We start from the raw sequence: 144,179 nt of genomic DNA on the forward strand, positions 1-144,179 counted from the left end.
GAGAGGTGTGAGGGGCTCTGGATCATGGTGTGTTAAGGTAGATATAGAGTCACACTAAATGAAAGGACCTCACTTTCCTCATCTTCTTGACCATATTTTTTTCTGCCACACACAGAGCTACTTTTTTCCTATACCAGATTTACAAATAAACAATAGGAAAAGAAAAATCATTTTGACCAGAGTGGTGCCCATTTTTCAAGTAACACGAACAGAGAAATATCTGTGAATGACTAATTACTTAAATCCAGCTCACAGGTTAATTTGTCAGTGTTGAGAAAATATATGGCTGTCTTCTAGTGGATTCTTGTCTACATTTCCAACATCTAATGATCAACTGAATCATTTTTAGCTTTTATCCAATGGCCTGGTTTTCTGGTAGACAATTTTAGCATAATATAAAAGTTGACCAAAATAGGGCTAAAGCTAGCCTTTCCTCTTATCAACTAAGTAATGCACACCACACCCACTCATGAATGTACACACACACACACACACACACACACACACATGCAACTTCTGATAACCAGAATCAAGAATTACGACACAGGATTATTTTTAATTTCAAAGTCATTTAAAGTCATTGAATCGTTCCTTGGCCTTTCTTGACTCATTTTGGAAAATACGACTTCTCAAGGGCATACATTGTGTTGTCAATTTCCTTCCTAGCCCCCCAGCACCACATCATTTGGGACATAACAGGAACTTAGACTATGTTAAACGGATATATATGCAAATGATTCAGAACATAACTCAATTATTAAAAGATTTTAATGAGCAAATGGAAAGGTATATTTCAAGTGTATAGAATTCATATGCAAATCTGATACAATGAGCTAGCTACCATCAAAGAATAAAGCACAGTCCTTGCTGTGAAGGAGTGAGTCATCTAGCGTGTGAAACGACATTAGAGGAGACGAAGAACAGCAAATGGTAGAAAAGGGATGCAGTAAATACCAACTCCTGGAACATCTTGGAGGCTACTTGAGTGTTACAAGGTTTCAGAGGAGAGGGGAACTGACAGAGGCAGGAGCAGAAGGAATGTCTTCCCACTGGATGTGGATGCCATGAGCACCTTGAAGAACCAAGGAGATTTGCTACAGTGGAAGAGAGTGGGTGGGCTTTTTAGGTGGGTGAAATTACATGGTGAGTGGTTACATCGTTTATCGATGGGGACTACGTGTTCCAAATCCATACAAATAACACCTTGCAAGATGGCAGAGGTTAGGAGACAGCAAGAAATTAACCAGGCAAGCTGCAAAGCTGTAGGCTTGTGATGGGCTGACAGACTGTGGAAATGCAGGAAGGGTGAGCAACACATAGATGTCATACGGACGGGAACCTCACCTGCCTTGTTCATCTTGCTTCCTACTGGATCCCTAATACCTACCACAGTGCTTGACCCATCCTATGAGCCCGGCAGATTTTTGTGGAGTAGGTGAATGAATGAATCTTGGAAAGGCTCAAAGGGAGTCTCAGGTTTGTGTACTTCCAAGCAGAACCATGTTTAGAAACCTGCAGAGTGAGTGTTATGTTTGTTTTCCTGAATGGACTAGTCTCAGTTGTGTTTGCTGAAAACACAGACCACTTCTCCATTAGAGTAAAGGTGAAAAAAAAAAAAAAAAAAACCCCACAAAAACCTCAAGGAGTGTTCCTTCTCTTCCCTTCAGAAGTGCATGAAGGTAAATGTCCTTTGCTAAGCTGACCTACTCCCCACTCAGGCCCAGAAGAATGAAGATTGATTCCTCATTCCAAAGTTCTCATGACTACCAGTGTTAATAAAGGTCACAAAAGTGTTCAGCCCTTTACAAATGAGCCGGTTATTTATTTTTCCTGTGTCACGTGTTCCCTCTGAGGATTGAGAATATGCGGTAGAGTTTGTCGTGTATAATGGCTTCAAGTCTAGTCAAATTCCCGAATTTAGCTGCAACTAAATGCAAAGAAAGATCTGTCCCAAGATTTACAGGATATATTCAGGAGGAGGAAATGCCCTAAGAAAACATGAAATGAGTTGATGTGTCAATTCATAAGATGAGAATAAAAAGGAGACCATGTTTTATTCCTTATCCTAAAACTAAGGGTAACTGTGATATTTGTGTTTTCTGAAAATGACGCTGTCCTCATCTTCTCGTGCTCTCCACTTCTTCCACCCAGACTTCTTCCACCCAGACCTTTAACATAGAAGGAAATAAAGAGATTCTCCCAAGTACAGACCTCTTTCTTCTTGTGTGGTCTCGCATGCCTTTCAGGAAACGCTCATGCCCTCCATACAGTAACCTTCGATATCTGCGTTTTGTTTTTCTTCTAGGAATGTGAAACCCTTTGTGATTTCTCCACAACATACTCTCAGCAGCAGTAAGAATATAAATCATTGTCCTCTCTGTCTTTTTGCTTTTTTTCTCCCGCTCATGCCTTCATGCTTTCCAACACCCAATGAAGGATTTTTACTTATGTGTTTGTTTTTCCTTTGTTTGCTGGCAGGTCGCCCCTGTGCCCAGGATCTGGGGAAAAGGGCAGAGAATGAACATGGAATACTTCCGAGGCTTGGGTGACCCACATTTTGACTCCTCCCCTGGGGCAAGAAGAACCACATTACCTTCCCATTCAGGAAATTCAGCCTAGAAGCCTGGGTGCCTTTGAGTGTGCCCTCACGCTCCTCAGAGGACATTCAGCCTTCTTGATATTCTCGTCTGTCCGTGGACTGTGGAAGGTAAGGTTGGGGAAGCAAAGATTGGATCCTGTGCTATCTGGCGTGGGTACACATCCCATGAAGGATGTAGGTAGACCCAGCAGAAGACCACCAACTACGATTCTGTGGTCAGTGTTTCAGTGGTTAAAATGATGATATTTCTGACTAGGGCTAAATCAACAATTGACAGAAAGACATTAATCAAAGTAGAATAATGCGATAACTATCATAAGGCATTTCGGTAATCTCTCTCTTACCAGCATTTTAGCGATTCTCGGATCTTGAGTAGTTTGGGAGCAGAAAGAAAAACGGTATTGGAGCAAGAGTTTCTGCGTTTAAAACTCTCTGTTGTTACTTTTTAGGTAAACTCTGTCTCTGTTCCCTCATCTATAGAACTGAGAGGATAATTATAAGGAGGAGTAAGTGGCATTCTCTGTGTAAAGTCATATAAATGGGACTCCGAAGGTTTGTAATAGAACGCTTACTAAGTCTATGTGGTGCTGATCTTTAGTAAGTCGACTTGAGTGGACTCTTTCTGGACAAGTTAGAGATGACCACCATGAACATTCAGTCATTGGTAGCACAAGGAAAATATACCTGTACCTAGGCACACGTCCAACCAGGAGGCAGAGCTATGTCTTAGAATGGGGTGTGTGTGTGTGTGTGTGTGTGTGTGTGTGTGTGTTTGTGTCTGATGCCTTATTCTGGTCTCCCTATTACTAATCCTCCTCCTCCTCCTGGAAATGTCATAAGATAACTGAGCCACATATACCGTACATTAGTTCATCCAGAAGAAGCATTTGCAAAGAAAATGTTGGGATGCAGTAATGAAGTCTGACCTCTTGGTGGTGGAAGTTGCTGGCTCCTGCCAAGGTGCGGAGGATGTCAGGTCTTGATCAAAGCTGCTCATTGCAGGGGCTCCTGGGTGGCTCAGTGGGTTAAAGCCTCTGCCTTCGGCTCAGGTCATGATCTCAGGGTCCTGGGATTGAGCCAGGCATCAGGCTCTCTGCTCAGCAGGGAGCCTGCTTCCTCCTCTCTCTCTCTCTCTCTGCCTGCCTCTCTGCCTACTTGTGATCTCTGTCTGTCAAATTAAAAAAAAAAAAAAAAAAAAGCTGCTCATTGCCTACATCTATGTTCACTATGTATTTTTGCTTGTGAACTGGTTTATCAGCTGCACTGGAGGGGGAGTCCCAGAGTTAATACATGGAATGGGGACTTCATTGCCCTGCTGGGCCTGGCATGGAGATGGGAGGAGGTAGCGTGTGTGTTTCTGTGTGTGTGTGTGGCGGTGGGGAGTTAACACTTCTGTTGGAGTTAGCTTCAAGGTCAGCATCCCAATCTTCTGAATATCTGCTATGATGACAAAATCAGCAGCTTTGAGAGGGGCGGGAAGGTTTTGAGAAAACGAAATTCATCCAGACCACTTTTATGGATATAAGTAGCCATGTAAAACAAGGCAGTCTTTATTTTGAAAATCAGGTATAGCTCTAAAGTTCTAAACCTACAAGATCTATTCTCTCTGTATTTCATATCTATTTCAATCTCATAGAAAATTTCTAAACTTCCTTTATGTGAATTTTTGAAATAAACATCAAATGTAAGCTTACAAGGGAGAATACGTACAGTGGGCCCCCTTTGTGGGCAAGGATAGTTTTTAAAAAATACATCCCAAATGTTTAACAATGTTTATTTCTCGGAAGGATGGGGTATTGGGGGGGGTGCAAAAGTATAATAAGGAAAGGATTTTTTACTTTCTATCTTACATACTTTTTATATTTATAATAAAATAAAAGCTAAACGTAAGAAGAGCTAACATATACTGAACGCATACTATGTTCCAGGAATTGTGCTACACGCACTATTTTATTTAATTCTTTTAATTACCCTGTGAGCGGTACCATCACCGCCTCCGTTTTACCATCGAGGAAAATGAGGCCTTGCAGGAGCTGAATCGTTTGCCAGGCACACGTGGCTGAGTAGAAGACAGTGAGTGCAAATGTGGAGTTCAGAGTCTGTCCTTCTGGCCACCCTAGTAAATGTCCTCAACTGAGCAAATAAATACAAGTTAACATTCCTTTCTGAAGAGCAAAGAGTCAATCTTGCTGCCTCCTAGTCACCCCTCCAATCCTTCTCATGCTTGAGTGTAAAGTTTGGTTCATTTCAACACTCACTCAAATGTGTATTACTGGGCCACAAAACCCTTCCCAGCACCTGCCATGCCAGGGTAAGGACAATGCATATCTGTTGGGGGTGGGGGTAGAAAACAAGAGAGTCCAGAAAAAGATATCTGAGGCTGCTGGTTGGTCTTCCTTAAAGTAGAAAACAAAAGGCAGAGAGAGAGAGACGAGCTAGAAAGATCCTATAATTTAGGAAACTGAGAGCACTGCACATTTGGGATCCTAACTAGAAGTTATAGTATTGCCTTTTGATACACTTTTGAAGTCTGTTTTATATTAACAAAATAAAATCATTAGAACTTTCTTCTGGTTTGTAACTCTTCAGTAATATTCTTTCTAAAAGCTTTCTTTTGCCTAGGGATTTTTTTTCTTTTGACAAATCAATAGTAATTAAATTTTTCTATAGGATAATTAATAAGAAAAAGAAATATACATAATGGGTCCCTCTCCTTCATGGCCTCCTCTGGTCTTTCCTTTCCCTTTTATTTATTTATTTATTTATTTAAGACTTTATTTATCTGACAGAGAGAGAGAGAGCACAAGCAGGGGGAGCAGCAGACAGAGGGAGAGGGAGAAGCAAACTGCCTGCTGAGCAAGGAGCCTGACGCAGGGCTCAATCCCAGGATCCTGAGTTCATGACCCAAGCCGAAGGCAGACACTTAACTGACTGAGCACCCGGGTGCCCTCCCCAAACAAGTATTTTCTAAGCCATCCAGATAGAGCGTCCCAATATAAGTATTTTGCTTGATTAAATCCCTGGCACACTGACCTTCATACTCTTAAAATTTGGGGAAGGAAGGAAAAAGAAAATTTAACACCTATAGTACATAGGCACTAAACAAGCTGCTTTATAGACTTGATCTGAGCCTTCCGGTGACCCCTGGATCTTTCCCATTTTACAAACAAAGGAAGATAAGGTAGCCTGTCCTAAGGTTGGGACACAACCTTTCTCACAAGCTCCTGGTCATGCTGGTGCTGCTGTTTGGGAACACACTTGGAGAATCATCACTCTGGTCTGAGAGAGACCAGGGTTTGGGCACCTCATGTTGTGGCAGACTTCCACGTGTAAACAACTGTCAAGGTAAATTCTGGAAATGATTCTGTAAATGTGACTTTGTTTTTATTCCTTTTCAAAATCAATGGGGAGGGAGGTCGTATAACGGTCCCCACAATCAGGTGAGGCAGAGGACAGGTAGAACTAGCTCCTGGACCCAGGCAGCTTCAGGAAAAACAAACCTACATTATCGCCAGGGCCAGCAAAGCTCTCCTGCCTCTAAGAGTTGTCCTTGGCAGTGCCCAGCAGCACATAGTCATGGAATTCACAGCTGCCTTGCTCCTGCCCAGTTGGGGAACATGGCTGACATCTAAGAACCAGGAAATCTTATCCACAAAGCCAATGTGTCCCTTGGCAACACATCACACTGGGGCGCTCCTCTGCTCTGGTTTCAAGCATCAGGTCAGAATTCCAAAGGGGTGTTGCCTCCCATCTGGTTGGCATAAATGTAGCTATTGGCAATGCTTTATCTATGATTCCTACCCAGCAAGATAAGGTCCTGCCAAACCCACTCGGGCTGGTACTCTTTGGTGATAAATTTCTCTTCTCTCAGCATGTGACCTAGAGGAGACATAGGATCAGAAAAAGGCAGGACTGGCTGGGTTCTCTGAGCTTATCTAATGAATGCAGCTCCGTAGTTTTACTGAAAGGGAACTGAAGCTCGGAGAAATGCCCTCGGCAACTGAAGACTTGGCCTCAGGAAGTCTCCTTTTCAAAGACAACCCTCTACATCCGCCCGAGGACGCCATCAAGGAAACGTAACTAGCTCGGTTGGTTGGGATCAAGCAAGGTGAAATGCAGACCCACTCAGGGGACACTCATTGTCATCTATGAACAAGGCACTCTTCCCCCATCGCTTATGGTTTGGGTTATTTCTCAAGCCCCAGCCCTTCCCCCCAACCTCGCTGAATCTGGAATAAAGTGTCTGGAAAAGTAACATCATGATATCTTGGTACCATGGTACTCTTTTATTTATTTTTTTTAAACTTTTTTAGATATTTTGTTTATTCATTTGAGAGAGAGGGAGAGAGCACAAGCAGAGGGAGAAGCAGAGGGAGAGGGAGAAACAGACTCTCCGCTGAGCAGGGAGCCTGATGCGGGACTTGATCCCAGGCTCCTGGGGATCATGGCCTGAGCCGACAGCAGACACTTAACCGTCAGAACCACCCAGGTGTCCCAGCCATGGTACACTTTTAAAAGACAGCCTCGGGGGCCCAATAATCATCCCCAAAGGGGTAAATCTCTGTTGGTAAAACATCAAGCACCATTGTTTCTTGTGTGGATGGAGGCAGGGAAACTTTCTGACTAAGGGAAGTGAGGCAGAGTAGGGCACCTTGGAGCAGATTCTCCTCCCTCCGTGCTGGTTCTCACCACAGGCAGGTTACCTAAACCCTGAGCCCCGACTTCCTGCCAAAGAGGGGAAAACGATGTCTAATTTGCTATGTTGTTCTAAGGAACAAGGGAGGTCATCTATGCTGAGTCTAGTGCAGAAACTGGAATACCGAAGGCTCATTAGTTTCTGCTTCCTCTTCCGCCCTTTCTTCCTATCACGCAGAGCGCTAAGATGATCGCCGCTGCTCAGGTGAGGGCGGGGGAGTGCGCTGCAAACCGCCTGATCCTTCCCAGGAAGCTCTGAGGGCCGAGTAAATCCCTGCTCTAAACACAGCCAGTTTGATGTTTGTTCGTGTTGTTTTGTTCCCTCTGTCCCTAAGACGTTAGGTACACAATGGAATCTGTAGTGATAGCTCAGTCACGGAGTGTGCCGCTAGTCTCTGACAAAACTGGAAGATGTGCTAAGCGACTTCCTCCCGAAGGAAGAGATGCATCCCAAACCCCCAGAACATTCTCAATCTATTTTGTACCACGTGCTTGAATTAACTCTGAATTTGCCCAAAGCACCCAAGGATATCCCGTCGATGTGACTCAAATTTACATAAAATACTGCCTTTCTAGCAGGGGGAGTCTCGGGCCAACCGTGGCTAATTCTTGCTTGGCTTAGAAACAGGCAGCCTTCACTCCTCACCAGCACCCTCGGGCATAATCCCAGGAAACAGAGCTATTATGTTCTTAGCTCCCTAATCTCTTTTACTGCACAAAACACAGCAGAAACACGGCAAATTGTTCCTAATTAGAGTAGTTGGATTAAAACGCCTTTTATTCCCCCTAGATTCCAGAGTGCAAGTCTGGTGTATGGAAGCTTTGAGCAATTGGTCCAGGATTATTTCTTGGTCAGAGTCCGCCCCCTGAAGTTTGAGAAAGGTAAGTACAGCACAGCCCGCTACCTTCTCAATAAAAGACAAACTCTCTTTCCACTACGGAATCACTTGAGAGGACAGAGATTTAGGAATCTTGCTAAAATCTGCATCAGTCTGAGAGACCTTCTAGGTGCTTCCTCAGCCCCTTTATTTGTTCTGAAAGAGACAGAGCAACTTGGAGAAAATTAATCTTTACAAAATTGCTAGTTACAGATCTGGAAGAGCTAATCCAATGTTAGGCCAGGCAAAGTCTAAACACGATTCCATTCTATATTAAGTGTGAAACCTTCCAACAGTGGGATTTCTTATTCTGCATGCCTGTTATATTCTTATATCCTGACACAAGATAAGAATGAACACGTAGAGGTCTTTATCTTCCTTGACTCTTGCATCCTTGAAATCTCTCTCAAATTGTTTGGAAGCCCCATTCTCCTGATTTCCCTTCTACTTCACAAGCTGCTCCTTCTCATTTGCCTTTCCTGGATTTTCCTCCTCTCTTTACGTCTAGATGATGATGCCCAGGCTCAGTTCTTGAACCTCCTCACTTCTGCCCTGTACTCTCTAGGTGATTTCATTGGGTTCTATAGCTTTAAGCACCATCTTTAGCCCAATAGACTAGTGAACCCAGCAGTCAGCTTGACATCTAAAATTGGAGGTCTTGTAGGCATCTCAAAGATCTGAAGCATCTGGCCAGCATGAGCTTGGACAGCCCTGGGGCCTCTGAGTTCAAGGAAATGAATCAAGGGGACTTCCAACGTTAAGATATCCCATGCCTTCTCCAATTTAGACACACACACACACACACACCACATTTATTTATATTTAACCATGGCTACATGGATATGGTTTCAGGACTCAAAAAACAATAATTTCCTGCTTCTCAGGGAAAATCTGTTAATTATTTTAGCTTATTCTTGTGATAGTTATTTCCATATTTCTAAGTTTCATGATTATAGTGTTACATCTTGTTTTCTCAGTTTCATTGATTCCCAAACACAAAGAAAGAAGATTTAGATCTCTTCTGCCATCTTCCCAGCTAGACGTCCTATTCCCAAATACTTCTATTGTTATTATGTTGGTTAAAACAAAATCACTTTGCGTGATTGGTATTCTCTATATTCTATTCATAGCTGAGCTAGATGATATGTTTATTTTTTTCTGCACATTTTGATTCTGTTAAGATGTAACATTTTTTTCACCATTTGTTTGGATTTCTGTATTCTCATAAAAAATTCATCCCAACACCCCTCCCCAGGTGTGTAAATCTCTTCTAAATAACACTTGGATCTATTAGGTGTCCTATTATTTTCATTTTCTTGAGTGATCTTCCTGCAGATCCAACCTGGATCTGCCCCAGGTGGTTGTCCGGGTAGCAAGTCATTTTATCCCCACCCTGGAGGCTCTCTGCTCTCTCTTCTAACACATCTTTGCATCTTTCATTTCTGCAGTCCCAATCTTTTTCTTTCTGGGTTTATTGCCACATTTGGTATAGTCTATTTCCCAACAGCTTTTGGGAAAGGAAGAATTGCAGGAAAATTTAGGGAGAATTTCTGTGTCTGAAGAGATCTTATTTCTTCCTTGCACTTAATTGCTTCTAGGTTGCAATAATTTTTTCTCAATATTTTGAAACCATTCTCCATTGTTATTTAGCTCACAATAGAACTGTGAAGAGTTCGATAATATTCTGATTTTGATCTTTCACACAAAACCTTTTTTTTTTCCCAATGAAAATCTTTGGATCTTCTTTTTCTCTTCTGTGACCTGAAATTTCACAGTGGTATTGTCTTAGTTGGTTCAGGCTGATATTACTGTAGATTGAGTGCCTCATAAAGAATATTTATTCCCCATAGTTCTGAAGGCTTTAAGTCCAGGATCAGGATGCCACTATTGTCAGGTCTGGCAAAGGCCCTCTTCTGAGATGCAGACTGCCAACTTTGGGTTTTGTCCACATTTGATGGAAGGGGCTAGGGATCTCTGTGGAGTCTTTCATAAGAGCACTAGTCCCAGGGCACCTGGGTGGCTCAGTTAGTTAAGTGTCTGCCTTCAGCTTAGGTCATGATCCCAGAGTCCTGGGATCAAGCCCTGTGTCAGGCTCCCTGCTCAGTGGGAAGTCTGCTAACCCTCCTCCTGCTTGTGCTCTCTCCTTCTCTCTCTCTCTCTCAAATAAATAAGACATTTTTTAAAAAGAGTGCTAATCCCATTTCAAAGTCTCCACCATCATGATCCAAATCCTTCCCAAAGGCCCCACTTCCTACTACTATCAGCTGGGGGGTTAGGTATGAATACATGAATTTGGAGGGACACAAACATAACTGGGTCTATTTTCACTTATCACCTCCTTGAGTGTGGCCAGGACCTGTGACTTACTTTGAGCAATAGAATGCTGTAGAAGTATGTGCTGTCACTCCCTTGATTACCTCGTGCCATATTCTGTTTTAAAAGCAGACAGGAGTAAGAGACTCTTCTTGCAGGCATAAGGGTATAAGTAGCCATGTAGGAGAATCCCATGTGTCAGGGAAGTAGAGAGGACCTCTAGGATCTCAGGGTGTCCTCTGGGCAACAGTCAGCAAAAATTCAAGGTTCTCATCCCCACAACTACAAGGAAATGAATTATGTCAACAGCCTGATGGAGCTGGAGTTCCCCAGTCAAGCCTCCAGCTGAAAATGCAGCCCTGATTACAGTCCTGTGAGACCCTGAGCAGAGGACCCAGTTAGCTGCACCTGGACTCCTGGTCCATTGAACCTGTGAGATAATAAACATGTGTTGTTTCAAGCTTGTAAGCTTGTAGCAATTTTTAAATTCCACAATAGCAACGATTGCAATGTCTTACTCTTTTGGACTCTTTCATTGTTTTTAGTAGCATTTGGGGAAGGAGCTGAGGTGAATATTGTGTGTAATCAATGGGTTAGAGAAACACGACATATGATGTGATCAAACACACTTTTAAAAAAATCATCCTTATAAAATTAATTGAGTGGGTAAAGCTTTTGCTTCCCACCCAGTACGTTCCAGTTATCACTCCAACGTGTTCTACCCAACGCAGCACTGTGGTCACTTTCAATAGCTAACATGCTCTCAGTTTGGTGATAAGGAAGTCCAATCTCATGTAATAGTAATAAGTACAAATAATGTTGTGTTAAATTTCTCTTCTCCCCCAACAGAGTCCTGCTTTGGGTTGACTGTTTGCACTGGCACAGCTTTGCTGATGGACATTTTTGCTTAGATTTTCTTATGCTCCTTCTACCCCATCTTGGGCACTGAGGTTTCTGACCTCCTTTCTCTCAAGTTCAGGAAAGACTTGTTACAAGACTGGGCTGCTTTCACACAGGGTCAGGTTTCTCTGGATAATAAGGGAAGTGCATTTGGGAGCTCTTCAGAAATTCCAGATCCCTGACCTCTCTCACATGTAATTCCTTCAACTCATGCAAATTCATCTGTATTCTGTGTGCTCACTTGGGACTCCTTCCTCGTCCCCTAATCTGGCTTCATCTCTACCTTCTTGCTGCTCCACCACTTTGAGTGGCCCTATGTCACACGATACTCAAGACAAACCCATATTGTCTCTCTCTTACTTGCTGGTCTCACCATGCACCACATGTATGGGAAGCACATAGACACGCTTCACCTGCCAAAGCCTAGGCTTGGAGGCTGGTTTCAATGCAGAGACCATTCAGGATCCCACTGCTAAGAGCTATGGCCACAGTTCCAGGCAAGCATCAGAACCCTCCTTTCCTGCTCCCAGTCAGCCATGTGATCTAAGGGAGGGCAGAGAAATCTTTCATTAAGTTTGTCAAAGGACAAGCATATCTTCTTCTCTCACCTTTTGGAGTAGATGAGAAGGTTCATGGAGCAGCTTTCTCCAAGGAAATTCTCAAAAAAAATTTTTTTCTTTTGATTTGTTCATCTCTGTAGAGTATGAAACCATCTACTGGTTCCCCCATCATTTCCTTTGACTATCTCATTTTAGCATTTCACGTGTGCTGCATCTTGGTGCCACGGGGAACCTTACATTTTCGCTTGCTGTATGTATGCCTATTTCATCTACCACCATTAACTAGAAATCCCTCCTTCCTCTCCATTTGAATATTATGAAGGCTACTCGTGTCGGGAGACTAACAGATACTTCAGACTTTATAACTCTTAAAATGACCCATTCAGAAATCTGTTCTCTGCCCTACTTGAACGTGCCTACTGAATGTTCAATGTGTCCATGGGACTGAATTCAAGATGCACTACCCTGAGTAGGACATGTTTTGATAAAGAGCCTGGCCTGAGTACCAAATGTTTGGCACAAATTCACATACTCTGTTTCCGTCCTCCAACAGTGACTCCAAATGGGCACCATGAAAATGCATCCACATCTCCTCTCTTGTCAGGAGAAGAAGAGTGAAAGAATGTGGGGAGAGACTGTCCAGTCTGGAGTTTGACCTTTATGGGTTTGCTCTTGACTAAGTCCTGGTACTCACATCTGACCTCTCTAGCCTGAAAGACAGAACTGCTGCCTAGGGATATACCCAGGCAAACTGAGGTGGAGATGGGGAGGAAGATACCTTGAGTCACTCTGACACCATGAGCATCAGGAGCCTTAGAGACATCTAGGATCAGAACTCTTGGGAGGGACATTGGAATGTCCATGAGAGAGAGAGATGTGGGGCTGAGGTTTCACCAAAGAGATTCTGTAAGCAGTAACTGTGAATGTATGAAAGGCAGAACAAGAAAGGGAGGCAAAGGTGGGTGGACCTAGTCAGGTTTATCACAAATGACTGTGCAGATTATGGCCTAGACCACTTACGGTAGCACCATTAATAGTGCAGTCAGGAGAGAGGCACCCTCTTCACTACACAGCCTGTGAAGCCCTGTGTGATGAAACTGTCAGGCTGTCCTTCATCATTCCCTTGGAGACTTCAAGAAATGACTAGGAGACATGTTGAAAAATCCCAATTTCAATTAAACAGACAAATAAGAACTCTAGATATCGTTATGGACCAAACTGTGTTTCCGCAAAGTCTATAAGTTGAAGCCCTAATCTCCAATGTGCCTGTGTTTGGAGATAAGGCCATTTAGGAGGCATTTAAGGTTCAATGAGGTGATCAGGGTGGGGTCCTCATCTGATAGGGTTGGTGCTCTTATAAGAAGAAGAGACACCAGAAACCTCTGTCCTCTATGAGGACAGAGACCATGTGATGACCCACCAAGAAGGTGGCAGTCTATGAGGAAGAGTGGTCTCATCAGAAAATAACCCTAAAGACAGCTTGATCATGGATGTCCTAACCTCCAGAACTGTGAGAAAAAGAATTTCTGTTGATTAAACCACCCAGTTGGTGGTATTTTGTTACAGTGCTCTGAGTTAATATACTACTGTAGAGAGCCATTAAAAGTGAACATGACTTCATCTTGTAATCACAGGCTGCTGAGACTCAGGTCATCAGGGTTACACATAAAATAGTAACTAGATGATGCAAGACCACTAGAGGATTCTACAGACCAAAGAGTGTAGGATCCTAATTACAAGTACATAAACAATGCCATTTCCTTCTAGCCTGACTTATACAACCTGCTTCCCATTATAATTCAACATCCATTGCTACTGTGCTGGCACTGCCTGTTCACCATCCATGCTGCCCTGCTCACAGTCTTTAACCTCTTCGTGGTTTCTTTTTCTGCAGCTGTCAAACAGGGACACTCGTGTTCTCTATTCACAAACTTATTATAAAGATTAAATGAATTACTATAGGCAAGGTACTTAGAATAGTGGACACTTGCTTGAAACACTACCTGTGCAGATTTCTAGGATTTCTAAGATTTCTGGAAACAGGGTTGAATTAAAAGGCTCCTTTCTTCTGGTCCAGCAATAAGGGTTGAAACTCATGTGAGCCCAAGGGGTGAAAGTGTGGAAAGGAAATGTTGTTTCATATAGTGTCTATCTACCTGCTGTATTATATTTCATCCAACAGTGGCATTGGCTATAGATTCAAGGAATCCCAAAATACAATGAAAACCAGGATGTGTTAGGGTAGCTCCATAGACAACCAAAATCTCCTTCAGTTTTCCTCTTACACAGAGAGAATTATGGCAGTATTGAATCTAATATCTGACCTTATAAATTCTGTTAGTGTTGCAAGTGATTTCCAAAAACTGTTATGGGCTATAAAACTGGACTAGGGACCCCAGGTCTTAAAAGTCCCAGGGCCCCATTATTGGCTTCCCAGTCTTCACATGTCACTCTGCCGGTCTGAACATCTGTTTCCTCATCCCTGCTCTAGATCAGCCTGAACACCTCACTCCACTGGACTGGGGACCAGATGAAAGCACATTGTAGACTGAAAAAGGTTGTATTACTTATGAAATATTACTGTACTTCCCAACTAACTCCTACAAGGCTGTCTGAAATGGAATTTTTCATTTGATTTCTGATTAAATTTCAAAATTAAGTAACTAAACCTAAAAGGCAAAAATAAGCATATAATTCAAATGAAAAATTGGGGAGGTAAATGCCCTTTCTCTAGGAAATTTGCACCAATGACTCTTTGATAGAAAGTGCACATGGCCCATCAGTTTATCCAAGGTGATTTCATGAAGTTTTCTTACTCCAATTCAGATAACTGGAAAGGTCACTTGAATAATGCTATTTTATAAGAAAGGAAATCATAGTTTGTAGCAGTGAAAAGTTGGTACCACTGACGTGATTTCCAATAAAACCTACTTTGTACATTTATGATGCAATTCCTTTGAATCAAACCACATGGAAATAAATCGTTCCATTTAACTGAAGATACAAAGAGCAGTGATGAAGCTGCTGAAAGCTTCTTATTTTATTCCAGACTCCTAAACCAAAAAATTCCATTTAAGATTGAGCTAATTTTTTCACTGACATTTAGCTCTAAATGTCAAGTTGCACCAAAAAATTTTTCTTGAGTTTATGGTTCGCAGCCTTATTCAGTTGATAAAAACTGAGTTAGCATGATGTCGTTTGAGGATTCTCCAGCATGAGAAAGTGCATAAATGCCTATGAGAGGAAAAAGAGGATAAGAGTTATGTTTCTATGTCGGAATCAAGCATGAGACCAAAATGAAAATAAGCCTATGCAAATCCTTGCAAGTCTGGTCAGTTCCAGGAAGATGGCAGAGAAAGCTACAGAAGGCAATTGGTTGACAGGCAGTATTTCATTAATGCCAAAGAGACGTGCATTTGTCAGACATCTCTCATTTGAGAAGAGAAGCATCACATCTTTCAGATGCTGTGGAAAATGAGATAAAGTAGATGTGAGATCATAAAATGTTATTGCTAGAAGGAAACTTCATGATCTCTTCGTTTTTCATTTTACTGATGAGGGACATGCATCCAAAAGGTTAAGAGGTTTGTAAAAAGCACTCAGACTGGTTGATGACAGTGAGGTGATCATGCTGAACATTTTGGGAAGGAAGTGCTGTTTCAAGTTCAGAACCTTGAACTTTATTTTGGAAGTCAAATAATTTTGCTTACAATCTAAAATGAATGGCCCATTTCCCTGCTTTAATAAAGATAGTAACATAATTTAACAGGAAATGGAACTCAGGCACTAAAAGATGACTTCAGCTTGACTTGTCATGCAGTGACTTTTCCTCACCCCCATGCTCCACTCTTCTCCTCCAGGCATAGGACAACAATCTGCAATGCTTACATACATAACAGTCTTCTAGGAGCTGAATATCATTGACTTTAGCAATATCCAATATGTGAGCATAACAATGCATGTCCCAGGTGGAGGGGACAGTGCTTTCTCACCCATAGCAGGTGATGGCTTCACCTTGGTGGGGACATTTTAGGCAGGAGAGTACATCTGATGGAGCACAAACACATAGCCCATGCCCACTGCTCAGCAGGTGGCACAAGAAGGGTCACTCTCCAGTGACACAATTGGTATTTGACCACACTCCCGCACCCCATGACCTCGACGATCAATGTCACCGATTTATAGAATGTCTAAGTGATGGAATGGAAGTGATGAAATTAAAAGGGACAACAGTGGTCCATGAGCATCAACTTCCCCACCATGTTCTGTCAGCCCTGAGCACCATCCCGATGAGCTCCAGAAACGTGACCAGCAGATACACCTGCACTTCTCCCATGAGGCTGTTAAAAGTAGCCCTTCAGGGGTGCCTTGGTGGCTCAGTTGGTTAAGTGTCTGCCTTCAGCTCAGGTTATGATCTCAGAGTCCTGGGGTTGAGCCCCATATTGGGCTCCCTGCTCAGCGAGGAGTCTGCCTCTCCCTCTCCTTCTGCCCCTACCTCCCCCCATTGTTCTCTCTCTCACACACTCTCTCTCAAATAATAAAAAATAAATAAAAATAAATTTAAAGGTAGCCCTTCAGTTTTCCTCCTATGATATATTCACACTCTTCTATTTTTTGTTAACCTTTGGCTTACTGTTAACTCACCTTTGTGCTGCAATACGTTGAAAGTTTTTGGGAATTTGGGGTTGGCAGACACATCTGATGAGTCTTGCTGCATCAAAGAAAAACAAGTCATTTGTACATTAACAGTATTCTTTGAGTCACGCTCTGCATTTCCTGACATCTTAATGTCATTAGCGATTCTTTACTTCACTTATGTGGTGCCCTGTTCTCTTTTCAAGAAATTAGAGTACTCCTTTCTTACCCCTTCTCAGGCTTTAATCTATTTAAAATGCTTAAGAACATATTTCTAAGTGAATCTTTTGTTCCTGTTTATTCTCACAACTTTTAACAACAAACTAGAAAATAGTTTTAAGGAAGGCATTATCTTTTTGTACATCCATGCTTAAATTTATTTGGTTCACACACTTATCTCTAGAAGAGGAACCCATGGAGAAAAAACAATAGTTCTATAAAAATGGTCTCAAATAAATTGCCTTATTCTCACTCATCTTAGCATTCAAATCCCTTTGTGAATAATCCTTTAGTAACTGGAGCAGAGGCTAAACGACGTTCAAAATTTTGAAAACTGAATTTTCTAATGGAAATAAAATATTTAAATAAAAATCATACTTTTGGGAAAAGGTAGAAGTTTAAGATAATTGTGTCTTTGTCTATTTGATAATTGACTTATTCATTAATTTAATGTCTCCTATTGAGTACCACCATGTGTTAGACACTAGGAATATTGGAAAGAATGAGCTTCCATTTCCTGCCACAGTCCATGTCATAAGGAAGTTAAATCAAGATGGGAGAAATAAGTTCTCATTATATGCAGTGGGCAGCCTGATGATAACTCCTAATTTTCACTGAAATATATAAATGGCTACCCCACATTGAGCCCTGGGGTGGTGGGGGGAATTACCACAGAGACAGGAATGAGAAATGTCTAAAAATTCCAAAGCAAAATAGTTCATTTTCTATAAGTTTGGACTCAGTAAACATATAATACTGTAGTCCTAAAGACAAATTCTATAGTCATCATCATTGCATTTAAAACTGAATCTCATCCCATTTGGAGAGAAGAATCTTAGATTACAACACACCCAGGGACTCTACACAGTCTGGGGAAAAGCAGCCTCTTCAGACACGGGGCTAAGCTGTTGGTCAAATAACAGGACCCAAGTCACTGGAACCATTAACAAATAAACCTCTTCTCTCTGGAGAGAGAATCTGTAGGGGTCACCAGTGTCTATCTTTCAGAGAAGAGTCACAGAGAACTTAGCCAGGGACAATGGAAGGGCTAGGAAGGGGTCGGGCGCCCCCAACAGGGAGAGGATTTTGAGAGAAACCACACTGTGGGTCCATACAGTGTCATGGTGCCTTGAGGGATGGTCCTTATGGAGAACATCATTGGCTTCTTTCATTCCTTTCAGCCAAAAACTCAAATTTTCACTGCTTTTAAGACTCCTGTTTTACCATCCATTTCCCATCTCTTAGTGCATAGCCTTTTCTCCTCTACTTTAAAAACAAAACAAAACAAAACAAAAAGGTGTCCAGGTCTGAATTCTCTCACACCGTGACCCAATCTGCCCATGTTGCTCCATCTGCATCAGACTGAAGCTGCCTGTGTCCGGGGAAGAGGCTGAGCCCTCCATCTTCAGTCCACTCACTTCATCTGCCTTTCCAGGAATCCTCTTCCTTCGGCCCCCACCCCCAGTTGTCTTCAGACTCTCTAAGACTCTCTTTGCTGGCTCATCCCTCCCACCATATGGACTTTTGCACATCCTCGTGACTCAGCTCTACTGTCGCTGCTGGTCCCGAGTCTGTGTCTGGTTTCCACCCTCATTCTCTTTTCTCTCACGAGTCTCTTGACAGGAACAGTCCTACTGAGGTATCTTTTCTTCGCCTTCTCTCTCCTCAATTGCTGTAATCTGGGTTCCTGTTTTACACTCAAACTCCCTCAGAAAATTACAAATACCCATCTTCTCTCCTGCCAAATATGCATTTATTTTAACCCAAATGAGCCACCTAACCTGAAAACAAAGTCCCACTTTCATCATCTGATTTAAAAATGACATGGGGAAGGGAGAACAAATCTAGAAGATGCAAAGGAACGTGTCAACACTTGACATTAGAAACGGAGAAAAAACACTGCTGGGCGTCCTTACTTTTGTTCTTATTTTAATTTACTTTGGGGTGTTTTTCTTTCTTTGATTTTCAAAGGAGAAAAGTGCTCACTTCCTGGCAGGGCAGGGGGTGTCCTTTCTCACCAACAGGGACAGGTTTTTCTATACTGCAGACACATAGGCTGTAGCTCCTTTTCTTTTCTTAAGCACAGTGACTGATTTATTAGTTTCATATTCTCTGTTCAAGAGATTTTAGTTCTTCAAGACATAAATTCAAAATTACAGAAAGTCAGAACCTCTGCTTTGAGTTAACGAGTCCAACAGTTAATGTCCACAGTTGGGAAAAAACCCCAAACTGAATGGTACCGTGTGACTTCCCTAAGATCACTCAGCCAATCATTGACTGAGTCAGAAATAACAGGGCAGGTCTGCTGGCGAGGGGGTCCCTGCTGCCTAATTCACAGCACAGGCCCATATGAGGAAACGCAGACCCTGGAAAAATTTTTAAGGTCAAAGGTTAATTTCCTCAATTTTTAAAAAATTACTATTTCCAAAGACTATAGTGCCCCTTGTAAAAATCTCTAAACACTCACATAGCTCTTCAGGCACTCAAGTCAGCTGATTTTTTATCAGACACAGAAATCTTTGCCTTAGAGCTCCTTCTGAAAGGCCTTCAGTGTTTTGCCGAAGGGCAGAAGTCTAAATCAACTTCAAAAATACAAAATCTGAACATGAGGGCGTCTGTTGTTAACTCTACTCTCCTTCTATGGACTGCACTTTCACGGCAAAGAACAAACCAGGAATCCTCTGCCTCCATCCAAATGTCTCAGTTGGTAGATTTAAGTGCTCCAGTCACAAGGGACTGAGTCAGTTATGCCAGCTGAAGAGGGAAAACTCAGAGAACATCTCACAGATTAGAAGTCGACCAGAATTCCAGGCACCTGGGTAGCTCAGTTGCTTGAGCAACTGCCTTCAGCTCAGTTCATGATCCTGGAGTCCCAGGATTGAGTCCCACACTGGGGGGTGGGGGTGAAAGGGTCCCCTACTCAGCAGGGGGTCTGCTTCTCCCTCTGACCTTCCCCCTTTCATGCTCACTCTCTCTTATTATTTCTCTCTCAAATAAATAAATAAAATCTCAAAAAAAAAAAGTTGACCAAGATTTCATACTTTCCTTTTGCAAAGGCAAAATGATCTACAGGAGGTCCCAAAAGTCAGCCAGAGAAAAGGGTCTCACTAACTCTAGATGTTGAAAGGCAAGTCTTACTAAAGAAGATGACACCATCCAAAGGTTGTTTGCCCACCACAGCACCCACAGACCTCAGTGCCTGAGCATCTTTGTACTTTTCCGTGGCTTCTCATTCACTCATTCCCTTGTTCATTTTCTCACTCATTCAACGTTATGAGTAGTGACCCTGTGCTGGGCACCATGCCAGGGAGCAGAAATAAAATGGCGACAGAGGCTCAGGAAGATGACACAAAAGTGGGCTCGCCGTGCGACTGCACACAGAGAAAAGTGTGAAACTGGAACTTCATGCATTGGACCTGTGGCAGCAGGAGAAAATTACCTTGGATGCTTGCTTCCAAGAGCTTAAAGGAGACAATTTGCTGAACAGCAATTGTCGCAGCTAGAAGGCAACAAAGAAATATTGAGAAGAGGCACATACACAATCATACTAGACAAATGCAGAACAAAATTGCAGACTGGAACTGTTACTTAATAGAGGTATTTCCTGGAAGCCCTTAATAGACCATCAGCATGGCTATCTGATGAAAAGATTTCTTTTATTTGTTTGCTTTACCTGTAAACAGACCTAGGATTAAACAAAGAACAACAATACCAAAAGCCATAATAATTCAGATTCTAGACAATAGTAATTGGCAATAATTGCTAAATTAAAATTTATCTCTGAAGTAAAGAGTTTCCTAACCATGTGAATGGGGCCATTGAGAGAATTATTTAGTCCAACCAAGAACAGCAAATTGCTTCTTTGTAAACAGGGATTTTGTGTACGTGCTACAATTGTGCTAATTATAAAATCTTCTTATCTTCTTATTAAAAACAAAGTCTCTGTTGCTTAGCTTACTTTCTCTCTTTGCCTCTCTCAATAGAGTTGCTCGACCCTTGGGAAAAATAATGAAACAAGTTTATATAGACTTTTTTTCCCATAATTTTCCCTATATTGGCCATCCTTCCTTAGGGATTTTATTTAATGTTAAAAGTTATTTATATTTACCATATTAAACTCTAGGAATGTAGAAGTAGATACATCCTTCAGCATATTCTATGTACACTCTACATTTAATAAAGAAGGAAAAGGGAATCACCCCACCAGGATGTACTTTTTGCTCTTTGATGATTGCCAAACCATAGATTAAAGTAGCAAAATGAAAAGTAAGAACAATTTCCCTTTTTTTCTATAATGTTCACATTATATGTTGTGATTGGTTCTATATTGCTTTCTTATCAGCATATTCTATATGTGGTGATTAGTTCTATATATTTTCTTATCAACAGTGAGTGTTTTCACTGACTTTTATAAAATTATAGAATTTGATGACAGGAGTACTCATGGTCTCACCTCTTATATGTGAATAAGAGCCTAGAACTGAAGGATTCTAATGCGTGCATTAGAATAAAGAGATGAAGAGAGAAATGAATACACCTACCTTACTGTCCAAGAGCATTCCAAAACACAAGATGAAAAAACCCTTAAAAAAAAAAAAGAAAGAAAGAAATCACCTGTGTGGTCTTTTCTCCACCAGAGAAGAAAACATGGCTGTGTAATTCTATTCTATCACCCAACATTATTTTCTTGCTGGTCTCTCTCCTAGTCTGTGGACTCCTCAAAGGCAAGGACACTTGCTGATTCCACCATGCCTGGTATAACACAAAGCACTCAAAAAAGAAAATGTTTTTCTTGAAGGTACAAACAAATAAGGTTTTAAGTGTAAATGGAATATTCTTTTCCCTTTTGTGTCATCCTAAACACCAAAAAAAAATATTCTATAGCTTAGTCTTCCTTTAGAGTGGGCATTAAATCAACATTGATGGAGTGCACGTGAATCTGTGACAACTGCAGGCACTGAGGTCCAACCCTAAGCAGAGGGTTGTTCTATCCGCACTCTTGCTATCAAGTCCAGACCTTGTGGAACCCTTAGCCAAGGCTTTCTTGGACTATGAGATCCTTCTCCCAGTCAGAGCACCCCCAGTGGGTGCCTGTTTCCACAGCATCTCACCATGGAGCTGCTCTCGGCAGAAGCTCCCTACACCTGTCACCATTAGGCATATGCTCTCAAGGTTCGCCATTTGTGCTTACCAATGGAACGTTCGCTGGTGTGCTAAAGTAGGTGGAGAACCAGTTGCTTTTAGAAGATGGATTAGCACTTCCTACATGCCAGGCACAGTGCTGAGAGCTAAATTATGTCATGTAAATTATTTTATGATATAGGTAATAATATTATCCCTCTCTAACAGACGAGAGAACTGAAAGAGAGATTAAATATTTCTCAGAGGTCACAGTTGACAATGTGCCATATTTGAGCCCAGACCTATTTAAACCCACAGCTCAAACCTTTAACCACCCCTTCCTTGAGACATCATGCAGAAGTGACCAGCAAACATTCATTGAACCAAGATCAAAGGCTCTCTTCCAGACTCACAGAAACCAAAAGATTACTTTTTCTGCCTACTCTCTGAACACTCTTTGATTCTGAAATGTAGAACCCATGCTCTTCAGCAGGTGTAGGCAAACTTCTGCAAAGAGCCAGATAGGACGTGTTTTAGGCTTTGCAGGAGGTACAGTTGCCACTGTTCAACTTTGCCAAGGTAAAGAAAGCAGCCACAGACCATATCTACACAAATGGGCATGGCAGTGCTCCAATAAAACTTTATTGACAAAAACAGCGCTGGTTATAGTTTGTCAGCTCCTGCTCTGTTGTGCTCTGGAGACATCCTGTGAACCATTCAGAGTCAACAAGTGGTTTTGAGTCCTTTCCCTTTCCCTGTGTGCTTTTGCAGAGGTCTCCCTAGGAGAAAGAGGGCTGAGCTGGCAGCAAAAGGGGTTAACATTAGGTTTATAAACTCAAACATCTAAAATCCTGGGATGGATTCCTAAACAAGTCTAATACTCTGCTTCAGTAATATCTGCTGGAAAATACAGATTCTGTTATTTGTTTATTTCTTTTGGATTCACTGCTGCCTGGCAGTGTTGCTCACAGACCTGCTGCAGGCAGTGGGAGATGAGTTAGCATCCAGAGTGGTGTTACCAACCTCAGTTCTCTATAATTACCCCCAGTCACCTGATGATGTAAGAAGTTATTCTTAAAATAAAAAAGAAGAAGAAGAAAAAGAAGAAGTTATTCTTATTGTTCTCACCTGGAATGCATTGAGTAATGCAAAAACAACATGCCAAGCCAGATTCTGGTTGTCTACTATTGTTCCTATGCCAAAGCCCCAGGTGAGTCCCAGCAGAGGGGTCAGGATGAGAAGGCTCTTCCCCATGCGGACAATAGTGGCCTTGTTCTCCTGACTGGGTCTTTCTCCAACAGTGGGCCTCCAGAGCTTCCTGAGAACCAATAGCACCACCACCAAGTTCACAGCCACAATAGTCAGTGCAGGAACAGCAAAGGCTAAGAGGGGTTTGCTCCTATCAGACCAGTTAAGCCAACACACGTCTTTCCTTGTGTAGCCATTGCTTGGCTGCGTGACAGCAATCGTGATGGCACATATGATGAGAGGGCACCCGTAGCCCAGGCAGAAGCCAATGGATATCATCGAAGGCATGGCCATGTGATGGAACACGAGGAGGATCCGATAGGCCAGCAGGATGCCAAGTGTGAGCATCCAAAAGAACAAGGAGAGGTAGAAAAAGTGTATGAAGAACACAGCAGCTATACAGACTCTGGAAAGGTTTACGGGGGAGTCTCCAGTGGCAGCGACAAGGAACCAAACATCAGCAATCAGGAGGCACAGGGCTATGTTCACCATGCAAACATGACGTGTGTAGGAGGTCTGGTTTTTCTTGACCTGCTTCCAAAACAGAGCTTCAATGATCAGGCATAAGGTGAGACTTCCGATGGAGATGCCCAGTCCCACAAAGGTTATCCATTTCACCACGGGGATGATGGCAGGGGGGACAAAGGGGGACATCAGTACCGAGAAGGAGGTCAGATGAGTACATCGGCACATCACCATGTCTGGAGTTTCATTCACCAGGTGGCAGCCCGCATTGTTCCATTGCAAAAGACTGAAATCCCAAAACACACAATGAGGCTGGCTCAGATTCGACTCTATCTTGGAAAATATCAGGAAAACCTCATTTATGGAATAGTTTTGAATAATCGTGGATATCACGGGGCCATTGACCTGAGCATTTCCATTTTTGGTAACAGATAGGATAGTCCCCAGGGTCAACGAGGCCATGCTGATGATGGTTTCTGGAAGGGATCGCTGGAATTGGTCTGACTCAATTAACACACGGCCTCTTATGGGAATGGAGGCATTTGGAGGGAACATTTCAGTCTGATAGTTGTAACCCATCTTGCGTTGGCTTTTGGACACTGGACTCCCTTTCCAGTTAATAAATTCCCGAGAAAAATTCAGAGGCAGAGCTGTTGGAGGTACAAGGCTACTGATGTTTTCCAGTGTCTTCAGTAACTGCGAGCTGGCATGCTGTTCTTCCTGTAGTAACACCGTCCAGTTGGTTACTGATGATGAATTCAGGATGTGGTCAGCTATACTGATGACATCCTGAAATACAAGAATGAAAGTCAGTTTGTGTTTTGAATAAGCAGCTCAGAGGACTAGGAGGGGATAGTCATTAGTATTAAGGATAGCACAATTGCCCAGAGAGTTGGCCCAGTTGAAGACCATAGCAAATGTATCAGTGAAAATCAGTTTAGTCACTGTGCAGTCAAAGTTTTGGGTTAAGAAACTTGGGTCAGCAGAATCATGTAAGTTCCAGAGTGATTTCCCCAGGACATTTGTATGCACACTGGGGTTCTGGCAAGGCTGAGAAAGAATCCTGTGGTGTGTGCTCTATCAGATCCACTTCCTTCCACAGTGATGACAAACATGGCAGCCTTACTGGTCCAGCTGAGGCTCAGAGAGTGAGACATTAAATTGAACTCCTTTCCAACATTATGTTTGTTTTGCTAACATCAGAAGTTCTAAATTCATGTCATGGACATCCAAGTTGAATTTATGAATAATAGGAGAGAATATAAAGCAAAAGAGAATATAAAGCAAAAATCCTCAAACACTGGACAAGTGACTGAGAAGCATTGAACTGTTGTGGGTTTTAAGGGTCAGTCTCAGCTGAAGAGATTCCTTTTCCAAACAAGACCTTGAAAGCTGCCACTTTCCCCAGCAGGACCCTGTCTCTGGCTTATGGCTCTGGTTCCCAGGCATTCTTCCTCAGAGTCATCATCACTCTGACAGAGTCTTACCCTAAAAGAGCCCTCTGCAGCTTTTGGCCCCGAGTCCCATAGCATGCTTCTTTTACTGCCCTCTAACCTCTGTCTTCTTTTGGTTTGTTTGCCTGCTCTGTTTGTGCCCTTCATTTTATTTTTAGACTTTCTGTGTTATTTTGTTTTAGTTGGTCTCTTGTAAACAACACAAAGTCAGGCTTAAAAAAAAACTTGATCAGGGGTGCCTGGGCGGCTCAGTGGGTTAAGCCGCTGCCTTCGGCTCAGGTCATGATCTCAGTTCAGGGTCCTGGGATCAAGTCCCGCATCGGGCTCTCTGCTTAGCAGGGAGCCTGCTTCCCTCTCTCTCTCTCTCTCTCTCTGCCTACTTGTGATCTCTCTCTGTCAACTAAATAAATAAAATCTTTAAAAAAAAAAAAAACTTGATCATCTTCTCTTTGGTTCACAGAGTTTTAACTTATTTATATTTAATGTCATCTCTGACATAATGTCACCTTATATAGCTAAAGTATACTCGTGTGATATGTAACCGTACAATTCTATAATATAATTTTTCAAAAATATAATATACTTTAACATATAAAATGCACACATCCAAAATGTTTGGAAGGACATTCATTTAACAATATTTATTGAGTACTACTTTCATTTTCTAGGCACTGGAGGTGATACCTAAAATGCAAGCAGTGGCTATTCTAGGGTGACCAGATTACATATTCTTTTTTTTTTTTTTGTCTATTTGCATTTCTTAGTAAGCAAGTTTTATTTGCATAAAATTTAAGCTAATTTTTAAATACCAGACTAAATCATGAATACCCCAGTCAAAAAGAGGGTGTTCTTAAAATATAAACTACTGAAGTCAGAGCTCTTAGCCACAAGAAAGACAACTGCAAAGACATTAAACAGTGAACACGTGTCATATGTTGTCATATGGTGTCATATGGTGTCACACAGTGCATATGGTGCAGATTCTCACTCCTTCCTCTAAGCCTGCCTAGAGGTAGCCCCCTCTTGCTTTGAACTCACATAACTGATCCCAAGAATTTTTGGAACACTGTGGAGGACACAATAAGTCTCATACAACAACTGACCTATGACCCCTTGCCTCTTTTCCATTAGTGAGATTTCAGCTCGGGTTTTTGTCATTCCTCCTGAAAGACTGAGCCTCTAAAGCAAGTCCTATAAACACAGGCAGACAGAACATACCTCCATTGTTGAACTGGACACTTTGAAATGGCTCGCCAGTGACAGAGACAAGACATTGTCCAGAATTGACACCACTGAAGCCAGATTGCCAGCTGTGGTTGATGGGTTTTGCTGAATCACAACAGAAAGATTTCGTACCAAGGATGACACGGCTGTCTCGGTAGCATTGCCTATGATCACACTGAAATTCTAGGAATAAAAATGGTTAAGTTCTACAGAACAATGGAATGTTTGTTTTTCATATAAATTATTATCCTAATTATACAGAAATATATATTCAGTGAAATTCAGTGAATTTCCAAACAGTACCCAGCTAGGAAGTGGAAAGTTAGTGTCTCCTGGTACTAAATTCTGTTTTATCAACTATGCTATGCTGAGAAATCCTTGTAGGATGAGAAAATAGAGGGACATGCATGGAAATCTAACTACACTTTGTCATTGGCTTGGGGTTTTTCTTCTTCTCTGAGGCTCCGCTCTGTTTCCACTACACTGAGTTATCTTGGAAGGCCGCCAAAAAAGGGACAGTCTTTTCCATTCAAAACAAGTCAACCCAGGAACCAGATCCCATCTGGTTTTTTGTTTTTTGTTTGGGGGGGGGTTGTTTGTTTGTTTGTTTGTTTGTTTTTGAGAGCGAGAGTGTGAGCATGAGTGGGACAGGGAGGGGCAGAGAGAGAGGGAGAGAGAGGGTCTAAAGCAGGGTCCAGGCTCAGTGAATAGCCTGACAGGAGCTCAGACTCACACCCCTGAGATCATGGCCTGAACCAAAATCAAGAGTTGAACACTTAACCAACTGAGCCAAACAGGCAACCCTCATCTGTATTTCTTTTTGCTCTTCTCAGTTCACAGTTGTGTTCTCTACTTTGAGCTAGGACGTGCCTGCCTTCACACCCTGGGTTGGACAAGTCCCAGCTATGGTCCATGTCCAGAACTGTCGCAAAGAAAGCAAGAACAAGGGTAGACTCCAGAAGCCATCTGGTCCAATCTCCCCCACCCAGTTTATGGAGGAAAAACCTCACAACAAAGCAGTAAACATTCTATAGTCCCTTGCGAAATACCATTCTGAGTTTCATCTGCAATAGTGGGGTCCCTGGCTGGGAGAGAAGTTCTGCTCAATATGGACATTTATTTGCAAAACAGTCTCAAGAGTCCCTCTTTTCCATGACTTGAGTTCAAATTCCTCACCATTTCCTTCCTTCCTTATATCTGCCTTGCCTTAAGAACTTGAACCTTCCTAAGAAAAATGTCATGTGGAAGTCAGTTCTGGACTGGAAATCAAGTAACCATGTTTCTAGTTCAACACTACTGCTACCAGAGGGACCATCAGCCTCTTAGTCTTTCATTTCCTGATCTATAAAAACAGGTTGATAAGCCAGATGACCCTTAAAATCCATTGTAGTTCTGTCATTGTATTTGGTGCACCTCTGTCTGAGCCACTCCCGGCCCAGATTTCTGACATATGTACATCCTCACTCGTACTGAGCTGACTCACATCTCTACTTGGATCTTTGTTTTCCAGGCTTTCTGGACTTCTAAGACCAGCTTAATTGCTATCTTACCATCTATCATAGACATCTTCGGCACTGATTCATTCCTCTATAGCTCCCTCCCAAATGGAACCATCAACTCTGACTTTTTCTGTCTCTCTTGGCTTCTACCTAGACCCTGCTACTCATTCCAACAGTGCCTATGATTATCAGGTCTGATAATAGCCTTGACTTCTGTGCACTGACCAATGAGACAAATTGATATATTATTCTCCACCTAGCCATGCTCACTGGGAGATGCCCATGGTGAAACTAAGAACACAAGACACAGATGCTTTACCTTCTTCAGTTCCTCCAGCTGAGAATGCACACACGTCTCCCTGAGGATCCGCCACCCAGAAGGCTGGCACCTGGCTGTAATGTTCCCAGTGTAGCCACTGCTACAGGGAAGAATATACTCGTCATTCATGGACCCAAATCCAAAGACAATGCTGTTACACTGGGCTGGGAGGAAAAATGGAAACAAAAAGGAAAAATGTGTCAATATCCTGGCACTTTGTACAAAGCACATGGCAGTGCTGTAGAATTCATGTTTCCAGAGACAAAACCCATACAAAATTCAGGAGTAGAAATTGGTCCTTGATGCTCAGCTTCATCCCTCTCAACAGCCTTTCTCCTTTCTGATGCCCTCCCCAAGGCCGGCCCCCTGCCCTCCAGTTGTCTGAACTGTGCCAACAGTCTTGCTTTTAGTGAGCCATAAACAAATAAGCCCCAGGTGAAAAAAAGACAGGGTATGATCACTCTTGGGAAAGAGCTTCATTCTGTAAGGAAATGTCAGAAAATCTGCAAGAAGCTATGGAACATAGCAGTAACGATATGGTTACAAATTGGACAGCTGCCATTTTAGAGGGACAACTTTTTGCCCTTTGTTAAAGCTTTTCATGTTGTGACCAGCCACTAGTTACGCTCACAGCTGGCCCTCGGTAGTATATTCTGACTGTAATCGGGACCAGGAGAAGGAAACTGTGCAGGGAAGATCCTCCAAGATTTTGAGGTATGCTTGTTTTTCCCAGTACTGCATCCTAAGTGCCTAGACAGTTCGTAAATACTGTTGAATAAATGTTATTGAAAGTGGCTCATATCCAGGTGCACGAGGCTTAAGATTGAATGTAAAAAAGAAAGGGAAAAATCTGAAGAAAAGTAGTAGATTGTCATGTGTCTGTGTGTGTCTGTGGAGAGTGTGTGTGTGTGTGTGTGTGTGTGTATTAAAGATCTAGACAAATGCATTCTTTCTTTGGTTCCTTGGATTATGATTTAGGAATATGCCAGCCCCAGGGCTCTTGGAGCATGTGTTGCAGTAGACTATTGCTGAGTGAGTTCCATCAGGGCCTGCATAGAGCTCAGTGCTCCACAGTGTTACCCTGGGAGCTGGGGACCACATCGCTGGTCAGCAAGGATCTGAAATCAGAGACTGAAATGGAGTTTCATCATGGTGGGGGGAGAAAATCGCTGCCTGTGTCTCCCAAAAGTCAGTCTTAGAACAATTCTGTATCACAAAGATTTCCAGTCTACTTCCTGAAGACACACAAATGAGCTACTAAGTAGAGGACTCCCGTAACCTAAGCGGGGGATGGGGATTCAGAATTACCTTTTCCAAATACTCTGAAAGAGCCATCTTCAAGCAGGAACAGCTTGTGAAGTCCTGCCTTCACCTTCTCGGCCACTTGTTCAATGGCTGAGAGCAGCTCAGATGTGCTGCTGGAACCCACAACTTCAAACCCGGCAATGATGCTTCCATCATTGGAATGACTGTGTGAAAAAAAAAAAGAGATTCATTCAGTCGGTCACTCGGGGCCTGCCGTGTGTATGCATGTCACTGGGGCCATGGGAGGACATCAAACTGGTATTGTCCTTGCCTTCATAGAGCTTACATTCTAGCACAGAAGACAAGGCAAACAAGAAACCAGTAATTATCATATGTAAGTAATTACATAATTGTATATAAAAAAATATATCTATGTGTTTAGTTCAGTATTACGAGAGACAGATGTGGTGATAAGAATAGACTAGCAGGTGGAGATGGGGCCCACTTTTTAAAAAGATTTATTTATTTGAGAAAGAGAGAAAGGGAAAGCATGCACATGCATGAGTAGGAGGGGGGCAGTGGGAGAGAATCTCTGGCAGACTCCCAGATGAGTGTGAAAACTGAGGCAGGACTTCATCTCAAGATGCATGAGCTCATGTCCTGAGCCAATAGAGTCTGATGCGTAACCAACTGAGAAACCCAGGTGTCCGGATGAGGTCCGCTTTAAATAAAGCTGGTCAGAGGGTGAAAGCTGAGGCCTAAACAATGCAAAGAAAAGGCTACAGTTACAAAGAACATCAATGTAGTTTGCCAGCATGTGTGAAGGTCCTGAGGCAGGAAAATGCCTATGAGTTAAACAAATTTGAAGACCTGCTGCCAGGTCAAGAACCAGAGTTTCTCAATGCAGAAAGGCTTCGGTGTGGGTTTGAATTTTCCTAGGGAGAATAAATTGAATTCAATAAAATCAGTTTTAGTTAGAAGACAAAAATTGATTAATTCATTTTAGCATAACTAAGTTTCAGTGAGCAGGAGAGAAATGGTAGGGTATGATATTAGGTAAGTGGCCAGGAGGTGGATCAGATAAGGCCTTAGAGTTTGAATTTTATTTTTATTAAAAGGTTTTTTTCTTTAGTAAAAGTCAGAGGCATGCTCATGTTTACTGCTTAAGAGCGTCACTCTGGCTGCTGCATAGAATGGGCTGAAGGGGGCAAGCAGGGAAATAGGAGGACCCACCAGGAAAGAAGTGATGGTGGCTTGAATTTGGGGGCAGTACCCGTGGGGAGAAGTGGTCAAGTTGTACTTGAAGACTGAGCCACAGGAATTGTGAAGGATGCTGGGAATGGAGAAAGGAACCAGTCAAGAAAAGACTGTAAGGGATAGAAAAACAAATTGCAGTGTATTCATACAAAGGAATAGCACTGGGCAATAAAAAGGAAGGAGCACCTGTCCCCCTCCCCAGGGGCACCTGGGTGGTTCAGGTGGTTGAGTGTTGACTCTTGGTTTTAGCTCAGGTCGTGATCTCAGGATTATGAGATTGAGTTCCAAGATCGGCTCCCCATTCACTGTGCAGTCTGCTTCAGACTCTCTCTCCTTCTCCCCGCACCCTTCTCCCCCTGCCCCTTGCTCTCTCTCCCTCTCCCTCCCTCTCTCTCTCTCCTTCTCCCTCTCTAAAATAAATAAATCTTAAAAAACAACCATATCAAAAGGAAAGAACCCCTGACACTCCGAAAAACAAGGATGACGCTCAGAGACATGCTGAGGGAAAGAAGCCAGACATACACAAAAACTACACACTGGGTGATTCCATTTATGTGAAGTTCTAGATAGACAAAACTGACCTACGATGATACGAATAAAAGCAGTGGTGATTTCTGGTGGGAGGCAGGGGTGGGCATAGAATTGGCTGGAGAGGAACACAAGGGAACTTTTGAGGTGATGAAAATGTTCTGTATCCTTAAAAGGCGGCTAGTACAAACATTTGTCAAAGCTTATGAAACTGTATGCATAAGGCGTGAGCTATTGCCGTATGCCGTATGTCAGTTATACCTCAATAAAAAATGATGACAGAGGCTTCCTGTGCTCACTCTCTCCCCCTCTCTCTCTGACAAACAAATAAATAAAATCTTTAAAAAAAAAAAAAATGATGACAGAGGATGACTCCAGGTCTGAGTGTGTGCAACACTCACTCTGGGTGACACTGGGTGTCGCTGTAACTGGGATGGATGAAGCAGTGGGAGAAGAAGCTTGATGGTTTTGAGGGGGAAAAAAAGGTTTGAGGAGAAAAGTGGGATGACCTCTGTTTTGGACACATTATGTTTGACATGCCTACCAGATAATCCGGTGGAGATGTTAATAGGCAGTTGGATATTTGGGTCAGAGAAGCAAATTGAGACACTAAGAGATTAAGATTTACTTTAAATCATAAACATAAAGAGTAAAACCTAAATAATTGCATTTCATAGATTTATGCCTACTTTATAATTTTATTTACAAATATTGGAGTCAGCTCATAAGATATAGGAAATGAAATATGTGTTAGAAATATAAGTAGGAAGCCAGGGCCAATGTAAAGAAAAATATGAATATTGAATAAAAAATTACTCTGAGTTTCAAGTGTGTCTATGCATTCAGTGACTGCAAGGTCAGAAAGGAAAATATAATTCATTAAATAGAACTTGGTATAAGAAAAAAGCAGCAGTGTCTTTCCTAGCATTGAAATGTAAAGAAAATTATACACATGGGCCTTTATATAAGAACATGAGATAACCGGAAGGATAATATCCAGGACAGTATATTTATAGCAATGCTGCTGAAAATTTCCTATAGCTGTTCCATAAGTTAACTGTGAAAAAATATATATACACAAGAAGTCAAGTTCTCTGACCTCTAAGCCACTTCCTCTATCAAGCAGACTATTCATAGTACTCAATGCACACATGGCTAACTAACCAAATAACTTTTGGAATGAAAGCATAAACAAAAGGATAATTTACTAAATATCTCTTTATTTGCTGTAGACAATGCCTACTGGGTTTTGAGCTATGGTGCATACATGGTATCTATACAAGAATATGATAGTTTACCCCAGGCTTCCCTCTTGGCTCCCAATTATACAACTTTGTATCTTTGTATCATACCCCTCTGTGCTTGTGGACAGAGAAGAACCACCCCTCTGCACCCACAGCCCTTACCTCCAGCCCTCATCCATTCCCATATATGCATACCATGATCTGCTTCATCCCAAGTTCTGCAACTATGGGGTTGCAGTTCCAGTCTCTGATCTATACTTTGGAGAATGGCATTCAGTATTTAAGTTTCCTCTTCTGACTTCTCAAAGAAGTCAGACTTTGTCCAATTTTAGTAAGAATCCTACTAGAAAGACCTGTTCTTCCCTGTTTTTTTTTTTTTTGTTTGTCAAGGTCATTTGGGAATAGCACTGGCATTCTGTAGGATGGCTGCACAATTCTGGAGATGCCCTTCTCTTTTTTAAAGATTTATTTGTTTATTTGAAAGAGAGAGAGAGTGCACAAGGAGAAGGGCAGAAGGAGAGGGAGAGAGAATCTCAAGCAGACTTCCTGCTGAGCTCAGAGCCCAACACAGCTCCATTTCAGGACCCTGAGATCATGACCTGAGCTGAAATCAAGAAGCAGGTGTTCAACTGACTAAGCCACTCAGGCACCCCTCTGGGGATGTCCTTTTAAGGCCATTGTGTTACTTACCGAAATTGGGTGACACGAACTGACTCAAAATCTTGAATTCTTTTGAATGTTTCTTTAAGCTTATAAAGAGAAAAAGAGGCAATATGTTGATTTTTGTCCCCATACAAGGAAGATATTTTAGCAAAAAAATTGATGCAGACAATAAATAAACCAACAGAACTACTGAAGAAAGGAAAGAGATACCACAGGAGGTAAGGGTATATTATACAAATACAGTTCAAATGACAGTTGAGGGACGCCTGGGTGGCTCAGTTGGTTAAGCAGCTGCCTTCGGCTCAGGTCATGATCTCAGCGTCCTGGAATCGAGTCCCACATCGGGCTCCTTGCTCAGCAGGGAGCCTGCTTCTCCCTCTGCCTCTGCCTGCCTCTCTGTCTGCCTGTGCTCGCTCTCTCTCCCTCTCTCTCTGACAAAAAAAAAAAAAAAAAAAAAAAAGACAGTTGACAATTGTATACATACACACACACGTCATTTATTTTTGAGTTGACTAATAAAGATGCTAACCAATTGCTTAGAATTGAAGAACCAGTTGCTTAGAATAAGGGATTGGGTGCCAGATAATATAAATTTTTCCAAAATCTGTTTTCTCCTTCAAAAACATAAGACCTACATTTCCATATGAATTTAAACTGAATATCTAGAAAGTATTTGTGTATATCTTCAGTGAAAATGACACCTGAATCAGCATTATAGACAGAAAGACAGTGATTTAGTTTTTCTGTGACTTCATTACATAGTCCAGAATTTTGTTCAGTAACTCTGTTTAGCCCCTAACAAGCGAGGCTGCTTTATGGAACAAATCCAAAATGCTGACAATTGAGCCTAGAGCATGAAAAATTTCCTTTTGACAAATAAAAAACAGAAAATAACCAAGAAGTCTTGCTAGAATATGACTCATATAAATGAGCAAAAGTGAACACAAGAGAAATGGAAAGAAGTCAACGGCTGAAACTCTCCCAGAAAGAAAATGTTCAACATACGTAAGTTGTGGGCAATGTGATTAACTGCTCTGTAATAACTCATTGAACGTGAATAATTAAGAATATGTATTAAATAAACATGCTGAATTGAAAACATCTGAACTCATGTTTAGCCAACAATTTCCTATGTAGAAAGTAGAAAGTGCTTACTTGAATTTCAATTCCAGTGGCATATTTGGAGTATGAAGGAGAAGATGAATTCAAAAGGTCTTTGGCAAATCTTTCATTAATTCTGAAAGTGCCCCAAACCTCTATGGGAAATAAAAAAGGTTTACAGATATAAAAATTAGTCACTTGAATTTATTACAGCATAAAATTACAGCAGTACATTTGAAGCCCATCTATTCAACAGCAGTATTTCAATTTCTTCTTGTAATGAATGTTCACCTAAAATAGTATAGGAAGTGTACACAAAACTAGACTTTTAAATTGTGGATTTGGAATATAATGAGAAGGTGCTGGTGATCAAGGCAACCTTTTAAGTAGGTAAATGTGTGGTTAACCACATGTGGTTAAGAAAGGCAGTTACTTAACACTGAAATGTACACCCATCTAGGCATTGAACTCACACACTGTCCCTATGAAAAATTTGAAAATAAAAAAAAAAAGCAGTAAACACTACTTGCTAACTCCAATATACCCCTTGCTTTCCCATTGCTGGTGTTTTTCTGTGCTCGGACCGATTGTAGCTCATTTTCATATAGACAAACCCTGTTTATCCTGCATTCAGGATCTAGGCAAATGGACCTCCTCTGCAAGACTTCTCCTGTTCCCCAAATGCAAAGATTCCTTCCCACCTCTAAATTCCTACAGTACTCTTTTCATATCCTCTTTACAACCCCTTGTACCAACATACCTGTTTATGAGCATTTCTCTTGTTTATAAGAACCCACTCCACTTTGGGGAGACACTTGTGAGTGTAATCCTTGTCTGATCCATATTTTTATCTCTTCAAGGTGCATCAGACACAGACCTCCTTCCAAAAGGTAGGCTTTCATTCAAATTTATTGAAGAAATTACACTGTCTTCTTTTTTGTATTATAGCCTATCCTCCCCAACTGGGCTGCTAATTCAGAGAAAGAGAGAGAGAAATGCTTCATTGTGTCCTCCCATAATTTGCCTCAGATCTGGGTGTAAAGATGGCATCTAATAAATATGTGTGGCCTTCATGAATTGGCATAGTCCTGGGAAGGGGAACCAGGAATGCCCAGGAAAGCTGAGTTATTTCACATTCTCCCTCTCTTTGCACAGCTCTACCAAAATTCAGAGTTTCAAGAGAACTGATGTAGTCCTCGAGGAAACTTCCTAATGTCCTTCAATCCTTGGAGCCCATGTCATTTGTCTCATTTTTTCATCCACTGAACATAAACTGAAGGAGACTTAGCTCTCTCAGCTTCCACTGGTTTCCTAAGCTAGACCTTTACCTTCTGTTTTGTTTGGGTAATGCATTCAGTACACACTTGTTGTCCATCTAGAACATATATTTCAGTATAATAATTATGTGCTCCTCTCTGCTTTCACACCTCTAGACTTCCCTTTTCTAGAAATCGATATTGGCAAAAGCAATGGAAAGAAGGCAGCGAAAAAATTGTATTTATTCAAGCATTTCTCCTACTTGAGATTTCTGTGAATCCCCCTCCATCTCAATAAAATCATAGAATTGCAGAGCTGAGCTGGATGAAGGTTGAACTGATGCCCAACGTCAATTCACATTTCTGAATTTTCTGTACTTGTGAACTTCTTGCTGTGTCCAGCTAAGCCTAGTGAGGTATATTGTTATTGCCCTTTGATGACCCTGCAAACACTAGCTCTGCTCAGGGAGACAAAGAGTTAACACGTGGGTGAGAAGCTAGAGTTCCCTTCCTGTGGCATGTTGAGCCTGAGAACCCCCCCTCCTTCCCCCACACCAGAGCTCTCCTCCTGGCACCCTTCCAACCTTACTTGTTCTTTCACAAAAATTGATGCTGTGGGTGAGGTTGTTGAGATGACAGTGACAGCTCTGGAGCCCTCCAGCTGTGTGAAGGTAGCATTTCTGGGGATCAAGGCATGAGGGAGGAAACCAGGTGTAGCCATCCTCACAGGCACACTGCAAAACCCCATTCTGGTTGCCACAGTCTGCACCAAAAAAACGGAGCTTGGTCTTACCGGATCTTGTTTATAAACTGACCCACGCTGAGTTCTCATCCTTGGCTTTGACTTAGAATCTGAACCAAGTGTGCCTCACCAAGAGCTAGAAAGATAAAACTATGGTGGCAGTATATTTAAGGTAAGGATATGTCCAACCTAATAGATTCTGAGCCTGATACCAAATGTAAAATCAAGTGGCTGGATCTAGCGTCCAAAAGAAGGATGGATGACCAGTAGATAGTCCTTGGAATGGGAAAGAGAAGCAGAAGAGGGTGTGCTAACCTGAAAGTTATTTAAGAGAGATCTAGAAATTATTTTTCCACTATTTTATTGGAGGCTCCTCCTACCCACCTACCACCATTCTGAGGTAGATCCCATAAGCAAGATGGCAAAACTGAGGAGATGATGAAAAATTCCATCAGTCAAATCTGTATGCTCATTCCCACTGAATGACCTAAAACACCCATCAAAAGGCTTTCCTTTATAATGGACAAAAAAAAAAAAAATTGGGACAAAGCCATCAGACATCTTTGCAAAAATATGCATTATGATATATAGTGAATGATTCTCAAGCTTTGTCATGTGTGGGAATCACCTGGAGGGTTTCATCCCAAAATTTCTAATTCAGTAAGTCTGGGATGGGGCTAACGATTTGCATTTCCATTAAGGTCCCTGATACTACTGCTGTTAATCAGGGCACCACACATTGAGAACTACTGCTTTAGACAATCTTTCAACGTCTCTGAAACCGAGTGTTCTAATTATTAGTGCTGTTTGTCAATTACTTCTTGCTCTTTTCTGGGCACATAGTAGGATTACATATCCTGGCCCCCTGATGTTGAATGGGGCCATGAAACCAACATGGGTCAATAAGTTGTGAGCAGAATTAATGTATGTCAATTCTGAGTTAGAGAATTCAACTGCTAGTGTGAAACCCGTGAGTGTTCTATTCTTTCTTGACTCCAACTGGGTATATTTGAGATAGCGTGTGATTCATTAGCCTGGATTCCCAAGTGACCACACCAACAAAACCCCACTGCCAAAGTTTAATAAAGATAGAGCGTGAAGAAGAAATAAAACATGTGTTCTTTCAAGTCACAGATATTCTGGGGATGACTGTCTCCATAGCATAACCTAACCTATCCTTACTACCCACCTTCCCTCTTCCACTCCCAGTCCCCAGATTTACATGTAGTGGTCTTTGCTCTAATAATCTTCACTTGTTTCTGTAACCATAATGATGGAGGCTTCAGAAGCTTCAGAAAATTCTTCAGGTCTCTCTTCTCCTTGGAATCTCTATAGGCCACCTGAAGCAACAGCTCATACTCCTGGACTGGGCCTAAAGAGAGGAAGATAGTCAGGAGCCTCCTTTTTCAGTCTGGAAGAGAAATATTGCCAAGGAAGCCACCAGGAAGTGTTCATCACATGTCATCTGGGGGTCATGGGCTTTGCCATGGTGCTTGTTACTGACTTCTGCTCCTCCAATCATTAAGTAAAAATGAGCATCTGGAGGAAAACTTGCAGATAGCCTCATATGTGTCTGATCTATGTTTATTCTCCCAATTTGCCAGGCCAGGGGCTCCCACTCTCCCTGACCCATCCTGGCATCAATCACCCTCCTGACCTTACACAGCTCCTCAGGATGTATCCAAGGTCAAGATTCAGGAATCAAGACCCAAGGGAGAAGAGGTGAGAAAATCCTAGTCACTCTTGCCTCTTGCTCTCCCAGCTCCAGCCTCCTTGAAGGATGTTAAAAAACAAAACAAAACAAACAAACAAAAAACCCCACAAACAAAAAAAAACAAAAACAAAAACAAAAAAACCTCCAGTCTCACAATTTCCTCTCCAAAGAGCCACTTTTTTCTACTGTAAAGAGGTTTCAGTAATTAGCCAACTTTGAGTACCTTTCATGAACACTCATGAAAGAAATTGAAGAAGACACAAATAGATGGAAGACCATTCCATGCTCTTGGATCGGAAGAATAATCATTGTTAAAATGTCTATACTGCCTAGAGCAATCTATACTTTTAATGCCATTCCGATCAAAATTCCACCGGCATTCTTCAAAGAGCTGGAGCAAATAATCCTAAAATTTGTATGGAATCAGAAGAGACCCCGAATCGCTAAGGAAATGTTGAAAAACAAAAATAAAGCTGGCGGCATCACCTTACCTGATTTCAAGCTTTATTACAAAGCTGTGATCACCAAGACAGCATGGTACTGGCATAAAAACAGACACATAGACCAGTGGAACAGAGTAGAGAGCCCAGATATGGACCCTCAACTCTATGGTCAATTAATTTTTGACAAAACAGGAAAAAATATACAGTGGAAAAAAGACAGTCTCTTAAATAAATGGTGCTGGGAAAACTGGACAGCTATATGTAGAAGAATGAAACTCGACTATTCTCTTACACCGTACACAAAGATAAACTCAAAATGGATAAAAGACCTCAACGTGAGACAGGAATCCATCAGAATCCTAGAGGAGAACATAGTAATCTCTTTGATATCAGCCACAGCAACTTCTTTCAAGATATGTCTCCAAAGGCAAAGGAAACAAAAGCGAAAATAAACTTCTGGGACTTCATCAAAATCAAATGCTTCTGCACAGCAAAGGAAACAGTCAAAAAAACAAAGAGGCAACCCACGGAATGGGAGAAGATATTTGCAAATGACAGTACAGACAAAAGGTTGATATCCAGGATCTATAATGAACTCCTCAAACTCAACACACACGAAACAGGCAAACACATCAAAAAATGGGCAGAAGATATGAACAGACACTTCTCCAAACAAGACATACAAATGGCTATCAGACACATGAAAAAATGTTCATCATCATTAGCCCTCAGGGAGATTCAAATTAAAACCACATTGAGATATCACCTTACACCAGTTAGAATGGCCAAAATTAACAAAACAGGAAACAACATGTGTTGGAGAGGATGTGGAGAAAGGGGAACCCTCTTTCATGAAATGCAAAAGCAAAACCAAACCAAACCTTACTTGAGACTTTATGCACCCTCATCTGTCTTATCACTCCTGAACAGCACCTTTTGTTTCCCTAAGGAGAGGTTGTTATGTGTTCTAGGCTCAGGAGACCATGAATTCTAGTAGTATTTTCCCTCCCAGAACTCATTTAGGCACATTTGCATGAAACACAATGTGAGATTTCATGGCATTTCCAGATCATCCCAAACATATCTATGCACTCCAGATTAGGAATGTAAGGACTTCAGAGAAAAAGGGGGAAAAGATGAACATCCTTTTATCCTGGGTCTCCTTTGACTGCCACTGGTGAAATCTCTTAGAAGTCTCTGACTTCTCAAGACATCCAAGCTTTCTGCAGGGACAAATGAGATGGGGAGCTTCTCTGAGACCATCCCTGTTCCTAGGGATTCAGGGAGCCAGGCAGAAGGGAAATTTATAGAGAAGGAAATTAATGGATCAGTTTCTAGACTTTTTAGAAGGCAGTCAAGAGGGCCGCAGGAAGTTGGTTGAGTCTGACATGTCTCATAACATGGACAAGAGCTTTCTGTCTGCCATAACTTCGACCATCTCACTTCATGGACTCTCAGCCCCTCTCTTCCTCTCCCCTCTTCTTGCAGGCTGGAACCTGTCCCAGGTCTTGGGAGCCACACCAAGTAGAGAAAGCTAACGGGACTCTTGCTCCCACTGCCCAAGCAGGTAAGAAGTGGGGGAATGGTCAGTGTCAGAGGCGCATGGCCCTGGTCCTGGAGCCAGACTGACTAGAATTGAATTATTCCTCCAATTCCTTAGCTCTGTGTCTTAATTTCACCATCTGTAAAATAAAGATGACCATTGTGCCTAAATCAGAGGGTCATTGTAAGGACTTAATCCACCTAATGCACTTAAAATAGTGCCTGGCACCTAGGAAGAGCTCACTAAATGCCAACTATATTTTTACTGTCAGGGAAAATGTTTTCATGGCATTCCAAATTGAATTTTTAATTTCATTTTCTGGAGAACTGCAGCCTTGTGTGGTGGTAAGTTCAATGACACTATTTGCACACTGTCATATGACAGATCCCTGCCCTGGAGAAAGGCTTTTGTGGACTGACCTAGGAATCTAACAACCATCTGTCTGCATCATTCTTTCCATGAAGAAATACATTCAGTGCTTGAAACATCAGAAAAACAAATTAAATTAGGAACACAACCTATTAGTACACTGAGGGTTGTAGCCACTAATTACATGGTTAGGGTTGAGATAAGGAAGGAAAGGAAGGGTACGGAATAGATACTTGCCAGATATGGAGCAGGATACCATGCCTTTATGTATTATTTAATCTTCACAAATATTTTGCTAGTAGGGATTGTCTCATTTCCCAGATTTGAGGTGTTCCATAGTGTGTTAAAGATCATACGACCAGGGGATCTGGGTGGCTTAGTGGGTTAAGCCTCTGCTTTCAGCTCAGGTTGTGATCTTAGAATCCTGGGATCAAGCCCCACATCAGGCTCTCTGCTCAGCATGGATCCTGCTTTCCCTTCTCTCTCTGTCTGCCTCTCTGCCTACTTGTGATCTCTCTCTCTGTGTGTCAAATAAATAAAATTTAAAAAAAAATCATACAACCAGTCAGAAACACCACTAAGGTTGAAACCCTGGTCCCTTGGCATTAGGGTCTACTGTACCACACTCTCTAAGGGAGGCTCACCTGGATGCTTTTTCTTATCAACAATGAGTCCTCTTCTTGTGTTGATGCCTTCATTTCTCTGTTTAAAAGAAAAGAGTAGTTACGGTAGGGCTTCCTAAGGCTTTGTTGGATATCCTGGATGAATGGAAATTATGGATCTAAAATCCAAGGTAGGGATGATGAGGAGGTGGCTAGGAAAGGCCTTCCTGAGACAATTTTTTAGCACAATTCTCAAGGAGGTGGGGAATTGAGGAGCCCTAGAAAAAGAACTTTCCTGGAAGAGGCAACAGCAATGGCCCTGGGCTAAGAATATGCCTGGCATTTGAAGACTGAGTGAGGAGGTCAGAGTAGCTCTGTGGAATGGGTAAGAGGAGAGGGGCAGGAAGTGAGGTCAGAGAGTATCTCCAAGGAGGTATGCTGTGTAGATTTTTATAGGGCAATGGTTTAGCTTTTATTTGAATGAGATAGGAACCCACCAGAAAGTTCTGAACACAGGTGAGAGTGCTCTACTTTACTTTTTGGAAGGCTCAGTCCTGTAGCCATGTTAAGAATAGACAAGCACAGAAGCAATGAGAGCATCTCAGGAGTTATTGAAAAACACATGTGAGAGATACTGAAAGTGTGGATCAAAGTGGTAGCCATAGAGGGAGTGAGAAATATTTGAATTATGGGTGTATTTTAAAGATAAAGCAAAGCAAAACGAAACAAGAGCCAATGGTTTAGATATGGATTATGGAAAGAGTCAAACATGAAAATCGTTTTTTTTGCCCAACCATTTAGAAAGATAATGATACCACTTGCTGAGACGGGAAAGGAGAAGCAGGTTTGGTGGAGAAAAATAAATTAAGAATTTAATTTTGGACATCTTCAGTTAAGGGGCCTATTGGACACCCAATTAGAGATACCACAGAGATAGTAGATACATGGGTGTAGAGTTCAGGGGAGAAGGTTGAGATGCAGATGTAAATTTGGGAGCCATCAGGGTACAGAGAACATTAAAACCATGATCCTAGAGAAAAGTCTCAAGAAAGTAAGTGTAGTTAGGAAAGAGAGTCCAAGGATTGGCCATGTCAATCTCTATGTCTTTCCTTGGTCAAATAAACGATAGGAAGAAATGTGCTGAGCTAGTGGAGCTCTCTAGATGGCTTAGTCTGAGTGCCTTATTTTGTAGTTAGGTCCTCTAAATTCTGAGAGATGAAACTGCTTATCCAAGGTTACACGCAGCTAATGTGGATCACATTGAGACAAGAACCCAGGCTTCTGATGCCAAGTCTATTAAATTATGTAGTTCCAGTGGCCTAGAGCCTGATGGGTTTTCAAAGTACAGAGGAGGAGAAGAAGAGGTGGTAGAGAGGGAAAACAGGGCATATGCCAACTCACCCCCAGGAAGCCATCTTGGCCTTCAATGAGGGTGAAGAAAGAGATGAACCAGAGCACGTGGACTTGCATCTTCATTTGGCCTCCCTCCTTCTCCTGGACTCAGCATAAACAACTGGGGCCACAGTCTGTGGCTAGAAAACGGATGTACCATGCAAGGCTGAGGCACAAAAACAAGTAATTCAAGCCAAAACTTAAAAATGTACAGTGGTAGGGCCTAACTGAGTGTATCAGAAGCTCTGAGTGATTGATGATTTTTCTACTTCAAGTATGTAGCCTGAGAGACCATTACTTCCACTCCAGTAGCAGAAGTAGTAAATTTCCATCTTTACAAACTGCCTAGAAAATTGCTCAAGAGCTCTCTTCTCGAAGATCACATTTGACGAAACGCAGGCTATTTTAAAATCATGACTTGCTTAACTTTGCAACCAAATGCATTTGACATCCAGCCTTTTTATATTTCAAGGTTTTCTTTTCATCTCAGGAAGAACAAGCATTAAAATAACCAAAGATCCTTAGAACCATGAATATAAGGATAGAATCAGAGTGCTTAAGCATAAAAATAATAATGAACAAATCCAGCAAATTTCTTTCTTTATAGATGATATAATTATAAACAAATTATCCTTGTTTATGCTTCTATCAGAATAATTTGGACAAAATTCAACACATAGTTATGGTCACAAAATTAACTGCATATACCCAGCTTATTTGGTGTCAACAAAAAATAAAAATCATGGTAAGTTAGAACTGTTCTGTCTAATATGCTAGCCTATAGTTACATATGACAATCTAAATTTTAATTTTAATTACAACAAAATGAAATGAAATTTCTCAGTCACACTGTCCACATTTCAAGGGCTCAATAGTCTCATGTAGCTAGTGGCCACCAATATCAGGCAGTGTAGACACATAATACTTCCACTATTTTCAAAGATTTTTTTAATTTTTAAATTTTTAAATATTTTATATTTTTATTTTTTTAAAGATTGATTGATTATTTATAGACTATTTAGAGAGAGAGAAAGACATGCACAGGGGGAGGGCAAAGGGAGGGGCAGAGGGAAAGGAGAGAATCTCAAGCAGACTCCACACTGAGTGGAGATCAGGACACAGGGATTGATCCCACGACCCTGAGATCATGACTTGAGCTGAAATCAAGACGTCAACTGACTGAACCACCCAGGCACTCCAAAACACTTCCATTATTGCCAAAAGTTGTATTAGTCACGGAATAGTATTTAGCCTTAAAATAGAAGGAAATCCTGTCACATGATACAACATGGATAAACCTCAAGGGCATTAGATTTAAAAAAGAAACCATTCAGAAAAAGACAAATCCTGTATGATTCCACTTCTATGAAGTATCTAAAGAAGTCAAGCTCATAGAAATAGAAAGTAGAATGGTTGTTGCCAAGGGCTTGGAGGAGGGGAAAATAGGGACTTGTTATTTAATGTTATCAGGTGAAAAAGTTCCAGAGATATCATGCCCAACATGAATATACTTCACACTACTGACACTGCACACTTAAAAATAGTTAAGATGGTACATTTGTGTTATGTGGCATTTTAATACCATTTTGAAAAGTTGTACTGGACAGCACTGACAGAAATGAAGGAATGCATCCTTATGGCCTCTCCACGTTCTTTTATATCTCCATGGGAAAAAATGAAAATCTCTAATTCTCAAACTCACTAACCCACCACTAGAATAAGTGTCCTTGATTAGCAGCACAGAAAATGCAAAGGTGGATCCTCCATTCCAGCCTTTCCCTTGTTTCTCAGGTATACCTTAACCCTCATAAAACCCTGCCATCCCTGAAAGCACTGCCCCACACTTTGCTCTCTGATCTACAAGAAAATAAAAAAGATGATAGAGACAGGATAAAGAGTACCACAGACATGGCATACATGTCAGTAGAGACCCTTTCCAGGGCTTTCTAGGGAAGCATGAAAAGCAAGCAATGAAACACATACAACTTTTGTGTTTCCCATTTTCCCTTAGGTGAACACCGCTCTCTGTTCTGAGACAGAGGTTTGGGTACAGTAACTTCTAGATCACTAATTCATTCTTCTGCTTCCTTTACCCTAGCTGTTAGAGTATCTAGATTAGATTGGATCTCACTGACAGCATTTTTAAGTTCTGCCAGATAAGTTCTCTTTTCTGCCCTTAGAGAATCTATTTTTCCACTAGTGGTTTTCTCCAACATAGCCATTGTCTGCATAACTGTTACCCTGAAATCATTCTATTGAGGGATGATTCTGCAGGCAGATATCAGAAGATAAATGGAAGGGGGAGGGATCCTCTGGGATCTTGCACCAGAGGGCAAAATCCTCTCACACTGGGAACTGCTTGCAGACTTTGGGGCAGCCCCCCAGAATGAAACCTAGAGCTGTGGGGGCACACATGTGAACTGGGGGTGGCTGGCAGTTTTAGAAGCACAAAGGGCAGAGATGTGCCTGAGCCTGGAAATGAAGGCTGGGAGTGTGGCTGTAGGGTACACAAGCTAGTACACTGTGGTTTTTAGCAGTATAGACAAAAATGAAGTCAGTGTGGCCTACAGTGCTTACTGAAGAACAGGCTGAGATCTCTCAGTTACTTCTGCTCTGACTCTTGGAAGAGAGTCAGAAAGCTACCAAAGTAAGTCATGGAGAACAAAAGCCCCCGCAAACCAGTTTTCACTGAGCCCAAACCAGTTTTCACTGCCCACCCCAAAAGGGGGAAGGTCAACTCTGCCCAAATAGCATTGCCTGAGTAATAGTGCAGCAGGCCCCTCCCCCAGAAGACAAGCTAGAAGAACAAGAAGAACAACCGTAAGGTCCCTTTAAAACAGGCACATCTTGCTTGGTTTGTGGTCAATAACTTGGACTCTATACATTCCCTCAACCACCCCTCAACAGAACGACTAAGAAGAGGAACCCTCAACACAGGAAAAATTCAGAGACTCTGACTTCTGTCACAGAACTAATGGATATGGATATAAGCAAGATGGTGGAAATAGACTTCAGGGTAACAGTTATGCAAATAATGGCTAGGTTGGAGAAAACCACTAATGGCAAAATAGATTTTCTAAGGGCAGAAATGAGAGCTTATCCGGCAGAACTTAAAAATGCTATCAATGAGGGGCACCTGGGTGGCTCAGTGGGTTAAAGCCTCTGCCTTCAGCTCAGGTCATGATCCAGGGTCCTGGGAACGAGCCCACATTGGGCTCTCTGCTTAGCGGGGAGCCTGCTTCTCCCTCTCTCTCTGCCTGCCTCTCTGCCTACTTGTGATCTCTGTCAAGTAAATAAATAGAAAATCTTTTAAAAAAAATGCTATCAATGAGATCCAATCTAATCTAGGTACTCTAAAAGCTAGGGTAAATGAAACAGAAGAATGTATTAGTGATATAGAAGACAAACTGATAGAAAAGAAGGAACAAAACAAACAGAAAGGATAGGAAAGGAAAGAACCAGAGGAAGCCTGCAACAAACAGCTTAGAATTCATGAAAACAAAATTAGAGAAATAAAGGACGCTATGAAATGTTTCAGTGTCAGAATTATTGGGATCCCTGAAGGGGTGGAGAGAGAGAGAGAAAGAGAGAGAGAGAGAGAGAGAGAGAACTAGAAGATATATTTGAGTAAATCCAAGCTGAAAACTTCCCTAATCTGGGGAATGAAACAAGCATTCGTGTCCTAGAGGCAGAGAGAAACCCCTCCCAAGATCAAGGAGAATAAACCAAAGCCCCAACATGTAATAGTAAAACTCACAAATCTTAAAACCAAGGAAACCATCTTAAGAGCAGTTGAGGGAAGAGATTCCTATGTACAGAGGGAGGAACATCAGATAATGTCAAACCTGTCCATAGAGACCCGGCAAGCCAGAAAAGACATATTCAGGGTATTAAATGAAAAGAACGTGCAGCCAAGAATACTTTGTCTGACAAGGTTGTCATTTAGAATGGATGAAGAGATAAAGAGCTTCCAAGACTGGCAAAAACTTAAAGAATATATGACCACTAAGTCAGCCCCACAAGAAATATTAAGGGAGGTTCTATAAAAGGAGAAAGACCCCAAGAGTGATATAGAACAGAAATTTACAGAGACAATCTATAGAAACAACGACCTCACAGGCAACACGATGACCATAAAATCATGTTTCAATAATCACTCTCAACATGAATAGCCTAAGTGCTCCCATAAAACGTCACAGGGTTGCAGATCAGATAAAAAGACAGGACCCATCCATATTCTGTCTACAAGAGACTCATTTTGAACCTAAAGATACACCCAGATTGAAATTGAAGGGATGGAGAACTATCTTTCATGTCAACAGACCTCAAAAGAAAGCTGTGGTAGCAATTTGCATATCAGATAAATTAGATTTTAAGCTAAAGACTGTAGTTAGAGATACAGAAGGACACTATATCATTCTTAAAGGTATATCCAAGAACTAGATCTAACAATTGTAAATATCTATGCCCCCAGCATGGGAGCAGCCAACCACAGACGCCAACTGTTAACCAAAATAAAGAAACACATTGATAATAATACATTAATTGTAGGAGACCTTAACACTCTATTCTCAGCAATAGATCATCTAAGCAGAAAATCAGCAAAGAAACAGAACTTTGAATGACACATTGGACCAGAAGGACCTGAGATATATATATATATATATATATATATATATATATGGAGAGAGAGAGAGAGAGAGAGCATTCCACCCTAAAACAACAGAATACTCATTTTTCTTGAACACACATAGAACTTTCTCCTCAATTGACCACATCTGGTTCACAAATCGGTCTCAACCCATACCAAATAATGAGATTATTCCCTACATATCCTCAGACCACAATGTTTTGAAACTGGAATTCAAGAAGAGTTTTGTTTTTGTTTTATTTTGTTTTGTTTTTTGAAACAAGAAAAACTTGTGAAGAAATACAAACACTTGGAAGCTAAAGAACATCCTGCTCAAGAATGTTTGGGTTAACCAGGAAATCAAAGAAGAACTTAAACAATTCATGGAAATCAATGAGAATGAAAACACATCAGTCCAAAACCTATTGGATATGGCAAAGGAGGTCCTAAGGGAGAAATACATGGTCATCCAAGCCTCATTCAAAAAAATAGAAAAATCCCAAATACACAAACTATTTTTTACAACTTCAAGAACTAGAGAATCAACAACAAATTAAGCCTAACTCATGCACAAGAAGGGAAATAATTAAGATTAGAGCAGCGATCAATGAATTAGAAACCAGACATACAGTAGAACACATCAATGAAACTAGAAGCTGCTTCTTTGAAAGAATTAATAAGATCAATAAACCATTGTGAGACTTACCCAAAAGAAAAGAGAAAGGACCCAAATTAATAAAATTATGAATGAAAAGGGAGAGACATGACTAACACAAATTACCAGAAATTATTATCAACAGCTATTACCAGTAAGTTAAGCAACCTAGAAGAAATGGATGCATTCCTGGAATCCTATAAACTACCAAGACTGAAACAGGAAGACGTTGACAAACTGAATAGACCAATAACCAGTGATGAGATAGAAACAGTGATCAAAAACCTCTCAAAAACAGAATCCAGGACCTAATAGATTTCCTGGGTAATTCTACCAAACATTCAAAAGAGAAATAATACCTATTCTCCTCAAGCTGTTTCAAAAAATCAAAGCAGAAGGAAACTTCCAGATTATTAGGCTAGCATTACCTTGATCCCCAAACTAGGCAAAGACCCCATCAAAAATGAGAATTTCAGACCAATATCCCTGATGATCATGGATGCCAAAATTCCCAAAAAGATCCTAGCTAATAGGATCCAATAGTACACTAAAAGGATTATCCACCACAACCAGGTAAGGATTTATCCCTGGGATGCAACGGTGGTTCAACATTTGCAAATCAGTCAATGTGATAGAACACATAAGTAAGAGAAGAGACAAGAACCGCATGGTTCTCTCAATTGATGCAGAAAAAGCAATTAACAAAATACAGCCTCTTTTACTGATTAAAACTCTTCAGAGTATAGTGATAGAGGGAACATTCTTCAATTTCATAAAATCCATACATGAAAAACCCACAGCAAATATCATTCTCAATGGGGAAAAGCTGAGAGCCTTTCCCTTAAGATCAGGAACACGACAAGGTTGCCCACCCTCACCACTACTGTTCAACATAGTACTAGAAGTCCCAGCAACAGCAATAAGTCAACAAAAAGAAATAAAATATATTCAAATTGGCAAAGAAGTCAAACTCTCTCTCTTCACAGATGACATGATCCTTAATGTGGAAAACCCAAACGCCTCCACCCCCAAAGTACTAGAACTCATACAGCAATTCAGTAATGTGGCAGGATATAAAATCAATACACAGAAATCAGTTGCTTTCTTATATACTAACAATGTAACTATAGAAAGAAAAATCAGAGAATCGATTTATTTCACTTACAGTAACACCAAAAGCCATAAGATCTTGAAATAAACCTAACCAAAGAGGTAAAGGATCTAAACTCTAGAAACTACAGAACATTCATGAAAGAAATCAAAGAAGACACAAAAAGATGGAAAAGCCTACAATGCTCTTGGACTGGAAGAATAAACATTGTTAAAATGCCTATGCTGCCCAGAGCAATCTATACTTTCAATGCCATCCCAATCAAATTACCATCAGCATTTTTCAAAGTTTTGGAACAAACAATCCTAAATTTTGTATGGAACCAGAAAAGATCCCAAATCACCAAGGAAATGTTGAAAAAGAAAACAAAGCTGGGGGTATCATGTTACCTGATATCAAGCTATATTACAAAGCTGTGATCACCAAGACAGCATGGTATGGGCACAAAAACAGAAACATAGACCAATGGAAGAGAATAGCGAACCCAGATATGGACACTCAACTCTATGGTCAGATAATCTTCAACAAAGAAGGAAAAAATATCTAGTGGAAAAAAGACAACCTCTTTAATAGATGGTGCTGGGAAAATTGGACAGCTATATTCAGAAGAATGAAACTGGATCATACACAAATATAAACTCAAAATGGATGAAAGACCTCAAATCCATCAAAAACCTAGAGGAGAACATAGTCAATAACCTCTTCAACATCGGCCACAGCAATTTCTTTCCAGACATGTCTCCAAAGGCAAGGGAAACAAAAGCGAAAATGAACTTAAAAGTTCATTTAAAATGAACTTAAATAAAATGAACTTAAGTGAACTTAAAGTTAAAAAGCTTCTGCACAGCAAAGGAAACAGTCAACAAAACAAAGAGGCAACCCACGGAATGGGAGAAGATATTTACAAATGACAATATAGACAAAGGGCTGATATTCAAGATCTATAAAGAACTTCTCAAACTCAACACCCCAAAAATAAATAATCAAGTCAAAAAATGGGCAAAAGACATGAGCAGACACTTCTCCAAAGAAGACATACAAATGGCTAACAGACACATGAGAAAATGTTCATCATCATTAGCCATCAGGGAAATTCAAATCAAAACCACATTGAGATACCACCTGACACCAGTTAGAATGGCAAAAATTGACAAGGCAAGAAACAACAAATGTTGGAGAGGGTGTGGAGAAAGGGGAAACCTCTTGCACTGTTGGTGGGAATGCAACTTGGTGCAGCCACTTTAGAAAACAGTATGACGGTGTCTCAAAAAATTAAAAATAGAACTTCCCTATGACCCAGCAGTTGCACTACTAGATATTTACTACAAAAGTACAGATGTAGTGAGGAAAACGGTCATATATACCCCAGTGTTCATAGCACCAATGTCCATAATAACCATACTGTGGTAGGAGCCAAGATGCCCTTCAGCAAATGTATTTTATGAAATTTGAGAATGGATTTTATGAAATTGAAGAATGTTCCCTTCTTATCCATTCGTCTTATCCATAAGATAAGCTATATGGTCCATATATACAATGGAATATTACTCAGCCATCAGAAAGGATGAATACCCAGCTTTTACATCAACATTGATAGGATTGGAGAGATTATGCTGAGTGGAATAAGTCAAGCAGAGAAAATCAATTATCCTATGGTTTCACTTATTTGTGTAAGGAATAGCACAGAAGACATTAGGAGAAGGAAGGGAAAAATGAAGGGGAAGTAATCAGAGGGGGAGAGGAACGATGAGAGATTACAGACTCTGAGAAACAATCGGAGGGTTTTAGAGGAAGAGAAGTGGGGGGATGTATTAGCCTGGTGATGTGTATTAAGGAGGGCACAGAAAGTAAGGAGCACTGGGTGTTAAATGCAAAAAATGAATCACGGAACGCTACATCAAAAATTAATGATGTACTATACAGTAACTAACATAGATAATAAAAATAAATAAATTTAGGGGTGCCTGGGTGGCTCAGTGGGTTAAGGCTCTGCCTTCTACTCAGGTCATGATCTCAGGGTCCTGGGATCCAGCCCCGCATCAGGTTCTCTGCTTACTGGGGAGCCTGCTTCTGCTCTGCCTACTTGTGATCTTTCTCCCTCTATCAAATAAATAAATAAATAAATAAATAAATAAATAAATAAAATCTTTGAATAATTAATTAATTAAAAAATATCATTCTCACTTTTTCTCTACTTCAGGGAAAACGTCTTTTTTTTCCTTTTTTTTTTTCAATTTATTTATTTTTAGAAAGACAGTATTCATTATTTTTTCACCACACCCAGTGCTCCATGCAATTCGTGCCCTCTATAATACCCACCACCTGGTACCCCAACCTCCCACCTCCCCCGCCACTGCAAACCCCTCAGATTGTTTTTCAGAGTCCATAGTCTCTCGTGGTTCACCTCCCTATCCAATTTACCCCAACTCCCTTCTCCTCTCTAACACCCCTTGTCCTCCATGCTATTTGTTATGCTCCACAAATAAGTGAAACCATATGATAATTGACTCTCTCTGCTTGACTTATTTCACTCAGCATAATCTCTTCCAGTCCCGTCCATGTTGCTACAAAAGTTGCGTATTCATCCTTTCTGATGGAGGCATAATACTCCATAGTGTATATGGACCACATCTTCCTTATCCATTCGTCCGTTGAAGGGCATTTTGGTTCTTTCCATAGTTTGGCGAACGTGGCCATTGCTGCTATAAACATTGGGGTACAGATGGCCCTTCTTTTCACGACATCTGTATCTTTGGGGTAAATACCCAGGAGTGCAATTGCAGGGTCATAGGGAAGCTCTATTTTTAATTTCTTGAGGAATCTCCACACAGTTCTCCAAAGAGGCTGCACCAACTTGCATTCCCATCAACAGTGTAAGAGGGTTCCCCTTTCTCCACATCCTCTCCAACACATGCTGTTTCCTGTTTTGTTAATTTTGGCCATTCTCCCTCTATCAAATAAATAAATAAATAAATAAATAAATAAATAAAATCTTTGAATGATTAATTAATTAAAAAATATCATTCTCACTTTTTCTCTACTTCAGGGAAAATGTTTTTTTTTTTTTAAAGATTTTTATTTATTTATTTGACAGAGAGAGATCACAAGCAGACAGAGAGGCAGGCAGAGAGGGAGATAGAGGGAAGCAGGCTCCCCGCTGAGCAGAGAGCCCGATGCGGGACTCGATCCCAGGACCCCGAGATCATGACCTGAGCCGAAGGCAGCGGCTCAACCCACTGAGCCACCGAGGCGCCCCCAGGGAAAACGTTTTAATGTAAGTTCCTGACACTGAGCACTGTTTAGACCATGGTCTTTAGTGCTGGATCCCACCCATGCATGTGGGTGTGACCTATCTTCTCCTCATGCCAGGGAGGAGAAGGGAGGATTCCAAATGGGAGGCCTGGCGCTTTTATGGTTCTTTTTCTCAATCATTTCTCTCAGTCCCTCTCTCTCTGAAAAATCTTCTTTCTCCCTCATGTTGTCTAGGCTTGAGACAGTAAACCCAACTCAAGGAGGCCTGGATGATAGCCTGGGCATTGTGAGGAAACGCTCTCTCATACTCTTGGTTTGTTTATCCCCTCTGCCTCCCATGTGGAGGGTGTATTCTGGGCTGTCTCCTTGGACTTGCTAGAAATGACAAATTGTTACTTACAGTCAGGGTCTCAGACCAGTGATTCCCAGTCACTGCTCTCTAGGCCAATCATGAATAGCTGGACTATAAAAAAGGAGGAGGAGGAAGGGGGCGTGGGGAGAGTGTGGGGAAGAAAGAGGAGGGAGAGAAAAGAAAATATTTGGAAGCTCATTAGAAAATACAGGTGCCCCCATTCCACCCTAAACCTTAGACGGGCCAGGCCCAGCCATGTGCATAATTAAAGCAACCGAGGGATGCTGCCTCTAGGCAAGTTTAAGAATCGTTATTCTAGACTGGTTCTGGGATAGAAAACAGGAGTTCAGCTCCAAGGCCAAGCCTGTGATTTGGATTCTACTGTGGCGGTTGGAACCAAAGCTCAAACTAATCAAAATGTTTTCTTTGTTTCCTTGGTACATACACCTCCTTCTGGGGTAAGGTGGGAAGACTCAATTTCAGGTAAATGACTAATTTGTTTTTTGGTGTTCAGTATGTGCCACACAATATTTGAGACCATATTCATTGCTCAGAATTATTTGTCGTATTTCTGAAATTCAAATTTAACTTGTAAACGGGCATCCTCTATTTAACAACTAGTCAAAGGTGGGAAAATAATGTTTCAAGACGAATGGGACCCAAGCACTGTGACTGGATTGCCCAGGGCTCAGGCACCAGCTTTGACATTGATCAAGTGGGTGTCCCCTGACATTTTCTCAGGCTTTCCAGACCTCAGTTTACTAATCTGTCTTATGGAGGAAATGGTATTAATTCAGAGATTTGAATGCATTATTGCATGTACAATACCTAAAACAATGTCTGGTAGGTGGTAAGCCTCAATTATGGTTAGTGATTCATACTAGCATTACTAAATTTTAAATTCATCACTATTATTTTTAATTACTTATTGAATTGTGCAGAATTTGACTTCAGTTGTGAATCAGATTAACTCACCAAATAAAAGGTGCTTCCAGGTCAATGGCCAACACGATATAAATGGAAAGATGGACCCCGTTACAAGGTAATAAAAATACATTGTTACAGTAACTGAATTATCTGATTCAAAAGAGAGTCCTGGACAGTGTGGATATCAAGAAATGTGTGTGTGTGTCTAGGGTAATCTTAAATCCTACCTAACTTTGACTTTACTAGAGGCAATCCTCAGGGTATTTTCAGCACTTCCCTTCCAAGCGGAAAGTGTCCTGATAATTAAAAACCTTCTCAGAATCTGTGTGCCCCTGCTGCAGACAGGAGTTGTTGTTGACATCAGAGTACCTGTGTTTATATCAGTCGCCCTGTGGCAGCTGGGGGCCGATGATGCCTGACCCACAGCTGTGTTGGCACCAGCTGCAGTGGGAAGGCTTGGCCACAGTAGAACACCCCCCTCACTTCCTTGAATTCATTCAAGTGAATTCATTCTTGATAATCCCTGTCCTTCAGTTTGCAGAGAACAATCATTAGGATTTGCTACTACGCCTCTAGAGAAGGCTGTCCATTGTCTCTCCATTCTTCCAGTTCCGTATTTATGGGATCCAAATATTATTTATTCATGTCAACAGTTGTCACCTTATCAACAGTGGTGCTGAGTTGGAACTGCTCACACCTACACTTCCCAGCATTTGCAGCAACATTCTAATCTTAGACCCTGTTGCACACTTGGGCTGCTTTCCTGGCACTAATATTTATGGGACTGTTTCTTCCTCTATAAATAGAATTCCCAGTACAGTTGTCTCCCTCCTTTCTGTCTTGGACTTACAGGGGCATAACACACACACGTGCGAGCGTCTGCCATGTACACAGTCATGGAAACAGCAGATCTCCAATTAGGATCTGAAGGACATCATGACTCAAATAGAACCGATCGTTTTTACCAACAGAGGACCTCTAAAAGCTTGGTTTTATTTCATGTTTTATTTTATAATGTTTTGGTAACACTTTCATTGGGTTCTGTCTTTGTGGAGGAATCCTTGGGCCTTTTGTCTTTGAGAAGAGTTTCTTTATGCTCCTTTAAGTAGACAGATCTAGTAGAAGTCAGGTGAAAAGGTAGGTGCGGACAGAAAAGACAACCAATTCACATCTGGAAAAATATTGGGAGGTTTGGTGAATCGTCAGCTAGACACCCTTCTTTTGGAAGAACTACAATTTAGTTACCGAAAATCTGTGAGTATCTATATAAATGTGTGTGTGTAGTAAAATTTAAAGCACGTATTTTATATTTTAGCATGTTTTTAGTGTTCTTCTGTTGTAGTAACGTAACAGAAAAGAGCTAGATGAGTTAGAACCTAGCCCCAGGTTTGTCTCCCATGGGTCAGAACTTATGAAAGTTAAAGGAAAAAAAAAATGTTGGAACTCAGTTTTCTCTTCTATGAAATAAGCAATAGTATAAGCTGAGCTCAGATCTACTTACATTCAGATGCTATGCCCATTTCCCAGTTTCTCTTTGGGTATTAATTATTTAATTATTCTTTTCTTTAGTGTCTGTCAGCCATTACATCTAAGCTGGGAAAGGGTAATATGTTTTCCTGGGGTTTATACCTGTTTCCTCCTCAAACTGGTTATTATAATTCTGCAATATCTGTTGAGATGCACTGAGCACCTAGTAAGAATAAAGTCCTTGAGTTGAGAAGAGAGGTGTGGTTTTTAAAAATCTTAGAATCATAAGGCTGGATGAGACAAAAGGAATGACCTAGCTTGTCATTCCTTCCCCAGGATGCTAAATTCTAATTTTACCAATCTGCTAAACTCTAATTTGTTCAATCACTGGATATTGAGAGCCTCCAATTTCCCAGGCATGTGCCAGACATGGGGGAGTTCACAGCATGGATAGTTCATATAAGCTAGCTCCGCCCAGTAAGGGAAACTCCAAAAGCTGTTCTCCAGACCCACTTCTGAAGACAACCACTGGGTGGCTGGGGTCTCTTTGTTCCCTATTTTATTTTATTTTATTTTATTTTATTTTTATTTATTTTTTTCCCCAATTTATTTATTTTCAGAAAAACAGTATTCATTATTTTTTCACCACACCCACTGCTCCATGCAAGCCGTGCCCTCCACAATACCCACCACCTGGAACCCCAACCTCCCACCCCACCGCCATTTCAAACCCCTCAGATTGTTTTTCAGAGTCCATAGTCTCTCATGGTTCACCACCCCTTCCAATTTACCCATAAGCACATACCCTCCCCAATGTCCATAACCCTACCCTCCTTCTCCCAACCCCCCTCCCCCCAGCAACCCACAGTTTGTTTCGTGAGATTAAGAGTCACTTATGGTTTGTCTCCCTCCCTATCCCATCTTGTTTCATGGATTCTTCTCCTACCCACTTAAGCCCCCATGTTGCATCACTACTTCCTCATTATTTTATTTTTAAAAGATTTTATTTCATAAAGAGAGAAAGAGAGATCACAAGTAGGCAGGCAGAGAGAGAGGAGGAAGCAGGCTCCCTGCTGAGCAGAGGGCCCGATGTGGGGTTCCATCCCAAGACTCCGAGATCACGACCTGAGCTGAAGGCAGAGGCTTAACCCACTAAGCCACCCAGGCACCCCTGTTCCCCATTTTAAACCCCGCAGTATTTCCTTGAATGGATCTCCCTTCAGAGTCATTGTGTGACCCTACATCTTCACCGGATCCCCTTCGATCCCCAAATTGAGAAATATTTTTTACAAGTCTGTGTGTCCTTTCTCACTCGTGGGAACTTTGGCTACAGAACTTTCTCGTATTGCTGTTGCCATCAGCCTGGCATGGCTGTGTGCTCCCCACTAACAAAAGTTCTGTACTTTATATCTCAGCAAAGATACAGGATGATCTATTGTTCTTAGCTCATCACGCAACACTTCTTCCCATGCGCTGGTAGAGTTCATTTCCCACAGACAAGTTCAGCTCAATCCCTTTGTAAGAGCCTGACTGCCAGCCTCAAGGTTTGGCTCTTTTCCAACCCCTTATAACTGAAGATATTCTCCTGTCATTCATGGTTCAGTAGAGCCAACATTAGTACCAAGCTCTTAAAGGACGATTAATGGCATTCCAGAGAAGGGGCCAGTTGTTTCTTCCAGCCAATCCTTCCGCGTAGCAGTGGGGACCCAGCCTTCTGGGAATCCCCAGGTCAGGTTTCTTTCCCATCTTCCCCACATGACTCTGCTTACTTAGAGCAGGTAAAAACCCGTGGAATTTGAACTTCCTCTTAGATTGTTCCCTTGAAAAAGTACTTGAATCGCACTTGAGGGAGGTGATGGTTAGGTTACATAATAAGAAACAAGAAAAATTCTTTGTAATTCACTAAATGTTCGCATATGTATCCATTTGGTTATTTTGGCAATCTTGTAAATAAAGTGGGGATTATTTCCATTTCACACTTGCTGAAAATGAGAAGGGTAGACTTTAAATTCTAAATAAAAAGAATTTATCAACTATTTCTTTAAATTTCTCTCCCTGAAGAATCTAATATTTCTCTTGGACTCTGAGCCAGTGCCTTTTGTTGCTTGGGATATGATTTTTAATAAGGTCCTGATTGTTCATGTAATGTCCATCCGAGTTCCTTACAAAACTTCTTTGTTCAGGAAAAAGAAGAATATACATTTCAAATCTATCCTCCCAGCAAATGTGTGTCGTCAGTGTCTAAGGATGAAAACACACTTTATCAGGCCTATTGCAAAGAACAGAGAACAGCATTTGTGGCATCTTCTATGTTAATTGTCAGATTGAAGATGCTACAGGCTCCTCTTGGGTACCTTTCTAAACAAGAGTAAAACTGATATCCAACTTTCATTCAAGGCTTAGACCGATAAATCTCAACTATTTCAAGTATACTAAAAGACACTCATTCTTTGTTTCCCTATGCCTATTAACAGTATTTTCATCATAGCTTCCTAATGAATAAAAGCAAGTTTCCCAATCATATTCCCTAAATTATTCTACTAGACAGAGAACCAGTTTCCTGGCATTCCACCTATCCTGCAAATATTATATCATACTCCAAAGCCTTCCAGGCTCCACACTATGTTCAGATAAAGAGCACATGCATTATGGTGGCAGGTTCGTTATTTGGACTCCTATAATCTGCCCTCAAATGTTCCTCCTGTTAAGCTTCTTCTTGTGGGTTCTTAATTCTGGGCAACCTGGGATTTTTTTCCAGGTTTGAGTAAAGTGCTGCTTCAAAAGGTCCACACATTTTTAAATTTTGATCAGCATGGCCAAAATGCCCTCCCCATTTGTACCCATCTACACACTCCAGGGAGGTGTAGAAATGCCAATGTCATCACACTGTCCCCAGTACCTTTTTTAATGTTTGCCGACAAAAAAGACAAACTTTTTGTCTAATTGTTTTAATTTCCATGTCTCTGATTATGCCAAAGAGTATGCCTTTTTTTTTTTTTTTCAGATGTTTATTAGTCATTTGTTGTTTTTGTTTTTGTTTTTTCTGGCTTGACTTTTTAAGTCACTATTCTAAGTTTTTCTACTGGAATGTTTACTTTTTCTTAAGAACTGCTTCTTTGGAACTTTTATATAACATGGATATTAGCTCTTTGTCACTTCCATTATAAATTCTTTTAAAAATTTTTTAACTTCCTGTGTTCTGCAAAAGAGCTCATGAAATCACATCTGTCACTCCTTTCCATTATGTATTTTAAACTAGGGATCATGCTCAAAAAACTTTTTTATAAAAGGACTATAAAAATATACATATGTTTTCTTCTAAACCTTCTTTAACTTTAAAATACATTTAAACTTTTAATCCTCCTGGAGTTACTTTAGGTTTTGGTATGAAATAAGTGTTTACTTTGATTTTCCTCCAAATGAACAACCAATTATCCCAACTACGTTTCTTGACTAAACCATTCTTTAACAAGATAACTTGATAATCCTTTATCAGTTTTAAAGGCCACCTTCATCGTATAATAAAGTTCTGACTTCAATATGTATAAATTCTACTGCTGTGTCTTTTTTTTCTCCTATTTACTTAATTGGTACCTTGGTCAACAACATCATACAGTGTTATGATATATTAAGAAATATATCGTTAAGTTTCTTATGAGAAATATATCGTTAAGTTTCTTATGAGAAACAATTAGCCTGATTTTCTAAGACATTAAGCACAGGGAAGTCTTTAAGCAAAATTGAGCAAAACTACAAACACAAGTATGCAGGGTTTTCATGGAAAATATAATCTGCTTAATACAAAGTCTCTTTACCCAAAATTTTGCAGGTGTGGATCTGTTCCATTGTGACAAGTTACCTAACACCGCTAATTTATAGTAAATGCCTGCTTATCCCTAAACAATAAAGGAACTTCTACAATCAGCTTTTTTAAATGTTATCTTACGATAAAAAAAGCAAACAAGGAAATTATCTTGGACTTTAAAGTCTTCATTTTAAAGGGCTTTATTTAAAACAAAATGAAAAAACTTGAGTTTCCAAGGTTTGTAGGCCACAGAGATCAAAAATGGACATTAGAACTGAGGATCTGGAGACTTCACGGGGGCCTGAGAAGCCCCATCAACAAGATTTAATTCCAGTGTGCACAGTTTGAGGGCTACATACCTCACCATTGTTCTCCTCTTTACATACCATTTACCCAACCAACTGTGCATGGGAAATTTACTACAACTCCATGAAATGCCAGGGCACTTTCCCACTTATTAATTCTCATGGATTTTCATTCTCAACATTGCAGAATTCCAGGTTTCCACCTGCCATCAGACAGGAGCCTCTGAGACTCTCTGTGGCTTGCTGGGGAGGGGTGTGGAGGAAAACTTCCCTTTTCCACGGGTTTGGACACTGTGGTTGTAGATTTCAGCAAGGCTGGAACCAGCGGGGCGTGTGAGAGATGATGTGTCAGTCCATGATGCTATAGACCTTTTGCACTATCCCCCCAAGTTTCTAGATTATTTTCACAACTATTAAGATCAGGTTTCTAGCTTGTCTCAGACTGGACATGGAGACCTGGACATCACGTGAGCACTTCCCTGCTCGCACACAACTCAAACTCCGTGATGTTTGGGAACAGGGTTTCCTGTTTTCTGGAGCTATGGGTATTTCCCGCCAAAGAACTTTAGAAAGAGAACAAGGTAGAATATTGTTAAAGTTGCAAATACATGTTTGGATTGGGTGGAACGTGGTTTCATAAGGAGTGGCATTCAGCAAAACTGAGAATTCAGCGAAACTGTCCTAAGGATGCCACTTGTCCATCTTCTGAGCTCTTCACCCTCGTGACACACCCCTACCACTGGTGACACCCTTCGAGAAGCTTAGGGAATAAAATCATGACCATTACCGCTATTTCTGCTTTTGTACCTTCGCTTGCTAACCCACGAGGAGATGGAAAAATACCAGCAGACTTTCTATAGACACTCTGTAACCACACATCCCCCGCCCAGAATTGAACCTGACAGAATGGCCGCTCCCGGACCCCCCACCCGGCTCTGGGTGCAAGAGATAATAACCATCTGGTGCCCCGTGGCTTGACAGGAAGACCCTGACCAATCCTGAGGTGACACATACCCTAGCAGCGCCAACCAAGCAGTTCGAAGAACGACAGCCCTTTGACCTAACTAATAACCTGTTCCCAGCCTTTTCCCGCTGTGTAGCGAGCCAGTCATATTATAGAGTTGCTTTATGATTTTCCCGCGCGATATGTGGCGATTTGTTACAAGATACTACGATGTAAGCTAAGTCCCTGCCTCCCCAAAAATAATGTATAAAAGGTGTTGTGATCCCTATCTCGGGACCTCTTAGCGTCACCGGTAACAAGTGCGCGGAGGTCCGGATTGGAACTCGTAATAAACGACCCTTGCTGTTTGGCTTTGACTCTGGACTCTGGTGGTCGTTTTTTGGGGGGGGTCTCGGAATTTGGGCATTTCACCTTCAATTACCTGGACCCTCTTGCTGCTTCCAGCTTGCCCTCACTCCCAACCAAAGTACTAAAATTAGTCGCTTATACGCTAGTTTAAATGAATGCGCTCATTTATTTTTTTCTAGGAGAACAGTTGCATTCCTTTGATTGTGGAATGAATGACATCAGAGGGCGTATGGGTGCAAGTCTGGTGTTCCCCCTTACCTTCAGCACAATAAGAGATAAATTCTATAATGGGAACCCTATCCCTACTTAAGAAAGAAATTAAACTTACTCCCTTTTTAGAGAGTAATTCCCATCAATGTGTGGCTGTGCACAAAATAGAAGGGTCTGCAAGTCAGCCAGAGAAGCATCAGTATGCATACACGCATTTCAAATCTTAATTTAGATCTTACTTTAAATCTCGATGCTTATTGCCACCATTCTACATTCTACTTGTTAATAGTTGAATAAAGTGTTATTTCTGTAGCCATTTTGTAATACTGTTTTGAATTTTGGTTATGATTGGATATTAGCAGTGGTTCTATTACAGGGAAAGAACATAAAAGGCTGTGCTAATATTTGAATAAATTATAAAATATATGTTTATCTATTTTTATTATTTCTTTTCTATCTGTAATTTCCCACCTATGTGTGTTATTATCAGAATTCATTTAGTGGATATCATTGTGGAAAAGCCACAGGCATCATTTCTCCGCATCTCTTCCACTTTGATCTTCTTTGTGTACTTTCTTCAGTAATTTCCCAACATCTAGGATATTGGGTTTACACAAATGGATTTTTCTTTAAAAAAAGGAAAGAAAAGGAAAAGTTGCCAATTTTCAAGGCCTGTCAGAAAATACAGTGTATCACTTTGTATTTATTACTGGGAAGGAACAGGAGAAATGATTATAAGGGCCGATTTGGGGATTTTTCTGAGTCCAATGTAGGAGCTAAGTTGGAAAGTACTTCTCAAAGTACTTATACTGGTTCAGCAAAGCTTTATGAATTCATCTAAAGTAAAAATAAAGTGAATCTGCTCCAGCATATTTTTATTTTAAGAGTTTGCTAAAGCTAATGTATTACTGACCAGCAGCAGTCGTGAAATTGATGTTTTTAACAAGTATCCTTGGTGGCTCCTTCTTTATCCCAGTAGATCTACCTCACACACCTGAGGAACAGGAGGTCCTCGGTTCTAATGCATAGAGAGAACTGTGTGCTTTGAGTCAGAAAACCTGTAGTCAGAACCAGCAAATCACCTCAGTTAATCCAGTCACCAAGAGGATGAACTCTTTTGTCTCTCTTCTCATTGCTTTTTCCTTCCCTATTCCTTTATTCAACCTTCCTCAGGAAATGGGATCTTGAAATCAGAGTTTTACCTGGGGCGGGGGCGGGGGGGGGTATCTCAAATTAACAGATAATACTGGTAATAGTCATACACATTCTAAGGCATCAAATCACAGCTGTCGGGCTTACCTGGTGATTCCTCTCCTCACAGCCTCTGGAAGCCCTTCCTCCACTGTACTTGGGGTTCAATCACTTCTTAATGATGTTCGGAAAGACATCGCTAATTAACATCTGAACAGTTGCTCCTGGGCTCTCCTGCAGATCCACTGACATCTAAGCCACTCTTGGTTCCTGTGGCTGCCCTTGAAGGCAGACAAGCCTAGGACACACCCCCTTCCAGAAGGAAAAGAGAAATACCTTTCTGCTGACTCTCCCTCCCACGTGGAGTCAATACCAGGCCGGTAAGAGGAAGGAGCTCTGAGCCCAAGACCTAATGATTCTTGCCGCTGACACAAACAGATTTCAGAAACCACAAAAGGAAAATGGGAGAAAAATGCTCTAGGGGAATGCGGAACACTTCTGTCCTAAATCTGTCTGCTGCAAAATGCTGCTCTGTCAAGCTTTTGAGTCCAGCCTCAGGACACCCCCCCACCCCCAACCCCCCCACCCCGTCACCTGCATAAAGCGGAAGGAATGTGACCTTCATATCATTCCAGTTGGGGGAGGTGGGCAATACCAGTGGAGTGAAAGGAGAGGTCCATATTATTATTCCTTTTCTGGCTTTCGCTCTCAAAGCTGAAGAACCCCAACTTGGTTCTTTCCCAGACAAAGGAAGCTCAGACCCGCTGGTGGGATAACATGGAACTGATGAGGGAGTAGGAGCCTGGCTGAGAACGGAGCAGGGGCTGGCGCCTTGCACCCCCTCTCCACCCACTCCCCTTGGTAATATGTGTGACATTTCACAGGCACCCCTGACTGCCCTAAGGAAGAGCAAATGGTTATCTTGCAGAGATCACAGTCCTGCAAGGCAGGAGTCTCTCTCGGTTTACAAATGTCCTTGAGATTTACAACAAAGAAGTTACCTTATCAATAGCCCAATTTCCAAAGACACATAACTCAGTTCCTCAAGCCCTAACGTCACCCTCCCCTCCATAAAAAACCGAAGGAGACTGAGGTAGAAGGAAAAGTAAATAAAGTTAAATTTCTTTCAAAACCTAAATCTCACTAACAAGGACTTTTTCTTTTTTTTTAAGATTTTATTTATTTATTTGACAGACAGAGATCACAAGTAGGCAGAGAGGCAAGCAGAGAGAGAGGAGGAAGCAGGCTCCCTGCTGAGCAGAGAGCCCGATGCGGGACTCGATCCCAGGACCCTGGGATCATGACCTGAGTCGAAGGCAGCGGCCCAACCCACTGAGCCACCCAGGCGCCCCCTAACAAGGACTTTTGATAGCAGGAATGTAACATTCCACCGGGAGACTCCCAATTGTCTTTATGTTAGTGCCTCATTAGAGGGAAAGTGGCCTTGGCTTGATAGTAACCAGGCCTTCAAGATCCTGATAGTATTCTTTGCCCCAATAGCCCTTCTGAACACCCCTTTGTCCTCACCTACCCAACTCCTGTGTATATAATCAGCCACTCCTCACAGGCCCTGGGCAGCCGCATCTCTGCCTGCCCACGGATCCTGTCCCCGTGCTCTAATAAACCACCTTTTTGCACCAGAGACGTCTTAAGAATTCTTTCTTTAGCCGTCAGCACCGAACCTCACCCCACTGAACCTCACCTAGGATCGAGAACTTCATCAGAACCGGGACTGTCGAAACAGAGTAGCAGTGTAGATGCTGAAGGTGAATGCTTTCTGTATATTCAACTTTTCAATAAATGTTTCTTTCCTACCTAAGTACCCATCTGGTATGAAAACTAACACTGTGTGTATTACAAATGACTTGAAGTGGCCTTAAGCCACTCCCTGTTTTGCAAATGACTTGGGGTGGCTCACAATGCCAGTGCACTAAAAAAAACTATATTAGAATAGAACTAGGGAGGGCACTTGGGGGGCTCAGTCCTTTAAGAGTCTGCCTTAGGCTCAGGTCAAGATCCCAGAGTACTGGGATCTAGTCCCCCACCGACCCCCTGCTCATTCCGGAGCCTGCTTCTCCCTTTGTCTCTGTCCCTCCTCCCGCTTTTCTCTCTCTCTGTCAAATAAATAAATAAAATCCTTTAAAAAAAGAATAGAAATAAGGAAACACAAACTACAAAATTTCTATATAAACTACATAGACTATTAAAAGGAGTCCTTAAAAGTAGAGTGTCCATTAAGAAAAATAATGCGAATAAAAACCTGTGAGATATCTACACTATTTTATAAATGTGAAACTTCGCTTCAGGGGCAGAGCTTCCTAGCATTCAAAGAGAAGGGGAAGCTAATCAGGTATATTGTTCTTATCACAAAAGAGGAAACATTCATCTTCTTAGGAAGGAGAAAATGATCTTCAGAGCACCAAAATGGAATAGAAATCTTTTATAGAGTGAACAATACTCCAAATAAGATTGGAGCCCATAATTTCATGTTGAAGACCTTTTGTGCTAAGAGGGCCCAAACACAACATGACCCTCTTGTTTCCAGCACCAGCTGAGCCACTTGGTTTTTAGTACAGTTTTTCATGCTCATGTCGGAATCTGGTCCAGGAAAAAGCTATCAAGAGAACAAGGCCTACATGACCATCCCTAACTGTTCAAAGGCATCAACCAGCCTTTGTCTTCCACCAGCCTGGGTAGAATAGAGCTGATCTCATAATTTAATCAAGTTAATTCCTTTCTCCTCTGTGCTCTTTCTGTAGGATTTTGCCTCTTTCCTGATCCACCAGTTATATGTGGAGACCAAACACAGAGAATGGAGAGCTTCAGGAAGAACTTCGCTCAGTTGATCCAGTGTCTGAAGTCCTAGGATTAGATGTTGTCTTTTCAGTTCAGTGCTGGCCTTTTTCTATTAACTATATTAAATCGTTAAGTGCCTGTAAGAGCACAGAAGTCACTGACTGATACCTTAGTGGGAATGTGTTTATAAAATGGGACTAATAATCTACTAATGACTTAGGGAGGAAAGAGGCTGTGGAACTGGACAAGGATAAAGGGAAGGAGTAAGGTAGACAAAATGGGGAAACCTTGAACCTCACATAGAAGGTCTGTTACTGACCTCCAGTTCATTGTATTCTAAAGCCCAGTAACTTCCTAAGGGCTGGTCTATGGCCCAAGGAAACAAAGGGATCCCTACAGTGTCTTATTAGACCAAAAACATTTTAGCAGATAGTAGAAAATTAGGCAACCAATAGACGTTAATAATTTCTTGAGCACATTGATTTGGGGGAAAAACCTGAATCCAAAGAAATGAATATATTTAATTGCTTGTTAATTCCATATTTAATGGGAGAAGATCATAGTGCAGGCCCAATGTTTAAGTTGTTTCACAAATAAGGTGTGCTTTTGAATTACTGATGACTCACCAGTCAGCCACTTACCCCTTCTAGTTTCCTCCTAATAACCTACTAACATATGAGATGCTGAATTCCTCAATACTTCCTGGTCAGGTTATGGGGCTCTCCCGTCCCTGCAGAAGACAGAGACCAAAAGAAAGCAACATGGATTTTGAGCACTGTGGCATTATTGCGACATATCATTGTTCTGTGCCCAAGAAGAGCTGACCTTCGGTGATGGCAGAGTTGAGGAAGGCTTGCTCCTCGAGTATAATTCTGCTAAGAAATCTCACACACACTCACCTGTGAAGTTGGAAAAAGGTATTAACCTGAGCATACAAAAGCAGCTAAATAAATGTGTTTTGGTCCATCTGGTCTACTTTACATCTCTTCCCTGGTAATCCTGACCACAGAGCTTCCTTGACTAGGCAGGGCCTGGCATCCTGTAGATGCCCAAGAGAGCAAGGAGGAAAACCAGAGGCTGCAGGAGCATGTTAAGACCTGCCATGTCATCTGTTTGTTTCTGTTGGTTTCCTGAACAGCCCGACCGCTTGGTTTCCCAGCAAAAGAGAAGAGTTACAGGAATAAACAGCAACAAACCGGAGACCCTGAAGAAAGGAACTGGCAAACAGAATCATGGTATTAGAACTCATTTCCTAAATTTCATCTCATCTTATCACTGGGTGGAGGTGCTATCTCAGTGAGGTCAACAGGTGAAACCCAAGAGGATTCTGGACGACAGTGTATATCCATCGGAGATGCTAGGCATTCTGTGCCTTTGGTCTCAGAGAAGATCTTGTTGCGGAAAATCTGAAGTGACCGAGGAAACTCAAGCGGCACCCAGGAGAGCAGGGAAAACTTAGCTTTATTATCACCAGCGGACTCAGCGGGATCCCTTCCCAAAGGCTGAGCACCCGACAGGGTTAGGAGTGAGTTTTTATAGTTATGGGTGATGGGGGATGCTAACGGGAAGTTTTCAGGGTCTCCCAAGGCCAAATGGCCCCTTCCTGTGGCAGTATAATCTATGCGGAGGGGTCTCAGGAGAGTGCTAAATCACCCCAGGGGACCGTTTCTTTTTCTTTTCTTATTCAAACAGATAGGCTTCTGGTCTTTTTCTTTTGTCTCAGCAGGAGCGATGACTTGTTAACTTATCCTAACCAAAGGGGACGGCTATTGGGTCTTTTCTTGGCCTTAGCAGGAGCAAAGGGGAGCCAGGGATGGAAAGGGGCGGGAGCCAGCAGCCATCTCTGTCCCTCTGTCTGCCTCAATCTAATCCGGGGCTGCAGACACAGTTGGTCACCTTGAATGATATAGTGACTCAAGAGAGAGACAGGCCCTGAGCTGTTTCAGGTGTTTCATTCCATATTATGAAATGATTCAGTGCAGTAAGAAGTATCTGAGGGGTGCCTGGGTGGTTCAGTTGGTTGAACATCCGATTCTTGATTTCGGCTCAGGTCAGGATCTCGGGATCAGGAGATCGAGCCCCACATCAGGCTCTGTGCTCAGTGCCAAGTCTGCTTGTCCCTCTCCTTCTGCTCTTCCCCCCTCCCGCTCCTGCTCACATTCACTCTCTCTGTCTCAAATATGTAATTAAATAGATAAAAATCTTTAAAAAAAAAAAAATTTAGGGACCCCCTGAGTGGCTCAGTCGGTTAAGTGTCTGTCTTTAGCTCAAGGGTCCCTGAAATTAAGCCCTGCATTGGGCTCCCTGTTCCTCAGAGAGCCTGCTTCTCCATCTCCCTCTGCTCCTCCCTCCACCTGTGCTTGCTCTCTCTCTGGTGCTCCCTCTCAAATCAATAAATAAAATCTTAAAAAATATATTTCAGGTATGGGGCGCCCGGGTAGCTCAGTCTGTTAAGCTCCTGATTTTGGTTCAGGTCATGATCTCAGTGTTATGAAGTCAGGTCCCGCATTGGGCTCCACACTGGGTGTGGAGTCTGCTTAAGAGTCTCTCTCCCTTTCCCTCTGCCCCTTCCCCCACTCATTCTTACTCCCTCTTTCTCTAAAAGAGAGAGAGAGAGAAAGAAAGAAAGACAGAGAGAGAGAGAGGAAGAAAGAGGAAAGGAAAGGAAAATATTTCAGGTATATATTTTTTTAAACCCTAAAAGGAACAGTAGAAAGAAGAAGAATTGAATATAAAATGTAAATTATAGCAAGAAAGTTTTCTTAACTAATATGATAAGAATTTATCATAATAGATTTAGGTGTTTTTTTTTTTAAAGATTTTATTTATTTATTTGACAGAGAGAGACACAGCCAGAGAAGGAAGACACCAGAAGGAGTGGGAGAGGAAGAAGCAGGTTCCCTGTGGAGAAGGGAGTCCAATGCGGGGCTCAATCCCAGGACCCTGGGATCATGACCTGAGCTGAAGGCAGACGCTTAATGACTGAGCCACCCAGGCACCGCAAGATATAGTCTTTTAACACTCAGAACTAGGACTGAAATAAAAAGAGGTGGACAGGGAATTATTGAGCTATTTGAGGATAAAGCTTAGTCGAAGGGACTTCTGAGAAATTGTTTGGGGGAGGTGGTATTTAATAATAATTGTAATGCTACTTAGCCTTAAAATAAAGTACATTCAAATAAACAGAGGGAAAATTCACAAAACTGTAGGAAAACTTTTCCCATTGGTATCAGAGACGAGTGTAACAATCTATAGACATGAACTCTGGCCTGGACAGAAAACCAGAGAAGGGATCAATGATCAAGCCCCTAGTAAAAGCTCTCATTTACTAAGCACTTACTATGTTCCAAGAACTGTTCTGAGCAGTGTCCATGTGCTTTTATACTCCCAGCAACCTGTGAGGCACTACAACGATCATTTCATTTCACAGGTGAGGAAATGGAGGTATAAGAGAGGCTAAGCAAATAATGGGCCAGGGTACCAAGCCAGCCCACCTTCAAAGTCTGTGATATATTAACCTGTACTCTGCTACTTCTCAAATACAGATGAGAAATGCAAACAGGAGTATCCAACCCATGCAAAATAACGAAAGAAAAGGCAAAAGTGACATTATGTTTTAGGTGCTAATGAGACAAGCATTCTTATCTGAACCTTACATAATTGCAGAGCCACCAAAGCCCTAGAGATTCCACCTCTCCATTTCGTCCAACAAGGAAGCTTCCAGTGCCACTAAAATCCAAGGCCTGGCAAATTTAGCAGCACCAGGCAAAATTCCAATATTGCCTTTCATCAGTCAGAGTGTAGGGTATCTGAATGCCAGAGCTAACACCGAGAAAGCGATGGACAATAAAAGCACTGATTTTTGCTGTTTTTTTTTTTTTTTTCTTCCGTCTACCTGTCTTTAAGACGAGAATTACACAGTATCAAGCATCCTCCTGTCTAAGCTGGGGGTACCTTTCTGGGGCTGCAAGGAAGGCACTGCTGCAGGCAAGGGAACACGTACCCTTGCTGCCAGGAGATGTGGGAAAATGCGCATGCGCATCAGGGCAGCCTCAGTGAAGCTTGATGTGACACAGTTTAGAAGAATCCTGCTTTTACAATGCAAGTTGTAAAACCCCAGATCCTTAACAGTAAGACGCACTTCTCCGTTGGCCGATGACAGCAGAAAAAAGGAATCCAAAGGGGGCTCCAGAAGACCAGTGTAAGGTCTGTAGGATTAGAGGCTGAAACCCAACAGATTGTCACTCAGTCCTCCAGGGGAGAATTCCTGTGCGTGAGAAGCTCTCCCAGAACAAAATAAATCTGATCCTATGCCTGGGCATTTTTGCTTTGACATTGTGGCTGTGCTCAACTTCCTCCTGAGGACAAACATCTGAAGATGTGGCCTGAGATTAAGACATTCTTTTTTGCGTGTTTCTGTTTAGCAAACCGCCAATTGACCCCAGGGCTTCAGAACGTGCTTTAGGCAAAGGGAGACACCTAGTGGCCAAGACTCGCATCCATAGACAGGGCCACTTGTTTACAAAATCCCTGTAGGGTACAGAGGTTTAGTTGCCATGAGGGTGAATTAGGTGAGAAGGGAGGAAAAAGAAGGAATGGTCTGAATCAGGTAACCTCTGAGACCCTGAGTCACTTTGTTTAGATGCTTGGCAGGGAGTCCGCGTGCAGTGGAGTTCAAACATTTTTCCATTTATTCATTCAACAAACAACCCATGTTAAATATCAACTAGGTACAAGATGCTCCTGGGCCATGGGGACCTCAAAATCTGTATATAGTGCCTTCAAGGATCTTGTAGCTTACTAGAAAGACTAGGCTAGCAAAAATCAGCTAAAATACATGTGATAAAAGCTGACCACTCTATATTGTAGTGGCCCATAGAAAAGGCAATTAAATGCATCCCCAAGGGTGAGAATCTCTAAACCACAGGTCTCAAACTGGCATCCTGTGTGTCCCATCTGGCCTGCAGATGTGTTTTGCTTGGCCCATGCAGTGTTTTTAAAACTCTGAATTGGTTGTTAACATTTAAACATCAGGGATTTCACATGGAAATCTAGATTTCAGCTTCTTTTGAAAAATTAGAAGATCTGACAACATTGTTTCCATATCCCTCTAGGATGATATTTGACTGGAGCTCTTGAAGCTGGAGTAGGGGCTCTTTACTTCCCTGTTCCTTTTTTCCTAACAACAAAGAATTTACTTATTTCAGTGAAATTTTAGTAGATTTCATATAAATGGGATGCAAAAGTCAGAATTACAAGAATATATTCATTGGAAAATTGGGTTCCACTATGCCTTGCTGCACCACCACCAAATCATCACCTACAAAGACCCTCAATATTATTACCAGTTAGAGATTGAATGTATCCTTCCCTTACCCCAAAATTAATTTTATCTGTATTACAAATTTTAAAACAACATATGAAACTACAAATACTAGAAGAAAAAAAGTTGTTTCCACTGTATACTTTAAATAATATGTTCATTTGTGAAAAAGACCTTTTGTAAAGAAAGACCATCACTTGGACATCACACACAGGTTGGTATTTGACTACCTAAAAAGGAGGGAAAATTCTTCATGGCAAAACATACAGTGAACAGCATCCAAATATAAGTAAGTAATAGGAAAAATATCCTTGATTTATATCATAAATGACTCTTTTCTTGAGTATGTAATTAGTTCTTATAAATCAGTAAGAAAGAGAACGCAACCAGAGAATCAAATGGGCAAACAGGAATAAACCAAAAAAGGATACGAATAGTTCTAAGATATATAAAAATGAGGAAAAGTTAGTTTTTACCCCTCAGATGAGAAAAAAATCAAAAGAATTGATAATATTTTTGTAGTTAGGGGGAAACAGAGAGTCTCCTATACAGCTAGTGGGTGTATAATCTAGTATTTTTTTTAAGATTTTATTTATTTATTTGACAGGCAGAGATCACAAGTAGGCAGAGAGGCAGACAGAGAGAGAGAGGAAGGGAAGCAGGCTTCCCACTGAGCAGAGAACCCCAAGTGGGGCTCCATCCCAGGACCCGGAGATCATGACCTGAGCCGAAGGCAGAGGCTTTAATCCATTGAGCCATCCAGGCGCCCCTATAATCTAGTAATTCTGTATCAAATTTTAAAATGCATGTAACCTTTGGCCAAGCCATTCTACAGGTATCCATCCTTCTATTGCACTTCCTTTGTTGTGCTCCACAGATAATGCATGTTTTACAAGTTGAAGGTTTGGGGCAACTCTGAATCAAGGAATCAAGGAAATCTATCAGTACCAATTTTTCCAGCAACATTTGCTCATTTCTTGTCTCTGTGTCACATTTTGGTAATTCTCACAGTATTTCACACTTTTCCATTGTATTTGTTATGGTGATATGTGATCAGTAATTACAACTGGCTGAAAACTCAGATGATGGCTAGCAATTTTTAGCAATAAAGTACTTTTAATTAAGGTATGTACCTTGTATTTTTAGACATAATGTTATTGCATGCTTAGTAGACTGTAGTGTAAACATAAATTTACATGCACTGGGAAACCCAAATTTTCATTTTTCATTTCATTTGACTTGCTTTATTGCTCTATTCACCTTATTGTGGTGGGAAGGAACTAAACTGTCAGTGTCTCCAACGTATGCCTGTCTTTCTAGAAATATAACCTACAAATATGCTTGCTGGTGTGCCAAGTGATACAAATATATTTTTCAAGTACAATATCTATACAAATATATCCAGGGAAGAATTATTTGCAATTTGTGAAAATTGTATAAATGTCCATCAATAGAGGTGCCTGGATGGCTTGTGGGTTAAGCATCTCTCTTCTGCTCAGGTCCTGGTCTCAGAATCCTGGGATAAAGCCCCCGTGCTGGCTCTCTCCTCGGCGGGGAGCCTGCATCCTCCTCTCTCTCTGCCTGCCTCTCTGCCTCCTTGTGATCTCTCTCTCTCTCTCTCTCTCAAATAAATAAATAAATAAATAAAATCTTTTTTTAAAAAAGTCCATCGATAGATGTAATGGATAATATTTGCTTAAAATATGCTATGTGTCCAAAATATAAACTTTTTTCTTTGTTTTAAGTAATTGACATCCTGAAATTGTTACTACAGTGTAAATTAGCTTAAGTTAATACAGAAAAAGGTACCAAGAGTGGGACAAAGTCTTTCTTAAGAGAAATCTGAAAGTCTGTAGCATTTACTTCTGGTCTGGTAAATGGGAAGCAAGGAAACTTATTGGAAAAGAACAGAGGTGGTTGATGGGATACAGTGAAACATTTGTGTGAAGTTGAATGGCAGATGAGGTGCTAACCAAGCTTGTGTCTTTAGGCAATGAAGCTAGAATCCCTTCTAGTATAACAGAGGCTCTCCTGACAGTACAGCTCTCTTAAAAACATAGTTGGCTTTTAATCTGTTTTATTCCAATTAGCTCTATGTGCCTCTGATACTGTGACTAATAAGAACCATTGTCCCCGTTTCTGGCACAGAGCTCCTAAAACCCTTTGAATTTCCTAAGTAATGAATGCAGTAAAACTGTCTTATGTTAAGGAGATAATTTTTATTTAGCACCCAAGGATGGGAGCACTGGGTGCCAGGAGAACTGAGTGATTAAAAGATTAGAAGGTTTTACCCCACCCCTCCTTGGAAGGGATAAGGTGCAGGAGGTTGAATCAGTGGCCAATGGCAATGATTTTATCAACCATGCCTGTGTAATGAAACCTACATAAAAATCCAAAAAGACAGGTTTCAGAGAGCTTCCAGGTTGGCAAACATGTGGCGATCTGGGGACAGTGGCACACCAGGAGAGGGCTCCAGCTCTCTCCCAAACCTCGCTTTATGCATCAGTTACAGCTGGCAGTTCCTGAGTAATATCCTTTTATAATAAATTGGTAATCTAGTAAATAAAATGTTTCTCTGAGTTCTATGAGCCACTCTAACAAATTGCACAACCCCAAGAAGGTCACGATGGGAACCTGTGATTTATAGCCAGTCTTTTATAAGTATAAATAACAACCTGGAGTTATACAACTGGCATCTGAAGTGAGGGGTGTGGGGGGCAGTCTTGTGGGACTAGCTCTTAACCTATGGAATCGGATGCTGTCTCTAGATAGACAATGTCAGAATTGAGTTAAATTGTAGGTCACCCAGCTAGTGTCCAAAAACTGCTTGGACATGTGGGGGAAACCCACCCCCCCAACATGCATTGGAACTGGATACAGAACTCTTAGTGTCAATAGCTATGCCCCCCATTCTTCTCCAAACCTTGAGGGACTCGGGCTCCATGGGGACAGCCACACGTTTGGTCTCCTCTTTTCCCTGAGCAATTTTTATAACTGAAAGGATTTACTTAAAACCTTAATTAGTTGTTTAAGCAACCAGGTTTGATGGCCATATGCTGACTTGCTCCTTGTCAGGAGGTTTAGCTGTAATTGGTCCTAATCACTAAAAGTCTATTTTCAGTTGTATATTTTACTAGTTAGAGGTGGGAATTAGTTGCACCTTCTGTCTGGAATTTTTATTCTTATTTTTTCTCCGTTTTACTCCTGCTTGAGAACTCATCATTGTTTTCTTGGGCTGTGTAGTCTAAGAGGGCCAGTAGCAGCTAAATCATGCTAATAACTGTTTTTTTTCCCCAGTTATCTAGTTACTTGTTCCAGTACAACTGGTTTGAAAAATCCATCTTTTCCTCATTGTCTTGAGATGTCAGTTTCATTAAATATGAAATTCTTATGTGTCTCGGGTCTATTTATGGACTTTGTTGTTCTTTTCATTCATCTGTGTTCACTCAAGAGCAAACTCAACTTTCCTGTAGCTTCATGATACATTTTTGTATCCAATATAATAGTTCTCCCTTATCATTTTTCCTTTTCAATTTTTTTTCTTTGTATTGTTTAATAATTTTTATAGAAATTTTGGAATAATTTTCCATTTAGGCTTTAAAATCAGCTTGTGAGTCCCTCCCTTCAACAGATACTACCTCCTTCAAAATCTGTTTATTTTAAAGATTTTACATATTTATTTATTTGAGAGAGATTGATCATGAGCAGGGGGAGGGACAGAGGGAGAGGGAGATGCAGACTCCCCTCTCAGCAGGGAGCCTGATGCAGCACTCTATTCCAGGACCCTGAGATCCTGACCTGAGCCAAAGGCAGACACTTAACTGACTAAGATACCCAGGTGCCCCCCAAAATCTATTAATATATTTATTGAGATCATGTTAAATATATAGGTAAACTTGAGCATAATTAATATCTTTTTTTAGTAGTTTATTTATTTATTTGACAGAGAGAGATCACAAGTAGGCAGAGAAGCAGGCAGAGAGAGAGAGAGAGAGAGAGGGAGGGAAGCAGGCTCCCCGCTGAGCAGAGAGTCCGATGTGGGACTCCATCCCAGGACCCTGAGATCATGACCTGAGCTGAAGGCAGTGGCTTAACCCACTGAACCACCCAGGTGCCCCATAATTAATGTCTTTTGAATATCAAGCTCCCATCATTCCATAGTAAGAAATGATTCCAACAAATATACAAGATCAATATGAAGAAATTTTCCAAATTTACTAAAGAACACAAGAGAACTACATCCAAGGCTTGTGAGGTACGTGCATATGCTCACATGTATCATTTAAATACAAAACAAAATTAACCTGATGTTGAGAAATAGTTTCACTCAGAATAATGTTCCATTGCCAGTTTACTATGCAAGTGCAAAGAGGAGCTACTGGGAGAAATGGGTGAAAAAAAAAAAAAGATACACCTTTAGAAAGAAATTTCTTTCATAAAGAAAGGGCGGCTGGGGAGAGGAAAGAAGACAGGGTGGCAAAAAAAAAAAAAAATACACCCACTTTTGCTCCTCTGGTTATTTATGTTTGTTGCTGCTCCTTCTTTATGCCCTTGGGATGTGATGTGCATTTGCAGACAGCTTCTATTTTTCTGTACACAGAAGAAATGTAAGCATGGTCAAAGCATGCTTAATTACCAGTCTCTCTTTGTTACCCCCTGTTTTGCTCCTCTCCCTTCCATCTCTTCCTCATGTTGGCAGTCCCTCTGCCTCTCAAGGCATGGTGGGGGAGGGTACTACAGATGATGAAGAAGAAACCCAAAACGTTTCTTTTGAGATATGTGTTTGGTGCCCAGGCAAGCATTGGTACAGATTAGTGACAACCTCTCTTAAAAGACTTCTTTTAACTTGACTTAACTCTAATTTTCAGACCTCAAAGCAACTCTTATGTGGTGAATTCTCAAATTTAATGCTTCTTTCACGTACTCTCTAAGCCTTTATTCATAAACTTGATCAAACACATTCTCACACTCACACTTTGCAGGCTGGAGATCTAATTTATAATTTGTCGTATACAAAACTTTTTAACAAAAACTTTTAAAGAAAAATCCATATGAATCCTCAAATAGAGGATTTTAAGGGGTAGTATAAATTTATCTTTATAAACCTATATTCTTTTTCCTAGTTCCCTCTTGTAATAGCAGCTCACAGTTAGACAGCAGGCCAGAGTTTGGGATGCAGTTACCTAAAGTGGGAAAGCAAATTTAAATGGCTCATCAAATGCCTGAACAGAATAAATAAAAACAAAATCATGTTTAATTTACCTAGTGTATTATTAGTCAGGGCTCTCCACAGAAATAGGACCAATAGGCTATCAGTATATACCTACATAGATCAAAAGAGATTTACTATAAGGGATTGGCTCACATGATTATGGAGGCTGAGAAGTCCAAGTTCTGCCACGGGCAGGCTGGAGACTCAAGCAAGCTGATGCGCAGTTTCAGTCCAAAACCAAAGCCTTAAGAACCAGGAGAGCCAATTGCGTGGGTTCAAGTGTGAAAGCTAACATATTCAAGATCCAAGATCCAGGAAGAATCTAAGTCTGAGGGCTGGGAAAAACCAACATCCCTACTAAATCAATCAAGTGGCAATGTTCGCTCTCTTTACAGGGAAGCCAGTACTTTTGTTCAAGTCAGGCCTTCAACTGATGGGATAAGGGATACTCCAATGATGGAAGGTGATTTGCTCTATTCAGTCTATCAGTTCAAATGTTAATCTCATCCAAAAACACCCTCATACTCACTACAAGCTAACTACCCATAGACATAGGTGGTCCAAACCATGTTGTTCTGGATTTTTCATGCTACTCTTATTGGCCTCTACATGATTTCCACCACATTCTTTGAAAGTTATAATATTGTAGCTTTTTGTTGAGACTCATCTACTTAACCAACCACAAATAGATAAAAATCAATGAGATATTGGGCATTACACAAAAGCCATCAGTACATCAAGAGCTACCATCCTTTGTCAAGGATATGGAAATTTTCTGGCACTTCATCAAGATCACCTTAGCCACCCTGATCCCACAGATAACTCCTTTGACCTTGATAGATGTCAGGTAATTGGATACACTATACATGAAGAGCCTTATATTAAATCCAAATGTTCCCAACAACTGACTAGCTAGAACAACATCTGGAGTCTTCAGGTTCATTCAACAAGCATCAAACCTATGTTTACCATGACCCAATACTTCAAGAGGTCTCAAGGGCAACATCTTTTCAGAGTGAATACTTGGGAAGGTGGAATACACTGGGAATTATTAATGTCAGTCCTTCCCTATATTAAAGCACTTTAAAGTATTGGCTTGCCTACTAGATACAAGAAGCAAAATTGAAGGGGAAGAAAAGAAGCTTTTTTCTGAGAGTAGACTATTTCAGGTCTTTCATAAAGTGGTGTAATGATTCACAGAACAGGTTTCTATATTAAGAAACAAGGAAAACTGCTAATCAGAGAAAATGTGAGGCTCCACCTTAATGGTGTGGAACAGGGAGCAGTGAATTTCATTCAAGCACAGCAATACCTATGCAATTCCCCCCACTGACTCATGCAACCTGTTGAAACAGCTTCTCCCTATGGTTGTCCCACAGCAAACAGACCACAGTGCTTCCTCCAACCACCCACTGTGCCACCTACTTCTTCCTAGGACACACAAATAGCTTTTGAATGGAAAAAACCCAAAGCAATCCTGCTTATTTTACCTCCTAATTTCACGTTTATGGGACACACTTGTTCCAGGAAATACTTTGCATGTATTTTCTCAATTAAATTTCACAACAACCACCTGTGATGTGTTCTACTTTTTTCTTCCATTTTATAATGATGAAACTAAGACTTTGAAAGGTTAGTCAGCTCATTCAAAGTCACAGAATCGGTGGAAAAGCTGACCCTGGAAAGTAGGTCTGTCCACCTTGGGTTTCTGAGCTTTTCCTTATTTATCTTTAAATCATGCCTTAATGCTTCTCTGGACAAATTTAGAAATCATGAGACTTTAAGTATATGGTTTAAAGCAAACTTTACCAGTCTTGGGATATTTCAAAGGATGAAGTTTTACCATCTTTGCAAAGCATAAATGTTTCTGGACCTACTGGTTGAAAGAAATGCCACTTCAGAGATTTTCTCTGGGTCCCAGAATATGAATTCAAATTACCGCTTTAAACTCTTAAAAGGAGTTTGACCATTTGAGGGGACAATAAGAGCCTTGAGCCTAGATGTTTTGTAACTTTACTCAAACTCTTTTGGCTGATGAGGCCAGCATTACCTTGATGCCAAAACCAGACAAAGACCCCACCAAAAAGGAGAATTGCAGACTAATATCCTTGATGAACACAGATGTGAAAATTCTCACCAAAATAATAGCCAATAGGATCCAAGAGTACATTAAAAGGATTATTCACCACGACAAAGTGGGATTTATTCCTGGGCTGCAAGGTTTGTTCAACATCCACAAATCAATCAATGTGATACAATACAATAATAAAAGAAAGAATAAGAACCGTATGATATTCTCAATAGATGCTGAAAAACCATCTTTTCTTGGTCAAAACTCTTCAAAGTATAGGGATAGAGGGTACATACCTCAATATCATCAAAGCCATCTACGAAAAGCCCACAGTGAATATCATTCTTAATGGGGGAAAAACTGAGAGTTTTGCGCTATGATCAGGAAAACTGCAGGGATGTCCATTCACCACTGCTATTCAACATACTACTAGAAGTCCTAGCCTCAGCAATCAGACAACAAAAAGAAATAAAAGGCATCCAAATCAGCAAAGAAGAACTCAAATTCTCCCTCTTTGCAGAAGATATGATACTTAATGTGGAAAACCCAAAAGACTCCACTCCAAAACTGCTAGAACTCACATAGGAGTTCAGTAAAGTGTCAGGATATAAAATTAATGCACAGAAATCAGTTGCATTTCTATATACCAACAGCAAGACAGAAGAAAGAGAAATTAAGGAGTTGATCCCATTTGCAATTGCACCCCAAACTATAAGATACCTAGGAAAAAACCTAACCAACGGGGCAAAGAATTTATACTCAAAAAACTATAAAGTACTCATGAAAGAAATTGAGGAAGACACAAAGAAATGGAAAAATGTTCCAAGCTCATGGATTGGAAGAACAAATATTGTGAAAATGTCTATGCTATCTAAAGCAATCTACACATTTAATGCAATCCCTATCAAAATCCCATCCTTTTTATTTCAAAGAAATGGAACAAATAATCCTAAAATTTATATGGAACCAGAAAAGACCCCAAGTAGCCAGAGGAATGTTGAAAAAGAAAGCCAAATTTGGTGGCATCACAATCCCAGACTTCAAGCTCTATTACAAAGCTGTCATCATCAAGACAGTATGGTACTGGCACAGAAACAGACACATAGATCGATGGAACAGAATAGAGAGCCCAGGAATAGACCCCCAACTCTATGGTCAACTAATCTTCCACAAAGCAGGAAAGAATGTCCAGTGGGGGTGGGGACACAATTTTCCCACAGTGTTGGGAAAATTGGACAGCCACATGCAGAAAAATGCAACTGGACCATTTCCTTACACCACACACAAAAATAGACTCAATGTATGGATGAAAACTTCAATGTAAGACAGGAATCCATCAAAATCCTTGAGGAGAACACAGGCAGCAACCTCTTCAACCTCAGCTGCAGCAACTTCTTCCTAGAAACATCACCACAGGCAAAGGAAGCAAGGGCAAAAATGAACTCTTGGGATTTCAAGATCTAAAGCTTTTGCACAGCAAAGGAAACAATCAACAAAACCAAAAGACAACTGACAGAATGGGAGAAGATATTCACAAATGACATATCAGGTAAAGGGCTAGTATCCAAAATCTATAAAGAACTTATCAAACTCAACACCCAAAGAACAAATAATCCAATCAAGAAATGGGCAGAGGACATGAACAGACGTTTCTACAAAGAAGACATCCAGATGGCCAACAGACATGAAAAAGTGCTCAACATCACTCAGCGTCAGGGAAATACAAATCAAAACACAATGAGATACCACCACACACCAGTCAGAATGCCTAAAATTAACAAGTCAGGAAACGACAGATGTTAGAGAGGATGCAGAGAAAGGGGAACCCTCCTACACTGCTGGTGGGAATATAAGCTGGGTGCAGCCACTCTGGAAAACAGCATGGAGTTTCCTCAGAAAGTTGAAGATAGAGCTACTGTACAACCCAGGAGTCGCACTACTGGGTATTTACCCTAAAGATACAAATGTAGTGATATGAAGGGGCATGTGCACCCAAATGTCCACAATAGCCAAACTATGGAAAGAACCTAGATGTCCATGAACTGATGAGTGGATAAAGAAGGTGAGAAAAAAAAAATATATATATATATATAAAGCAGCCATCAAAAGAAATGAAATCTTGCCACTGCAACAATGATGGAACATATGCTGAACATAATCAGTCAATCAGAGAAAAACAATTGTCATATGATCTCCCTGATATGAGGAATTTGAGAGGCAGAGCAGGGGGTTTGGGAAGTAGGGAAGGAAAAAATGAAACAAGATGGGGCTGGGAGGGAGACAAACTATAAGAGACTCATAATCTCACAAAACAAACAGGATTGCTGAGGAAAGGGGTGGTGTGGTTGGGTTATGGACATTGGGGAGGGTATGTGATATGGTGAGTGCTGTGAAGTGTGTAAGCCTGATGATTCACAGACCTGTACCCTTTGGGGCCAATAATACATTATATGTTAATAAAAATAATTTAAAAAAAACCAAGGCTTTTGGGTGAAGTTTTTTTCTTTTTCCTCTTCTCCAGCTTTATTGACAAATATCATTGTGTCAGATTAAAGTGTAGAGTGTGATGACTTGATATATATTATATTGTGAAATGATCACCACAAAATAATTTGATTTAACTAACTCAACTTGAGAACTTTTTGAGAGGACTGAGGGAACTGGAGAGAGTTTACTCAGTTTAATTACTGAGGGACTTTATGGAGCTACAGACTAGCAATTCTTACCCTCAGGGGACATACAAATTAATAAAGGACATGGACAAATAAACAATAATAGTGTAACCACCACACCCATCATAATAGGAATTTGGGTGTAATAGGGCTGATGGGTGATGAGCAGACTCATCCAGGTCATTTCATAAGCCTCACAATGAGCTCACCCTAGATCATACAAAACTGAATTTGGGGAATCTCATTTATGTTGTTACAGCTGGGTTTTCTATAAAATTAGTATAATATCTAAGTTTTAGATCAGTGGGTGCGCAAAGAAGTACTGAGCACCCAACCCATGTCTGAGCACAGAAAATATATGTAGATTTCACCCATTCTGCCAATCAAATCCTCTCCCCATTTCTTCCCAGAACTCTCATCTCTCCTATTCTGCCATGAGAAGCAGATAGTATAGGGGTTAAGAATAGGGGCTCAGGGGGACAACTGCTGGTTTTGAAGCCAATTCCACTTCATTGGCTAACAATGCTAAATAAGGCTTACGTCCTAAACTCATCCATAAAGCTACCTCAATTCATGCCTCTCTGAGGGTTGCTGTGCAGATTAAATGGGACAATGTACGTAGAGTACGTACATACATTGTATGCACTGTATGTATTTGTACTGCAATCGATGGAATAAATGCTTTAATAAATGGAATAAATGCTTTAAAAAAATGAGGTTTCCTCAAATGAATGTCCATTTCCTTTTTCTCCATCTCATCAAGTCCTATAGAGAATTAAATCTCTTTTCCATGGCTACTTTCTCCCTGGCTATTCTGGCTCTTAATAGGAATGACTTCCCTTAAATAATCAACACCACACACTTGAGCCTTGGATAATAGGCTTATTAGATTCTGGCAATTCCCACAAAGGAGTTGGGATACATAAGGGGCAAACAGACAAGCATTATTTCCAGAGTGCTGCTCATGCTGGTGCAGGTTGGCCAGGTTGCCAGAGCGTTCCCAAGAGGGGACCAGTGGGGACAAAAGACTGCATTTCTACGTTACCCTCCTTTCCCTTCAATCTACTTGTTAGCCATATATCTCAAGGTAAGGCCAGGTTTGGTTGCTTACCTATAAAATGGACAGGATCCCATTTTCCCTAGCTGAAATCAGAAAACTGAACCGTATCCTAATTGCAGGCCTTTTTCATCTCTGATCTGAGATTGTCCTGGCACATGTGCACTGGATCTGGGAGGGTACATCAACCCAAAGCCAGGTGACCTGTACCTCTGGCCTCTCTAGAGGCCTCCATACCCTCTGACTGAACAGGACATGTTGTTCTTACTTCCCTCCACTCCCTCCAAAATCTGGAATCTCTCTTCATTCAGGCCATGAGCCAACAGCTACTAGAACCCAGGCTGCCAGCAGGGCAGTGCCCAGGGCTCACTGATGTAAACACTGATGAGAAATGATTGAAGTTTGGCTCTGCTTGTCCCTTTCTGTGCTATCTTCAGCCAAAGGCCTGCAGGCTTTCATCTGCTGAGCTGGGCAGTATTAAACAACAACGTTATTCTTCCTTCCTGCCTCAACGGCCACCCCTCCTTCTGGCTGCTGTCTCAAAGGAAATAACCAGCAAGGACTGGACTGTCCCTGCCATTTAACCTCTTGTAAATGTGGAGGATTCTGGAGAGACAGCCAGCTTCTCTAATTCTCTACTTTCTTTAATACTGATCTGGTGACTAATCTCAAGGAAGGATGACAAAGAGAAGAGGGGACTGGGGACTTCTTTCGGCTGGAGAAGGAGGTGATTTATGATTGAAGAGTTCTGATCCAGTCTGTAAACAGGCAAGACCTGTCTGCCTTTAGATCTTCCTTAGACATTGCAGGAGAAGGTCCCTGATGAGAGTGGCCAGGAGCCCAATGCCAATGCTGTACCTCACACACACAGTGGGCAGGCAGCTGTCTGTGGAGGCCATTATCAGAGCACTGCATACAGCTATATAGATTGTGTCTTCCCAAGGGCACCTGGCACAGTCAGGGCTGAAACTCAGCCTGGTCTTCACTTGCCAAATCATGTGCTGCATCTGCCCAGACAGGCTGCCTTTTCTGATTGTCACACAGACTCTGTAAAGGCTAACATTGATCTTATGTCCACTCAGTGTGTATGTGCCTCTTATCAGCCAGGCTGGGTAGATGTGTGGATAGAAGATCCATAGCATCTTATCAGCTGGCTGTTCTCTTGTCTCCCTACCTCCCTATACTATGACTTTCTTCTCCCTCTCCTTCTCCTCCTCCCTGTCCCACTCTCTCCTCCTCCTCCTTCTTCCTTTTCTTCTTCCTTTTCTTCTTCTTCTTCTTCTTCTTTTTCTTCCTCCTCCCACCCCTCCTCCTCCTCTTCCCTCTCCTCCTCCTCCTCTTCTTCCCTTCTTTTTCTCCTTTTCCTCCTCCTCCCTTCTCTTCTTCCTCCTCCTCCTCCTTTTTCTTCTTCTTCTCCTCCTCCTCTTCCTCCTTCTCTTCTCCTTCTCCTCTTGCTCCTCCTCCCCCTTCTTCTTCTTCTTCCTCCATTCCCTCCCTCTTCTCTAGTCATTTTCCTTTTTGTCTTCCCCATCCCCTCCTTTTTACTTTCTCCAGTTCTCCTCCTTCTTGTTACCAATCTATTGTCACATGCTGAATGACCAGATCCTTTCTAAATACTCAGAAACACTCTGGAAGGTGGGGACAGGTATAACTGAAACAGAGCCACAGGAATTAAAGTCTTTGTATTCAGAACACAACCTTGTTTCTTTTTAATTTATGACCTTGGGCTTAATCAAAAATCATTCTGGGAGATGGCAAAAAATATCAGGAGGGTAGATTTAAGAAAGTTGGCCAGAGGGACTTAGGGAGGTTATTTAGCTCTGCCCTACAGAAATTGGCAGACACAAATGGTGAGAGCTAGAATACCTGAGTTCTATTTTCCTTTCTAGTTGTGCTATGGTAAGCAGAATAATGTCCCCCTTTCACTCTGGACATATCCATGCCCTAATCCCCAGAACCTGTGAAAATACTACCTTAAGTGACCAAAGAAACTCTGCAAACATAACTTTGCAGTTGACCTTAAAATAGGGAAAGCATCCTGGATTATGAAGGTGGGTCCAATCAAATCACATAAACCCTTAAAAGCGAGAATTTTCTCCAGCTAGAAGCAGAAGAGATATGTAACAGAAGAGAAAGCAAGACAGATGCAGCAGAAGGGCGAGAGGGAGAGATTTGAAGGGCAAGAGGAGCTGAAACAACACTGCTAAATCTGAGATGTGGGGACTCAAATGCAAGGACTATGGGGGCCTCATGGTGGAAAACATGAGAAGGGATTAGGCAGCCATTAGGAACAAAGACCATCCCCTGGCTGACAGCCAGCAAGGAAATGTAAACCTCAGTCCTACAACCACAAGGAACTCAATTCTGGCAACAACCTAAATGAGTTTGGAAGTAAATTCTTACCCAAAGCCTCCATTAAGGAATATGGCCCTGTCAACACCTTGTATTTAACCCAGTAAGACCCATATCAGACCTTAACCTATAGAATTGTGAGATAATAAATGAGTGTTGAATTATTAGATCTGTGGTAATTTGTTTTAGCAGCAATAGAAAAAACTGCCAAAGTCCTTTGAGAAAGTCAAATAATCGCCATTACTTCAATTTTTCCTTCTAGAAAATAGTATTCTGGTTATTATTGCTGTTCATTCAATTACCCCAAAACTTCAAGGCATTAAAAAAAAAACAAAAACAAGCAATTATTTTACTCATGCATTTGTGAGCAAGTATTTCAGAAATAATGCAGCTGAGTAATTCTGAGTAATTTCTCAGTCACTTGCAATTAGATATTATTATCTATGGCTGAAAGTTCTATCAGAAGGCTTGTCTGGACTGGATAGCCAAAAATGCTGACTTCCCTGGCTCACATTTAATACTGGCTATTGTCTGGGAACCTGGCTATGATGGTTGACTGGAGTGTCTACTTGTGGCTTCCCAGTATGGTGGACTCAGAGTAAATGGAGCAAGCATCCCAAGATAGACAGGCAGAAGATTCACAACCTTTTCAGACTTCGCCTCAAAAGTCATGTGTCTTAGTCAGCTTGGGCATCTATTAAAAAAGTACCATAGACTTGATGGCTTAAACACAGAAGTTTATTTCTTAAAGGTCTCTAATCTGGGAAGTCCACTATCAAGGTGTTGCCCAATCTGGTTCTTGGTGAGAACACACTTCCTGGTTTGCAGATGGACACTTTTTTTCCCCCACTGTATCCTCACCTGGTAGAAAGAGAGAGGAAGCAAGCATCTCGTGTCTCTTCGAGTGGAACTCATGAGAGCTTCACCTTCATGGCCTAATTACCTCTAAAGGCTCCATCTTCAAATACCATCTCATTGGGGCTTAGAGTTTTAACATATGGATGGGGAGGGATACAACATTCATTCTATAGCATTACACAGCTAAAAATTCTGGATGATATACATAACACAAACATAAGTAGGCCCTGACAGGTGAAGAGAAGAAGGCAGACACACTAGGGACCTCTGGACCCAAAATGTGACATGTTGGTGAGTCTCTTGTGCTTTCTTTTTGTTTCATATATCCCAGACATGGAGTTAAAGAAGCTGACAATCCAAGAATGCTAACAGATGCAATCACAAAAAGCCCCAAGGAAAAGCCCCAGGAAAAGGGCAAACTAGCAAGACAGAAAACCTTTAAACAATAATCATTCTGTTGCAGGCAAATACAACAGAAAATCTGGTCTTATCTCAAATCCACGTCAGCAAAGGCAGAATGGGGAGCCTAGTCTTCCACTGTCACCAGGCTGTAATGAGGCACCGAAGACATCCTGTCAAGGAAGTTTCAGAGAAAGCTGACAGTAGGGCACTGGGACATTCCTGCCAGGTAGTGTAAATCCTGTTCCCTCTCCCACTAATGTCAGTAGAGACACATAGGTAGTGTGGCAGTAATGAGGCATTGCTTACCTTCTCTTGTAGGGGGATGTCAGAGGAAGTATAATGTAAAGTCAGGACTTTCACCAGTGCCCCACTGTAATGAGACCACCCCCCTCCATGGTGTTGGTAGAGGCCACATTGGAATCAGGAACAAGGCAATCCTACTCTTGTCAGCAATGGAGGTTTCAGTGGTAGTTTAATGTGGAGCCAGAATAACAGGAACCCCCTACTTGAGTGTCAGCAAGAACCAAGTGGGGAACCTGGACTTCTACTCCAGGGCAATAATGACAAGCTCTTCTTTTCTGCTAGAACAGTGTCAGAAAAGGGCAGTTAAAACAGAAGGTTTAAATAAGTTCTGTTGTCTCTTAATATAATGCTCAAAATGTCCAGGTTTCAGTAGTAAATTATTTGTCATACCAGGAACTGGGGAGATCACAAAGTAAATTTAAGAAACCAGTCAAAAGATGCCAACATTGAGATGACAGAGATGTTAGAATTATCTGACAAATATTTTAGAGCAGCTATAATAATGTTTCCATGAGCAATAAACATGCTTAAAATAAATGAAAAAGTTAAAAGTCTGAGCAAAATACTGGAAGATATAAAGAAGAAGCAAATGGAAATCTTAGAATGGAAAAGTCAAATAACCAAAATAAAAGCCCAATGTATAACATAAATAATTACTAGGCAGGGACTACATGAGGACTACAGCTAACACTACTGTATGAAATACAGAAAAGTTGTTAAGAGAATAAACCCTGAGAGTTCTCATCATGAATAATTTCATTTTCCTTTTCCTCTTTTTTCTTTTTATTGTACCTATATAAAAAAATGGATGCTAGGTGAATTTTTTGGGGTAATTATTTCACAATACATGTAAATCAAACTATCATGCTGTATGCCTTAAACTTATACAGTGATATATGTCCATTATTTTTAATAAGACTGGGGGGAAAAACTCCAAGTATAAGTTCGACAGTAAAATAGAAGTCACAGAGGAAAGAATCAATGAATTTGAAAATAGCACAATAGAAATTATCTGATCTGAACAGCAGAGAGAAAATTGACTGGAAAGACAATGAACAGAGCCTCAGGGACCTGTAGTATTATAACAAAAGATTTAATATTCACTGAAGTTGTCGAAGTCCCAGAAGGAGAGGAGAAAGCAGGCAGACTGAAAAAGTACTTAAAATAATTAATGACAGAAAACTTTCCAAATTTGACAAATCATATAAATTTATAATTTAAAGAAGTTGAGGGGTACCTGGGTGACTCAGTCGGTTAAACGTCTGCCTTCAGCTCAGTCATGATCCCAGGGTCCAGGGATCGAGCCCCTCATCGGGCTCCCTGCTAGGTGGGAAGCCTGCTTCTTCCTCACCCATCCCCCAGCTTGTGTTCCCTCTGTCATTGTGTCTCTCTCTGTCAAATAAATAAAATATTAAAAAAAAAAAAGAAGTTGAGCAAATCTTAAACAGCATAAGTCCAGAGAAGCTCACACCAAGGCACATCAATTTCAAATATCTGAAAACTAAAGACATAGGAAAAATCTTAAAAGCAGTTAGAGAAAAATATTTTACCTGTAGTGAAAAACAATTAAATGACAATTGACTTCTCATCAGAGACTGAGACTAGAAGGAAACATTTTTAAGTATTGAAAGAAAAGAATTCTATATCCAAGAAAATTATCCTTCAAGAATGAAGTAAATAGAGACATTCTCAGATGAAAAAAAACTAAGGAAATTTATCAATAACAGTCTACCCTAAAAGAATGGCTAAAAGAAATTCTCTAAATAGAAAGAAAACAATTGAAGAAGGAACTTTGAAGCATTAAAGGGGAAGAAAGAGTATGGTAAGGAAAAATATGCATAAATACAATAGACTTTTCTTCTTTTGAGTTTTCTAAACTGTATTTTAATATTGAAACAAAAATTATACTGTTATTTAATGCATTTCTAAATGTATATAGAGGAAATATTTGAGACAATTATAAATGGCAGTGGGTAAAGAGACATAAAAAGCAGTAGATCCACACTTTAACTGGTGAAATAATTACACAGTAGATATGTTGTGTATATGTACACCTAACAAAATCACTAAAAAAAGCTCTACAAAGAAACACCATAAAAAATTAAAAATAGAATTATAAAAATATTCAAGTAACACAAAGGAATACAGAAAAAAAGAAAACAGAGAAATGATAAGGCAGAGAATAAACAGAAAACCAAAAATAAAATGGTAGGTTTGAACCCTAACATATCAATATATTAACTTAAACAAAAATGGTCTGAAAACAGAAATAAAAAACAGAGATTGGTAGAATGTAGTAACAATCAGGACCCAACTATGTGCTATCTATAGGAAACTGACTTCAAAATATAATCGTATAGGTAGGTTGAAAGTAAAAGAATGTATATTATAGAAATATTAAACAAAAAAAACCCCAGGAGTGTCTACATTAATATTAGATAAAGTAAAATTCAGAGAAAATAAATTATCAGGGGCAGAGAAGAGCATTACAAGATGATAAAAGTTTAATCCGCCCATAAAACAGCAATCTCAAATGCACAGGAACCAAAGAACAGAACTACAAAATAGGTGAAGCAAGAACTGAAGGGAGAAATGGACAAATCCACAATTAGTTGGAGATTTCAACATCCTTTACTTAGCAACTGATAAGACAACTGGATAAAAACAACAAGGATACAGAACTCAACACTATCAACCAACAGGATGTAATCAAAATTTATAGAGCACTCCATTCCACAACAGTAAATTAAAAAAATATATTTTAGATGCCCATAGAGCATACGCAAAAGTAACCCATATCCTGAACAATAGGACAAATCACAAAAAATTCAGAATAATGGAAATCATACAGAAAATGGTCTCCAACCACAGTGTAATCAAACTAGAAACCAATAACAGAAAAATTATAAGAAAATCTCCAAACTCCTGGTAACCTAACAATATATCTTGAAACAGTCCATGGTTCAAAGAGGGAGTTATTAAGGGAATAAAAGAATACATTAAGCTGAATGAAAAGAATACATTAAACTGAATAACATGTCAAAACTTGTGGGACAGAGTGAAAGCAGTGCGGAGAATTTTAGAGCAGTAAATGCATATCTCAGAAAAGTGGAAAAATCACAAATGGATATTCTAAGCTCCCATTTCAACAATCTAGGAATGGAAAAGCAAAACAAACCAAAGCAATTGTAAGGAGGGAAATAATAAAGATAAGAGCATAAGTCAATGGAACTAGAAACAGAAAAATAATAATGTCAATGAAATAAAAATCTGGTTCTCTGATAAGATTTAGAAAACAAACACACCTGCAGGAAGACTGATTTAAAAAATAAAAGAAGACACAAATTGCCAGGAAATCACCACAAATTACTAGGAATGAAGCAGGGGATATCATTGCAGATATTAAAAGAATAATAAAAGTAATAAAAGAATAATGATATAACACTACAAACAACACTATACACATAAAGTTGACAACTTAGAAGAAATGGACCATTTCTCAAAAATCATCACTACTCACCCAGTTCTAAACAGACAATTTAAATAACTATTAAGGAAACTGGAAAAAACTATAAACTATCCCCATTACCACCAAAAAATGTCTCCAGAGCTAGATGATTTCACTGGAGAATTCTGCTAAATATTTAAAGAAGAATTAAGATAAATTCTACACAGTCCCTCCAAGAAATGGAAGAGGAGTGAACACTTCTCAATTTGTTTAATAGAAATAGCATGACACAAATACCACAACCAGACAGACACAGAATTTTTAAAAAAAAGTATAGACCAGTATCCCTGATGAATACAGACAAAAATCCTTAACAAAATATTATCAAACAAAATTTAACAGTATATAAAATGAGTTATATACCATGATCAAGTGACGCTTATACCAACAATGCAAGACTAGTTCAATATTGAAAAATCAACGTAACCTACTATATTAACAACTGAACAAAGAAAAATCAAATGGTCATATCAATGGATGCAGAAAATCATTAAAATTCAATAAATAAAAATTCAAGAAATAAAAAAAATCTTAGAAAATTAGAAATAAAGAGGAATTTCCTCAATTTGGTAAAGAACATCTACAAAATGCCTACAGCTAACATTAGGCTTAATAGGGAAAAACTGTGCTTTCATCCTAAAATCAAAAACAGGACAAGGATATCCACTCTCATCACTCTTGCTAGCATTGATGCTGGAAGTTCTAGCCAATGTAAAAAGACAATAAAGGAAATAAAAGGTATACAGACCAGAAATTAAGAAATAAAGCTGTCCCTATTTGTAGATAATATGATTGCCTACATAGAAAAGCCCAAGGAAACTAAAATGCACACAAGCACACACATACAAAAACACACAAATTTGCAAATTTGCAGAATCCCTAAGTAAAATCAACTGTATTTCTATATACTAGCAATCCCATTCTCGGGCATTTGTGTAAACCTGTGTCCACACAAAATGCTGTACATCAATGTTCACAGCAGCTTTATTCATAAGAGCCCAAGACTGGAAACATCTCAGATGTCCTTCATCAGCTGAATAGTTAAACCAACTGTATTGCATGTTACCACGAAATACTTCTCAGCAAAGAAATGAACCAGACTGCAACATCCTCTGAGTGAATTTCCAGAGAATTATGTTGAGGAAAAAAAAAAGCCAATCCTAAAAGATTATATACCATATAATTCTATTTATATAACATCCTTGAAACGTCACAATTATAGAAATGGAGAACAGATGAGTGGTTTTCAGGGCTTAAGAAGGCTGTGTGGATGGAAAGGAAATAGATGTGACTATAAAAGGCAACATTAGCGATCTTTGTGGTGATAGAAATGTCCTTATCAATGTCAATATCTGTATTGAACTGTGATACTGAACTGCAGTTTTGCAATTTGTTTGCAGTTTTCATTAGGAGTAACAGTATACTGGAAATCTCTACTATTTCCTGTAATACGTGATTCTACAATTATATCAAAATAAAAAGGTCAATTTAAAAAAATCAAATGTACACATCATGCAGCGGTGCAAAGTAAATAGAGAACACGCTAAGTTGTGAAGAAAGCAAACAACAAATCAAAGTCACGCAAACTGACTTCTCCCGAGTTCTGTGGGTTCCAAATGAGTCATAACACCATTCTACATTCAGGCGCAGAGGAATTAGACTCCACCCACTGAAGAGGGCGTAACAAGATCACATTATAGAAAGGCAGGTGGAATGGGAGGCCATCTTTGGAAAACACAATCCAAGAGTGCTCTTTACCACCACTTCTCTGGAAAAGGGCTGGAGAATAAATGAGTGAATCCTTTTGCCCTATTTTTGTTATATCCCTTCTCTTTCAAAACTGTTCTCTAGCTCCCTTTACTTACATCTCTGCCTTCTTGGACTGTTTTTCAAAAACTTCCTGATGCTGAGATGGTTGGCTGGAGTATTCTGAATGTTACTTCTGGGATTTAAGAACATATACAAATAGGTACAAATGGTAGGTCTAAGTTTGCTCAAAAAGTGTTTTTCTGAAAAGGTAAACTGTGTTTTGTAAATCAAGTTATCTCTTAAAGTCCTTTAGGAGACTATTATTGAAAAGATTTTATAATCAACTTTAAAAAATGCTTTCATACATCTTCCCTGAATTTATGTGTTAAATTGCCCTGAATTAATCAATTTTACAAAAAAAATAAAAAACAAAAAACAAAGGATATCCTTTGTGTGTTTGGCAAAAATTTGCTCCTACTTCATTTAGGATAAGGGACCATTTGATTCCTATTTCCAACTCTAAGGGTCCCTCCATCTTTGTGTTCTCCATAATAATATGAAATTTTTTTCCAATGGCAATGAAGAATTTGGGCAAATCCATCCCAAGTTCTTCCCTGAGTTTTTTTCTGCTGGGCTTACCATAATCGGCCGTGGGGGAGGGGGTTGCTGGTGATGGTGACCCTTTCATATTCTATCAGCTATTGAATAAATAAATAAGATCCTAAATAAAGTGAAGGAAGAAAGTATCTTCTGCTTAAGTCATGCAATTTGTCCAATCTACAAGATAAACCAAAGACCTAAATGATCTATTGCTTAAAATAAGGTATAGCTGAATCTCGACCAATGATTTCATGAATGAGAAAGTTTCCTGCCTCTCCAATACCTATAATTAAAGATTAGTTTTTTTTTAATTAAAAATTTTTTTAAATAAACATATAATGTATTTTTATCCCCAGGGGTACAGGTTTGTGAATCTCCAGGTTTACACATTTCACAGCACTCATCATAACACATACCCTCCCCAATGTCCATATCCCCACCACCCTCTCCCATTCCCCCTCCCCCAAGCAACCCTTAGTCTGTTTTTTGAGATTGAGTCTTTTATGGTTTGTCTCCCTCCCAATTCCACCTTCTTTCATTTTTTCTTTTCCTACCCCCTAAACCCCCCACATTGTGATAATATTTTTTTCTTTTCCTACCCCCTAAACCCTCCACTTCTTCATATCAGGGAGATCATATGATAGTTATCTTTCTCCAATTGATTTATTTTGCTAAGCATAATACCCTCTAGCTCCATCCGTGTCGTCACAAATGGCAAGATTTCATTTCTTTTGAAGGCTGCATAGTATTCCATTGTGTATATGTACCACATCTTCTTATCCATTCATCTATTGATGGACATCTAGGTTCTTTCCATAGTTTGGCTATTGTGGACATTGTTGCTATAAACATTTGGGTGCACGTGCCCCTTCGGAGCATCATATTTGTATCTTTAGGATATATACCCAGTAGTGCAATCGCTGGGTCATAGGGTAGCTCTATTTTCAGTTTTTTGAGGAACCTCCACACAGTTTTGAAGAGTGGTTGCACCAGCTTGCATTCCCACCAACAGTGTAGGAGGGTTCCCCTCTCTCCAAATCCTTGCCAGCATCTGTCATTTCTTGACTTGTTAGTTTTAGTCATTCTGACTGGTGTGAGGTGGTATCTCATTGTGGTTTTGATTTGTATTTCCCTGATGCTGAGTGATGTGGAGCATTTTTTCATGTGTCTGTTGGCCATCTGGATGCTTTCTTTGTGGAAATGTCTGTTCATGTCCTCTGCCCATTTCTTGATTGGATTATTTGTTCTTTGGGGTGTTGAGTTTGCTAAGCTCTTTATAGATTTTGGATACTAGCCCTTAATCTGATATGTCATTTGTGAATATCTTCTCCCATTCTGTCAGTTATCTTTTGGTTTTATTAACTGTTTCCTTTGCTGTGCAAAAGCTTTTGATCTTGATGAAATCCCAATAGTTCATTTTGCCCTTGCTTCTGTTGTCTTTGGTGATGTTCCCAGGAAGAAGTTACTGTGGTTGAGGTCAAAGAGGTTGCTGCCTGTGTTCTCCTCAAGGATTTTGATGGATTCCTTTCACACATTGAGGTCCTTCATCCATTTTGAGTCTATTTTTGTGTGTGGTATAAGGAAATAGTCCAATTTCATTTTTCTGCATGTGGCTGTCCAATTTTCCCCGCACCATTTGTTGAAGAGGCTGTCTTTTTTCCATTGGACATTCCTTCCTGCTTTGTCGAAGATTAGTTGACCATAGAGTTGAGAGTCTATTTCTGGGCTTTCTATTCTGTTCCATTGATCTATGTGTCTGTTTTTGTGCCGGTACCATACTGTCTTGATGATGACAGCTTTGTAATAGAGCTTGAAGTCTGGAATCGTGATGCCACCAACTTTGGCTTTCTTTTTCAATATTCCTTTGGCTATTCGAGGTCTTTTCTGGTTCCATATAAATTTTAGGATTATTTGTTCCATTTCTTTGAAAAAAAATTGATGATAGTTTGATAGGGATTGCATTAAATGTGTAGATTGCTTTAGGTAGAATAGACATTTTCACAATATTTCTTCTCCCAACCCATGAGCATGGAACTTTTTTTCCATTTCTTTGTGTCTTCCTCAATTTCTTTCATGAGTACTTTATAGTTTTCTGAGTATAGATTCTTTGCCTCTTTGGTTAGGTTTATTCCTAGGTATCTTAGGGTTTGGGGTGCAATTGTAAATGGGATCAACTCCTTAATTTTTCTTTCTTCTGTCTTGTTGTTAGTGTAAAGAAATGCAACTGATTTCTGTGCATTGACTTTATATCCTGACACTTTACTGAATTCCTGTACAAGTTCTAGCAGTTTGGGAGTGGAGACTTTTGGGTTTTCCACATATAGTATCATATCATCTGCAAAAAGTAATAGTTTGACTTCTTCTTTGCCAATTTGGATGCCTTTAATTTCTTTTTATTTCTTTAGTTTCTTGTTTCTTTTTGTTGTCTGATTGCTGAGGCTAGGACTTCTAGTACTATGTTGCACAGCAGTGGTGATAATGGACATCCTTGCCGAGTTCCTGACCTTAGTAGAAAAGCTTTCAGTTTTTCTCAATTGAGAATGATATTTGCAGTGGGTTTTTCATAGATGGCTTTGATAATATTGAGGCATGTGACCTCTATCCCTACACTTTGAAGAGTTTTAATTAGGAAGGGATGCTGCATTTTTTTCAAATGCTTTTTCAGCATCTATTGAGAGTATCATATGGTTCTTATTCTCTTTTATTAATGTATTGTATCACATTGATTGATTTGTGGATGTTGAACCAACCTTGCAGTCCTGGAATAAATCTCACTTGGTCGTGGTGAATAATCCTTTTAATGTACTGCTGGATCCTACTGGCCAGTATTTTGGTGATAATTTTCACTGAGTTCACCCAGTCTACGACCAGTTCAAGGTAACCCCGAGCTGAGAGCTCACTCCTTGGCTTTGTCGCTGTAGCCGGCTTCCCCGTTCTAATACCTGCAAGCTCTGTGACACTCAGACACCCCCAGGTCCTTTTGTGACCCCGCAGAATGTGGGGTTATTCTGAACCCGCGTGGGCTTCCCCCCGGTTTAGCTTCTGGAGCAATGTCCCTCCATGGAGCAGACTTTCAAAAGTCCTGATTTGTGTTCCGTTGCTCCGCCGCTTGCCGGGAGCCGGCCCCTCCCCCCGCGGTCTATCTTCCCATCACTTTGGATTCACTTCTCCGCAGGTTCTACCTTTCAAAAAGTGATATCGAGGGGCGCCTGGGTGGCTCAGTGGGTTAAGCTGCTGCCTTCGGCTCAGGTCATGATCTCAGGGTCCTGGGATCGAGTTCCGCATCAGGCTCTCTGCTCAGTGGGGAGCCTGCTTCCCTCTATCTCTCTGCCTGCCTCTCCATCTACTTGTGATTTCTCTCTGTCAAATAAATACATAAAATCTTAAAAAAAAAAGTGATATCGATTTTTTGTTTCTAGAATTGTTGCTCTTCTTCTTTTCAATTTTCCATTGGATTTGTAGGTGTTCACAATGGTTAGATAAGCTATCTAGCTGATCTCCTGCTTCCTGATGTCATCTCAGCCTGCTACTTCTCCACCATCTTGACTCCTCTCCCAAAGATTAAGTTTTAATTGCAATTATCCTTAAGAGATAAACTCACTAGCTTGAATTCACACTAATGAATGACTACTCACGGCTCATGGATTATTTTCTGAGACATTTTGGAATTGGGCTCTAATATGTAGATGGCATAGGGAGAGATTAAATGGTAGACTAGGTGAAGGGCTATTGCGATCCAGAAGAGAAAAGTACATCACACAGAGGGTTAAGAGTTATTGCAAGGGGCAACTACAGACTTAGACAGAAACATCACAATTTTCCCTTTAATTGGTTCTAGGTGTCATAACATGGGGACAGGAGCACATGACTCATCAATTTACTGGGCCTATTTCTTTCTTTGAAATTTTTCACTTCTACTATATACAGACTCTTTAGGTTGGCAGCTAGATATTTAGAGACACAGAATATTTGAGCTGGAAAGCACTTACGAGATAAGCATGTCCTATGCCACCTGACTCTGGAATTCCTCCATTTCACACAGACAACAGTTGAAAACATTAGGAAAGCTTCCCAAAAGAACAAACTCAGGGGTCACATTGGTTTTCCTAAAGGTAGTTGAAAGGTTCTCCTGTGAATGGGGTATTAGGTTTGTTCTCTCTAAACTTACGAGATCAGAGTGCAAAAGCTTACCAGAGGTCAGAGCATCCCAATGGTAGGAAGCAGGTCTGTTACTATATGTGTTCACTTACAGGCAGAGCAGCACTTAGCCTCGATGCTCTCCATGGATTTCAGCTCTCACAGAGTTCAAGGATTTGATAACTTGGGGTTTTCTTTGTATCCAGGGATTCTAGAGCTGTGTTATCCAATAGGACAGCCTTCATCTACAGAGCACTTGAATTGTGGCTAGTCCAGAAAGTAAAATACACACCAGATTTCAAAGCCTTGGTACTAAATAATTGTAAAATATCTCATGCTTTTTATATTGATTATGTGTTGAATTGAAATGACAGTATTTTAAATCAATTGGGCTAAATTATGTTATTAAAATTAAGTTTACCTCTTTCTTTTTATTCTTTGACTCCTAGAAAGTTTTAAATTACATATGTAACTATGGGATAACATTATATTTCTACTGGAAGCACTGTTCTAGCTAATTTGAGGCTTTTTCCCAACTCAAGACCTCCTACTTTCCTAAAATTGCATATCTTCAAGCCAGCTGTGACATGACCCTTTCCCACCTGATGCCTTGAAATTTACCTAAGACCCATCTTTGGCGTAAAAACACTGGCACAGTATGACATGGTTTCAAGAACACAACTTACTTTGAATTTTCAATATGAATGGGAAAGACAGATTCTCTAGCCCTCCTCCAATTACTTATTAACACAGATTAGTTTATAAGATTGAAAAGTTGGTATCTGATCTTGAAAACAACATCTGGCTCCAGTAAGATTTCAGAGGTGATGCATTTGAGAGAATGAAATGAACTGACACCTATGTAGTCAGGGAGAATGAAAACTAGTGATGTAAGAATCACGGCAGAATGATGCAACTGGGTCTTTATGCTGGATGGTTGGAGAAGGATGAAAGTTTCAGGGGAGAGGAAGACTCAGGATGTCTGGCTGGTACTAGAGGCCAGTGGTTAGCTAGGATTCTCAGACAAGCATAGGGACTTGTCTGTTAACAAAGATGTCTAACCACTGTTAGCAAAGATGTCTGTACAAAGACATCACCAAAATCCTTTGATAAAGATCCACTGCTGGGCAGGAATCCTTCCACTAAATGGTATATGTAGAGTCTCAGTTTCTTCTTTTATAAATGAACCCAGAGATGGTTGTAAAGATTAAATGAAATGATAGGTAGAAGGTGATGACTACAGAGTAAATGCTCAGTAAATCATAGTAGGTATGATGTGTCTTTCCTCTGCCACCTGTAAGCAAATATTCTACATAGTAGACCCAAGGATGTTCCTCACAGTGATCAGTGAGTGAACTTGTGCTTGCATAAAGTAAAATAGCACTGTCCACATTCAAATTAGTTGTGTTGCTAGTACAGAAAAGTCAAATACAAACCCATTTGCAAAACTTTGAAATTCAAATTGCTAAAGTGTTCTCTAACCAAAAACTCATTTTATTTTTAAAATATTTAAGGACAGTAAAGGCAGTTACCCTGACAGAGCTGTTTTAATTTTGACTGGTAACAGGTTATGTTTTGCTACCTAATACTCAGTAAACACTTCAGAAATGCTAACCAAGAGAAAATCCATATTCACGATTGTTAAAGATATTGGGTAAACCAAAGGGCTTTATTTCCTTTCTCATTTTAGATCTTTCCTCCAGAGAGAAACTCCTCAGTTGTTAATACTTGAGATTTGTAAGTTACACTTATCCAACTAGAAATAGTAAGAGGTCGTTTATTCATTCATTCATTCATTCAAAGAAACTTTATTCAGTTCTGGCACTGTAGTAAGTGCCAATGCAAAGTTGGTAATAAAGGGCTAGAGATTCCATAGATGAAAAGTGTACAGAGCGCATTGAGACTCAGAGGAAGAACTATTGTACCTGGAGTAGGAGATGGTTATGCAGTCAAGAAAAGCCTCCTAGTTTTCAGAGGTGGAATAACCCTGGAATGGGGTCTTAAAACAGCTGTGTAGATAATGTGGCACTGAAGTGGCTGAGGGGAGATGGGATGGACAGATAAGGAAATAAGTAAGGAAAGTTCGAGAAGAAAGAGCATTGGACAGGCGAAAAGAGAGTGTAGGTATAGCACGTGTCTGTGTGGGGAGTGGCATACAAGAGGTACAGGTGAGAGGCAAACCAGCAGAAACCTAGGGTGATGTGGCATCTGGCTTTATTGGGCCCACTAAAGATTATAGACCTCACCCTCCAAGCAATAGGGATCTATTGAAGGAAGTTCCCTTCAGATGCTTTGTGGGAGATAAACTCCAGAGCAAATAACTGAAATCAAGAGCATTTTGATAATCCAGGGAAGTCGGGAGCTGGGACAAGGGAGAGCAAGAGACATATGTCACAGATGCTGAGGAGATCCAGTCTACAAGACAGGCAACTGGTTGGTTAGCCTATAAGAATGAAAGAAAGAGAGGAAGCTGGGATGACCTCTCCCACACACAGGATTCTAACTTGAGTAAATAGGTGGATGGTACTATCATTTCCTGGGTGGGGGGTAGAGAAGGTAGAACCGGCTTTATAGGAAACATAAGTGCAATTTTGGCTATGGTGAGTTTGAGCTGTCATCTAGGGGAGTGACATCTAGGGGAAGAAATCTTGAAGGAAGCAGTTGGAACACAGGGGAAAGGTCTGGTATAAATATATCAGGGAATATAAATATGAGGGTATTCAGTACACAGGGAGAAGGTGGAACCATGGACATGGAAGAAATTACCAGAAAAGACTAAGGGGCAAAACCCAGGGAGCATAAGGGACATCAGCTTTTGAGGGTGGAGGTGGAGGAAAATTGTCAGAGTGAAGAGAGAAGAATTAGAAGGTGCTGGTGTCATGGATAACAAGAGCAGAATCTTAGGAAAAGAATGATTGATTAATGGAGACAAGTTGTTATATAAAAGTCAAACAAGGTGAGGTTAAAGGAGTCCTTAGCCTCCAGCAATTAGACAGTGTCGAGTGCTCTATACTAGACCATTTTATTGGAATTGTGGGCTGGGCCAAGGAAAGTTGTCATAGAAAGTTGGAGATTTAAAGTAGAAACCACAGTCATGAAAAGTATAGTAGCTAAATGTAGTTAAAAGTACAAATGTCAAATATATAAGATCCTTTGTAGAATCTTATCTAGGGAAGGGAAGAGAAAGGGAAGGATTGGAGTAAGAAGGGGAGAAAGACACAGGTTCAGATAAGAGAGACATGAGCATTTTCATGGGTCACAGGAATGGACCAGTTCATAGAGAAAAGGATAGGACAGTACAGAGCAGAAATAACTTGGAACAAGCTCCTGGAGGAGACCGTTTGGATGACGAGCACAAGAAGAGGGATCAGCAATACACTGGGGAAAGGCTGCCTTTGTCTGAAACTGGAGGAAGCAAGAGAGGTGTGCAATGGGGGACAGCCTCAACCTTTTCTCACAGGTCAGGGACCAGTAAGTCTGCTGGCAGAGAAAGGCTTCAGAGGGATGAGGAAGGTTTAGGAGGGCAGATGTGGAAGTGACAAATGACCACTGTCATAATGATTGGAATTAAACCCTCTAAATAAACAAGAGCATTCTGTGAGACATGAAAAAGGAATTTGTTTAGGCCTACCTGGGGTTGGTTTTCCTCTGAAGAGATAACCAACTTATTTTGAATTTCTTTGCCCTTTATTTTTCACACATCTATGTTCATTTTAATTAAATTGGCTTTTATTCTTGCGGATAAGCAAGTAATACTCTGGGATGAAACGTGTCACAGCATGCAAAAAAGTTACACTCATTTCTCCCTGTGGATCAAGTAAGCAGCCACCAAGGGCTCATCATCACTCTGTCTGTTCAAGAAACACAACCGTTCTTACGGTGGAGCATTAGAGTTAAGTCTGGTTTGGCAATCCCCAGAGGTTGTCAAGGATCCTTATGAAAGGAGCAAGCCTCCTCGTACCGAGGGAAACAGGTCTGCTCTGTGTAACGGTATTGTGGTGGAAAAGCTCTGACAAAAAAGGGCACAACATCTCCTTTGGAGACCAGATCAAGGAGCCAAGCAAGATGCTATCTGAGCTTGTCGGTCTCAGAAAAAAAGATTATCTTGGAACAATTTGGGCAAGAAGACAATAGAATTCTTTATTTCTTGGCACAGGAATGAATGAATCTTTATCCCAAATGCAAAGCAGGCTTTAATCCAAGGACAATAAATGGTGAGACCAGCATTCCAGGAACAGTCATGGGCTTTCTCTGTGTGCTCACAGTGAAAACAGTCCCATAGGGCTTCAAAGAGACATGTGGACTTCTTTTTCTCCTCTTAAGTAAACAAAATTAACAGAGAACAAGCACTTCCTACAGCTGTGGATGCCCAGAATTTCTCCCTACCCTATCCCAACTCTGACCCCAACCTAAAAAAACTTCATCTTTTCTGGCTTAAAGCAATGCATACACGTAATGACCTTGAGGTTGAACATGAGGCTGTCTGGGCACCTCATTTGAAGAGCAAGGTTGAAATATTCTCCAAAGCATAAGGAACTTTCCTAACCCCCCTGTACCTCACTGCCTTTTTCCTATTCTTTCAAAATAAATATATATATCTTTGAATAAATCCAAATATTGATCACGTATGGTTATAAAATAGATAAACTTGGGGAGGGTCAGATAGTTTTCAATGAAAAAGTGTGCATTGAGATACTTTGAATTGTAAGCTCTATGATGCATTTTAAAAATTAGTTTTTACTTATAGAAATAAGTGAATTTGGTCTTCTGGTACAAAGGGACATTCCAGTATTCCTTTAGCTCAGCCTCCAACTCTTGAAGGAGAGTTTTGTTTAGTTTTATGCTAAAATCTAGCTTGGAGAAAGCTGGTGCTGGTCAGGATGGGACCTGAAGTCAGCGCCTGTTTGTTTTTTATTTCCTGTCAGGCTGGCAGAGTGCCATCCCCATAAAAAGTCTCGTGTTTGTAGAAGCCAGCAAGACTTTCTGTAGAGTCACCTCTTGCCACTTCTGAGAAATCACTCCTGAGTCAGGGAATTGCAAATAAAGATTGTTCCACATCACATGATCCCCTCCTCCCACAAACTTCCCTCTCTGAATCTCATGGTTTACATTTTCCCACAAGGTCAAGTCAAGGACATCTGGTCACATGCAGGGTTATGGAAATAAGAGGACACGTAGCGCTGGCCATGCAACAAATTCAGAGATTAAATATTTCTCTGATTCCATGTAGGATGTTACATGGGACTGATTCCCTTTGACAGAGAGCTGCCTTTTCCCAGAGCAAGACCAAAGTGGGACCCATTCTTTAGGGCAGACAATTCCAATTCAGTTTTATGAAATTTCTGCCCTGGACTTACCATTTGCTAAACAAAAACGTAAAAAAAGAAACTGAAAAACAGGTCTGGGCCTGAGGAGTCTTACAACCCTGACAAAAAGACAAGAAACACACACACCCATGAAATAGTTTGTTGATTCATTTACTCAATGAACAGACTTTTATTAAGAATCTACTTTGTGCCAAGCACTGTACAAGATACTAGAAAAAGAATAAATAAATAAGTCTTGATCCTGTCCTTAAAAAGCTTACAGTCTAGGGGTGCCTGGGTGCCTCAGTTGGTTAAGCAACAGACTATTGATTTTGGTTCAGGTCATGATCTCAGGGTCATGAGAACAAGCCCCATGTTGGGCTCCATGCTCAGTCTGTTTGAGCTTCTCTTCCTCTCTCTTTGCATGTCTCCCACTTCTCTCTCTTTCTAATAAATAAATAAATCTTCAAACAAACAAACAAAAATCTTGTAGCCTAGCGAATGGAAACGGTCCGTTAGTAAACATAACCTCTATTAAAAAGGAACGTGTCAAGGCCTGTGGTGGCTGGAAATTGTTAGGGACCAAAATGACTTGGGCATCCAGCAAAACTGCAGGAGGTCATTAAAGTAGAGATGAGCAAGTACAACAGAAACCAGAGCAAACTACAAAAAAGATAAAGTTCAATGTAACTATTTAAGGTTGGTGGTCATTCCAGGAAGAAAGACCATTTGAGATCATGAGGAAGCCAGTTCCCAGGACAGGGTGGAGATAGTCACAGCTGGAGTGAATTACTACGCACACTTGCCACAAAGAGGTTATCAGTGAAATGATGAATAAAGTATAATGCAAACATATGTAACTCATCAAGCTCTGCCATTATTTACTGTACAACCTTGGATCAGTTATTTGAACTCTTTGAGGCTCAGTGGCCTCATTTGAAATGATAGTAATCACTAGATAGGATTGCTGTGAGGACTAATTGAGTTATGCATGAACTATGTTAGAATGGTACCTGATATATGGTATGTGCTTAATAAATAGATATGATTATTAAATACAGAACAAGCACTGGAGGAATATGATAATAATGGCTAGCTTTTATTTAGTTCTTAACTATTTGTCAGGGAAGGTACTACAATACTCTGCAAGTTATTAGATAATTTCATGTACACCAAAATGTTAACAAAGGTATCTCTACACAGTGGAGGCACCAAGAGATGACTTAGAAAGATTTCTCCTGGAGCACCTGGATGGCTCAGTGGGTTAAATCCTCTGCCTTTGGCTTGGGTCATGATCCCAGGGTCCTGGGATTGAGCCCCACATCAGGCTCTCTGCTCCTTGGGGAGTCTGCTTCCCTTCCTCTCTCTCTGCCTGCCTCTCTGCCTACTTGTGATCTCTGTCATATAAATAAATAAAATCTTTTAAAAAAATAAAGGATAGATTTTTCCCCTACACGTCTTAAAACTTTCATTAGTGACTGCTTCAAGTCAGGGACTTTGATGCAGAGCTTGGGACAAGGATTATAGCCATGCAATACATTGAAGGAGCTCTCAGGGAGAAGAGAGAGAAGAGGACAGGGCAGGGAAAGGAGTTAGACAAGGATGTGGCTTCACTGGGGATCTAACTTTAGTCTCACGCCATAGGATGCACTGGAGTGTGAATTGTACCATAGAGTCAATTCTGCCTTATGGCAAGGGGACCACCTTTTTTACTTATTAGTCATTGGCTACAGGCTGGCCCTGGGATGAAGGTGCTGGACATCCATTGTCCCAGCCAGGACAGGACAGTTCTCTGGAAAAACTGTTAGCAGTCCACACTCACAGCAGCTGCAGGATAGATACACTGGCTAGGTAAAAGGGATCCAAGACCTGTGTAACAAACTACCCCAAACTTAGTTACTGAAAACAACAGCAATCATTTATTTCTTTTAAATCTATAATTTGATCAAGGTTTTTCTGAGAAAATTTGTGCTCCATGCTATCAGCTGGGGTAGCTTGAAAACTGGGGGTGACTTGCCTGAGGATGGAATCAGCTGAAGAGACTCATGCTGACTCAATTTAAAGAAAATGTTTCACAAATAAAACTTTAACACACCTCCCTAGTTGTCAAGTTCCAACCAATCCATCATTTTTAAGCTCCTCCAACACAAAAATTCTGACGCCACTACTATTCTGAGTGATGGAGTTATGATGCACTATTATTATTATTTTTTTTTATTTTTTTTTATTTTTTTTTCCAATTTATTTATTTTCAGAAAAATATTATTCATTATTTTTTCACCACACCCAGTGCTCCATGCAAGCCGTGCCCTCTATAATACCCACCACCTGGTATAAAGATTTTATTTATTCATTTGACAAACAGAGATCACAAGTTGGCAGAGAGGCAGGCAGAGAGAGAGGAGGAAGCAGGCTCCCTGCTGAGAGAGAGCAGATGCGGGGCTCCATCCCAGGATCCTGGGATCATGACCTGAGCGGAAGGCAGAGGCTTTAATTCACTGAGCCACCCAGGTGTCCCTGCACTATTATTTTTTAATAATAATAATAAATATGCATTCTTAGAGATAGATGTTATGTTATATAAAGTGCATAGGTTTAGAAAAAGTTAAGAAAAAATAATGCACTGACGGGATGCGGCATTGGTAAAGTATTGGTAAACCTTCCAGCTATATCAGAATTGTGGCAAATTAAAAGACTGCTGTACCCACTGTCTATCAGAAATAAAATTCCCTTCATTGGGAGACAGTTATCTTTAACTTTTTACTGTTTTCTTTTTGTTTGATTAGAAATAAATTCATACTATGTCAGTTAATATTGATTGCCTATACAAAAGTCTCCATCTTCTCCTTTTAGCCTATTTTTTTTATTGAAAGTATTTTTAAGTTGAGACTACATTCAAAAAATAAAAAATCAACAGAGTATAAAAGTATGTGCAATGAAAAGTCTTCTTTCCACCCCTGTCATCGGCTCAGTTCCCACCACTTTTCTTAGCATATCTTTCCAGATTTTGTTGCATATCAACCAAATAATATAAAAATAGATTTTCCTTTTTGTCTCCCTTTTACACAAACAGTAGGTTATTTTTCACACTCTAACATACACAGCTTACTTGGTTACTTATATCTTGGAGATCTTTTCATATGAGTTCACAGGCCTGGGTATATCTGTGACATGTATAAACATACTAGATTGTCCTCTATAGAATCTTGCCAACAGAAAATATTTTCAAACTTGTATTTTTACAGAACTGATTGGTGAAAAATTGTATCATTGTGCAATTTGAAATTATATTTAACTTACCCAGAGTGATGATAAGCATTCTTTTACATGTTTAAGAGTCCTTTGCATTTTCTATTTTCTGAACTACTCCTTCTTCTCCTTTAATCATAATTCTATTGGATTATTGTTCTTCTTTTTGTTAGTTTCTAGGGGCCCTTTATATGTTAATGAAATTAACACTTTGTCAAGGATACAATTCCTATCCTACTTCTAACCACCAACATCCTTTACTAGAGAAAGCATCATTTACTATAGAAAACTGGGAACAAGGAAAAAGAAAAAAATAATCAGCATAATCCCACACAAGAGATCTCAGAGTTGAATTAAACACGAAACTTTTCTTTACTTATTTCTTTAAGGAGATGACAGTTGCAGGAGGAAAAAAAGGAAGGGAATATTTAGTGAACACATGCTAACAAATGCAACTAATAGCACTTTATTCATGTAATCCCATTTATAGTGCTCACAACAGCCGTATTTGCACTTTATTTCCATTGTATAGCTAAGGAATTTGAAGCTCACACACATTAAAAAAACAAAAAACAAAAAACAAAAACCAGACCAAGATCACACAGCTAGTAAGAGGTAGAACTGGGTTTCCAACTTGGATCCGTCAGACCCTGGGGCTCCTTCCCTTTTTATAGTCTCTGTTACTTCCTCGCCACCTGTGTTTTAAGAGCAGGCTGTTACATCCTTGAAGATCCATAACAATGGAATAACAGCCAACATAATGAAGAGGATAACAATCTTAAGAAAGATGACAAAGCCCTCGTTGTTGTTTTGAATACCACTAGAATTCATTCACTTTCAGTTCTGGAACATTCAGAGGTCTGGAACTGTCACATTCATCAGGAAGTAAAGCCCAGCTGGCTGTTGCTGGCTCCTGGCCGTGTGTAGACAACCCCTGGTCATTTGTCAATGTTCCCAGGGGTGCCTGCTTCAAGTTAAAATCGTGGCAGTGTGCCTTCCTCCACTGTATAATTGTACTGACCATAGTGAGGTTGACTAAATCCTCTTGATGCTTCTGCTAATTCTATGGGCCCTGCAGGCTAGAAGAGCCCAGAAACAGAACAGGGCACACCCAAAAGTGCAATCCAAAGGCTGGAGGCTCCTCTGGTTCCTTAACATGGGTAAACATTTCCCTGTCAAATTGTCAACATGCAAATACAGGCAGAGCTTTCTTCGGGGTTAGAATAGAATGTTAGAACTAGAATTGACATCAATGTTTTCCTAATACAGTGTTTCACACGATGCCTGGGAGGCCCTGAGATGGTGGAAGATGTTTCCATAAAGCCCCTGTAAGAGATCAGGAAAAGCTGAACAGGTGAGAGTCTTGGTTTCACACCTCAAGTTCAACCAGACCAGTTCTACTTCTGCCTGTAACTGCCCTGTAAGATTTATTTGGAGTAAGGGCTCCCAGCTGAAACAAGCGTGAGAACCACTTTATTTTACTGGTGTAGAAGCTGAGGCTCAGGAAGGGTTTGATGCAGCCAATTGCCTGAGAAGTCAGTGGCCGAACTAGGCTTAGGGGCTGACTCCTCAGCCAGAGCTCTTTCCACTATCTGGGCTCCATTATCATACAGAGCCCTCCTGTTTGTTTGTGCTGGGTCCTCATTCTTAAGAATTTTCAGCCAGCTATTCCCCAGACCCTAAGCTGTAAATCAGCTCACCCTGAATTCTCCAAAGCCTCTCTGTGAAGCAAGTTTTTAGTAAAAATGTTCTAGGCTATTCCCTACTCCACGGCATTCACATGACATCCTGCCCCCTGTTGGTACCAGAAACAAAGGAAAGATGTGCACACCTATGTACACTTACCAAAATATCCTCCCAGACTTTGAGTCCAGAGGAAACATTGGTGAAGCTCTCCAGTTAAAAAAAGATGATCTGTACATAAAGTCATGTGAAGCCCAATCTGCTGGCCCACCATTATCAACCGCCATATACCCACAGGGGTGATGCAATAGCACCAAGACCCAGGACCCCAGGCCTGATCTGAAACAGCATCCCTATAGCACAATGACTCAGGGTTGTCAAACAAGCAAATAGCAACTCTTGTTTTCCTGTAAAATTCTGAGATTTTGTTGATCATGGATTTTTTTCTCTCTTTTTTCTAATTATGGTCAGTTAGCCAACATATAGTACATCATTAGTTTTTGGTGTAGTGTTCAACTAATCATTAGTTGCATATAATACCCAGTGCTCATCACAACACATGCCCTCCTTAATGCCTATCACCCAGCTACCCCAACCCCCTATTCCCCTTCCTTCTGTAACCTTCAGTTTGCTCCCTGAGTCCAGAGTCTCTCATGGTTTGTCTCCTCCTCTGATTTCCCTCCCTTCCCCTATGTTCTTCACGCTATTCTTTATGTTCCACATATGAAAGAAACACGTGATAATTGTTTTTCTCTGCTTGACTTATTTCATTTTAGCTATAATCCCCTCCAGTTCCATCCATGTTGATGCAAAACCTGGGTATTCATCCTTTCTGATGGCTGAGTAATATTCCATTTCCATTGTATATATGCACCATATCTTCTTTGTCCATTCATCTGTTGAAGGGCATCTCGCTCCTTCCACTGTTGTGGACATTGCTGCTATGAACACTGAGATGCAGGAGCCCTTTCTTTTCACTAATCTTTTTTTTTTCCCATGAAATTTGATTGCATATTGTGTTACAATTTGTATTTTTGATTAAAATACTTCTTGGTTATTTCATTCTTGATTCTTGAGTTTTTTTGGCACTCCCTCAAACTGTATGCCTCACTCACCTGACCCTATCCCAGGCCTCCTGCTCACTTGCACAGTCTCAACAGCATCTCCCACCCAGTACTTCCAGACTCTTGTCATTTAGAGAACCCAATTATATAAAAGCTCACATAGCCAGAGCATATTTTATCTCTTGTGTCCTCCTGTAAAATCTGAAGGCCTACATTGTTATCTTTTTTAGTAGAAACTTCCAGAATAATGTGTTGTGTGTGTGTGTGTTTAAACACTGAAGTATAGTTGACATAATATTATATTAGTTTCAGGTGTACAACATAGGGGTTCAACAGTTATAGACATTACCAAATGCTTGTCATTATCAATGTAGTCACTGTACATTGTAAAAATATTATGGACTATATTCCCTTGTGCTCTGCCTTCCATCTCTGTGATTTATTTACTTTATAACTGGAAGTGCCTCTTAATTCCATTCACCTGTTCCACTCATCCCTTCATTGCCCATCCAGTCTGGAAAACACCAGCTTATTCTCTACCCACATTCTTATTTTACTATTTATCTCAGCCTCTTCACCCACTCCCACCAGCTCCAATAAGGAGTTCTCTCTCAAATCATAATTCTTTTTTAAAAAGATTTGTTTATTTTGGAGAAAGAGATAGTGTGTGTGCAGAAGAAGAGGGAGATAATCCAAGGAGACTCCCCACTGAGCATAGAGTCCACGGAGGAACTTGATCTCAAGACCCTGAGATCCTGACTTGAGCTAAAACCAAGAGTCACTGAGCCACCCAGACACCCCTCAAATCATAATTCTTTTTGTAAAGAGTTATATTCTCACACTATCTCCTCTTATGGGTGCTAAATCAGAACCAAGGCAAGACTTGTTTACCTTTAGACTGAGTCAGATGTGTACACCCTAGAGAATTATATGAAGGAGTTTCCAATATGTTCACACATGATTTGAGGTTCCCTATTTACTTTGTATCCCCAAACATCTTCAGGCATTAAGATAACTTGTTTAGACAAAAATAATGTGGAATTTGGGGCTGGCTTAGTATGGACTTCCCAGGCACCTTCATTCCCTCACAGCTATTGATTTTGAAAGGACCAAAGTTGACTTGGAAATTGTATGCTAATTGAATATGTGGTCTGGATAAGCTGAGGGATTGGAAGCAAGTAGTTTGTGCAACTTACCCTGCTTTGCAACACACCAACACAGGTGCAAAAACACCAGGTTGAAGAGAGTCAAGAATGTTGTTTTGCTCTTTTCTTTCTTCCAGCAACACCTTAGAAATGTAGTCAGCAATATGCTTAGCCATTTGTTTACTCTATTAGTCCAAAGTGCTGGTTGTGGTTGGCTGTGACTGGCCCTCACCTCCCAAAGCCTTACCAGCCTTCTCTCAGTCCCAGGGCAATCAGTTGCAGAAATCAGGCTTAACACATTTAAGACCGACTCTTGTCATTTAGAGAACTGAGCTTCTGTGCATTTCCCAACTTCCACTCCTGTGAATCTGCCCAGTTTTGTTTACGTGTCCCCAGTTTTGTTCACATCCTTAAATCTGGGATGTCCCTTCTGAATTCTGTTTCTTTCCTTCTTGTTCTCATTAAGGCTAAGGAGTCAGGTCTCTAAGGAGCTGTTTGGATGCTCACAGCTGAATTTTGCTACCCTTTTGTTCTGTAGTTATAATCTGAGACTGCTTTTGGATGGGTCTGAACATCTGCAGTAGAATTCATATCTGAACCAAATGAAGGTAATTTGTAATTCCATTTTAATTTATTTATTGCCTTTTTAGTCCATACCTAGTGCATTATGTTTTTAGTGTTTGCTGTAGAGATTACAAAATACATTTTTAATCTGTCAAAGCCAACTTCAAGATAATATCATACTACTTCATATGAAGTATAGAAATCCATATCACTTATGCTGCAGTTCTAACATGTATTACATCTACATACATTAAAAGTTCTATATTACAGTGTTATAATTTGGAGTTTTTTATACATAGATGATGTTCTTCTATTTTTTCATAATCCAATTAATTATTTGTGGATTATATCCCAGACATTACAAAAAATATATTATGAAGAATGTGGAGTCTGTTATGTTTCTCTGAAGAGTACTGATATTTTTGTCAAGTTGATTCCTGTGCATGCATGATTCAAAGATCAGTCAGAGACTTAGGCAGTTTAGAAACTAGAATTTGGGGGCTTTCCTACATTTCCTAGGCTCTTCTAGTTTCTGGGGCTTTCCCTTTCTGATCCTTTCTTTTCAGGATTTTCTCTTCTTCAAGCCAGTAAGATATCATCTACCACTTGCTCTATTCACCCCACAAGCCACAGACTTGGGTTTGTCCTCAGGCTGACAGCTATTAGAAAAAAAGGGCAGGAGGGTAATGTACCCAGGCCCCTTCACTTTGTCCATAAATCGACTTGTCTCCACTATCTGTGCACTTTTCTTCCCTCTCTAGTGCCTCCAAGTAATTGGATTTTTCCAATCTTTTGTCCCGAGTTCACTGTTTTTATCCTTATGAGAGTTGGCTCAATAGAAACTTCTTAACCAAACTAAAAACTGAACTCTCTCAAATGATATTAGGTTAATAATTCTAATGTGAAATTGGCATAGAGCAGATGGAGAGATAATTTGAAGTTTTATTAACAACCTGCTGATATTTTCAGGTTCATAAATATTTTTGAAGCAGCTTCAATGTTTTAGGCACTGTGGTCATTACTGAAAATATATAAATAAAGCCCACCAGCCCAGCCTTTGAAGCAGGTTACACTTTTATTCCAGTTAAGAAAGAAATACAATCTTTCTTTCCTCCTAGCCTATAAAATGTGAGACATTTAATTGCATTCACTGGGAAAAGATGGGGTTAAATTCATAAACCACAGCTGACAGAGATGGTAGAAACACAATTCTGTATCAGGTGTATCTTTATCTGTGCTATTTCACTTTCTCCCAAACCAACCCCAAAGATGCCCCTGACGTTTTGTTCTCTACCCTTCTATTACAGATGAAAAAAAAAATATGGTGCTCTGAAAGGTTCAACCTAAGCTGTCTACAGTCGCGTCACTAGTAAACAGAGGGATTGCCTCTGCGCTCTTGTTTCCACTTCCATTAACCAAACTGGGAGATGTCTAGTCTCTACCTCACCCTCCCTATCTGACTCTGAGCATATCAGAGGACTTCAGCCTCCTCTTTTAGAGATAGAACTTGCCTGTACCCTTGGTACCCACCCTCACCCTTCCAAGATAAATTGGATGAATTAAGAACCTTTCAAATTCATTGGGTCTACACTTCAAATGCCATGATGATGAATCATCTCCAAGGTCCTTGGTTTTAGTCTAGGAACCTCTGAGTGTCAGTCTGTGAACATTACCGTGGTGGGTCTTTCTCTGAACTCTGTGGTGCTTCTTGTCTTCCAGGGGGCACCATCTTTCAGTCTTCTCTCTGCAAGGACTGTAGCACCATAGATGCAGCAGTGGTGTTTAATAATAATAGAGAAGAACAACAACGCCTTGTGTCTAAAGCATGCATTATATTTTCTAAGCTCCTCTTGTAAATATTCTTTTATTTGATCTGCACAGCGCTTTGGGGTAGCCTCCCTTATACTTTGTCCTTATCCTAATGAAATACTAATTGCATTAAAAAAATTTTTTTTTAACAAGAACATTATTTCTATTTTAGGAAGGCAAGTTTTGCATGCCAAAGAATGCAAGATCCCTATGAGAGTCTCAATCCCTCAAAGTCAAGTTTTATTTCCTGTTTTCTCTGTATCCCAATCACCTCACCCTGTATTTATAACATAATCAGTGAGAGCTTGACATATGCTTGTAATAATAAACCTAGTGTTTATTAAGTTCTAATACAATATCTCATTTTATAAATCCTGTATAAACAAATGTCAAAAAAAATCCAGGCTCCGATTCCAGCCCTGCCACTCACTAGGGTCATGATTTTACCTAAATCAGTCAATTTCTCCGGAATTCTGATTCCTTACACATAAACTCTGAGTGACAGTCAAGGACTGTGAGATGTGAGGTTACATTTCAGTAAAACCTAGTAGAGTATCTGGGCCAGTGTGCTCTCCAAAATACCAACTCCCTGGTTTTTACTGAGGAGAATGGCATTTCCCCCCACTTCTAAAAACGTAGGCCCCATCAAGTTGAGTTGTCTGAGGAACACGACAGTTGGCAGTGACAAATATTTCCACTGGCTTTCTCTCCACTTTCCATCAGACTGTAGCTGCTCTAATCCTGACCCACATAATAGGTACTTAACAAATAAACAATAATGATAATGATAATGATAAATAAATAATATTCACTGCCACATATGAAGACTTTGGTATCTGCCAGGCACTGTCAGTTTCTATATTCACACTATTCAAACAGTTAACAATGACTCCGCAAGATAGTTGTTACTGTGCCTGATTTACAGATGAAAACAAAAAAGGAGATTTTGAAAAGTTAGCCACTTTGCTCAACGTGCAGAGTCAGTGAATGGCAGATCTGGGATTTGAACGCACATTCAAAGATTCATGAGCTCTTTCCATTGATTCTTCTCCTTTTATACTGTCTTACCAAAGGGGGAAAACGTGGAAATGTGACAAATTATTGGGAAAATTTTAACTGTGCTGTCACTTGATGCCACGTGATCCAGGACCCCCCCCCCCCCAAAATAAATCCTTCATTTATTTTCTGCCTGATTGGTACAATTCTTAAGTACTTGGTCAGACAATGCTGTTTTTGTCAACTCCTAAGGCATGGAGCAGAGGGAGAAGTTCACCCTAGCAGTGATGGCAAGGTGAGTCCAGTGTAACAAATCTACCAAATGAGTAGCAAAGGCTCATGGGCTTCAGCCCTCATCCAGGAGGAACCTGTAGGACTGCATCATTTGGGTATAAACATGGGTTTGTTTTCGAAAGAAACAGATGCCCCCAGCAAGCTGTTTCAGAGATGGAAGCTGGACCAATCTGTCTGCTTGTGAGGGTTGACTCCCAGCTGATGTATTTGGTCGTTCTTGGTTCTATGAGCAAACAGCCATCAGGGAGTGATAGCTGTGGCTTCCATAACTTGGCAACCAAAGCTCCTGGGGGTTCACTGGGTGTTTTCCATCCTCACAGTGACTTATAGCCCTTAGGAGAGAGAATGGCAGAGAGGCAAAGAAGACAACAAGGTGTGGGCAAAGAAGAAAACATTTGGTCAAGCCAAAGTAGATGACAAATCGTCAAATGACCCTAAAAAGACACACCCAAGACAAACGAGATCTAGTCTCAACTTTCATAAGACTTGATCCCCTCACGGATTCAGATGTTTCACTCAGAGCTGTAGACAGAAGCTCCTCCCATGTGGAGACCTAGAGAGAGACATTTGAGTAGTCATGTGTACCTGCTTTCAAGTTTGATCCCTGCGTGCCATGTCTGTGAGGGAGGCGGAATACGGCGGGCACTGGTGTGGAGCATAATAATGCTGAGTTCTGCCCGAAGAGCACTGAGGGACCCATGAACCAACCGAGGGGCAAATCAGCCACGGCGGGAAAAGCAAGAGGACACTTCCGAACCTATTACATTTACTTACTGGGGCAAAAATCCATGCTTGTCCATGGCAGCAGAATCCAGGGTGAGTAACCAAATCCCGGAAGACCTGGGTTCTAGTGGGAGCTCCTCCGTTATCCTCCAGCTTTGTGACGCTGGGGCCTCGGTCTCCTAAAATCTAGCCTTCGGGCTCCTGTCACAGAAAACAGAGGCAGGCAACACAACATGATAAAAAGCGCACCACCTTTGGACACAAATGGCCTGGCGGAAAGTCCTTTAACCTCGCATAGCTGACTCGAGGCAAAAGATATTTTTCAGCAATTATTTATGCAGCATTTACTAGGCTCTGGGAATATGGCAAAGACAAAACAGACCAAATGCCTGTTCTCGTGGATCTTATACCTTTAGAGATGCACCTTTAGAGATCATCAGAAAAGAAACAAGTATGTGGACATGGGATGCAATACCAGACAGTAATAAGCTCTATGAAAAAAATAAATAAAGCAGGAGAGGGAAAGAGGGAGGGCTTGCCACGTTAAGTAGAGCTGCCAGAGGCAAATGATAACAGCCTCAGAAACTTATTGTAGAGGGGCACCTGGGTAGCTCAGTGGGTTAAGCCTCTGCCTTTGGCTCAGGTCATGATCTCAGGGTCCTGAAATCAAGCCGCACATCAGGCTCTCTGCTCAGTGGGAGCCTGCTTCCCCCCACCACCTCTGCTTGCCTCTCTGCTGACTTGTGATCTCTGTCAAATAAGTAAATAAAATCTTCAAAAAAAAAAAAAAAAACTATTGTGGAGAAGGAACAGAGACTGTATTTTAACAGATGACAACATAGCACTGACCATTTGAATGGCTCACAGGACCACCATAAGGTCCGAGTGGGGTTTTCAGGCCATGTCCATGACTGAGAGATCAGGCTCAGCATGCCTACTGCTGTCATTTCTCCTTCCCTGAGTCCTTCCAATGCTGCCTCCTTAGGTGTGGGGGGTTTGGGTTCCGTTAGGCTTTTCCTCCATTCCTGCAGGGGGAACTTGATCTCTGGGAGCAGGAAGTTAATGGATGTAAAAAGGTCTTGGAGCAATGGTATTTGCTACCGCTAATGATGTGTCTATGGTTTGTCTCTGTTCTCCAGCATTCGGCCTCTCAACACAGTGTTCCAGGTTTGGAGGCGTGGGGCCTGTTTGTTTTGGAGAGATCTGTCCACCAGGTGGTAGAAGCTTCCCATTCAGGAAATGAGCCCTGAAGCAGTCAGGCTGGTGGACTCCATCTGGCTCGAGCACAACAAAGGGCTCCACTGTGCAGCCACATCCTGGCCCAGAACATGCCTGCAGGTAACAGTACCCAGACCCTGCCCTAGCCTGACTCTTGGGCTCAAGGTTCTGACTTACATCTCTGCGCATTTATGGATTTTAGGGTTTTAAAAGGAAGGCAGTCATCTGAGGGCTGACTCTTCCTCATCAAAAACAAAACTCTCTGCTTTGCTCAAGTGCAACTCAATTTATCCATTTCTCAGGGGTTTTCACCTCCATGTTAGGGCAAAGCTTGACTGGGGGATCTAGAATGTTCAACAAACAGGTTATAGATCATTCTGTTGTCAGAGATAGCATTATGGGGAATGATAAAATAAAAACATTTTAAGTGTCTCTTGCTGTCCAGTCAACAGGAACTTCCCAATGTAATTTGAATCTTGTCCCCTATGTTTCTCACCTAAAACACTGGGTTGAATGAACTTCATCCTAGAAGTCCATGTTGACCAGCCTCCAAAGTGGCCCCTAACCAGCCTGTTTGTGCCCTTCTGCAGTCTCCCTCTTCATTGAATCCATGGGCAACAGAATCAAGCAGAAAGGACAGAATGTGATTTCAGGGCGAGGTCAGAACAGACACTGCTGCCTCTTAGATTACTCACTCTGGGGCACGGAAGCCGCCAGGCCGTTAAGAACACTCAAGTAGGTCTCCAGAGATGTTGTCAGGAACAACAGCCGGAGCATCTCATCTACAGGGAGGCATGGAAGTGAGCAGCCTTGGAAGTGGATCCTTTGGGGCACCTGCATGGCTCAGTGGATTAAGCGTCTGCCTCCAGCTCAGGTCATGATCCCAAGGTCCTGGGATCGAGCCCCGCATCAGGCTCCCTGCTCAGCGGGAACCTGCTTCTCCCTCTCCCTCTGCCTCTCATGAATAAAAAATAAATAAAAATCTTAAGGAAGTGGATCCTCAACCCCGGCCAAGCCTTTCAGTGACTGCAGCCCTGGCCAATGCCTGAGAAAAACCTAATGAGAGACCCTGATCACCACCCAGAGGAGCCACTCCTGAGTTCCCAGCCCACACTAACTCTGAAAGACAATAAATGATTATCGTTCTAAGCCACTAGGTTTGGGGTAATTTGTTACACGACAAGAGATAACGAATACAAAACCTATTCTGAGTTACCAGGATTGCAGGGAAAAAACTACAGTCTGTTAAACCCACTGAAACTAGATTCCAAAGACTGCTAGGCCATTTTGCAGAACACCACAGCAGCGATTTTCAGAGAACTGTTATCTGAAATTGACATTGGATTTGCAGTATTAGTAAAGGCCCAGTCTTTGCCTTGAGGACACTCATGTGGGGCATTCTCAGGGAGCGAACCTTCTAAGCATCATTGCTGAGCATGACCTTAGAGATATGCTGGGTTTCACGTTGTGTTTACCTCTGTCGAGGTATTGGATATCCTACAGTTATGGGTTGAAGACTACCAGGGAGGGAGACATCAAGCATCCGGCACTTCTGGCTTGCTCTGCACATGGCCAGAATGGGTTCCTTCCTCTAGAGGATGCCAGCAGGCAAGCGGACACAGGTGCTGGTGATTGCAAGTTGAACCAGTGAACTCAGAAATGGCACGGGTTGGGGGGACATGAGTGAGGACACCAATTGTCTGCTTTAGTTGCCACATCAAGGTCTCAACCACAGGCAAAAGGCATGGATCTGAAATTGAGGAGCACAATCAGATCCCAGCTATCCAAATGGGTCTTCGAGTCAGGACCAGATTAGTAGCAAAGTCATCCTAGACCCGATGGTAAGTCCGACCTTCCTGAATCACTCTTGCTGGGAAGAAAAAGCAGGAGGCTTAGAGTCTGGGAATCCCTCTCAAGCCCCTCTGCCCAAACCACAGGCACAAGATTTGCCAGCCTTACCCCACTGGGATTGTGCTATCATTCATTTCCTTGCTCTATGCTCTCACCTCTTCTTACTAAGGGCCATCCTATTTAAGGGACAAATTCGTCATTTAGAAATAAATTCAACCAAAGGTTTTTTTGTTTTTTTGTTTTTTTTTTAATATTTTATTTATTTATTTGACAGAGAGAGATCACAAGTAGGCAGAGAGGCAGGCAGAGAGAGAGAGGAGGAAGCAGGCTCCCCGCTGAGCAGAGAGCCCGATGCGGGACTCGATCCCAGGACCCCGAGATCATGACCCGAGCTGAAGGCAGCGGCCCAACCCACTGAGCCACCCAGGCGCCCTCAACCAAAGGTTTTAAAAGAACCAAAGGATAGCACTCCTTTGCTTAAGGAAATCAATGACTTAAAGTAGGGCCTGGCACTCAGCAGGTGGTCACACATTGTAAGCTGGTTTCTCTCTAGACCCCGCCACCACTGCCTTGGGATTGCCAGGCAGGAACGGAGTCATAGAACTAATCTATATCTGCTCTCCAGACCTTCTTTTTTTCTTTTCTCTTTCTTCCTTCCTTCCTTCCTTCCTTTCTCCCTTCTTTCCCTTCCCTCTCTCCCTCCCTCCTTCCTTCCTTTCTCTCTTTCTTTCTTAAGATTTTTATTTATTTATTTGATAGAGAGATTGAGCAAGCACAAGCAGAGGGAGCTGGAGAAGGAGAAGCAGGTTCCTCACTAAGCAAGGAACCCAACGCAGGGCTCAATCCCAGGACCCTGAAATCATTACCTGAGCAGAAGGCAGATACTTAACCGACTGAACCACCCAGGCGCCCCCCACCTTCTTGTCTCTTAACAAAGAAAACACCCCACACTGGCACTGAGTCTTCCATGTGTAGTGTTACTGCTTTTTCACTGGGTATCTGCCATGGAGGAGTGTTATTCCTAAGGCCTCATTAGCTGGAGACAGGCAAATAGGATAAAGCGGATGGGAAGATCCAGCATGGGAAACAAAACAGCACCTGGGGCTCAGATTTGAGAAACTAGCCCAGTGGTTCCACAGTATTTCACACTCAGGTCACACTAGAAAAAAATGTTCCTAAAAGTCCCCCAACCTTAGTTTTAAGGTACTTCAAGGCAGGGATTTACAGAAGGAGCAGAGGAAAGAAACTCTTGGTCCCTTTTCTCTCTTGCATTTGCTTCTCTGACTTCAACCTCCAGAGGGCACTGACCTTCAAAAGACTAAACTCAAAACTCAAAACACCAAGGCTGGGAACATGGAATGCCAACTGTTGGCCATATTGGGTGGGGGGATCCTCAGCAGCTGTTAATTCTCTGTGGATATTTAATACTGGTGAAATTGAACCTCAGCTTCATTAGCACTTATAAATGGGCTCTCTTCCTCCTGATAATATGAGGAAGTCCCAAAGCCATGGTTTTTGCCACTCTTCAGGTCTTCCTTTTATAGAGGTTCCTTCACCTCCCTACTATTAGTTCCGTGCCTCTAGTAGGCTTTCCTCTGGAAATAGTCAACATTCCTTGGTCACACGTCCTATCTGGGTGACATCAGAAATTGGGAGAAACCTGGTGGTTTCTTCCAGAAAATCCAGAGATTTTTCAGGGCCACCAAGAGACAGCTGTGATGCTTCACGACCATGTGTTAGGAAACAAAGATGGATGTTTTGGAGTTTAACAGACCTGGCTTCAGATCCTACCTCTGCCTCTTACTAGCTATCTGACTTTGGATAAGTTATATAAACCACATCTCAGTCTTTCTTGTAAGTAGAAATGAGAACTAATCTCATAATAGTTTGGTATGGAATAAATGTACTTGGACATATAAAACACAAGCACTGTACCTAGCACAAAATAAGGGCTTTGTTAGTCTTGGTTCCTTCTTCTCCATCCTTCTATCTACTTTTAGTAAGACCGCACAGGATGGACGGATTCTTGCAAGTTTTCCTACAGAAGCTTCGGTCACTTACTTGAACCCAATCATTGCCCCCTTAAGAAGAAACTTCTTCTCATTAGTCTAGTGTTCTCCTAAACAACAAGGAAGGGTGAAGGCCATGTGAAAGTCAGAAAACCAGCTAATCTAGAGCCCTGGGGCTGTTTTCATTTTTGTACCCTGACTCTTGTGGAGTTGGGGAAGTTGGCAGAGTCCCCAGGACACATAAACCTTTGGGGAATAAGATCGGAAATTTACTTAGCAGAAAATTCTCCTATAACGTAAAGCACACTGCTCCCATCTCCCCACCTCAAGCGCCTTATATATTTCAAAGATGATACCAAAGTCAAGTTCCATGTTGAGTAGAGAAAGTACAGGACTGAATCTTGAGTAAATGTACCTCGCTCGTGTCCTGGATATTACCCAACAAGTCACTGGGCTTCTGCCATGGGACAAGAGACAGTTGGGTCTTTGTCTCAATGATCTTCATCTACCAAGGGAGACAAGCAATAAATACACAATGACAGCATCATGTAATAAGCTCTGCATTTGGAGCCAAGTACCACATGTCTAGGACTGACATCGCAGGAGATGGGGATCTGGGCTGTATTAAGGATGACCTGTACCTTTCATCACTTGCCATCCCAACTTTGGCCACCAAGATAACTTGTCTGGGCTGAACCTTCTGTCCCTATCCTATCATGTGACATCTGTCTTAAATGAGGACCAGAAACTAGACTTAGAATACTGTAGGGATTGACCTAACCAGGGCCTAAATAGAGGGAAAATGTGAAGAAAATTAGACTTTAAACTTTTTTAAATGTTTTTAGAATTTATTATGAGGCTCTCAATGACAAAACTGAAGCCATCTTAAAAACAAGCAAACAAACAGAACATTGGCCTTGACCAACCATCCTGGTTTTTCTGGGACTGTCCCAGTTTTCACACTGAAAATTCCATGTCCTAGGAAACCCCTCAGTCAGGACACATGGAAACAGTTGGTCAGCCTAATTGTGTTCCAAACACAGAAGTACCCGCAGAGCAGAGAGAAAATGTATCAACCTGGTGCTTAAGCCTTGAGCCACAAATGCATAAAGTAATAAACGGTTAATCCACAGGCCCAAATTGCTTCTTGAGCATGAACGTGGAGATATGTAATATTTAACAAACACAAAAATTGGTACATACTGAATGAATATGAGACCATATTAAAAAATGCAAGAAATTGTGGTTTCTTATTCTTGAAAAAGGCCTAGAACATAGCCTTCCAAGGCACTGAGAGAGACCGGGTTTACATTTTCCTGGAGAGGCTTAATAAATTAACATACAAGTTAACAGCATTGTCATGGATAGAAGACAAATCTGACCTTGAATCATGGCTTTATGCTAATACACTGGGTGACCCAAGGTAAATTTTTAAACTTATCTATGCACTAATTTCCTTTTCTGTAAAATAATCCTATTTCAATGTCCCATTTTATAAATTAAAATAAAAAGATCATAATACATGAAAAATAATGATTACTCAATAAATATTAACTGCTCTCAAAAAAAAAAAAACAACAAGAGGAAGAACAAAGACCTACCATTTTATTGTCTCTAGAGTACCATGTAAAGTTAGTAATGGCTTAAAATTAGATCATTCATGAAAACAATTTTGTCATGAAGTATGGGGGATATATGGCTGTAGATTAATTTGGGTATTCTATTTTCATATATTCCTACAACTGAAAAAAGCCTTGAGCTGAATACCTTCATTTGCCCATCCAGGTCCACTGTCCACCTTTTTTTCCATCCCTCTTTGCGCTCTGGAGGCTGGCCTCTGTGGCCGACCTCAGTGGACTTCTGGCTCTTGGACTTGGCTCAAACCAGCTGAATGCTTTTAGCAACTGAAGTTCACAGCTCCTGTCTAGAGACCCTCTCCACCCAGCCCTCGCTGCCTCCAAGTTTTTGCCTCCCTGTTCCTCCCACTTCTTCCCGGTTGGAGATGTTAATGGTTGCCCCCTTGACCAGCCTCAGGGCTCCACGCCATCATTTGGGGTTTCCCAATAGCCTGACCACACATTTGTACATTATTTATCCAGCTGGATGTGTTTTTTGTTTCCTGCTAGAATGCTGACAGATACAAACATTAGGAGAATAATCAGCTTAGTGATTTCCAAACACAAATTTGGGCACCGTTCTGGACTGGCGATATCAGAGTCACTTAGGGAGCTTTTGAGAACATGGATTCCTGGACCTTGCACCTGGAGTATTAATTCAGAGGAGGCTGGGATAAAAACTCACACTGTATTTCTAGCAGCTCCCCTCCCAATCCTGCTGCATAGCCATATCTGGGAAGAGTTCGTCCCTACAGCCCTCGGTGCAGCTGGACCCTTTCTCTTCATCAGTATTTTTTGTTTTTGCTTTACATTTCACTCTCTTTGATTTCATTTTGGTTCAAAACACAAAAACAAAAACCTGCAACACCTACAGAAATTATGTGTATCCTCCAGAAAGGTGATCTCCATTAGGGTGGGAATTTTGGCCAATTTCTTTCAGGTCTAGAACCTGCCTGACACATAGTTGGCACTCAATAAATATTTGTTACATGACTGTTAAATAAATAATTAATTGAGAATATTTGCAGAACTCTGCAGGGCTTAGATTAGTTCAAGTTGATGACCTCAAGGCGGGACATGACCTAAGCTCCAAAAATTTGATGAAGAGCCAAACAAAAAGCAATCTTGATAAAGAAAGATGAACTTGTCATCAAAACTGAGTGCATGGCTACATATAGACATAGTTTCAAACTAGCGGCTTTTTTGGACTCTTCCTCCCTCTGTCCTTGGAAGCCTGATGCACATTCCACTAGACTAGGTGGCTGATGTTAAAAGCCAGAAAGCTACTGTCTATGTGGGGAGGGATTATTGAGGTGAAGCCAATTTTACTTTCTCCTACTCTACACTATTTGACACATTCAGAGGATTTGTGGTGCCTTTTTTAAGAGGTTGCTGTCATTTTCAAATTGAGTGTTCAAAATAAATGAGCAGAATAAAAACCCAGAACCAGGTACATCCTTCCTGTCCCTTACCTTGTTCGACCCAGTCCTCTACCTATTTCTAATTACCCGAGGAGACTTGTCCCGCCTCTTTTTTTCTGCTACTTTCCCTATCTTTTTTGCATCGCTAACAGAAAAATCTCTTGGCTGACATTTTTCTGACAAGACGTATCAGCAAAATTGCTAGCTACTTGACCTCTTTTCATGCCAAAACTAAATTTGCTTGAATAAACTTGGTTGGAAAGCATTCTGGAGTAAGAAACACACTTCTCCAAGTCTTGAAATGGATTATACTGCTTATACCCTCTGTGAGCATCATCTTTTCAAAAGGACGCACAGTCATTAGGATGAAAATCAATTATTGATTCCAAGATATTTAAAACCCATTGACAACCTAGGAGCTGAGAAGATGTACAGGGCTACTTGATCTTTTTATAACTGGCCCCAGCCTGATGCATTTGGCTGGTCTTGTTTGCTCTCGACAGCTCTTCTCTCACCTTCGTAGCTGGAGACGGCTTGCTGTCGTCAGGACTGCTGCTCCTAAGTTGAAGCTGCCAAAAAAGAACTCTCTGGGAGGGTGAGGGGTCACTTGGGGCTTTTAGACAAATGTGTATTTCTGCTCTCAGTTATGCGGGAGCTGATCGAGGAGGAATCTTCACAATTTGAGAGACGTTGTGAAATGAGAAAGTTCTAGGAATTAGCAATAAACCGACAATTCATCAGATGTCTAAAAATATTTTTGAAGATTTGAAGCAAAGATTAAGAAATTGGTGCTATTTAACTTAGAAAATAAGTCTGATGAATGATTAGATCTTGCTTCTCAAACAGTTGTTACTTTTTAAAGCATATGCAACTCTAATTAGAGAAAAGGAGGCAGAATGGAGAAAGAAAGAAAATGAGTAGGAAAGATGCTTGAAATGTCCTTCCAAGGGGAGTTCCAGAATCAGCGTGGCTTGCAATCCCTCTACCGAGCACAGCTTCCTAAATCTACATGGACCCAGTCTGAGGAACAAAGTGTGTGGGGCAGGAGGAGAGGGGGACGGGCACTATGGCTTCTCCAATTTCTTTCTAACCTCAAATTTAGAAATATCATTTCCCCATGGTCCTCCTAGGACTTTATACCCATTTAAGATATATCGTCCATAGGTTCAAAACTGCCTAATCTCTTTGATAGCTTGGTTTTTGTTGCAGTACTACAGAAAATAAAATTAAATAAAATCCCTCCCTTCAGCTAAAAAAAGTAAAAGAAAGAAAAAAAGAAAGAAAGAAAAAAACATATAGGAGAAGCAGAATTTAGGATTTTTCAAATACAGTATTATTTCTGGTCTTTGGAAGTACATGTGTCCCAAAACATCCTAACTCATCCCAGCACCAGTGTCTAGCAACATTTGAGACAGCCCTCTCATTATAAAATGGGGAAATCTGAAGTATTTGGTAGGAGACCATGTGGAAAACCAGAGGTTAATGCTTACCCAGTATCTTCCTTAGGACACCAAATGCGTATGTTTACATATAAAGAAGCAACAGTGTTTTCCTTCCCCCTATGAAACATGGGTCTCTTATTCTCTGATTTCATGTTCCTATCTCAAGAACCAAAATTGAAGCAGTTGATCACGGAATGACTGTCCCTTGGTCAGCTGGAACTGGTCAAGTAAGGTATTAGCTATTCAAGAAAAAAAGTCCTCCTGTAACCACCAGGAGGCCTGGCTTGCACTGTAAGGCCCTCCCTGAACTTAGTCACCACTCCACCCAGTTCTAGAGGAAGAGTCATCAAACAAATGATTCAAAACATTTTCATTCAAAAATAATAATAAAACTGACAATGCCTTCCTTTCATGCCATGGCAGAAAAACTTCCACCACCAAGGAAAGAGCCTGCTTGTTACCTGTGTGAGTTGGCAAATGGGGCCCACTGCCATGGGAGAGGTTTGTCTCTGTGCCCCTGTGGCTGAAAAAGGGGCAAATATATTCTTAGAGTAACTGTTTGGTTTAATTGCCCAGCAGTCAACCTGGCCAAAACTTGCTTGCATTTAGCAAGTTTTGTTGATTATAGTTCTCTGGGTAAACATCAGGGGACAGAGGACAATAGGGAAGGAAACCACCGGTGGGGCCAAAGAAGGCAAAACAGCATGAAGAGAATCCATGCACCTGTCCATTCTCACAAATCTACCCATTTCAGACTGACCTGTCCATTTCAGGTAGATCCTGGGTCTGAGCTCCAGTGAGGACATACAAAGTATGGATCTTCTAGTCTACCTCTCTCGTTCCGGAGATGAAGAAACAGACCCTGAGTCTGCAAAGTGGTTTGCTGAGTGTCTTAGAACCTGGGCACCCATGGAGGGCCTGGGGAGCAGAGCCAGGTAAGCATCCGACTCTTGGTTTCAGCTCAAGTCATGATCTCAGGGTCATGATCGCAGGGTTGTGATCAACTGATCTCAGGATCAGCCCCACATCAGGCTCTGTGCTCAGCCCGGAGTCTGCTCAAGACTCTCTCTCTCTCTCTCTCTCTCTCTCTGCCCCTCCTTCCCCCTCTCAAGTGAAGAAAAAAAAAAACCTTAAAAAAAAAAAGAAAGAAAGAAACTGAGCACTCAGGTCTCCTAACCGTTAATCCAGTACAGTTTCCACATATCTTCCAAGGAATTTTCCTGGCCTAGTGGCCCAAACTGCGGAGCACAGGCTTTAGGCTGGATCTGCTTGTGGAAAGGAGGGGAGCGTTGGAAAGCCAACTTTTAGAGGGACCCTCTATGGAAGGAAGGCTCAGAGTCATTCTGTACTCATGGAAATCTCCAGTACCTCTGGAGGCCATATTTTTCTCCTCTGAGAGGCCCAGCATGGTGCTGAAATATCTGTTAGGGGAAACTACATGGCTATGCATTTGATGGCTGTTCAAATTTCCAGTCCTCCCAGGACAACCCACCTGCCAGCCCTGAGATGCTGGTTTCCAACACTTTCTACAGGCCGTGGCTGCCTTTGAGAGAGCCAGTGCCTTAATGGTCACAGCCATCCTAGATGGCCCTAGAGAAGAAGCCAAGATACCATTTAACTTTGTCCTCCAGACCTAGCTCCTGTGCTCTGGAGGTGGGGGTGGGGGGACAGGAGAGGATTAGCATACAAGGAGGGAGATGGAAGAGCTCCCTGCTGCCCCTTTTTGTTGATGTTGCTATTGCCTTTGGGCCGGGAACAGCTCAGAGTTTCAACTCTGCTCCATGGCAGGCCTCCTCTCCAGATCGCCGGCCCCAGCTTGTCTCCAGCTGCAGTTCTGGGTCTCGGTGGGTCCGCTGAAGGTCTCTGTTGGAGGCCCTCTACCCCTTACTCCCACCCAACCTGACCCTGAACTCTCTCTCACCCATGAAAGATGGACATCTCTGTTTCTGCTAAACACACTACCAGCCTCCCAGTTACACCCCTGAGTTTCTTTGGATCCATTCGCCCTTTCCCATTCCCAGCTGGCATATCAGTTGGCCCCCAAGTCTTAGCAAGGCTCCCTGTGTCTGTGGAAAGGCTTTCTTGTATTGCCCCAACTTAGGCCTGCAGCGCTAGAAGGACAAGTCCCCACCTCCTCGTGCTCTGTGCTGCGTGCTCGTTGCGCATGAAAAAATAAATCTCGGTTTGTTGAAGCAACCCAATCCGCGGTGTTTTGTTACAGCAACCCTAGCGAATTCATACCCTGCCAGTCCCTCCTGACACAGCTCTAGGGTGTACAGTGGCAATGGGGGCCTCCTGGCCTTGGCATTGGCTGAGTTTTTTCTCACCCAAACCCCTTCTTTGTCTGATTTGGTCAACTCCTAGTCCTCCCGGATTTAGCTTAAATCTTCCTTCTTCTGTGAGTGTTTCATGAGGCTTCTCAACCCAAGCCCAAACCGATGTCTTCTACCTTGGTCCTGACCAAGCAGGACTCACACATTCCTCTCCCAGCCCACAGCACACGGAGCCTCAACCACCTGCTAGCTCTCCATTTGCTTTTAGACTGCTGTTCTCAATTTTTGCTTCATACTACAGTCACTTAGAATGATTCTTTAAAATACTGGTCATTCAGAGGTCCCTAGGTGGCTTAGTTGGTAAGCGTCTGCCTTCAGCTCAGGTCATGATCCCAGGGTCCTGGGATCAAGCCCCACATCGGGCTCCTTGCTCAGCAGGGAGTCTCCTTCTCCCTCTCCCCCTCCCCTTGCTTGTGTGCTCCTCTCTCTCTTTCTCTGTCAAATAAACTCCTTAAAAAAAATACTGGTCAGTCAGAAAGATAAAACCCTATGATTTCACCTACATGTGGAATTTAAGAAACAAAATAAATAAGCAAAGGGAAATGAGAGAGAGAGAGAAAAACCAAGAAACAGACTTTTAACTATAGAGAATAAACTGATGGTTACCAGAGGGAAGGTGGGTGGGGGGGATGGAAGAAACGGGGGAAACCGATGATGGGGATTAAGAAGTGCACTTGCAATGAGCTCTGGGTGTTGTATGGAAGTGTAGAATCACTATATTGTCCACTGAAACAAATATCACACTGTCTGTTAAATATATTCAAATTCAAATTAAAAACTTACTAAAAGAATACAGACACTCTAACTCTACCCCAGAGATTCTGATCAAGGGGCCTGAGGTACGGCTTTGATATCACTGTTTTTCAAAAGGCCCCAGGCGATACTAACGTGTTGCTGGGGTGCTATCCGCTGTAGCGGGCTGTGCTCCTGGCAGGTAGGGTGTCCACCTTCTTTGATTTGCAGTCACCCTGAACAGCGGCTTGTCTCGAGTAAGCACTTCTAAATATTCCTTGAACTGGATGAAGGACCCCAGACCCTCTCTCTGTCCTCTCCTTTACTCCTCATTTCTCTGCATTTAACATCTTCACCCTTCCTCAAAAGTAACCCCTGCAAACCAAAAACGCAATCCCGTACATGAAACAAGCCCTCTATAAAAGGTCAGTTGGAGATTTAGAGAGTCAGACCCTCTGAAATCAGCACAGGCGGTGGGGTGAGGGGCACACACACATATGATGAAAGTATTTTAAAATAAGGTAAAGCACAAGTGCAGAAACAGCTCGTATTCAATCTCCATTTCCCCACCTTCTAATATTTAAAGCAAACTCTCCTCTTCTTCTGAACACAGAACGTGGGAACCCGCCTCCTCATCCTACCACTTGAACTCCCCCTCCCCCTCCTTTCCCTGGAGGGATTTCGGGAAGGAAATGCAATGCTATATTTATGCTTTTCTAATGCCCTTAACCAATCATCCCTCAGTGACAGTGGACTATGGGAAGATTTCGGAGCCCCTGTTTCCCAGCTAACACCCCCCAGTTAGCTCTCAAATGCTCCCTGTCCTCATGAATCTTTCTCCCCTCCTTCTCCCTCTAAAACTCTAAGAGGAAAATGACTGACAAAGAGCTATTTGATTTCACTTCTTCTGGAGATGAATCTTATACATATTCCTTATACAAATTTTAGAAATATGAAAAGAAAAACCCAATAAAAAATAAAAATGATTGGCAATCCTACTAAGAAGAGCTAAAAACTGTTCAGACTTTGGTATGTTTTGTCATATATTATATATCTACGTAAGGGGAATGTTTCCATAAATAGAGATACAATGTATTGTGAGTAGGTGAGAGAAAGAGGAGGGAGGTGGAGAGATGGAGGAGGGGGAAAGAAGGAAGAAGTCTGGGAGGGAGAGAGAAAGGAGGGAGTAAGGGAGGGAGGAGGGAAGGAAATTGGGAGGAGGAGGAAGGGAGAGAATACCCCAGGAGAGAATACTGATCTCCTCACCATGATGATGAGGAGATCTGATGGTGAGGAGATCAGTGTTCACACTGTATTAACTTGTTTCTTTATATATTCAGAATACTGAGACTCAGTCCTACAATGCATGAGGCTGAGGATGTTCCTGAAGATTCCAAAGAAGAGAAGGAAGAGAGTCCATCCTCATCTTGCTCGCCTACAGGTCTCACCGTCTTTATCCGACTCAGTGGGGATAAAAGTGTCTCCACTCTTCAGCCTCCCTCTCAACACTCTGCCCAACTTCACATCCCTTGGCACCACGCCCTCCACACCCAGATCTTGATCCTAGAGTCTCCATGTTTCCTTCCTGAGAGAGAGCAGTTTAGCAATATAGCTTAACTTTCATTCATTCAGAGGGACTAGGCAGGCTTACCTCAGAATCTGAGACTGTGGTCCTTGTCAGGACAGAGTCTGTAGGAGGAAGAAACAGGTTCTGTTCAGTCAGAGCAGAAATCAACTCCCCCCAACAGCACCTCACCCTACAATCCCATAACCATAGAAACACCCCTTATAGGCTTTCTGTGACCATCAAAAGGGGTTGAATGATCCTAGCACGAACTGAAGAACCTTTCAAAAGAGACAGCAAAAGGAAGTTTTGCAAATCACAAAGCTTTCCATGAGGGATTTGTTCTTGGAAAATAATGTAGTATGGTCATGACAGGCTTTGTCTCTGGAACCCAGATAGGCGTGGGATTGAGTTCTAGCTGAGTGACCAGGGACAAGTTACTCTACCTTTTGAAACCTCAGCTTATCATCTGAAAAATAAGAATAACAGTAGCCTCTTCAGAACATTATGGCGAGAAGTAGATTAGATAATGTGTGAACAATATTCAGCACAACATCCAATGCATGAGCAGCCCTCAAGAAATGCTAGCTGTTATGAGGTCTGTCCTCTGGCTGATTCATGCAATGGGCATGTTGTTATTGTAATTTCCTAAGAAGTTTTTTTAAGCATCATTATTAGTGGCCCTGGAAATTTTTAGGCATTTAATAAATGGTAGCAACAAAGATCTAGTTTGGGGATTACTTTGGCTCATGGAGCACCTTTGAAACTTGTTTGGTTAAATCTATGCGAAGAAATACATTTTATAGAGAAACCCATGACATACATTTGTGCATGTTAAGCACATGTATGTTTATAACTGGGCGTGGGGGGGGAAGTCCATGAAGTAATACTCAACCTTCTGAGCTGACACTTTGATATTTTCTGCTGCATTTTAAAAATGGTAGACATAATCAACTTAATTAAATTTTGCAACCTACTAAAAAGTTGAGAGCTACAGTTTGAAATCCATGTACCATGGGACCATGAAATGCAATATCCTGAGGAATAGATGTCTCTTATCTCTAGCACAATCATTCTTTACAATTTTGAGACCTATAACATTTTCCCTTATTATTTGTTCTATGTTTCTATTTTTTGCATCCTTAATATACCTTCAGAAGTCAAAATAAAATTGTATGCTTTCTTAGAATTATGCACAACTTTCTATCATAGTGGTAGAAACAAAAGACCTCTCAAAAATTGTTTTTTAGGTGTAATTGAATTTCTATTTGCAGAAAATTTAAGAAACTGACTATTCTATCTTTCACGGGAAATTTCTTAACACAAATCATAGAAGATAATCGGATGCCAAAATTGTCTGTCTAAAAAGATCTACACCAGGATGTAAAAGAAGAGACATTGAGGAAAATATGTAAGAAAAAAATGGCCAGTCCTCCTAGTTCCTATCCCTCCACTGCCCATACCATAATGATAATGACAATTGCTAAAGGGCTAGATACTAAAGACTTATCATCAAGTAGGTTAAGATGTTCTGTCCTCTTCTCCTTCTAACTGTACTCTTTCAAACTTTTTAAATTATGATTCTATCTGTCACTGACGGAAGCATGATTGGTATCCACTGGTTTTGCCTAGGTGACTTGATCAAAACTGTCAGACCGAGAAGATCCTAGGCAGAGACTCCAAGACTAATGTACCCTCCAGCTCTGGACTCTACCTGCATTCCAGAACGATGCTTGTGTTTTCGGCACCTTCAACTGCCCACAGTCCTGAGCCAGATGAGACCAGCTTGCAGAATTCCAAATTCCAAGACCTCATTTTCTTTCTATTTCACACACATGTTCTAACCTTAGTCCTATAACCTATTGACCTTCACCCCCACTGGAATTTCTAAACAAGCTATACAGCACAGCCAGGTTAGAGAAACTACTTGAGTTTCAAGTAAAGTTTCAAGTTTTGACATTTCTACTTGAGTCTTTATGCTTCAGACCTTATGTCTTAGATAAACACTCCAAAAAAAAGTCTCAAAATATTAGTAGTATGGTCTTGACTCCCTCCCTCTCTTTCTTTTCTTTACTTTTCTTTCTTTTTCTTTCTTTCTTTCTTTCCTTCCTTCCTTCCTTCTTTCTTTTCTTTTCTTTCTTTCTTTCTTGTAATTTGGTAAATTTCTTCCCTTTCCTTCAACAGATTATGAGGTGAAGGATATAAAGGAGTTACTAAAGAAAAAATTATACTCTTCTCCCTCTTAAAATGTTCAGGAGCTTGTGTAGGAGAATTCGTCATAGTTGGAGTGGTCATAGCTCAGTATCAAAGGCAAGGTCAGGAGAACAGGACAATTTTATGTAGAGTAATTATTAAAGGGAAGATGATCTGAACCGAGGTCATCTTCCCTTTGTTATTTTGTGGCTGTGTGACTCTAGAAAGATCTCTTGCCCTGCCTAAGTCTCAGTTTTTGTTATCAGGAAAATGAGATGAATAATAGATATAACACTCACTGGACATAGGCAAGTACACAATAAGTAGTAGTGTTGTTGTTGCTATAAAAGTTCTCCTCCACCAGAGCCCTTACAGAAAAAAAAATTTGAAGGTGATAGAAATGCATTTTATCTTGATTATGGTGATGGTTTCATAGATGTGTGTTTATGTTGAAATCCATAAAACTGGATACATCAAATATACACAGTTAGTAAAATATCAATTATATTTCAATAAAGCTGCTGAAAAAAGTTGGACTGGCATCCATAGAAATATGAAGGAGGCACCAATAGTATCTGTCTCCATTAGAAATTAAATAACACTATTAATAAATGTTTAAAAAGAATTTCTAATTAAACAGTAGAAACGGCAAAAAACAAAAACAAATACAAAACCCAAAAAGCTAAACAAAGAAGCAAAAAAATTTCATAAAAGCCAGAACCTATAATCTTGGATAGAAAGAAGACTCCAGCAGCATAAAGAGGCAAAACTTCATTTCTAGTCCCACCAAGAATTTCCCACCAGTGAGCAACTAGTCCTGTGTCCAGAAGCTATGGGAAAGACCTCCAAGACGATGTGACCAACGAATATTCCCTAAAGGATCTTCTAAACCTTCAGATGTGACTAGCCTCTGCTCCAGAAAGACTCCACAGAGCCAAGGGGTCCTTGGAGTTCACTGGCTCTTCCGGACAATCCCTGAAAAGCACACTGTCCACACTTGAGTGAGGTTGAGTGAAAGAGTTCTCCCGAAGTTTCCCCACATTGGTTTGGAAGATATTCCCACAACACGGTTATTAGAAGCAGATAATCTGAGGCAGGATGAGGAAGACAGGCTACAGCTTGTGTTTCATAACATTACTCAGATTTCCCCAGACTCCACAACTTTGACCTTACGTCCTAGAAACACAAGCTGAGAGAACAGGGGGTCACATGTGTCCCCAGCTCCCAGGGTTTCCTGCCAGGCTTCCTATGGGCTGGGAACTCTTTGCAGGCCTGTAGGGAGGTCTGAAGGCTGGCTCCAAGTTCACCGGGTCTCTTGAGAAGACTCTTGGCTGGGATGCTCAAGATAGACCATCTATAATGGGGAGGGGAGAGACCTTTGGATGTCCCTGAGGCCAGTTCCCTACTATTTTAAATGCACTGTAGCTCAGCCTTTAAAGAGAGGAATGAAGTAAATGTTGACCTCTGGATATTCTCTCAACGCACAGGATTAGTCTAGGAAAGTTTTTCACAATATAGATGTTAGAAACTGATTGTTTAAGCCTTGATCTGAAGAAATGACCTGCAGACGCATGTCATAACATTCCTCAGCATTTCTTAACCTCCAACATTTGAGCCCTGAGCCCTAAAGACCCAGGAGGCTGAGAACAGCAAAACAAGACATTCTGCCCCATGCTGAATTCCCATCTACAGGAATTTCCTGTCAGATCTGTAGTTTTTCTCCATGTCATGGCTTCACAAGGCACAGTCACATCTCTCAGGCTAAGAAGAACTCTAGGGATGATTTGTTGCCTCTTAGGACCTACACTCAAACTGTGAGACACCCTCATGGCTTTATGATATTGACTTGCCTTAAACATCTTCCAGATCCTTTGCAGAATGAAGCTTTCATATATAACAGGGTTGGATATTCTGATGCAGAATCAGAAGGGAGGAGTTGCTTCCCACTTTTTCCCCAGCCCCACTCCCATGTGCAGAAGCTCTGACTGGCACTTAAGAGGCAACTCTGATAATACACACACCATTGCTGTGGGTTTCTGGTCAATGTCCCTGGGTTGGACCAGGCCACTGTGTGATGGACAAAATCTGGTTGCATCTCAGAACTTGGAGCTTCATGAAATCTCAGGAATGAGGGAGAAGATGAGTTCAAAGTGACTATGGTTTGGAGCTCAGATGACTGAGGCATGGTCTCTGATAGAAACAGCAAGTCAAGAAGCCCAAGAATGTTGACAGTGTGGAGATGACAAGAGAGCAGATTTGTGCTTTTCTCTGGCATTGAGTCATTTTAGAGGGCATTTTGACTTTCATTCTGAATCCAGAAAGGATGAACCTCATTAGGCAAATAAAACTATTTCTGAAGGCTTGAGGTGGGAGGGATTGCTCAGACATGGAAGCGACTATTGTCACAGGAAGTAGCTAGAATCAGGAGATACTGCAAGATAACACTCAATCTTACTTGACATTTATATGTATAATAAAATAAAAAACCTTTCATTTCCACTATAACATCCAAGGAAAAGGGAGATTGTAGAGGAGATAATGGGGAAGCTAATGATACTCCCGTTCCGAAGTCAACCCTGAATACTCAGCCAATCTCAGTATTCTAGAATAGTTCTCATCTCCCAAAAGCCTATTTTATTTTTTTAGCAGAACAGCTCCAGTTCCAACAAATATTCTTCATACATGATTGTTTCCAGAACCCTCAACACTCACTCTCCTCTGAATACATTTTAGTTTGTCAATGTGCCTCTGAAACATATAGCATCTAGAATTTTAGAAAAGTCTCTAAATGTAATATGATCTAGGAAAATTAAGAGACCTATCTTGTGCTCACCAGTTTCCCCTTAATATCTGTTACTAAACTGGAATACAAAAAATATATATATATTCAACTTGAGGCTCTCATTTGAGTTCATGATATAATGACTTTCTAGTTCTAGATCAAAGATTGCATCCAAGGAGAGTTGAGAATCCATAAAATGATGTTGACAATGGATGGAAGAGGTCACCACTCAAACCTAAGCAGTGTGGTGACATCACAATCACTAAATGACATTCCCAGACATTTTATGGTTGCATAGGCACATGAATCACCCTAGAGCATGACATAAATAGAGTAATAAAAAGAAGCCATTTAAAATATTATTTCCTTCTTAAAATAATGTTTCCCATTGAGTTCAAGTTAAATAATTTATTCAAGGTCACACAGGGAGCCAGTGACCAAGATAAGATTCCAATCTTATCCTATTCAAGCAGGTGTCTCTTCAGCCTACTTGTTTCATGGCTACATTACACTTCACAGTAGATTAGGGTCTTAGGGGTAAAGCCCCTGAAGAATACTGCAAATATGTAGACGTTTCAAAAGAAAGTACAAGTTTAATCAAAGTACGGTAAACTCTCAGCCACCTTAGAAAGAACACAAAAGTACCCTCTGCACCAGGTGACCCAGTCCACGACTCCCAGCTGATCATCTCAGGGGGGCACCTGGACCTAGGGCAGCAGACCTATATTGTCTCCAGTGAATATGCCATGACTGGCACAAAACTATGACCAAGTAGGGCTCTTCTCTTAGACACGTGAGCTTGAAAACATCGAAAGAATGTGCAGTTATCCACAGGAGCTTAAGCTAAAATGTCTTGAGTTTGAGAGGGAGGATAGAGAAGGCATGAGTGAGTTTGAAACTGAGAGAGCAGAAGTGTGAGTAAGGAGGAAAAAGAATGGTGATGGGTAGGTGTCATGGGAAAGAAAAGATGGAGCCCATGAAATTGAGCCAGGGAGAGTTACACAGGTCAAGTTCAGGCCACTTGTAGCTATAAACTAAAGCTGCCTTTTCTGAGATAACCCGAGGAAGTCTTTATTCTCCACAACCACACAGCTGAGAGGGAGAAAGAGAGGAGGGTAAGGGAAGTGGTGGGGGGGGTGGTAACTGGGTGAGGGGCATTAAGGAGGCACTGGGTGTTGGGTACAACTGATGAATCACTAAAGTCTACCCCTGAAACTAATAATACACTATATGTTAACTAACTTGAATTTAAATTAAAAAAAAAAAGAGTTGGGGGGGTGGGGTGGAAGAGATTATGTACCTAGGACAATGGTTCTCATAGTGTGTTCTAGGAATTCCTAGGGAGTCTTAAGACTTTTTCAGAATGTCTTTGAGGTCAAAACTACTTTAAGGAGAGAAGAAGAAGAAGAGGAAAAGGAAGAAGAAGAGGAACCAGAGAGAAGGGAAGAGAAGAAGACATCCTTTTCTCTTTCCACTCACATTTTACACATATGTACAGAGTATGAAAAGCTTACTGATACAGTTTGAAAGTTCACATTACATCTCTTCTTTCAGAATCAAAAACCTGTGGGGGCGCCTGGTTGACTCAGTGGTTTAAGCTTCTGCCTTTGGCTCAAGTCATGGTCTCAGGGTCCCAGGATCAAGCCCCGCATCGGGCTCTCTGCTCAGCAGGGAGTATGCTTCCCCCTCTCTCTCTGCCTGCCTCTCTGCCTACTCGTGCTCTCTCTCTCTCTCTCTGTCTCTCTGTCAAATAAATAAATAAACAAATCTTTAAAAAAAAAAAGAATCAAACACCTGTCAAATTTTAGTATATTATTAAAGAAGAATAGCCACAATTTCCTGAAAAGCTATTAAAATACTCCCCTTTTCCAACTAATACAAGTGTGACAAGTCAGATTCTCAACTAAAATGATACTTCACAACAGAAAGAATGAAGAAATTCAGCCATTTACTAAAACACCAAACATTTGCAAAAATGTAAAACAATAGCATTCTTCTTTATATTTTTTTAAAAATCTAGGTATCTCTCATTAGAAAAGATGTTATGGTATCAAGAAATAAATTTTTAATACATACATGAATTAATACATATGTATGTTTAAATGTTTCCAGCTTTTTTTTTTTTTTAAGATTTTATTTATTTGTTAGAGAGAGAGAGAGAGAGAGCGAGCACAGGCAGACAGAGTGGCAGGCTAGAAGCAGAGGGAGAAGCAGGCTCCCTGCCGAGCAAGGAGCCTGATGTGGGACTTGATCCCCAGGACTCTGGGATCATGACCTGAGCCGAAGGCAGCTGCTTAACCAACTGAGCCACCCAGGCATCCCAAGTGTTTCCAGCTTTAATATCCAATAAGCACTATATGAATCAGACAGCGCACGTAAACAAAAGCTCTTGGAGATTCTCAGTAATTTCTTTAGAGTGTATAGGGGTTTCGAAACTTAAAAGTTTAAAAATTACTGTTCTAAGTGATTTTAACGCCCCTTCATTGTTCTGCTTTTCATCCAACCTGCAGGACACGCTGGCCTCCAACACCTCCCCCCCATCACACCGCTCCCCACCCCATCCAGTGCTTTCCCAGCGCCACAAGCCACTGTGCTCTCAAGTCCTCTTGAGAAGATGGGAAGCAAAAGTGAGTATGCCTGGGACTCTGCGAGGCCTCTCTGCACCACCTAACCTGCAGGCACTGTTTTTAATTCACCCTTTAATTATAACCTTAAGTGATAACTCTCCAGCTGTTTTCATTTAGCAGAAGCCTGTTAACAAATTCAAACGAACTCCCTTCCTAAGTATTATTCACGGAGTTGGCTTCATATTGAAATATCCTCCCTTCTGTGAAATTATTTATTTCACTTCAGAGTTATGCTGATGTCACTTTACACCCTCTGTGGGGACACAAAATGCTAGATGGACTTGATTGGGTCTTGCTGTGGCCAGGGACAGTCTTAAGGACTCTACATGCGTGACTTAATTGACTTCTATGGGTAAGCCTCTTGGGGTGTCCGAAAGTGTTCAGTAAGCAGGACCTGCTCAGGAAATGAGGATTGTTGTTAAAGCCTCTCAACTGCCTTGTGAGTTACCTATTGTTATCATACTCACTTTCAGATGACAAAACAGACCTGAAGCAATTCCTCCAAGGTCACCCAAGGGCATTGCCAGACTTCAGAGCCCATGCACTTAATAACTTTACGTATGACTTTCATTTGCTAGAAATTTACAAAAGTTTCATGTAAGACAGACTATTTTCAGAATTTTTATTTCAGATTTTTCATGGTCTCTAAAATTGGAGAAATAATCTTCTCCCATGTAAATTACTTTGTATGGTTTTCAGAAATGATTATAAATATCATCACTTAATTCTATCCTTATCACTATTGTAAAAAAAGAAGTAATGAGTTCATAATAACCTAATGCTGGAAGTGATAATGGGTAATTTGCCCATATCTTTTCTTTTTTTTTTATTTTTTCTTTTTTATTTTTTTATTAACATGTATTATTTGTTTCAGGGGTACAGGTCTGTGATTCATCAGTCTTACATAATTCACAGCACTCACCATAGCACATACCCTCCCCAATGTCCATCAGCCAACCACCCCATCCCTCCTCCCCAACCCTCAGTTTGTTTCCTGAGATTAAGAGTCTCTTATGGTTTATCTCGTTTCATTTTTCTCTCCCTTCCCCTGTGATCCTCCATCCTGTTTCTCAAATTCCTCATATCAGTGAGATCATATGATAATTATCTGTCTCTGATTGACTTATTTTGCTTAACATAATACTGTCTAGTTCCAACCACCCAGTTGCCCATATCTCCTCTTTCAAAAGGTGAGGTGCATACCAGCAGGCCAAACGGGATGTTGTATGCAAGTCCTGGGCAGAGACTGAACAACGACATCGACACAGTGCCAACTGGAAGGTTTAGGCAAATATGATGGAGACCAGGCCACTCCTGACCAGAGTATTCAGAACGGTCCCCTAGCCATGACGTGCCCCACCCCCCATGCCCCAAAGAACTTTGGGTTCATAGGCAAGTGGACCATGTGCTTCACTTAAGATTCCCTTTAGCAGAGTAAGCAGAACACAGTGAAATTCTATGCAAAAAGGCCGAAAACCAAGCTCTGGGCCTAGAAGACAATGACCTTCACTCTCCAGATGTACTGTTGGGAGTCACAGGTGAAGGCAAGTCCTCAGCAGACACGGCCCTGTTGTCCTCCCCAAGGCCGCGCAGTGTGGGTTTCGCTGTATGGGTGACAAATATTTTGAAGCACATTGGACATACTTTTATGCAGAATGTGGACGACACCCTGCCCCCACCCATGGACTAGGATAAAAAAAGTCTTCGTAAGTCCTTGCACGTTAGAAAGCACTCCTTCCTTTCACTGTGATGATCATTCTGTGAACCAGGCAGGAATGTTTCTGGAAGGAGGTCCTAGGACAAAGCTCGGCTGTCTCCTCTGATTGTCATCTTGATTTCATCAGACTTGCAAACAAAAAGACAGAGGAAAGGAAAAGTAAGAAAGAAATTTCAAGGGGAGACCCTGGTAAGCCATCTTCCTTCCACCACCATCCCCAATCTCTTGATGGAGAGGCTGAGCTTATCATGCTTCATTTTTTCCCTTGTGTTAATGACTCCAGATATTTAAAAAAAAGCTGAGTCGTTACAGCCACAAAGCACCCAAATTGCTCGGGGCATTCCTTCATAGACCCCATGCCGTCAGAGACAGCAAAAGCATTCAGAGATGATCTCTTCTCTCTGTGTTTAGTATCTGTGAGGACAAAGGGTACACATCTGCCCCTGGCATGCCAACCGCTCCAGCAGACAGTGAAAAAAAAAAAACAATTCGGACAGCCAAAGCCCTGTTTTGGGGACTGGGGAATGAGCCAGGGACAAACTGCTCTGTGAACCCCACCAATATTTAAATAGAAGGTGAGGGCACTTCAAAGGAGCGTCGGAGATCAATCCTTTACAAAGAAGTTACTGATTTTTTATTTCATACCACAAAAAGCAGCAGTGTGATTTGCAACAGGCCAAGCAACACTGAAATGTACAACTGTGAGGCCAAAACTCTTCACCCCCACCTCTTTTGCCAGCCCTCCAGGTAACTATTATTAACAGTTTGGTATATATTCTATCTATTAGCAATAATACATCCAGAATCTGACCAATGACCCCCTCCACCATGACCACCCAGGTCTGAGAAGCCTCATGCCTGGCCTGGATTCTCCTAGTGCTCTCCTAAGTGGTCTTCCTATTCTTTTTAGGAGATTTAAAGAGAAAGGAAGGAAGGAAGGAAGGAAAGAAGGAAGGAAGGGAGGGAGGGAGAAAGGGAGTGGGGGGAAGGAAGGAAGAAAGAAAAAAAAAAGATGCTGGTTCCTTCTCTGCCTAAGTTCTCTAAACAGTTCCTTTTTTTTTTTTTTTAAAGATTTTATTTATTTATTTGACAAAGCAAGACACAGGAATAGAGGGAACACAAACAGGGGGACTGGGAGAGGGAGAAGCAGGCTTCTTGCTGAGCAGAGAACCCAATGCAAGGCTTGATCCCAGGACTCTGGGATCATGACCTAAGCCAAAGGCAGACACCTAATGACTGAGCCACCCAGGCATCCCTAAATAGTTCCATTTGCCTCAGAGCCAACGTACTTATCCCATCCCACAAGCCCTGCCCCACTGCCTGGTCTGAGCCCCGACCTCCGACCTTTCTTCCAGTGTGTTCTGTGGTCCAGCCTGAGCCCCAGCTCCCCGCTCCTATTCTTCAAACACACCAGGCACACTGCCCCAACCAAGAGCCTTTGCCAAAACTGACCTCCTCCGTTCAGAAGGTCTTTTTTTTTTTTTTAAAGGTTTTATTCATTTATTTGACAGAGAGAGATCACAAGTAGGCAGAGAGGCAGGGAGAGAGAGAAGGAAGCAGGCTCCCCGCTGAGCAGAGAGCCCAATGCGGGGCTCGATCCCAGGACCCTGAGATCATGACCTGAGCCGAAGGCAGCAGCTTAACCCACTGAGCCACCCAGGTGCCCCTGTTCAGAAGGTCTTTGCCTGGATTTCAAAACGACTTTGCCCCTCATGACCTTTTGGTCAATGGTCACCTTCTCAGTGTGGCACGCCCTGCAAACCGATTTTAAAATGAAGACGCCAAAAATAAAATAAAATAAAATAAAATAAAATAAAATAAAATAAAATAAAGACACCATGCCTCACTTTACCTCGCCCTTACCTCGTTATTTTGTTCAAAGCACTTAGGACCGTCTAACATGGTATGTCACTTTCATAATGTATCATGTGCAATAGTGATCACTTCTCCTCCAGCAAGAATGTATGCAAAGGTTTTCATCTGTTTGTTCTCTTTTTTGAAGGCTTAGATCACTCAGTCCATGCACAGTAAACATTAAATGATGAAGGAAAATTATTTTTGCATCACTGTTGAAAATTACTGCTTGGCACTGCAGGGGAGTGTGTCTAGAATTTATTCATTCCTGATGGGGAAATAACAACAACAAAAGAAAGATCTTGTCCAGGAAGTAAAGTATGACAGGGGGAGTGGAAGGAGAAAACTGTAGAAAGCAGGACCAGATGCTCCAACACTATCATAGATTAAAATTCACCTTTTAAAATACCTGTACAGTGCTCCTATGTGTGTTGCTGCTACCAGTGGTATCACAGGGATCAGTGGAATACTGGAAACAAATAATAATGACAGAACAAAAATGCTAAGTATCTAAAAATTATCAAACCTCATGATTTAGGGAAAGTGACTCTTCACCATTTGCTTCTCTGCGTGTTATGTTTTTGTTTTTTTAAAATATTTTTATTTATTTATTTGAGAGCAGAGGGAGAGGGAATCTCAAGCAGACTCCCCACTGAGCTCGTGGTCCATCCCATGATTCTGAGATCAAGACCAGAGACGAAATCAACGGTCCTAGGTTTTACCCACTGCGCCACCCAGGCACTCCTGAGCCATCTTTCCAAAAATTGGAACTGACCAACCCTCAACTGTCTGCCCAGCACACATATAAGCATGAACACAGCCAAGCCTATTAGGAGGGAAAGAGATGAGAAATACAAAAAAAAAAAAAAAAAAGAGAGAGAGAGAGAGAGAGAGAGAAGTAGGAAAAAGTAAGATCAAAACCAGTGCTTTACAATTAAAGTTTTACTTTAAATCTACTTAAAACAAAGCTAAATTATTGTTGCCTTATATTTAGGGTAGCTAAAGGGAAGTTAACCATCACCTATGACCCATTTTTTCAAACAATGAACTTTCTAACCGCCTGCTTCCAAACCGCGGGCAGCCCATGGAACACATCGTAAGGATGGAGGACTGCTTCTATGAGGAAAGCTACCTGAGGTACAAGTCACATGATAGTTGCTTCAGTTGTCAAGAACTTCTTACTGGGCCTGCGCAAATGTCCACAGGTGACCTTTTGACATGGAAGAGACTGAAATCTCCGCCCTCTGATCATGTCAATACACCATCTCTGAACAGGCATGATGATGCACTGCGCCTGCGTAGATGAACAATGCCTTGACCTTTCATCACCCTTTCTAACTTTCAATCCCATTCACCCATGCTCTCCCTAAAATCCCATAAATGCTCAAGACCCCTTCCCAGAGGAAGGGGAATTTGAGATCTTTCTCCCTCTCCTTGGCTGCCTTCTTTCCTTTCCTGCAAACCCTCTCAAAGTGTTGGGTTTCAAGGTGTCTCAAGCATAGATGCTATCATTGGCTTGCGAGATCAAGTCCCTCCACCTTCTGTGCCGTTCTGCCAGCCACACACCGCTGCTGTAATTCACTTTGTTTGCTGTGGCCTCCCTGTCCTGCTCCCCAGGCTGTCAGGTTGCTAGAGAAACAATAAAGTGTTGCAGTGAAGAAGAGTTTAGAATATCCATGCTGCTGGGTGCAGTTGGGGTTATGAGAGGGTGAGATTTATCTCCAGGAATTATGGGGATTGTCTCATGTCGCTAATGGTCTATAAAAATGCCAAAGGTCCAACCCTCTCTACTTGGAGTTCAAGAGCCTTAAAAGTCTGGCCGGGGGTGGAAATCTCCTGGCAGGCATTTCAACTGAAACCTATGAAATTCAACTTGTTGTTTTCTGCTTAGGGAGTATTTGAAATTTCCTGCTATCCAAATATATTTCTCTTTCTCCTAACTCTCCTCTACCTGCAAAAAAAGAGAAAGACCCTTTTGACCTACACAAGATTATGAAAAAATTACCACAGTACTGATCCCACTGAGCCAGTCAGATTGGCAGCTAGATCTTCCCTCTCACCATGTGGCTAAATGCCAGCCCACGGCTCAAATACTTTCAGATCCAGGCTTTGCCGCTTCCTCCATGTTGTGGCCCAGAGGTGAGTGTGGGAAATGCAGTGGATCCAATCTGACTGTTGCCATGGCAACTTGCTGTTGAGTGAAATCCCAGTGTGGACGGCTGGGTGACGCCCATAATGTAGCATATTTTACATTCATTTCATGCCATAAGTGACTTATCAAACACCAGATACTTATGGAAACTGCCATCATGAGGACACTATTTTTGGGTCTGTTGAAAGCTGTTATTGAACCATACTTGATTCATAGACATAAGTTTTGTCCTTAATGATCACCTGTTTTTAGAAGAGAAGTGGAGTGCCTACATGTATAACTATAACACAGTCATAAAAGATCTCTAACCATTGCATAGGAGAAACAAGGAGGGATGTCATCTGATAAAGTAGTGTCTGGGAATCCAGAGAACCAAGTCTTGTGGCACCAGTGACAGTTTTGCCACATCTGGAAAAAAAATGAAATTTTTTTTTTTGAACAATGGAGAGGGAAGCATTGGGAGAGGGACAGAGAAGAGAAAGTGACCTTGTTTTCATATCCATGGGGAAGCTGCTCAAACCAAGATCGGTTCACGGAGGCTGGACCCCAATGGCATGCTCACTCTGCACTGTATTGTTTCCTGCACACCCAGGCCCCACCCGACTCCAACTTCATGTCCTCTACTTCTCTGAAAGTGGCAAAGCTGTGACCCCCAGCTCTTCCTCAGTATACTTTCACTGCTTCCCCTGCACTCCTTCAAGGTCAGATAATCCACTTTCAGGAAATGACTCATACTGAGGTATACATTACCAGTGTTGACACAGCCCTCACCCCTAAGGGAATCATGGACTTGAACAAGAGATAAGCAGCCTTTATCCCAATAAATGACGTTGGACCTCAGATTGCAGGGTGCTTGAGGGAGTGGGGAATGACTATTACTAGGAGGAGTGGCTTCCCCAGAAATCTGCACCTCACCTGGAAATGGGGTCCATCCCACCTTCTTTATGTGTTTGTCTTGGATCTTCCTTCCAACAAAATGTAAGCTCTTTGAGAAGAGCTTTGTCTATCTCACTCACCTCTATCTACATCCAGTGCCTAGAACAGGGCCTGTCCTATAGTGGATACTCAAAAAACCCTTGTCAACTGAGGGTTTAGTGAGTGTTGGCTGCAGCACAGACTGCTGAATTAAGGAAGATGGGGCGGGGAAGGCAACAAAGCCTGACACTTGATAAACATGTTCATTGCTGGGAAAAAAATTTAAAACAGGTAAGCAAAAATAAGAAAATTAAAAGCATTCATAATTTTCTCCCCTTGTATTGTTACCATTGGAAGGTAAACCAATCCAGATTTTTATGTCTAAATTAAATATATTACACACACACACACACACACACTTTAGCCAAAAATCCACACTGTCCTTAGTATTTTATAGCTTGCTTTTTAAAATACAAGAGATTGCAAACATCTCACCATGTAATAACATATTTTATAGTCTTTTAAATGACTGTCTAATAGTCTAGCACCTAGATGTTTACCAGCAGGCTCTCTTGGACCCCTTCTCTATTTCTGGACATTAGGTTGTTTCCAACTTCTCACTACTATTTATAAAAGCACAGCTAAGAATGTTCTTATTGCCAAATCTTTATGCTTGTTATTTCCTCATACAAGTGAAAATATTACCATCATTAAGCATTGGCAGTGTGTATTGAATGGCCTCTCTGTGCCAGGGTACTTACATTACTTTATGTAATCCTCCCCCAAACCCTCTTATTCACAGATGAAGAAACTGACTTTGAAGATACTGAGTAATTTGCCTGAGGCTACCATTAGTCATGTCTTTTAGTGTTTTGGATATATACTGTCTTCTGGAAACACACTTCGGAATGTTTCATGGAATAAGTAGGAACTGTTGCTTCAGGTAAATCCTCTGTTAAGGGAGAGATTACACAATCTCCCTTAGTGAACTCTTCCCATGTTTTACTGACCTGTCAACGTTTGTTTTCCCTCTTATGTTTATCCAAAATCTTTGTGGTGGTTTAATCACCCTGCACTACCTGGCAGCAAGATATCTTTTGACTGATCAGACTGATCAGACTGGATTCCAGAGAAGCCATATGGTCCTGGTCTCAGAATCCTAAAACATAGGCTTGGACCTTGATTTCATCTCCTTTCCTGGATTGGGTCCTTAGGCACATCAGTTAACTTACCCAAGCCTTGGTTTCCATAGAAGATGGCAAAGATGATATGGACCTAACTCATCTCCCAGGGTTAGAATGACAGGATGAGAAAATGAAATGTTAAGAGCTTTGCATGCTGGAAACAACAATGGCAATGCAAGGTATTGTTACCATTATCAACACCATCATCTTTATCGTGACCTTTAAGTCAGTTACCTTGCTCTTGATTCCAACCTTTGCCTGAACAACATATCGGTGCTTTCAGTAAGTAATCAGAGAGAGAGAAACTTCAGGACAGGAGAAAAAGGAAGATCGAAGAAAATAGAGGTTAGGAAGGAATGAACTGTGCTATTAGAAGACACTGGGGGAAATGCCCCGTGAGAAGGAGCAGTTGATTGAAATTCAGGACAGGCTCAATGAGACCAGACTTACATTCCAGTTGCTTGTGTCCAGAAGACAGTGCATCAGACAAAGTATCTCTCACAGGGAAATCTAACCAGACCTGCAGATACCTCCAGCCTTCACCAATAATACTACCTTTATGTCTCATTTTCCTAATCTTTAAAATAATGACATTAAATTCTACACCTGGACACCTCTAGTCTTGAGGCTGACAATTAATCTAAAGTGTTTTCTATCAAATCCCTTTGCCCTGGGGACTTTGAAATTTTCTCTTCCTCCTTTCAAGAACTTCGAGAACACAAAAATCTCACCCTGCAGGGATGGAAGGGTAGATTTATATCAACCGGTTTCTGAGATTCAAGGTGTGGTCCCAAATGCATTTTGTCTTTCCAGTGGCCACAATACAGAAAAAAGAGAAGGGTTTAGAGGCAATCCTATTCATACTGCTAGTGAAGTCTAGTGGGCTTGAGAAAACCCACTGTACAGAAAAATTTCATTTTTAAATTTAATTTCTGCTTGCTAATCAGTCATTCCCAAATGAAAGAAAAAAAGGTTAATCAAATAGAGGCCTTGAAACAAAGCAGAAGATTAATGTTAGCTTCTCAGGAAGAATTCTGGGGATGGCACAAAGAGAAAGGAAAATAGATAACTGATATTAAGCACAACATCTCAGAAAGAAATGTGAATGATTTCTAAAGGGAATGACTCTCTCCCATGATTTCTTTTTTTTTTTTTAAAGATTATTTATTTATTTATTTATCAGAGAGACAGAGAGAGAGAGAGAGCGAGCACAGGCAGACAGAATGGCAGGCAGAGGCAGAGGTAGAAGCAGGCTCCCTGCTGAGCAAGGAGCCCGATGTGGGACTCGATCCCAGGATGCCAGGATCATGACCTGAGCCGAAGGCAGCCGCTCAACCAACTGAGCCACCCAGGCGTCCCTCTCCCATGATTTCTTAAAGATGCACTTCTCTCTCCCCTCCAAGGATGGACGTGAGATGAATGGTTTTCCTTCCTCCCTTATTTAAATCAGAGAACTGAATGACATCTCACTGCCAAATGATTCTAAATTTATTACTTGGCTTTTAGAACTCAAAATGGGATTTTTCTATGAATGGTTTGAGACTGTAAAAATGCAAATAACTCTGCCTAATTTACAAAGCCACTGAGGGGGAGATGTGGAGGGGGGAGCTGAGCCTAGAGGAGAATTTTCTCATTCTGTAGGAGGCAAAAAAAAAAAAAAAAGAAAAAGAAAAAGAAAAGAAAAGGAAAAAAAAGAGCATGACGCAGGCGTCTCTGATTCTTTGCGTGGAAAACGGGGACCCATTCTCCTAAAGCCTGTCATGTTAGATTGGAGAGCTTTGTCTTAAATCATATCCACATGAAGTTGGGCAACGACTCTTATGAGGAAATTCAATTCCTGGAACCAAATAGATGAAAAAAAAAATTTTACACTGATAGGCAGCTACGTGTCTTATAAGTGGTATTTTGGAAAGAATTTTATTGGAAATGATGGGAACACAATGAAAGTTAATGAAGTTAATTGTCTTAGTTGCAGAAGCTGACCTGGGTTTTACGGGGTTACCCTACAGATTTCTGTTGTGGGAAACTACCCAGGAAGTGACTGAGCCAAGCCAGTCATTATTGGAGGCACGCAGAGGAAAAGGCAGGATTGGTTGTGAATGTCCTCTTCTGGGAACACTCTGGAAAGGGGTAGGGAGGGTGCTGGGATCAGGCTAGCCCCACAGGGCCTCAGTTTGAAGGGGCAGAGAGAAACAAGGGTTGGAGGTAGTAAGAACAGAATGGTACTGAGAAACCAAGAGAAAGGGAACAGAGGACAGAAGCTACTAAGAGTGGTGGTATCAGTTGTGACAGTCCTGACATACCCAGGATTGGTCCTTGTCAGCCTCCCTAACAAGGGGAGTGGACACAGCTCTGAATAAGACAGTTCCCCCTTCAGCCTGCTCTGAAATCCCCACATATTTCCTTAACAGCAAACACACAGACCCCATGTGGAAAAGCAAATCAGTTGTTCTTAGGAATACTGGAATAAATGAAGCCTTGATTACTCATTCATGTCTTGGGAAAATTTTATTTACCAGAAGTTACCCCTTTTGCAGGAATTCTGACAACATAGGAACAGTTGTTTTCATATTAACAGTGAAGAGAGAAAGATAGGGAAACACTTACAAAAGGTTTCATTCATGAAGGTGTTTAACCACTGTTTATCAAGCACCTACTCTGTGCAAAGTCCTGTACTTGAAGTCAAGACTTTCAAAGAGGTTTAAAACAACATCCCTGTCCTCAGGTTCTTACCGTCTAGTTTGGGATCTAAGATACGAACTGTAGGAAAGGTAACACTTAACAGAAGGTGGACGCAAATGCCAAATGAAATGCAGAGTAGATTCTAAGTGCCACAAGAGGTCAGAAGGGAAAGAAGACCTTTGAGGAGGTTCAAAGCTACCTTGACAGGGGGCCCAAGTAGCCTGTTGCAAATGGCACAGACAATGCAAAAGGGGAAGGTGGGAGCAGGGCCAAGAAAGGTCTCAGAGGGTAGTTATTAGCTAGAGGCCAAAGACGGACAACACTGGGAGACAAAACTTGAAAGAGGGAGGAGAGTTCCAAAAGAGGATCCCAGCTGGGAATGAGATTCACACAAGACCAACTACCACACCTCCAGCAAAACAGCCTGATACAGCAGAAAGAGTGGGTTTGCAATCCAAACAACCTGGAATAAGATGGCTGGCTGTCTTGTGTTGGGCCAAGCACAGTGCCTTGATGTTCCTGTTTGTAAAACTGAGATAAAAATCCCTATCTCACAGGGTAAGATACAT

The 144,179-nt window shown here is 41.2% G+C and overlaps 1 protein-coding gene across 1 annotated transcript; it reads right to left on the reverse strand.

Annotated features, from left to right (window-relative positions):
* Positions 1-14,967: 14,967 nt before the first annotated feature.
* On the reverse strand, positions 14,968-61,696 carry ADGRF1 (adhesion G protein-coupled receptor F1). The gene is made up of 15 exons (XM_044252399.1): positions 61,554-61,696; positions 42,238-42,394; positions 40,879-40,936; positions 37,388-37,537; positions 36,013-36,186; positions 34,222-34,322; positions 33,094-33,152; positions 29,438-29,598; positions 28,130-28,293; positions 26,306-26,494; positions 23,049-24,422; positions 21,341-21,382; positions 20,239-20,298; positions 16,590-16,656; positions 14,968-15,179 (listed from the first exon to the last, which is right to left on the reverse strand). The coding sequence occupies exons 2-15, from the start codon at positions 42,310-42,312 to the stop codon at positions 15,106-15,108; spliced, it is 2,748 nt and encodes a 915-aa protein (XP_044108334.1). The 5' UTR covers positions 42,313-42,394; positions 61,554-61,696; the 3' UTR covers positions 14,968-15,105.
* Positions 61,697-144,179: the final 82,483 nt, after the last annotated feature.

Source organism: Neovison vison, chromosome 1 (assembly GCF_020171115.1).
Source record: "Neovison vison isolate M4711 chromosome 1, ASM_NN_V1, whole genome shotgun sequence".
Classification (NCBI taxonomy): domain Eukaryota; kingdom Metazoa; phylum Chordata; class Mammalia; order Carnivora; family Mustelidae; genus Neogale; species Neogale vison.

Coding starts and splice junctions, on each gene's coding strand:
- ADGRF1 (XM_044252399.1), bottom strand. CDS start 42,312: ATGAAGATGCAAGTCCACGTGCTCTGGTTCATCTCTTTCTTCACCCTC. Junction 37,538..40,878: donor TGATAAGAAAAAGCATCCAG/GTGAGCCTCCCT, acceptor TCCTCTCTTTAG/GCCCAGTCCAGGAGTATGAG. Junction 15,180..16,589: donor CAACGTATTGCAGCACAAAG/GTGAGTTAACAG, acceptor TTCCTCTCATAG/GCATTTATGCACTTTCTCAT.